Source organism: Hydractinia symbiolongicarpus, chromosome 8 (genome assembly GCF_029227915.1).
Source record: "Hydractinia symbiolongicarpus strain clone_291-10 chromosome 8, HSymV2.1, whole genome shotgun sequence".
Classification (NCBI taxonomy): domain Eukaryota; kingdom Metazoa; phylum Cnidaria; class Hydrozoa; order Anthoathecata; family Hydractiniidae; genus Hydractinia; species Hydractinia symbiolongicarpus.
Genome location: NC_079882.1, coordinates 27891998 through 28036176, shown reverse-complemented (window position 1 = coordinate 28036176; position 144179 = coordinate 27891998). Strand labels below are relative to the sequence as shown.

Here is a 144179-nt window from a genome sequence, read left to right as displayed (position 1 = left end):
AAACCAATACAGAGCAGAAAATATAATAGAAGTGTTATCTGACAAAAAGTGATCCGGTCGATATGAAATAAAACAAAAAAACAACATCTTTTTTGTTTCATTGCGTAATGTCTGATAAAAAAAAGAATTCATTAATTTATGTGTTCCGCTATTAATTATAAAAACGGATATAAATTGGAATGCCTCATTTTCTTCTAGTGTGCTTCTTCATCAAATCAACCTATTAATAACGCATGCAGCATCGTTAGCGTAAAATTTACCGCGTGCTTTTTTTGATTAATGTCTCGTTTTAATGAAGCTTCATTAGTGGTACATTAAAAGAATAGCGTACTCTTAATTAGTATAATTGTCAATTCCTTCTTAAATATATTATAGTGAATATTTTTTTCGATCATCAACCGACTTGAGCATTGATTTTAAACGACTTCTCATAACATGACTATGCGTCCATTACGTTGCATTTTTTCCAACTTCGTACGCATTCCTCTATGTTTACTGCTTATTACATGGGATTCTGGTTGTAGTTTAAGGCCTATTTTCAGAAATCAAGTCACGTAGCTACTAAGGCGTGTCTTGCATTCCTGCACGCGTCCTACCGGCATAGCTGCGTGTATTTCAACGGTTTTAATTTGCACAGACGGCATTTTATCATGTCTCAACTGGAGATATGGGTTCGAAGTGGTAATCAGTGATATTGCGAAATAATAAGATAATAGAACTAATTGTGCTCAAAATACACGTGTATGTAATTTTGATTGGGTAAACTCGCGCGAGTTAAATAGCGTCACCAAGTGATTAACCAACATTGTGTTGGTACAAGAAGAACAGAACTGTGTGGTAATCTCGCAGTGCCATTGATTCTTCGACCTGGTGCGGTTCATTGCAGTAAGTTGTCATTTTCTATTCTTTTCTCGATTATTCAAAACGGTTTGACTAACAAATAAGAAAAATGTCTGGTTGAGCTAAGGAAAGGGTTTGATATGTTGCATTACAATGTGCTAGTACTGTGTAGGCATAGCTTGGTACACTAAATTGCGAGTCAGTTGCATCAACAGAGCATCAACAGGATTTTATTGCTTTGTATAATTGTGAGAGATTAATTTCACAATTATGGACTTGTGCAGATTGTATGACAAGTCACTTAAAATCAAAAGCGTAACAAATATGGTTACTTTCACACCAGATTAAAGAAACAGCTGTTTGACACTCACTTAACACAATTGGAAGTTTAGATTACCTACTAATTTGTAAGCTTGATCAGTAGAAAGCGACTTTATTACTTTTTTATTAACTTATCGGCTTAATCAATTGTTATTTCTCGGTGCATTTAAAGAGTCTTTCTTGAAATGAAAATTGCACAGTGATTTTTTGTTACTTTGGATAATTTAGGCTGTACATAATAATAATAATAATAATGATAATTTAGGCAAATACTGGTAACTAATCGTTCACATGTACGCAATGTGAACGATTTCTTATAAAAATCAAACTGTATATATACTATATACGTAAATCTTCAATGTCTCTCTTGCATTGCTTTGATATACACTCCACGCTTTTAGAACATCGTTGCCAATACATGTAAAATTTCTTGTCTTATCTATTGGGTGGTTGTTTAAAAGACCGCTTGTTAATGCATATAAACAAATGAAGCATGACCAAGCTCGGCCGCTATATTCCCGCGTGTTTAAATAAGTTTTTGCTGACCACAATCATTGACAACGGAAAATAATACGACTGCGTTCGCATTAAAAAGCAATTTATTATATATTGGTAATATAAGTTTTACATGTTACATGTAAGATATGCTAGCTTGAAGGAAGCTAATTTGACCAAAGTAGACAAGGAAAAAAACAGACATCTGTCTAATTATTTTGTGCTTACTTCTAATCCTCTATTGTTAAAAGAAAGATATAACAATTTTTTTCAGACGAAGATTTTTGAATTGATAAATGCTAATTAAACATCTTGACTTTAGACATTAAAGTACAAATTTCAACAGACACCCAGGGGACTGTTCTCGGTCACAGGGCTGGCGAAGCGATTCTTGAAGTAGAAAGGTTGTAACACTTGAATCAAAATTTTTAGATCGCTGATCGTCATGATAGTTGGCGGTTACCAGCTGCTCCTATAGCACAAATGTGTGTGATGTGTGTTTATGGTGGGAATTGACGCTCCCCAGTTTCATCTGCCCTATGACAAGAACAAATAATTTGTATCATATACTTTCTAAAAAAATTATTGATATTTGTCCCTTTTCGTAATCCAACCATCGTAGGGTTTGAAGAGAAAAGCTGTCACATCACAGAATCTTTATTGTTCAATAAACAAAATATAAAATTTTTTATATTTTAAAAATAATGCGAATAGTTTGTGAGAACAAAACGCAAGGCAGCTGGGATAGTACAAGACAAGCGCGTTGTCGTAAAAGAGTTTATTACGACGAAAAAAAATTTACAGACGAATAGCGAAGGGCGGTTAACTCGTCGAAGGGCGGTTAACTTGTCGAAGAGTGGCTAACTCGTCGAAGAGTGGCTAACTTAAGAACGTTTAAGGGCTACTTTTCTTCTGTTTTGTCTGTCGATTGCTCAACAACGAACAGGAGTTGACGATAGGACAATTTGCATCTTCTACTTTCTCTGGTCATTGTCAATGCCGAATTCCAATTTTGGCAAACTGACAAAATATATTAGGTGCATTCATCCATCACTTATTTCAACATTACCGCCTAATCAAAACTGTGTACCATATATTTTCCTGTTGCGATCATTTAGATCCCCGTTGTTCTTTGCAAATCTTAATAGTTGAGTTTTGTGCATTTGTCGCATTTGTTCCGCATAGTCTTTTACTGAAACTAATAATGCATCTATCATGTTTATCAAGTTGCAGGTCATAAGAACTATTATAACCACGCTTGTCTTATAACTTATGTCATTATAAAGTTTCGTAACAAACAATTAAAGTAATTTTTTCCCATGCCTTCTGATGGAGGAAGCTTTCTCAGAGAGCGACGAAAAAGAGACCTAACCTGCGCCAAAATCTTCGATATAAAATAAAGATTTGAATTTGAAACAAAAAATGACGTTTTTTTCATAACACATAACACTAAGCAACGAAACACTGTTTACTTTGAGAGATATTGCTATCGATATCAATAATAATTCATTATCACACTTGGGTATAACATAAAATTGGAAGTTCACTATAAGGTGTACGCAATCCAATTAGCTAAAATTGCTGTTGGTGTAACGTCTTTTTTAAAATTAAAAATGGCAGACCAAGAAAGCCTACGTAGTAAACATTTTGAAAAAAAAACTATCCCAATCTGATAACGTAGGAAGTTTTCCTCTTAATTGGATGCTTGAAAGTTAATTATTAATTAACGTACAATGACAATCGAGACAAGGGGGATGCTAATATAGAAAGTAAGATATAATTATATACCAATATTGGTAATTAATTACCCCCTGATTAGACACGTAATGTCTTCCTTATGTTAAGCTGACAATATTAAAATCAATTGCAACACACTTTTAGAGGATATTATTGTTTCTGGTTTCATATGATGATGTACAGCAGTTAAAGGAAAGCAAGCTGACATACCATAGAAGCTGAGTCTTGAAAAGTGATTGTAAAGAAGACAAGAAACGCGAGAACGCCAACGCGAGTACACGTGGGTATACGCATAAAGGATCAAGATGAAAGACCAGTGCTCAGAATTAAGAAGGCAAATACTTGAAGATGTGTTGGGAGATAAGTAAGTCAACTTTTTAGCTTTATTTTTTTTTTATTTTATTTTTTTTTTAATTTTGTTTGCTCAGTTTAAATACTGCGAGGAGAAACATTTTGACATGGAAATGTTAAGAGTAGAAGACAGGGAAAAAAGGGTAATGTAAATTATGCTTATAAGGGAAGTTCCCTGGTGAGTTTTAGGTTTTAAGATTGAGTGACACGTGTTTAGTTTCGATTCCATGTGACATATTTGGCGCTATTTAGTCCAATTATCGACTAAAAAAAGTTAATTTCGAAGCGAGTTTCGTAAGCTAATTGTTTTCTGATGACCACTTTCAGTATTTGTTTTGTACTTTCGATTTTAAATATTTTTCTTTTCTATTTAGTGTTGAAGAGTACGAGAACTTTAGTAAAGAAACGGTGACAGAAAATAAACGACGTAAGTTATTATTCTAGACTTAAGATTTGCCAACATGGGTTTTAGAGTATTAAGAGAAACTTTAGGTCATTAAAACTGTCAGCACATTTTGCTCTCTGTACTTATATTTCTCAAAAAATGTCGAGTATTTTCGAAACCTTTTCTTTTATGTATAAATTCAAATTTATTTTTATGGAGAAACATATATCCTATATTTTTATGTATATATTTATGCATTTATAAGAAAACAAATTAGCAAATTGGATGTAATTATGAAAAAGCTATCGTGCTATTGTTGGAGATCATAAACGAGGCATGCTCTGTCGTAATTGCAATTTAAATGCGACGGGGGTAATGATAACATGTTCCTGTTATTTGATCCGAATTTTTTTTACAGAACATCGACAACGCATCCCATTGTGGCAATTTCTCCTTCACTTGTTAAATCGCGATACGATAGCTCGTTATATCGAGTGGAGTCACGATCGTGTACTCGAGTTTCGTATAAAAGACACAATGGCCGTTGCGGACTTATGGGGATCAGTGAAAAACAAAACAGACATGACGTATGAAAAATTAGGAAGAGCAATGAGGTATTACTATGGGAAAAGTATTATCGAAAAGGTAATTACTTCTTGCTACTAGTTTAATGTCTGGTGTGTTGTCTTTTTCACAATCTGATAAAATAAAATGCGAAAAGAACAACTTTATGGTCGTACTTGCTCTAACGTAAGGTATGCAAGAGGAAATATCACCTAATTCACGATTTCTTTTTTTGTTTTATTCAGGTGTCAGGTCGGCGATACACATACCGTTTCATAATGTCGCGAAGAACAAAAAAATACCTTTCCCAATTTATAAATACGAGCGGTATGACGATGGAAAAAGTAGATGCTGATGCGAGTGAAGGTTTTACTGGAGATCTGACTGTACTTGATTCGAGTCCGGATTCACCAGATGGAGGGGAATGTGACACCCCTCCAACACCGCCTCCTGTTAAAGTCAAGAGAAAAAACACTTCTGAGCCAATTAAAATAAAACCGGTTAAGCCTACTCCTCAGCAAACATTCACAAAAACGAAAATATTTAAGCCTGAAGAGCTTTTAAATAAAAGAATCCATTTTCAATCTTCTCTAAATTATGCTCCTATGTTATTGGGGAAAAATTGCGATAGTTTCATGAACAGGGACGCCGACAGACGGTCAGCATTTAAAGCAATAAAAACAAATGAGGAAGCATGCAAAACAAAGATTTACAGATCGATGCCATTACTTGACAGAATGCAACCCACAGAACTAAAGAAAGAAAGCTTCGTAAGTTTAGCGCGCAAACGGAAGTATCCTGGTGATACGTGCCAATGTTCTGCGTGTACCCCACATGGTGGGAGTATCAGCGATGACGCGAGTGAATGTGAGTCATACGGCAGCATGTCTCCACGAGAACTCGTCGTTCATCATGCAGACATGAAGAACTATTCATCGTTTAAACAGTCACAAAATGAAGAATTTATAATACGAAAGGAAACGAAAAAAGATCTTCGCGATAAGCAAGAAAGAAATATTTTAGAACTTCAACAAAAACTTAAACTAAACCGAAGAGTGGATCCGTTCATGGGATACGATTATCTTCGACACGATACTGACACTATACGATACGACTCGTTATATGATTCGTTGGATGACTATATGTACGATGCAAGTCATCGAAGGCATGCGTGGGCAGCGTAAATTGTATCATCGATATATATATAATTCATCATCATCGATATATATATATATTTATATTTATACCATTTGGCACAACACTGGCCGTATTTAATTTTATTACTATGAAATGAATTATTATACATTCTAATATTTTTGTGAATAATGTAGATTACTAAAATTAGTGGAAGAGTTATGTAAAACATACAATGGCTTTTCTATTCCCACTTTTAGATTTCTGTAGCACGGTCAATCCGGGAAATAATAATCTAAAAAAATTCGATGTTAAAAAAGGGTCTAGTTTAGGCATTCGTCACTAGAAAATCTTAAGCGAAATGGTTGTAGGAATTTTGGCTGGCATGCAAAATATTTCAACTATCACGCTAAACTCATACTTTTGACAATTCGGTATCATCAGCGGACTAATCAGGTTCTGGCTTTTTCGCAAATCGACTACCTCGATCTAGGGCTTTTTTTCTTTTTTTGATATAAGGGACGCTGTCCAGTTAAAAAAAAGAGACCCAGGGGTCGAGGTTGGAACATAGAATGCACTAACAAGCTACAGGTTGAACCTGTAGTCTATTTTTTCAGATTGAGGTACACTTGCTGATATACATTTTTTTTTGGCAAAAACCTTTCCGTTAGCATGTTATTTGTCGTTTGCTGGGAAAATAAATCACAGGTCATCCTAACAGCATTTTTATACAGATACAAAAAAGTCCAGACAATATTTTTTAAATAATTTTTTGACTTTTTTTTCCTGTTAAGATTCTCCGTTTCTAAATTGCACTTTGTACAAATTTAATTACAATCGATTTACGAAACAGGAAATTTTTTGAACCCTACAAAAAAAATCCTCTTGCAAAAGTACAAAATCGATGTAGGTGTGTTCCCGTGAGTTATTTGGCTTGTTTAATTAAAAATCAGTGGATTAATTTTTCCGTGCGAAAGCGAACAGGATTCCTGACGCAAACGGTTCAGGAACTGAGAATTTTTTGGACATTTTTAATAAACTTAAAAACAGATGTAGCCACGCTTTAACCTTTCTTCTTTATTTAACCTCATTTTTTTTTATCTCAATCCGTTTTTATCAAAACACAAATTAGCAAAGTCAACTAAAGCCTCCATTTATATTCTAATATCTGGCGCTCTTCTTCGCAGCTCTTTGAAAAAATCACCTTTTTCTTAACAATAATAGAAAGTCTTCATAACTATACACTTTTTTCATAAGAGCTACGAAATCTGGCCTCGACCTGGGATGTTCTTATTTTTTTGGCATATTTAGCCTGAAATTGTTCTTATTTCTTCTTCTTAGTCCTATCTAAAATATTTTTTGTCCAAGTATGAGTTTTCGACGAAAAGGTCTGCTTCGAAAGATATTTCCCGAAAAAAATATTAGGAAAAATTCAGCCTTGCCAATAGTCATTCCAGCCTTATTGTTCTTATAAAATTAACCTTCTAAAAAGTTACGGGAAAATGTAAAACTGGAAAAATGTGAGCATTGCTTATTGTAACATATCATCAACTACCTGAAGTTTTTGTATTTTCCAAATTACTATCGAAAATTATTTAACACTTTTAAGTTTGTTCTGCATACCCATAATTAACACAATTAACATTTCACCCTTATTTCAGTACGTTTTCTATCTTTTTAAACATGGGTGTAACGATTCGTCTTGAAAAAGAAACGCATTTTCTCAGAGAACTGAAAAGCGATAGATGAAAAGTCACCGCGTTTAAATTTTAATATGTGGGAACAGTTAGTTTCACGTGTTGTAATTATCATCAAAGTTAAGAATTTTGAGGACAGACCGCAGTTTTTTGATGCCATATTTAAAAATGCGAGTCATAGTTGAAAAATGTAAGACTCAGGTGATCTTCAAAAGAGATATAGAACAAATTTGTCGATATACACATTACCCCATAAGGCTGCTTGAGCCATAATTTTCTGGAGATTACTTTTTCCATTTATTAGCTTTGTAAGCAGTAATTTGAGATAAATAAAATAGTTCAAATTTCACTATTAGTAGCAGAGAACTTTTCCACGCAAATCATATGACGTTTTTTATTGTTTCAAGAAAAATGTTGTTCTGTCATGTTTTAGACCACGGTATTAATCCTGTTCCTATTAAATGCAAACCTTTTTTGGTTTTAAAACCTTTCTTATTTCTTGTTATATCAAAAAAAATATGTCGGTATGGTATTTTTGTATTCATTTTACCACCGCAATGATAAAAACTGGCCACAGATTTTTTGGAAAAAAAAAGCGGTATGGATATTTTGGAAAATCCATACCGTTCCTCCAGTTTGTCATCTTTTGAAAAATGTATTAAACAGCGTACAGCGTGTCTCCTAAGGTTTGACAAACTACTTCTTATCGTTTGTTTTGCACTTTAAATCCGATACCTTTGTGGTTTGATCACAAAAATTCAAAATTAATAAAAATGTCTTGAAACTTTTTCCGGGGGGCTTTGTTCCTCGGCTTAAAACCCGAAACTAATCGTAAATACTTTGTCGCTTTCTATTATTTCGGAGTTTCGTTATTTTTGAAACCAGGCATAAAATGTAAAAAAAAAAAAAAAAAAAAAATTTAACTTTAAACTTTCGTAGGAAACTTGATAAGGATTTTAAAGGTGTTTACGTTTGAATAGCATACTTTGAAAGGATTACCAGAAAAAATTTAATTTCATATCAATATGGCTCTGCTAACAGTAAACTGTTTTTACGTTACCTAATTCCTAGTTATTTGATTTCGATTGGATTCGATTATTTCTGCACACTAAAAATGTACAAGTAAAAACATTTGTCAGCACATGAGAGTGTGAGGAGATCAGACGTCGGCCAAAAAGGGGGTGGTTTTTTCTTTAGACTCGACAATCAACGCTTCGAGTAGCTAACAAGGTTTTAAAGTAACGCCAATTTCAAGAAACTAAAGGTGGAATAATTTATAACCTTGAAAAATAAATATATTCGGGAAATGTAGATTTTTTTATCATATTTCCTTAAATCTATCCTTCTAGTTTGAACTGTTAAAAAGAGTTTCAAGGTTTTGGTTATAAGCAAATGGATAACACCGGCTTTCTTATTGACACATTTCGTGGAAAATAACAAAGTGTTGGATTAGATTCTTCCTTAAACATCGCAGACATGTCAAACTCTTGACAAACTAATTTCTCTGGTATACCTAAACATACTTTTCGTGCAAATAAAGCAGCATTTATATTTTTCCTGTTACATCTTTCTTTTCGATTAGAATTTGTTGACAAATTTTAGGAGACTTCGTCGCGTTGTTTACTTTCTGAAGGCTAATCCTATTGGTTGTGATGTCGTTTGATAAATTGATTGGCTAATATATTTAAGGTTGTCTGAAAATAAATAAAGCAGGTCAAGTACCCTGGGTACACAATAATTATAGGCAGGAAGTTTTTTTTTCAATACGGTAATTTTCATGGAAATTAAACCTAAACATTTGCTGTTATAAATTTTTCATCGAGACCACTAAAAAAGAAAAAAAAACTTTTGTTCGTCTTAGGTAATACTATCATATCCATTAAGAATTCTTCCCTTGACAAAGTATAACTTTCGCTAAAACCGTAGAAAATATCTACTTCATTAAATAAGGGGAAATGAGATGCATTCAAGTTAAACAAAAACAAGTTCTCACGAAGACCACTATTTAATATATACAATGTTTTTACACATTTTATGCTTCCAAGTATTTTTTCCGCAGAATTTAGACTAACCAGAAAGCCCGATTTTCGCTTCGACAAATATCTTTTTAACTTTTCGCTATATAGGAGTGAATAATCCTTAACTAACACAACAACAGAATATTGACAGAGTAACTGATTAAATTGGAGGGTTATTATTGTTCCATTTCCAAGCGGAGATATGTTTTTTACAGAGTGAAGTAATAATTCGGACATGTTATAGTTATGACGTAACAAAAAACGGATAAGATAAATTCCTCTCTTTGTTTGCAGCAGAAAAACATTTTTGATGTCAAACGAAAGTAACATATATGGCAGACCTGCGTCACACTCCATTAACAGGTTAATTTACCAGATCAAATTATCGCAAAATAAATATATTTTCATTTAATGTTCACGTTATAAAACATTAAGAAATTGGGACACGAAAAATGGACGAAACAGGTGTTAACCTTAGCGTTCTATCTGTAACTGGGAAAGAGTTCTGTGTGCAAGCATATAAAACAGAACTTTGCTAACAACTTTTGCTGCACCTTTACAACAGTTAAAATGGATTTTAATTTTTTTTTCTACTTTCAGATAGGGCGTTACTTACTTCATTTGTGACGTTAACCATTTTACTACGCCCTCGTCACCAACTGAATTCAATACTGTCATCGTCAAACCAACCTCTTCCCCAGGGCATCTTTATCAAAACCAAAGAATTTAAGTTTGGATTGTTATTGAGATTTACATTGCCTTTCTTCTACATCAAATAAAAAAGATAAAAAAATATATCCTAAATGACCAACATCGTCATTTTTGGGCTCCGTTTCTGTAAATATATAACTAAAAAAGTTGTTGCAACCGAAACTTAACTAAAAACTCAGAATTGGGACAAAGTTTTAAACCGGAAGATTTGTTGCTAATTTGTTATACTTCATGTTTTTTGTCGATACATCAAAATCAAATCAAATCACATGACTAAAGAAAAAAATTTTGTGAATCAAAGTAATCGATCTTTTGTCCATTTTTGTTTAGAAAATTAAGTGACAAATTTACATATTTTTAACCAGTGTGATTGACAAGATGTCAATTATGTCTTCGCGTTATTTGTAGAAAAGAGAAACACAATGCCTGTCCTGAGGGAAAGATAGCCCCGGCCAATCACGGTCGAGAATTTTTTGTTATTGTTATTTAGTCCAATCATAATTAAGGAATTTTTCTGCAACCTTTTATATTTATCCCCATTGCGTGCGCCAGCGCATGTCTTGTCAAACAACAGCTACATGTAAGCTAAAAAGTTGAGAAGACACTAAATTTTGGGATTAAGTTGAAGATTTACTTGCTCACGCTCCTTTTTGATAAAATGCAACACGCAAAAAAGAAATAGATTCCAATTGTTTGAGGTGATACCTAGTAATATCTGTTTCTACCAGTACATTTAGAAAGTGACAATGAAATTTAGCGGTTGGTTTTCCCTTAAAATTTAAAGGCTCGATACACAGAGAAAAAGTACAACTCCGTCTGTTTGTTTGTAAATTTTAGTGTGTGTGTGTGTGTGTGTGTGTGTGTGGAAGTGGAATAGGGGTAAGTGGGGTCACAAATCAAAACATGTACGTCTAAACGTTAATCTTACGGATGTAAGGGTGAAATCATTCCTAACAAGACTACAAATAATCAGGCCGTAGCATGTAATGCTGGAGAAATTCAAAATTATTGTATTAGCCTATTTTAGAAATGTGTGGCGTCATATCTCAACTCTTAGGCCGTCAAAATATAAAAAAAGCCTAACAAGTCCTAGGAAGGAGGTTGAACGAATCATAAGTAGTTTCGGATTTATGGCCGCAGTCACATTTCGCTTTTCCTAATATACAGTACACTCCCGAGAACTCAAACCTCCAAGGGACAAAAAAAAAACAGTTCGAGTTATCGAATGTTCGACCTACTGGGGCATTCGATAACTCGAACTTTGGCCGATAAGTGAAAATAGTTTAAGTTATTAAAAGTTTTTTTTCTTTTTTATTCTAACAAGAAAGGTATACAGTCATAGTTATATATCACTGAAAAAAGTTCTAATGTGACTCTGTTTCATTGTAGCGGTAACTGGAAAAAGATTAAACCTTGGCGATGGCGAGGGTTTTCAAGTTCCGTGCATTATACATTTTACGGGAGAAAAAGTTTTTGTCAACTTTGGAAGAACAATTTATATTATTGAAAAAAAAGTAGTCACTTTTTACTGAGTTGTCGGGGGAATTTCTGTTCAGGGGACAGGAAAAATGGTTCGACTTCGAATGTTCGAGTTATCGAGTGAATTTTGTGAGAAAGTATTAGTGAAGGCTCAACGGGAATTCAATAACAGTTCTAGTTACTGAAGTTCGAGTTATTGGGGGTTCGAGTTAAGTTATCGGGAGCGTACTGCTTTTTCAGGGTTGTCGGTTGTATTACTCTGATAACTTTGACATTCTTCTTACCATTTTTTTACGCTTTTTTCGTTTTTCAGGAGTCAGCAATGACCACAAAAATTTCCTTACGTTTTTTTTTATAAGAAAATTTTTTTTTTAACTGAGCCTCAATTTTCTTAACGAAATGCCGGAATATAGGCCGAAATTTTCTTAGTTTTTATTCCTCTATTTTCTTTGTTACGTTATAATTAACTAAGATATTTTATCGGCAGCTGTAAACTACATTATAGCTACGTATTTTATTTGAGACATCCTTTGTTTTTATAGTAATAAATTAAAATACATCTAATTTTCATTTCTTTCAAGTGATAACTCATGTCTAATTCTGCGAAAGATATTTGTTTCAAAACATAATAATAAAATCACTCTCAGACAATCACAACACACACACAGGAGTTTATCTGTTAAGCATTCCCTCGCACTGTTTATTCAGAATGCATTTATTTGCATCCCGCGGACTTACGTCACGCAAGGTGGTAATTTACCGAATAGAAAGCTCTCACCGACACTGCCAACGCGGCGAGAGTAGTTCTATTTGACTTTATATTTCTCGATTACAAACATAAAATAAACCAGCCTTTTCGGCAGGAAGTTCTACGGCGTATTACTGATTTATTACAGTCCTTTACGGAAGATTATTTTCTTTAGTTCTCCAATTGTGCAGAAAAGGTGATCACGCTATTAATAATTCATTATTTTCAGCTGGCACTGTAAAAGACAAAAGAATAATATTAAAGTAGAAAAATGAGTTTGTAAACACCACTTTTTGAAAACTAGATAAAACGTAAAAATCAATTAAAACAACTATTTTTAAGAAATTTTGTTTTTAAAAAAGAATTTTAGCCTGTTGAAACTCCATGTAAGCAAATACAAATCAAGCTTCATATAATTTCAGATCACAAAAAAAAATAACAAACGACCGTTGTAGCTTGGTGAAACTGGCGAAACCAACTGAACATAAAATAATAATTCAAAATGATTTATTTGTAAAAATAATAGGTTTTTGTACCTTTTGAGCAGGGTAGTTCTGTTATCAACACTCAAAAACTAATAATTTACGTCCCGCTACACTAGACACCCGACAAAAAAAGAAGCTCATATTAAAGTTCTACCAGCTAAAACCGTAGAAAAAAAATTAGCACAGTTCATACGCTATAATGAACATTTTTAGCACAACTTAGTCCTCCTTCAAAGAAAAACGAAACTTGTCAGTGTGTTGCGTTTTGAAATTATGGTAGTTTAGTATTAAGATTTCCAAAAATTAGATCTTAACACGTTGAGGTCGGGGATTTTCATGATATTTTCTTCATTAGGTTTATGCGGCTCATCTTCTTATAAAAACAACGTATATTCATACCCGTGCTTTAATGACATTTTACATTGTATTATTTATACACGAGCTTTTTCTCCGTAAATTTTTGTTTTTTCTTAAATTTTTTAAGGTATTTGGATTGGATTTCTTCGTCTTTCTCTGATTTGACAGACACTATGTACTGTAAAATCCCCCAAATCGGGACAAAAATCGTCCGTTTCTACTCAAACTTTCAACGAACTTGATTGGTTGTTTCTTTGGAAAAGGATCAAAAAAGTTTAAATTTATTTCAACTTGAACAAAACGGAAAGTAAAAGGGTCGAGTCAATAAGATGCATTAAGTTTTAATAAAACTCTTTATAGGATATTTAATCAAAACAAAATTAAAAAAATGAAGTAAAAAATCAAATCAAATTGCGAAGGAATATTAAGATATTTTCCAGTTCCTTATTAAGATTTTAAAAAGGAAAACTTCCCTTAAAAGAGGGAGACAGCGATATCTAAATAAGCAATAAGGAATATCAATGAAAGATTCGCAGCGTTTAGATAGCTTAGTATTTGCTCTCGACTTCCCTTCAAAAAGCACACCAAAAGATGCATCTTACTTCAGAACTCAATCTTTATTAGAACCATGTTCATATTAGAAATTTACCCGATTTGAAAAATTAAGCTAAAAAAATTATTGTTGCAAAGATAAGTTTTCTTGCTCTTCTTTGACTTTTATATATGAATTTCCCAGGTCCTTCTTGACTTCTTTAAAAAACAATCTATGGTTTCAGATGTTGCATAATTTGTACAAACCAAATACTTTTCAAAACGCTTTCCAAAGTAATCGAAAATATATAAAGTATTTTAAATATAGTGTATAGATAAATATATATTTATGCATTTAAAAATAAACATAAAACAACATCTTTAATTAATTTTAGTTCTCGGCGAGTCCGACCACTTCGGCTTGATAGCTTCGCCGTAATAATCTTCAATAAGAAGCGTTCCACGACATACAGCCACGATTTCCGCCAGATGGAGGTCGTTCAGCTTGTCGCAGTATCCCAATGTCAACTTCTGAAGGTGTGGAACATAGTTGGAAGAACGGAATGGCATGTAAAAATCTGGATGTAATATCTAAAACAATAAAATTTAAAAAAAAAAACGATAAAAAGGTTCTATTAAAATGTGTTTAATTTCAATTATAAAATGTTAGATGACAAATCCTTGAAAATGGCAAAATATATCATTTTAAGGGACAATATATGATTACAAAGACGAAAAATATAATTTGTGAACGCCTCCCAAAAATCATATTGCAATATTGTATATCATAAAAAGATTTCTTCATTCAGCTCTTTTATTTATAACCACCTTGACTTACATTATCAAAAAATAATAAAAATAATTAAATAAAAAAAAGTAGTAGAATAATTGAAAAATATTATTTCATTCAACATAAAAGATAGCTCACCTCATAATCAGAAATATCTTTTTGTCTGCTTCTTGTACTTCCTCCAAATTTTCTTTGCAATTTAGAACAAATACTTTCGCGTTTTCTGCGCCATATTCCATAATCTGATATGATTGGTAGAAAAGGCTTCGATGTTATTCTTTTTAAACCGGCAATTGTGACTTCGCGTAAACATGGGCACGAAAGGAACAAAGTAGATATCGAATCGTCAACCAAGGAGGAGTTCCAACTGAAATCAACTGTACGAAGGTGAGGCATCGATTTCACCATTTCTTGACAACTTGCATCATTTAAACCTGCAAATTTATTCATCCGCAAAAATAAAAAACACGTGCTGTAATATTCCAAAATATTTGCAATGTGCGTGACTTTCTATAGAGATCTTGAAATGCAATGTGTAACTTATTGCAAGAAGATGATTGACATAAATACTAATCAGTGGAAGACCAAAAAATTCATTCCATGTGCAATAATTTTTGCGAACTGATGATTTCTGGAGAATAATTATTGCTTGTCCATAATTTTTCCCAGAAATTCGAAAAGTCAATAAAGTAGGAAAATTTGAACTCTGCATGTTTTGTAACAATAGAAACATATGCTCGTGACAAAAAAAAATATTCTGGTCGGCATAACACAAGATAGCTTTTAAAAATACTTAACAAAACCTTACCCTTAATTCCGCATAATCCAAGTGATGTGAGATTCCCACCGTATTTTGCTAGCGCCGTCACTGTGTCAGCAGTCACTTCGCACTGGCGTAAATCGAGAGAGGAAAGTTCCGTGCACGATGACAAGACCTGGATCACTCCTTTATCTGTGATATTCTCACACCACGATAAATCTAGCTGTTTCAACTGCAAGAACAAAAATGATAAAAATGCGAACAGAACTAACTTTTTTTGCTAGTACATTTGAACAATGTTCGATTATCATAACGTATTGGAATATAAGCGCCCCACCACGGATTGCTGCAACGTAAAAACTTTGACAGTTTCACACAATCAGACATAATATAACAGGAGAACAGGACATTTTGCTCAAAACATTAAGACATTTAATTTCTTTTTAATAATTTAGAATATGATCAACCTGGTGTGTTGACACTGATCCGTCTGATTTTTACTTTCCTTATTTAACATCCGTACATGTTAATAAAAAATTAGGTTGATTTAAGAAAAGTAATTCTGCGCATCGAATTCATTTGAAGAACAAGTTTGATATTTTTCAAACATGAAGCAAAAACCTCAGAACACTAAATAACTTTACACCAAAGGAAAAAAGATAAATTGTTTAAGCATCACGCTTTTGACTGCAATAGCTACGGAGCTACGACATATGAACTATTACAACTTCGATGTTTTAAGATCAATTTAGGGTTCTAAAAGATCTGCCCCATTTATTATAAGAGGCTTTTAAAATCTTACCGAACTGTTACAACCATTTTAATCAAGGTGAAACTCTTCATATGCATGGAAATATCACAAATTAATTTTTTAGTGGAAAAAATTTCTCTTGTAATAAACTTGCACACAAAGGTAGAAAACAAAAACGAACGGAGTAGGAAATTTGAAATTAACGAAAAAGTATGTGAACTCACCGTTCTGTTTAATTTTTTTGATATTCTTTGTAGGACTACATCAGTGAGTGCTGATTCAGCAAAATATAAATACTGCAGTTCACTGTTGTTGTCGATTAAATTTAGCAGGGCAGCATCGTACACAAACGCAACACCTTTTAAATCGACGGCTTTAAGTTTTTTGCAGTGTTTCGCCAGTTCAAAAATCCCATCATTCGAGATTCTCTCACAATCTACCTAAATATAATTAATAAACACAAAAGATGAAAAAAAGCTGCTGATACATTAATGAAATGTCATGAAACAATAGCTAGTCAATTACACCTACTACAATAAACATTAAACAGCGTGAAAAAGAAAGTGTATTCAAAATTCTTCATCAGCAGTTTTGCTAAACAAAATAGACTTTAAACGCATGTAGGCCTGCATAAAAATTATTACTTAGTGCAAATCAAATGAATTAAGGAGACATAAGATGTCCAATAATTATTTCGCATGTGATTATTTAACAAAATTTTACACTAACCAAAGACAATGTTTGTATGTCACAGCAATTAGAAACAATACTGGAAAGAACATAGTCATACACTTCTTCCCAAGAGGTATGAAACTCCTTCAGCTTTGGATTGGACTTTGCAAACAACTCCAAACATTTCTTTCCTATTTCAAAATCGTAAAAATCTATTTGTGTTATATCCACACTCGTTATGTTTGGAGTAAACAGCTGTCTGTAATCGTCCTCAGATTTTTCTGATTTCAGTAGTACCTTGCACTTAGTATCTGTAGATGGACTGTCAATTCCTGGTGATGATAAATTCGAAGGCGACGTGCAAGTACAAACGTCTGCCCTTAGTGAGACATTGCAATCATTAACTGATAAAACGTCCCAATCCAGCGAAGCGGTATTATTACTAGACTCCAAAAAGTTCCTTGCAAAATAGTTTTGATTCTTGAAAAGTTTAACCACTTGACTATCAATAACTTCATAGTCTTCGTACGACTCTGAAAACATATCAAATGTAGACGTTGAATATTTTCGCAATGCAAGATCTTGTGTGCAGTACGCACACAGCTGCTTCAGGTACACTGATGCACTTTGTTCCTCTGATAAGTTTGCGGTATCAAGCTGCTCTACACATTCGTTCTGGAATTCATAAACTTTTGCTTGTTCGATAAGTTCTTCCAGGTAGGGGACAGGTGTTGTGGTATCATTATTGACAGCTATGTGCACCGCAGAAGACAGAGTGTACCCAGACAAATAAACCAATGCCATGCAATCAATGTTCGTCCAAGAAATATTTATTGACTGCAGGTTTGAACGAGCAACTGACATTAAGTAGCGGATAAAGGAACTAGATATATTGCGACATCCGCTAACATTGACAGTAGTTAAATGATGCGCAAATAAATTAATTCTTACTGCTTTTGTTAAAACTAGACTAGGATGATGTTGTATATAGTTGGTATTTGATAAAACGTCAAGGTCAAAGTTCCAGATATCCTAAAATGTTAGAATCCACTGTCAAGAGTATTCCCAAACGAACACAATAAATTATGAATAGAATAAAAACTGCAGTCATAGAAGAAGTTGGGATAAATTCAATCGAGGTCAAAAGACAACTATAAAATAATTGTAAAAACAGGAAAGTTGAGAACCTTGAATGTGTTGTCACTTAACGTATCACAGGAGTCCAGTTTCAAAATACGTAGATTTTTTGCACCTTTAATTAAAATTTTGGACAAGTTGGCTGAAACGAGATGATCACATTCTGATAAATCCACCGCTACTAATTTGCTGCATCTATAAAAAATTATAATACATATATGAGTATTTACAGCATATATTGTAACAATACATGAAAAAGTCACCAGATAATCATCAGCTTCACTCGAGAAACAGGTGTTTATGAAAACTCTTACTTTATAAAACTTCAGTTAAAATTTTTTCAGCAGAAGTCAAACAGCAAGCTTTGTTATTGTCAAAAAAACCCTTAAAAATCTGCCACTGCTACCATATACCAACTTAATGAAAAATGCAATTTCCCTGACAAGTCCAACAACTAAATGACCTAACATATTTCCAAATCCAATGCAATTATTCGAAAATATTTGAAAAGGGGACTAAGCAGAATTTATAATTAAATAAAAGAACACAGAGAAAATCGGAAGGCAATTTTGAAGTCAAAAACGTCTAGCAATTATGAAATTTTAAAAGTTATTTCTGTTGAGAAAGTACTCAATACTAATAAGGATGAAGTAGAGTAATTCAATGTACTTGAAAATAAGTACTTTTAACTTATTTTCAAATTAATTGAACTTTAGCAATTATCAAAACACATACCTTTCAATAATAGTGTTCAATCCACTGGCTGACACATTTTTACATCCTTTCAATGAGACAGTTTTCAGGTTTGAATGACATAAGAGGTTAATGATGTCATCACAGACAATGAGAGGATATCGATCCACAAGCCGTGTAAAAATTCCATCTAAAAATAAGTCAATAATTCTCCCCTTTTCTAGCTCATTAAGTAAACACTTGGAAGTTCCACCATTTTGATAATTATAAAACTGCTGTAGGATTACATCAAAACAAATAGACTGTAATGTCGAAATCACCATATTTGGGCGTCAACTGATCCCCCATTTGAAAATAAATTTTCATCTTCCATTATTTCTTAGTTTTCTAACTATATACTACAATTTTAAAAGAAAAATATATGCAAATACAACTTAACAAAAACAAGAATACTTTTATACACCATTTTGAATCTCATAATAAAAATTTCCATACATTTCTAATAAGAATAAAGCTATGCCAATTATTATTAGGAAAATTTGAAACCATGCAAAGTTGACAAATCCATTTTATAAAGTATATATGAATTTGTTAAATGTATATAAAAGAAGAACATGTTTACTTAAACAGATAGTTATATAAACTTTGTGCAATTCTTCTTAAAATGATATCTTTTTGTTAACTTGACTAGCACACACATCACTAAACTAATAAAAAAACCTCTGGTTGTTTTCTTTATCAAACGGTTCAAATTAACACATTCTAGTGACAGTTCGTAACAACAAAAGAAAAAAAGATTTTAAAATATTGGCGTATAATAGTCAAAGTATTTGATAAAAAACCTATGTGCATAAGAGTTTTCATTTTGCACCATATCAAACTTTTTATATCAGTGATAACAGTTATATATACCCTCTTTTTAACATGGCTATCATCATGAATGTGTATTGAGATTTATTTATTGAAAAAACAGAGTAATTTCCTTTACTATGCTTAGATTAACCACTTAAAAAAACAAACATTCACACAAGAGACACTGTAGGCTGAACAGGTATACATGTGATGTTATAACATAATATCTTGCTCTGGAAATTTTTGAAAATAATCTCTAAACCAAAACACTCTACTTTCTTTTTCCTCTACAGTCAAATATGGATTTTGTTGAAGTCCTGTAACAACCAACTCCATGAATTTTCGAATAGGACCTTCTCTTGGAAATTCGTCTAGTAAGTATTCTAAAAATACATGCTGATCAAATGTCGTTTCTTCTTCAATTCCCATATCTTGTTCATTATCAATTGGAAACCTCCACTGTCTATCAATATCTAGCATACTTTCTTCAAAGGAGTTTTGAGGAATGCTTTCTGGAAGTAAAGATTGAAGGTCATCCTGCCACTTCTTCTCAAGTAAAAAAACTTTCTCTGCAACACATGTAGATTCTTGTAAGAGTTTGCCAGAAAAGAGATTTGTTGTTTCTCCAAATGTTAAACTAACCCCTCTCCTTCTTTGTTTCATATCACGTAGAGAGGTAGACTGTTCTTCCTCTTGAAAACTTTTTTCTGGTGCTTTTTTGCTCATAGCATTCATTAAAGTTTTCAGTTTCTGTTCTGGATTCGGTAAATCTTCATCAATCTCATCAATCAAAGCTGTCATCAACTTGGATACACTCCTACTGTCTCCACGTTGGAGAATATCATCTTTTAGCTGTGAAACTTGAAGTTTCTGGCTAACTTCAATGTTATAATTTTCAATAATACTTCTACTGGTAAGATCCTCTTCAGGCATCAAATTTTCCAGCTGTTCAGTGTCATCATTTATAGCACTGTCACTCTCTAACTTTGAATTGGTTTCTTCTTGTCTGAACCAAAAATGTTCTCCTTCTTTATGCTTCCTTACATCTTGCTTCGTAAGCTTCAACCTTGTTTGTTTTTTAGTCTTTGCAAGTTGTTGTTTAGTCTTCATACTTTTCATTAGGTTTTGTAATGATTCTACAGGTTCTCTACTAGATTCTTCCATAGAACTAAGAAGGTCTTGAATATTCGAATTCTTGCTTTTCTGGTTATCATCATTTTTTTTACATAACAACTTTGATGTTGATAATAATCTTGAATGATATCTTTGAAATAAAACTCTTGCATTTTGACCAAAACGAAGCATTTTAATGATATAGTATAACTTGTTCTGAAAAGGTAAATTTAAAATTGTATATAACATTAGCAGCTAATTACATCTAACCAGTCTAGCAAATTTAGATCTGCATTTTGCATTTTCAACTTACAAACTGCCATAGATTTACAACAGTGTTTGATTCTCAACCCATAAAAAGCTGTCCTAAAAGTTAGACAACGTCAACTTCAGTACCTCTTCCTGAATAAGCCATAAAATGAAAGAAAGAGAGTTTTACAGCGTTATACCCATATAATGATTCCAGCAACTTAGGGCAACAATTACAAGATCAAAACTATCAATTTTATCTAAGTTGTTGATATATGAAAATCATTGTCCTGTGAACCTCCTATTAGAAATTTTATTTATTTTAGTGGCACCCAAAGTACAAACTTTGATGTTTGCCACTTTATGTGGAAGCTCTTATCGAAGATGGGTTGGGACACTTGAAAGGAATGATATATAATTGGGTAAGGAAGTTTACAGTCTTTAGTTCCAGAGACAAAACCCAGAGATAGTTTGACAAAGACTTGGCAGAAGGATATAATTGACACAGAGGAGCTTGAGTTTAAAAGTCATTAATATAATTTATCCAACACATGAAAATGCTATATTCTAAGTTTGCTGTAGCAGTATCCTTGACTATATATGGCAGCCACTGCATGACACTTTTGGTTTGCTGCAGGACACTGTAGCAACTCAGTGTTACAGACTGTTAATTAAATTGTTCATATTTATTCAAAAATAACTTTATAATACATAAAAACAGAGACTCTACTTTAGGTTTTACCCTTCAGAAACCTATGAAAATAAAAAAATTAGTTTTGAATGCTGGATAAAAAATCTAATTAAAAATATCAATTTTTTCACTTAAATTTTACCACATTTTTCTGATCTTCACTTTTTGTGCGACATCAATGAAAAAAAACATTCTAAATGACATTGTAATGCGTCAAGTTTTTAAAATAATATGAAAAGCTAACAGAAAAAAACTATAATAATATACTTAATCATCATCACCATCATTCTTGGCTTAACGTCCGTTTTCCATGCTAGCATGGCTTGGGCAGGGTATATAAATGACCCTCTTCCAATCTGATCTAGACTGTGTTAGATCTAAACTCCTTATAACCTCATGCCAAGTCTTTCTCAGTCTGCCTCTGGGCTTTGCCCCAGAAACTATCAAGTCTCTACACTTTCTTGCCCAATTATCCTCCTCTATTCTTTCCAAGTGTCCCAACCAATTCAATCTTCTTATCTGGATAACATCTTTAATTCTTAGCCTACTTCTTAGCTCATCTGAACCCTTTCTGTCTCTCAGACTGGCGTTACAGATTCACCTAACCATTCTCATATCATTTCTTTCTAAACGGTCAAGATCTTCCTGCTTCACTGCCCATGTCTCACTACGTTACAATATAACACTTCTTACAAAGCCTCATACAACCTATACCTTTAACCTCAATTGACAAGTCTCTGCTAGTCAACAAAGAAAGTAACTCTCTGAAATTTTTCCAAGCAGAATAAAACAAATAAAAATAAAACAAACAATTTTAGTGTTCTTTTAATGTTTTTTGCGCAGTTTTATAGGAAAATCTAAATTTAAGTGCAAATTCTCTTTCGGACTATGGTGGTTTAGTTGAGAATATTTAAAGTCTTTCGCAGTGGAGAAATCATTTTTTTTTAAATTCATAACAGAGAAGGGTGTTACGACAAGCGTATTCTATCTTGTTTTAATTATTTTTCCTAAATGGTATCGACTGTATTACAGTTTAGCTAGTGTAATTTTAAACATATATATTAATCATAATGAAAGAGGGTGTTACGACAATAATCTGTCTTGTTTTTCGATTGTATTATAACTATTTTAGCGGAAATAGCTAATTTTTGTTACAAATTACATAAAAATTTAAAAACTTCTGTTTAATCATGTATATAACTATTTTTGTAATTACAAAATTAGCGCATCTCGCATTTTAGTTTTATTGCAACAAATTACCATGAACAAAGAATCAACTTCCAGTGGCCTTAACAACTGTGGTCCAAAGTAAAGTAATTTTATTGATTCACCTTGTTGAAATTCAAAAAAATACAGCCGGCCATCAGACTGATTTATTTTTGCAGGGTCTTCAGGATGTGAACATAAAATATTTTTTATGGAGGCCTAAGCCCAACTTGTAAAAATACCTCAGAAATGACTTTAAGATGCCTTTAAAGCTAGAAAAAAAGATTTTATGAAAAAATTATTCCCTGTTTATGAAGAGCTAGCCGGGGGAATGGCGTATTTTCCCTCTAACCTATTGGCTTGAAAAATAAACTGGTAAACTGAGTCATTTTTTTGTCATGTGGCGCCATAGATTAGTGGTTATATCTCTCGTACTTTGTGCGGGAGACTGGGTTTGATTCCTTTCAACGGCAATTTAAAATGGGCGAGTTATTATAACTTCAGAAAGATGGGGAAAAACAGACAGACAGAAAATGTATATACCACTTCTTAGACCGCCATCTTTATAATAAAATCACATGTACAAATCTGGCAAAGATATAAGCGGAAAACACAAACACATGGTTTTAAAGTGTAACCAATAGCAGAGAACAAAATGTAAACATAAATGGCGGATATATAACAATCCTCCACCAATAGTTCACAGTTTAAACGTATACAATGCGGTTCAAGTCATAGTCCTCGAAATGCTTTGGTAAACGGCGAGATCGTTCAGGTCGAGAATTGGTGTCCTTGTTCACATCTTCTGCAACGTCTACAAACGGCTCAGATGTCTCAGGAACAGGTAACTGGACCCTTGGCTCGATTTCAGTAACGGTTTCGTCAACTTCTGACGGTTCAAACTGTGGTAGCACAGCCAGAGGTGGGTCTGTCTCTACCATTGCTGAATCAGCTAATCTCTCGCCGGTTGCAGCTCGCATTTGATCGATGTGGCGTTGAACGATTTTCTCTCCCACTTCAACATCGTATGTCACAGGTCCTCTCTTTCTCGAAATGTTTCCTCTCACCCACCGTGGTCCTTGACCAAAATTTCTGATCAGTACCTCCTCTTGGTCTAGAAATTGCCGCAGCGGTTTCAATCGATGACTTCGATTCTCAGAATCCATCTGTTTCCTCTTGACTGTCTGTTTCAGATCTGGTTTAACGAAATGGAGGGCACTCCTTAATTGACGATTGAACAGTAGTTCTGCAGGTGACCTGCCCGTGGTGGTGTGTGGTGTGATGCGGTACGTGAACAGCAAACGGCTTACTCTGGTCTCAATGGATTGACCATTCGATTCTATCTTTTTAAGACTGTTTTTCACAGTTTGGACGGTTCTCTCTGCTTGTCCATTTGAAGCAGGATGGTATGGTGCAGAAAAAATGTGTCTGATGTTATTTCGTTTCATAAATTGCTCAAATTCAGTGCTTGCGAAACACGGTCCATTATCACTAACACAAACTCCAGGCAGGCCATGCGTGGCAAAGATTTTGCGCAGTTGCTCAATAGTCGCAGTGGAGGTGGAGCTATTCATGACTATTACTTCCACCCATTTTGAAAAAGCATCAACAACTATCAAAAACATTTTGTTCAAAAACGGTCCCGCATAATCCATGTGGATCCGCTCCCAGGGTTGGCTTGGGTATTCCCAGGAATGTATTGGTGCTGCAGCTGGCATTTTTTGGTGGATTTCCGGGTTTTGCAATTTTTGACGGTTAACTCAATCTCAGAATCCATCTTTGGCCACCACACAAAACTTCTCGACAAACTTTTCATGCGAGTGATCCCTGGGTGAGACTGGTGAAGTTGTCCAAGCAGTTGTGGTCGTAACGAGCTTGGTATAATGACACGAGAACCCCACAGCAAGCATTGGTTGTCGATGCTGAGTTGATCCTTCCTTGAAAAGTACGGTTGTAATTCTATTTCTCGGTTTACTTTCCAACCGTTGGATATCAAGTCCAACACTTTGCTCAGGACTGGGTCACGACTTGTATGTAGCTTAACATCAGCGGAGGTTAGTGGTGCTTGCACTAGGTCCATCATGTGAATTGCACTTTCATTGTTCGAGTAATCAGAACTGTCTGCTTGAAGTGGAAGGCGGCTTAGACAGTCAGCGTTGGCGTGATTGACACCTGGTTTGTACTCCAAGACGTAGCTATAAGCAGACAGCAGGAGGGCCCATCTCTGAACACGAGCAGCTGCAAGCGGTGGAATTGGTTTGTTTTGTCCGAATAGTCCCAAAAGAGGTTTGTGATCAGTTATAATTCTGAAAGACTGTCCATAAAGATATTGATGAAGCTTTTTGACTGCGAATACTATGGCTAAACCGTCTTTCTCAATGTGGGCATAATTCCTCTCTGCTGGAGAAAGAGTCCGTGAAATATAACATACGGGCTTCTCGGAACCATCATCCATTACATGGGCGAGAACAGCAGAAAGGTTTGGTAGATAACGATTATAATAGTTGAGCATTCCGAGATAAGCCTTTAACTGTGTAACATTCTCTGGAGGGGCTGCATTCCTTATAGCTTTGACCTTCTCTGGTGAAGGCGATATTCCTTCCTTGGTAATGTTGTAACCCAGATAAGTCACCTCTTCTGCTAGAAATACGCATTTGACTTCCTTCAGTCGCAATCCAGAGCTTTCAATCACTTGCAGGACTGACGATAAATTTCTCAAATGTTCCTCATCATCCTTACCAGATATTAAAATATCGTCTACTCGCACTTTGGTACGGGGTATATGGCGGAGTCGCCTATCCATTTCCCTCTGAAATGCCGGTGGCGGAATGTACTCCATACTGAAGTCTTGTGGGGCGGTACAAGCCACGGTGTGTGTAGATTGTGAGGTATTCTCTTGTTTCCTCGTCCAACTCCCATTGCTGGTATGCATGACTCAAATCCAGCTTTGTGAACTTTTCACCCCCTGACATTGAGGCGAAAAGATCTTCAGTTCGCGGAATTGGATAAGAGTCACAAGGTGCAGCCTGGTTTATTGTCTGTTTGTAATCGCCGCATATTCTGATAGTACCGTCCTCTTTCTTTACCGGTACGATAGGGGCTGCCCATCTTGAATATTCAACTGGTTCATATATGCCATCTTGTACAAGTCTATCAAGTTCAGTGTCGATCCTGTCTTTTAAGGCATACGGGACTGGTCGTGCTTTGCAAAACTTTGGTGCGACAGAGGAGTCCACAGGAATATGGACTCTAAAGTCCTTCAGCAATCCCATACTTTCCGTAAACACGGCGGCATGCTGTACTAATATTTGCTGTAGATTGGTATTGCTAGAATGCTTGACTTGGAACAAACTGGGCCAATCTAACTTGATTACTTTTAGCCAATCTCGACCTAACAATGAAGGAGATTCCCCGGGTACGATAGTCAATGACAGTGTGTATTTCTGTTTTTGGTGTTCAACGTTTACAGCAGCTGATCCCAAGGGTGTTATGATTTCCCCTGTAAAAGTTTTTAACTTTAAGTTACTAGGCTGGATGGTCAACTCTGGAATGCATTTCCGTAATGTTTTTTCACTTATCACCGACATCGATGCACCGGTATCGACCTCCTTCTTGATGGTTTTTCCTTCAATACTGACATTTACAAAAAGCGGTTCAACTCTGCTCCCTTCTAATTTATACAGGTTAAACATATCGGACTGTTCAACAGTTTCTTTGTAGACATTTCCTTCATGTTCGGACTCCAGTTGGTTTATTGGTTTCCGGGGTGGTCTGGATTTCTCATCATTTCGTTTCTTTTGACGACATTTTTCAACGGTGTGTCCTTTTTTGTGGCAATAATAACATTCAGCATCCTTGAATGGACATGCCTCTGCTGTATGTTTTGTCCCTCCACATCGATAGCAATCCCTCCCTGGGTTGTCTCGGGCTCTCTCCAAAGCGTGGACACTCTCTGAAATGTTGCCTGTCGCTTGATGTTGGAGAATGCTTTTGGAGTAGCTTGCTGCTGATTCCATAGAACATGCAATTCGTAGGGCTTTGGCTAAGGTGAGGTCTTTCTCACTCAGGAGCTTTTGTTGTATTTTTTCCTCCTTAATACCACAAACAAGTCTATCTCTTAACATGTCGTCCAGTGTTTCTCCATACTCACAATGTTCACTGAGTCGACGCAAAACTGCCAAGTACTGGGAAATTGTTTCAGAAGGTTGCCTATCACGAGTGTTGAATTTGAATCTCTCAGCTATCGAATTGGGAGTGGGATATAAATGATCTTTCATTAATTGTACTAGCTGGTCATAAGATTTGGAAGCAGGATCGTTATTTGACAAACCTCTCAACAGCTGGTAGGCTTTGGCTCCACATGAGCTCAGCAGGATTGCTCTCTTCTTGGTGGCATCTGCAATGTCATTTGCTATGTAGAACTGATTCACTCTCTCGATGTAATTGTTCCAGAGTTCCGTTGCCGGATCAAACTCTCCAATTTTTCCGTAGGTAGCCATTTCGGTAATATATCCTCGTCGCCACTTATTATAACTTCAGAAAGATGGGGAAAAACAGACAGACAGAAAATGTATATACCACTTCTTAGACCGCCATCTTTATAATAAAATCACATGTACAAATCTCGCAAAGATATAAGCGGAAAACACAAACACATGGTTTTAAAGTGTAACCAATAGCAGAGAACAAAATGTAAACATAAATGGCGGATATATAACACGAGTGAATGTTACCATAGCCCTGGGTTAACCCAAGCCATGTGAGGGAAATTGATGAGATGGCATACTGTGTGGGCTGTTGGATGTTGCCAGTTGTCTAGTAGAGCACGGGCCCTAATTAGATCTGTGTAGCTCAAAATGAGCATTTAAAACTCTAGGACTCTCCATCTAAGCCATGTGACCTCTCCTTGAAATAATAGACAGGGTATATCCCTCAATATTTGTAAGGCTACCCGTAAAAATATGCACATCTACCATCTACGTTTTGTCATGGGAGGTAGGCTTTAGCGAACATTTTTTTCTTATATTATACCGTATATATACAACTTACTTTAGCTATAGCTATATAAACTTTTGTCCCTGAAAGGCTTTGAAAATTCATTTATTTTGTATATATAGCTATAAAAAAACCAGGAACAATGCAATCATATCTTACTCAAACAGTGTCACAAACCTGACATGTAGGGGTTTAATTGAAAAATAGGGTAACCCAATTTCGGTAGCATTTGAGGTAGTGGTTTGGGTAGCTAGTTTTGAAATTTGAAGCGTGGCTATACTTTGTAAATATAAATTACGGGTTCAAACACCTTCACTTCACTCCACTTTTTAAATTCGTAACTCCGCCATATTAAAATGTCACATTGTAATTTGCAGACCAGATACCCCGTGCCACTTTACTCTTCGCTACACGAAACTGAGCTGCTGTTTGAAGTTCATCACTTTTTGCACTAAGATAAACAATGTTGCATAAAAATGGACCGTCTTTAATAAGATTTCTATAGGATAATTTTCACATGCGTAAATTTTTTATAGCTTTGAAGCTTTAAAGGCAAGGACTGATATAGAGTACTATTTACACTGAAACTGAAAAGTAAAACTTACAAAACATTATTTTGTGGCAACCAGAAAAGAAATTTTGAGCGGGAGAAAAATATTTATAGATTTGTAAATCCTAAAATCTACTAAGATAACCACTGTAATAACAAATAAATAACTTCACAACTAACTATCCATGTATCTTTTTAGAATCTTTTCTACAGAATTTCATAGCTGTGTATGGGGTGAAAATAAGTAGGTTTTAGATGTACTTACCTGTAAACATCAAAAATAAGATCTTTGACTCGAAATAACAACCAAGAATATTAACAGCATTTTATAACCTTTGTCTAAACGTTCTGAAACTTAAGGAATATCTATCTGAATATCTGTGTTATCGTTCTTCAATGTTTTACGGTGAAGATTTATGTCAAAAACATTAAACATTCATTATTCAACAAATATTTTTAAAATTAAAATATTGATAGCCTTTGTTTAGGACTTTTTCTAGTATTGACACCTGTTAAATGTTGAATTTAGAATTTTTTTAAAGGAGCAGACCAAGCTAATCGATCCGCTGGCATCCTGAACGTTTTATTCAGCAGCCATTTAACTAATTATAGAGATAGGGAAATGTATGTTCTAGCGCACTTGCGTGCACGAACGCAGTGACGTCACAGCAAGTCCCTGAATATCCAGTGCCCTGCAGTACCATACAGTGCTTAACCATGGAATTCAAGGGGTAAAGTCCCTAATAGACGGTGCTGAGTAGGGGTAATTCCCTAGTAAGTGATGATGTCTTAAATCATACAAAAAGTAGTAAAATTCTAGCGCAGAGTGAATTTCATATAGAATGCTGACGTCATCAAAAATAAACGCATGCGCAGTAAAGACTAAACTGCGTTAGTATTTTTTGACCGTTATGAAATCCTCCGATAAAGTAAATTCTATGCAATAAAGAATGAACACACATACTGTGAAACAATTACGTGATATCGCTAAAAACAGTGTTTTACCCGGGTATTATAATCTGCGCAAGGCTGAATTGGTTGCCATATTTGAGAATGTATTACAGAAACCGGTCAGACTTATAACGTCTGAGGATATGGACTTATTTGAGACGCAGGGGATGGCCAAGACCCGTTTAACTATGTGGGGTAAAATCAGGGAATGGCATAACTGGGTATTGTCCCTATCTGAGATGGACGTCTTCGAGAAACAGGAACTATCAAAAAATCGTTCTGTTGTAAGGGATGGGATGAAGGGATTTTATAATTGGCTTGTGGACGGTGTCCCCAAACCTATAAGAGAGGGGGTCAAGAGATCATATGCGACCATGCGTGATGAATTTATATAGCGGGGCAGCCAACACAAGACCTACACTTCATGACGAGGTAGAACAGGAGGCCGAGGAAGACTATCTATATGAACAGCCATTCCCTGATTTTACCTCCCAGGAATATAAACATGCAATCAGCAGGACATTTCGAAGTTTCCGAATTCCTGGCATGGGAGGAGCAGACGTTGACGGGTATATAGGAATGGTGATACCCAATGTGAAAACCTTGGTTAAGGGGCAGGTGGAAGATATGGGATCGGCAAAGATACAGCTGTCGCTCTGGATCATGTGAAAGAAGCCATCAAATATAGAGGGAGCCAGCGATGACTATATTGAGGTAGAGAAGGTCTTCAAAAGTAATATGACCTCATTCTTCCAGAGTAGCAACGTAGACAACGTGCTGGATGGTACGGTTTTTTTGTTCAGATTAGAACACATGTGGAAAACCCAGCGCTATCCAAGAGTGGCTTTACGATCAGTCGAATCCTACACCTCAATACAGACTTTCACAAATTGAGGCTAACGAGGGGCTCGTTGTATCTACAAGGACCTAAGTGGATAGCCTCAAAGAAGGCTAATATTAACCCAAAAAATGATGATGAGGAGTGTTTTAAGTGGGGCATCATCGCTGGCCTACATCATACGGAGATTGAAAGAGACCCCAAAGAGTCACCAAACTGAGACCCTATGTATACGTTTATAACTGGGAGGGTAAAGAGTTCCCCACAAGCACCAAGAGCATATACAAATTTGAGACGAATAACCCTGACATTGCGGTAAACGTCGTGTATGTGACGAAGATCAATCCTGTATGTGAAGAACATCAATATCCTAAACGATCACTTCATAGTGTACGTGGGAAACTGCTACTTAAGGATGACAAAAAGACTCACTACATGGCCGACAAAAGTCTATCGAAGCTCCTGGGTATTGTGACCTCGAAAAATACAGCAAAAATGCACTTTCGCCTGAACTGCCTCCAGGCCTTTCCCACAGTTGGCTCGAGGGACAAGCATCACAGCTACTGCAAGGACCACGAGGACTTAAAAATACGGTGCCAAATGAGGCCGAGAAATGGTGCACCTATAGTACCTTTGCCTATGGGTGTGTGCCGGATCCCCTAACAGTCTACAGAGGTGAGGGCTGTGTGACGAGGATCTTCAACCATCTGGAGGATGAGGTCAAACGTCTCTAACAGAGGTCCTGGAAAGGGACTACAATGAGGCTGAGAAATGTAACATCTGTCTAAAACCCTTTGACGATTGCGAAAATAACCACAAAGTTTGGGACCATTGTCACTACACGGGACTGTATCGAGGCGCGGCGCATAACAGCTGCAACCTCAAATACAAGATACCCAGCCATATACCCATCATTTTCCACAACTTGTCGGGGTATGATGCACACCTTTTTATCCAGGAATTAGGAGAGAAGTACGACACCCAGGACATCGGGTGTATAGCGGAAAATGTTGAAAAATATATCAGTTTCAACGTGAAAAACAAGGTACCGCTTGGAGGTATGGGGTACACTGATGGCGAGACATGCAAGACCATAGAGATACGGTTCATCGGTAGTTGTCGGTTCATGCCCTCCAGTCTAGAGAAATTGGTAAGCAACCTCATTGGAACAAACGCCATATGCATGAAATGTCAACAGTGTGGAGATACCTGCCTTGAATTCGAGGGCATAGACGCTGAATACATGGCAAGGTTTTGGTGTAAAAATTGTGACTCAAATACCACGAAGCAGAATAATCGTGACCGGGTAAAGGCAATCGTGCAATCCATGGCCACATTTATCAATAAGGATGATACCTTCCGGCTGATGTTGAGAAAAGGTGTGTACCCCTATGAGTACATGAATGGATTGTAGCGATTCGAAGAGCCGGAGCTGCCATCAAAGGAGGCCTTCCACACCAAGCTAAATATAAAGGGTATCAGCGACAGGGACCATGAATATGCTAAAAAGGTATGGAATGTTATTACCCAGAGGGTGATAACGTCACCATGGGGGACTACCATGACATCTACCTGACCACAGACGTCCTGCTATTACCCAACGTATTTGAGACATTTCGAGGCGGGTGCTTGACGAATTACAAGCTTGATCCTTCACACTTTTACAACGCACCCGGCCTGGCATGAAAGCCAGCACTTAAATATACCGGAATAAAGCTAGAGCTCCTCACAGACCCCGACATGCTATTGATGTTCGAGAGGGGTATCCAGGAAGGTATGACCCAAGCCGTACATCGTTACGACAAAGCACATAACAAATACATGGGAGACCAGTGCGATCCGGAGGTTGAATCCTCCTACCTCCAGTATCTGGATGCCAACAACCTATACGGCTGGGCGATGCATCAAGACCTACCCACGGATGGCTTCAAATGGGTATCAAACGTCGAGGCATTCACCGAAAAGCAAATCGAAAAGCTCGTTAGGGACAATAAGCGTGGGAACATCCTGGAGGTTAATACTGATTTTCCGGAGGACTACACGACAGGCATAACGAGTTACCGTTCCTACCCAAACGCACGGTGGTCCATAGGGTCGAGAAATTGGTACCGATATTGGAGGACAAGTGGAAATATGTGGTGCATATCAGGGCTCTTCATAAGGCTATAAAACATGGGCTAGAATTGAGGAAAGTACGCAGAGTCATCCGGTTTAACCAGAATTCATGGCTGAAAGGGTACATCGATCACAACGCGGGGTTGAGAACGGATGCCAAAAAACGAGTTCGGCAAAACCATGGAACCAGCTGGTTACCAACGAGGACAAGTATACGAAACTCGTGATGAAACCAAATTTCAAGGGCGGAAGCTGGTTTAGCAAAAACCTGGTAGGTGTGAAGATGGGCAAGACCGAGGTCAAGATAAATAAGCCGATGTATATAGGCCAGGCTATATTGGACATGTCAAAGGTGGTCATGTAGGAGTTTTATTACGAATACATGGAACCAAAATATGGTAGCAAATTACAGCTCTGCTACATGGAAACAGATTCCTTTGTGTACCACAAACTCCTTTGTGTACCATATAAGGACACATGATTTCTATGTAGATATCGCTAACGATGTTGAGGCACGCTTCGATACAAGTGCCTATAATCCGGATGATGGGAGGCCTCTTCCTATAAGGAAAAAAAGGCGGTTGTAGGAATCACGAAGGACGAATTAGGTGGTAAAATCATGACTGAATTCATCACCCTAAGGGCTAAGCTATATGCTTAAAAGAGCCTTAAAAAACAGGGATTGCAAAGTTAAGGGCGTTAAAAGATGTGTGACTAAAAAATCCATCACCTTCGACGACTATCGGCGATGTCTGGAAGAGGGCGTTGACGTCTACAAAAGCCAAGTGCTTATTCGAAATAAGAATCAAGCGGTATATACCCAGGAGGTGAACAAGCTAGCATCCAACAGGACAGATGACAAACGGATCGTGCAACCAGATCAAATTACAACGCTTGCCAGAGGCCATTACCGCCTAGCGTCTACCGAGGAATAAAATGGAGGTGTGCCTACTAATCGCTGTACTCCTACCCTATACCATGATAGCCTACATTCTTTTTTGTTATAAACGACCGCTAATAAAGATGTCTGATATTGCACAAGTCTTTGACAATGCCTTTGCAGAATATGAAAATATTGAAAAGCCTATCGATAAGAGTCGGGTGCTGAAAGAGGCCCTACGCAAAGGCAAGGGCACTTATTACCAAAAAAATGCACAGAGGCCTCCGTCGACAAGGTTCCGGAGAAAGCAATCGACAAGGTCCATACCGCGTATGTACAGCGACAACTCCAAGAGAAAGGGGAGAAAACAGCTAGAGCACTGTTTACCCATGTTATAAACCTGTATGCTAGCATGATTGGAAACTTTGTAGAGATAGACAGTATAGATGAATTACTCAGGGATATTAAAAAAGACCCTATAATCCAAGACAGATCTAGGTATCCTCGTATACTGTACCATCGGGAGGTGTTTAGACAAACTCCACGTGGCGTTCCTGCAGGGAAAATTAATGTATGCTCCGCAACCCATGGAATACCACACTCAAAATACCAAGCTATGCCCTGCCTGCCGGGGGTCTTTGGAAAAAATCACGGCAGTGTATGGATTTGCGAGGCATGTGCAGCTACGTACCCCAAGATTCACCACAGGAAGTGGTCAAATTATTGAGTAAAATGTTGGATGTTGTAAAAGACCCCCACACAGCAATTTTCACAGGGCCCATATCGTGTGGAAAAAAACAACGCGCCCTGGACCTCCTCGAGAATGGATATAAAAAGCACTATCACAATATCATCATCTGTGCCCGACTATACGGTGGAACAGTACCATCTCGAGAGGGCCTCATTATGTAGGGATAATTACGTGTTCTTTATAGACCCTGGAAATGAGCTGTTTGAATGGATTCAAAAACTATCCTCATTGTTGGTGGGTGACGAGACGCTGTTTGTGATTGACGATGTCATAGCTGATGAAAGCCTCGATAAGCGTCGGCAATCCCTACTTGAGCTTGCTATCAGTGGTAGGCATTGCAAGCACAGCTTGTGTCTCTTAACCCAATCGTATACAGCTCTCCCTAAAAATCTGAGGAGGCAAAAGAAGCAGTTGTTTGCCCTGCTGAAAAGAGTTACATGAAGTTGCTGGACGAGGAAACGAATCTCATCTCGGACGGATATCAAGGCTGAGCTGAAAAATGAGATTGGACCATCCTAAGACTTGGAGGATTCTCGAATGACCACGTTGAAAACCTCTGACCGGGCATTGATATATAAAAAGATGTCGTCGCAAGTTAAGTTCAACGCAGAGACCATCGAAACCCTGTTCGGCAATCAAAATCAACCTATGTTCAAACGTGCCGATTTTAGACGTTTTTTAGGTATTGTTGACATAGCGCGCAGTTTTCAATATTTGGCTGGGGAAACTATAACAAGGCAAGAAATTGCGGGTTTGAAGGCCCAGGGTGACATCCTGATCCTTGGAAGAGGGAAAAATCCGCATGATGTATTTGTCACATTGTCACGTGTGGTGGTATTTGTTGGTAGCCCTTCTAATCTCAATCCCTTTACCCTCCAGTAGTTCCGTTACATCCGATTTGAATTCGCTACCGTTATCACAGTGAAAGGTTTTGGGGTAGTGTAAAGGTCCTGCCTTGTAGATATCTTGGATCATGCCAGCGACTTCGCTTACTTTCTTGGTGCGCAACGGCCTAACTAACCTTGTATCTTGAAGCTACGTCCATCTCTTTAAGAATGTATTTATAGGTGCTTTCATGGAACTGATCATGGGGCATGTAGAGTAGATCAGACCGGTGCATTTCGTTGGGTGTTGTAATGGTGAAATGGGGGTAGTCAATACGTTTTTGGCCGGTCTAGAGATGTTCCAGGGTATAGTAAATTTGGCTCAACTTTTCAGCCTCCTCATTTGTAACGATATGTGATGCCTTTGACATGTATTTATTATACATGTTAAAAATGTGTTCTTACAGATTATTGGCAATGAACCCTAGCAGGGATAAGGAGCCATGGACGAACGTTAACTCACCACCTTGTTGCTGCTTCGAGGACATGTAAAAATTCTTCAATTGCGGGGTTTACTTGTCCGGAGCAATGTAATATTGATACACACTATCGTCCAATTCTCTCAGGCTTTTACCCGCTTTGAGCTGCATCGCAAGCCAGTCGAGTTTATTTTGCCTCTTCCGTATCCACTCTGCCTGAGCTGCATTAAGCTTTTCAACAGTGGGTCATGACTTCTCCGTTTCGCCTCACCGTGCCCCGAGAGCTTGCTAAATAGATAATTCGTTCCGGAGAAGGCTAGTGCATTTATTGCATCCCCGGCCACGATCACAGCTATCGTTGCCATCTTTTATTTAATACACCACACCATCGAGCCAGGATGTTCATTTGGGCGTCCTGCAGGAGATAAACATCTAATATCCCCAGTTCCTTTGGCTTTTTTGGTCATGTGCAACGTGATGCCATAACTAAGCCTCTGCAGGGGCCTTCCACTACCATGTAAAATAGAGTCATGGGCACCAAAAATGTTGACAATCTGTTCGAGGTGATCTTTGGAAAGCATGGAATGCGAGTATAACTCCTTAAGTTCTCCCTAGACAGTGATATTAATACTCTCGATCCTGGGTTTGTAAAAGAATTCATTGAAACCGGCATAGGGCTTAACTTTTCCGGGGTCTATGAAGAGTAACAACACACCCTTCAAGGACCTGGCAGGAGTGTCAATCTGGAGGTTATAGCTGGTATTTGCTTTTATCATCATGACTACTTTGCTACGGAGTATCCATTCGTAGGGCAAAGCGAGACGACTGTACCTTTACATCATAGCACTTGCCAAGCCTTCATGAGTAATCTTGTCAAATTCAAGCTTGATATTGATAATTTTGTACGCGGCATCGGCTGCTTTGGCCGCCGTGCTCCCAGAGGCTGCCCTGCATCTTTGATGACGTCGCCATAGGACGCGAAATGTATAAAAAATTGCAGCCGATCATGGAATTCCCCCGGATAAAATTGTAAGTCCCTCGTCAGTTCAAACATTTTTCTTAAGGGTATGCAAAACGTGTTGCCATAAGCCGTAACAATCGCCTTTTCTTCATCCGTCCCTACATGGTCGCAGGCCTTGACTTGTTGGAGTTTATACCTTCGAAAATGATGTTGTTGTCCCTATCAAATTTGGGTAGCCAGAGGTCCCGGTACACTGCCAGGATGTTATAATCCGATATATTCTGCACCTCTTTGCCGTTCAATGTAATACGTAAATTCTTCACCAGGCTTTTGCCAATGTTACTGACAATGGTACGCTTTGTATTAGTCCCTGTCAACGTCAGGTCAAATAAGACCTTGAGACTACCCGGAAAAATGACATCGTTCTGAGGCATGTTGGGGATATCCACATGAAGGTCCTAATTCTGGTTTATAGTTGAGAGTATGTGACTAATTTGAACCCTCTGTCTCCTGCCTTTGATAGCGAAAAGCTGCTTCGTTTCTGCATATGTGTCTAGGGTCGTTCCGAATATGCTCATGTTATTATATATAGAGAAATCTTATAAATAAAGGTGCCGACCAATCCAGTATATGAACCAGATCTTGGGGAAGATGAGGGTGGCGGGGGAGGGGATGATAAACCAGATGATGGTATGCAGCAACTCCCCGGAACATCGAGGACTTCAACGCCAGGACAACAGCAGGTAGGAGCGCGTATGCGAATAGTGTTGGATACGGAGTCGGCTAGGGCCAAGATTTTTCAATCGAAGGTTAATAGTCTTTACTCGTATCTTATGGATGGGGTGTAATTGACGCCTAATGCGATACATAGCGACACGTTTAGAATGGATGAGGATGGCCAAATTATTATTAAAAAGGTTGTGACAAGTGAAAGATCTTTCCGGAAGTGGTAGTCACGTTGCAGGAAGGTACCTTTCCAACTATTAAACAGCTCCGAAAGTTTACGGGTGATGCGCGTATGAAGGCCATTGGTTTTGATGAGTATCAAACACCTAACAAGGGTAGTAAGGCAGAGGCCCAGAAACATTTACAGAGGGAAGAGCATATTAAAATGGATTCAATATAAGGTATTAGAAATGGAGAGATTTTTATAGACGCATCGGAAAGACTTTCGGGAGGGAATGCCAAAGGCCTCGATGAGCATGAAATAAATAGGATTCATCAGGCATCGCAAACTATCAAGAGCGCCCTGAAGGTACTGCGGGCAAGGCAGATCCTATATGAGGACAAGATTGGCAAGGCAGGGGATAGGTTGAAACGGCTTGAGGAATGGAAGGCCGGAAAAGATGGGGGTCAGTGGAATCAAGACGGCATCGATGAAGAGATAAAAAGGTGAAGACGGACCTTGAAAAATGGATTGATTTAAGAAAAGACCACCGAGGATTCGGAAAGGATACAAAAGCAACATATTTATAGCCAGCTGAGTTTGACCAAGGATACCCTGATGAACATTGCCACGGATGACACGTCCCTGCTCGAGAAGCTAAAGATGCTCTTCAAAGAACAGGGTATAACCATAGCCAGTATAGTCTCTGCTATTGGGCTGTTGATAAGCACTATCGTACTTTCAGTTACGAGAAGAAGTCCCGCAGCAGGTGCTGCGAAAGGAAGTGCCGCGGATGGCGCTGGAAAAGGTTTTATGGAGAAACAACTTGAAAGGCTCGGAAACTTCCTGAAATATCTGGCAGGTAAGGCGGGTATCGCATTACCAGGATTCATCGGTACCGTAGTCTCTTTCTTCCTGAGGGTAGCGGCAACAGTCGTTGGATATGCCGCAAAACACCTGTATATGGCCATCGCGCCAGTAGCCGGCCTTGTCGTGCTATATATCAGGAAACACACCTATTTTTAAGCCATGTATAGGCAATGATGATCCCCACCCACGTTATGATCCTGACAGTCTTGGTGTCCTCATGCTGGTTTTGTGGTGGTTGTTCGGGTATGGGAGGCAATGTAGTAGGCCTAGGAGGTATAGATGGTATAGCCTGTATGGTATGATCGGGAGTATGTATGGGAGGCGTAATAGGTGTTGTATGCTTAGGGGGCATAGTATGCCCAGGGGTCATAGTATGCTTTGGCGGTGATTTGGCAGCCACCACATGTCTGATGGTATGCTTTGGGGGTGGTTTGATAGCCCTCTACGTAGGAATAGGCTTGTTATTTACATCAACCTGTACACCTACATTTACATTGGCGGGTGCTATAAGGATGTTGTTGTTGTAACCCACAATTTTTCCTATGCGCAGGTTCATGTCGGAAGGCTGCATGTACACGTTTGGAATGACGGCAAAATTTACCGGAGTTCGGGCATATTGTAACACCTTCTGAAATTCTGTAATGCCATGCCCTACGTTCTCTTGGCGCTGTACCATGGCCTCGAATTCTTGCAATAGGATCTGCCTTGCTGCATAATTGTCTGCACCGGATCCTAGAAGGGATGTTTTAGCCCCTGTTTGAGACCCTAGCAATAGAATCACGCAGACGCGAATACTCTCACTCAGCTTGGTTACACCTTCCGATGTTAGGCTTTGGCTTGTGGGATGATGAATTTGGCCCAGTCGCCGTCAAACTGTGGCCACCATATCCCGTTTGTAAGGGAGGACAGGACGGCTTTGAACTTATATAAGGCACTAGCATCCGCACCATACTCGCGACAGACCTGTGCATACTCGGAGGTTGAGTAGGGGTTTTTGTACTGAGAAAACCCATCATCGTACGGCATGAAGACCCTCATCCTGGCAAGGATGCGGCGCATTTGGTAATAGACATGAAATTTAAAGATCGAGTTGACAAGGGGTACGGAGACCGTCAGACGCTTGGCTGATATGCCTAGGGCTGTTGATGCGCAATGGGTAGCGAAATTCACCCGGACATTGCAGTAGTCCAAGGCCTGCCCTGTCCAACCCACCCTAACAGGGTCATTCAGCAGATTGGTGGGGATTTTGATAGAATACTTAGTAAACTTGGGGAAGGCTACCTCAATATGCAAGTCTACAGAGACGTAAAAGCCCTGATGTTCCAAATTTGTAATACCAAGTTCCCATTCTCCTCTGATACTCCTATATTTTGCCTTGGGTTATATGAGTATATATTCATCTTTGTTTTAAAACAAAGATTAAGCAACTGTACATCACTGATATCGAAAAGCCTACGATCTTTGAGGACTACCTGGGGCAGGACACTCGTATAGCTCTGAAAGTCATCAGAGTTAGACCTGCATGGCTTAACCTGTATAGCAATACCGACTATACCATGCGTAAAGTGGGGTCTGATCAGAGGGTAACTCGGATCGAGATTTTGAATGGTTTGTACAGAATAGAGGATATCGCGACTATTGTCAATAGCCAGGCGAAAGACAAGATTAAACTTTTTGTCTTGAAAAATGGACTCTGTATGCTCCGTGTCAGCGATGGCTATGCGTTGGTGATTAACAGACCCCTACATGAGCTCCTGGACCTACACTACGACCCTGCAAAAAGGTACTACACAAGCTGTGACCACGATGCCTATTACAGAACCGATGTGTACCATAGGTTGAGACTCATTTGTCCGCAGTTGGATGAAGACGACTGCCTGCTTGATGGTAAAAAGTCTAAAATTCTGGCCTTATTTTCTTTTCTTTCTTTATTAGCTTGGCGTTCACATAACGGTCCTTTTTCACGGGCTCCGTTGTCAATTGCTCAGAAATCAATTCCTCAATCTTAGACCAGATTTGACGATACTTTGCAATCCAATCGGGGTACTCTTCAAAATCAAGACTCATTGCCGGTACTGCATTGGCGTTTTTGGTGTTTTTACCCTGAGGGCTACCACAATGTTCCGTGTATGGTATCCTACTATGTACCGTTGATCCTTACCTCCATTAGCAGGAATGGGATCCGACACTGTCAGGTAGTCTGCGTTGATATCGTTTATATCTGTAAATGTAGCAGCAAATGAGTAGAACAATTTGAGTTTGACAAGCTCATTTTCAAATTGCAGTATCTTGTTTATTGTATACTTCAATCGACTTCAGAGAAATGCATGTCATCGTGCATACACAGCCACCTCCGTTATACGTAATATATTCATGGTAGCAGTACCAACACAACATTTTATCGCTTACCACAAACCTACGTCCGCAGGTGCACCTGTCGTTCGAATCGACTACCCTTTCACAGTCCTTACAATTCTCCATTTACTCTATAGTCTTCAAGACGATCATCTAGGGCTTGAATCTTCCGTTCATTCCCTTCTCCCTCTCCAATTCTTGAACTAATTATAGGGCCATGAGGGGCAAAGAGAAGCCGATACCAGCCATAAATATCATCAATGCTGCAGTTCCGAAGTTATCGAATTTTGATTGAGAGTTGACGCACATTTATTAGCATCTCACAACAAGGTTGTCGCGCATGTCTCGTTACACATATTTGAGCAGCTGGGGATACTTTTCAACGGCTTTATTGCACATACCCTGCGTTCCGAGCCGGTCTGGATATAGGCCACCCGAACATAGACCCACATAAGCCATTCCAATTTCAAGCCCACCTGGAGATAAGCGCATGGGCTTGTGTGTGGTATTATGTGGTGTGAATAAGGAAGACTATTAGGTCTTGTTTAATAGGAAAATTATATGAAGTTTCAAAACACGCCAAATCCGAAGCGACTTAAATGTGACGCAATGCAAAACCGCGATCGGATGGTTCAAGCTTTAACGCGCCACCGTGATTGAAAATTTAAGATCAATGCAATAGGACACTCCATTTTAACAATTTAGAATTCTTTTTGTAAAATTATAAAATAAATATGAAGCTGTTATGAGAATTTTATGATTTGTCGTAATAATGCAGGCCCTCTAATATGGTTTTCAAAGTGTAGGGACAAATTTCTTAACGATGGACTATTTTTTAGGAAAGAGTAGACAACAGAGCTTACTAAAAGTACACATTAAATCAGTTTCGCAGAAAACATTTTTAGGCAGCAAATAAACAGCATATATTTAACTCGAAATGTTTGAATGTTAGCTATTATCCTTACTTCATTTCCTTCGGGTAGCCTGAAAGTTTGAAAAAGCAAAATATTTCCATAATCTCATAAGATACGGTGTCTATTTTCATTAAAAGCAACTTGATACAGCATTTTATTTTCATTCCCTTTTCTCGTCCAGACGATAAGACCATAAGCTTTACTTAAAAGAAGCGCTATAATTTAGAGGGTATACAAACATCTTATCCACAAAACCAACTTGAAATTAGAATTGCCTAAAAGCTATTGCCACATCTAAAACAGTTCCAAAAAAGGAGGGAGTGACCTGTATAGTTGATCTTCTTTCACAATTTTTCTACAATGAATACCCAGTTTCTATTATCAAAAAAATGCTCTATCAATTTTACATTTTTTACTTCTGCTATAAGCTTTAATAATTCACTATCGGTAAAAACATGATAATACTTAAAAAAATTATCTTCGAAATCTTTATCTAAGGAAATATTCGCTTTATCTCTTCCTAAGTTTTCCTCTCCACAAATGCTCTGCGTTTTTATATCAACTTCATCACATGCTCCCAAATGTTTTAAACTGACGTCATTTTTCGCTTTTGGTTCAGGAGCAGAATCTTCTGTTAAGTAATTCTGAACTTCACAACAAACTTTTGTTTTAATTCGATATGTTTCTTTTGTAATATATGAATAAATTCGTTCGATATTTGTTAAATGATCCAATTTTTCTGGCGATATTTTGTGTTGCTGGTTTTGTCTACCTTCTTTATTTCCTGTAAAGAAAGTAATGTGTTATTACTCTGCGCGTAAATGTGTTATTACTCTGCGCGTAAATGTGTTATTACTCTGCGCGTAAATGTGTTATTACTCTGCGCGTAAATGTGTTATTACTCTGCGCGGGAAAAAGTCGAAAACTAGACTGGAAAATCAAATTAATATAACTCAAGTTTCAGCGACTCATAATGGACGGAATTGTCTATATTTGCCGGCTTACACTGTTTCTGAATTGCGAGGAAAGTGAGCAGTCTGGAAACGAAGTTTCTGAAAATTCAAATTTTGCTGAAAACCATTCAGCTTCATTGGTGCACTTAGAAACATAATCAGAGACATAGGAAAAAGCTATGGCTAATACATATTAAACACATAACCTCGCTCCAGGCTCTTCTCAGTATTTTTATATTTAAGAAGAAATGAAGACGACACCTTCCGTCTTCATATAGAAATGCTAAGAAGTCCTAGGGATGAAGAGAGATCTACAGAGATGATTTTCATACTTTCCTTTCGTGTTTTTATTGGTACCAAAACATCTTTTCCGCCATACTAAAAATAAATTTTTAAATACATACACAAATGCAAATAAATGCAACTTGTCGTAAGAAGTAGTGCATCATAAATTTTTTGTTTACAGAAAAGCGCGAGAAAAAAAGCCATGCTACATTAACACGAAATGCGGTATATAAAGGACGGGCAAACCCGTGGATTTATCCGCCGGCTACCGACTAGACAGATATACGTGCTTAGTTGACTTATTTTGATGATGATGATGGAAAATAGCAATATCATTTTAGATAAAACGGCATCCCATACAAAATTTTTACCTTGCTGTGTTTTTGCTCCATTGCCCATACAGTTATAAACGCCTTTCCTCCTTTTCTTAAAACTCTACAAATTTCAACAATTGCACTCTTTCTTCTTCGCTTTGTTGCTAGGTGATGAATGACGGCGACACATATAACACCATCAAATAAATTTGAGCGATACGGAAGATTTGCAACGTCTCCTAATTGAATTTGCTGATTTGATGTGGTTAACATGTCGCAAGTCTTAATGCTTCTTTCCAAACCAACCATGAAGTTTGAGCCATTTTGTATGTATTGACCATGACCGCATCCTTAGAAATAGAATAACAAAATATCTGCATCAATACTTATAATTTCGTTTTATGCGTACCGCAATTTTCTTAACCGCGTTCTTTATTTTCTACGTAGCTGCACCGTATTTTTGAAAAAATGCGTAACGTAAAATTTTCCGGTCGGGTAAAAAATGGACTACCCTGAAATTTTGTGTGTCGAAATTTAGATTGGCAATCATTTTTTTAACATTACTAACTTACCGTAACAAAAGGATTTTGTTTAAGTTTTAATTTAGATGTTTTCCTCTATCGTTGGACTAGCCAAAAATCTATGTGAAGATCCCGAAATACAAAGGCTTCAAGATAAACATTTAAAAAATAAATTTTATTTCAAAGGTTGTATACTTTTAAAAGGATTTGTTTCGCACCCTCTTATTTTTCGCCTATGATGAATGAGAGCAGAGTTTTTTTGTTGTTACGCAAAAAAAACCTATAACCATAGGGGAAAAATAACAAAGCAAAGATCATTTTTTGAGCGAATGTCTATGCGCATAGAAAATATAATAAAATTTTTACCTATATCGGCTATACAAGCCCCGACTTCAAAATTGAGTAAGAATTCTTCCACTTTTCTCCATTTTGCAGAGCTTCGGCGAGTTGAAAGTGCTTTCCAATCATAAAATTCATGAACGTACTTTCTTTCAAATTCATTCGCAGCTGACATTTTTGAGAGTTTTACTCCTCTATCGAAAACTATGTTGTTAATATACTATCTAGCTAAGTTTAATTGTAAGTTTAAGTGTGCGTATTAACCATCTTAGTTACAAAAAAAAAAGCTTTTATAGCCTATATTTTAGTGAAAGGAGACATTACCTAGACATTGTGAAAATTCTTCCGTTGATGATAGACATCTTATTGTAAAGTTTTTATATTAACATGGACCACACTTTAGGAGATAGAGTACTATGTGAGAAATTATTTTATAAACTACAATAAGCCTTAAAATGTGTAATATATCTACATCTTTAACTACATAAAATATACTTATGCACAATGAAACCGAACATAATTTGGACAACAAATATACAATAAAAGCTTCTTAATAGCAACAATTAAAGGTCTTTAAAGGTCGTATTAGATAGTGATGGTGATTAGCCAATAACAAAAGTGATTTAGCTAAGCGAATATAATACAAGTGTTTATCGATACTACATTTGTTCAGTGATTAAGCCACTCACGTACTCTGTTTTAGCCCTTAAGCCCAGAGGAGCTTTTAAAATTGAACTCTTTTTGACACTGTTTTTCCTCCTGAGACTTACACACTTCTTTTATAATATTGTACTTTTTCTTTAAGCCTTATGATTCTTATAAAATTGAAATTTGAGTTTTCAATGATTTTAAAAGTGGTTTTTATAACTGTTAAAAAAATCGACCAATACTCAATTTAAAAACTACGCGAGTCGACATGGTTGGAGGAATGAGGAAATGACAATGAATAAAACTGATGTATAACATTCTCACAATACGCATTAATGGCTACAATCCTACTTTTATTAATAACAAATATAATTTTCAGGACAAATAAGCCCCCATCGCAGGGTATAGGGGGAGAGGTACTCATTCCAACAGGCAAGAAATTGTTTATTTCCGAATAGCGCCATTGAAGTGGGAGTTCCATTTCAAAGACACCCGATGTAGGGTTACAGTGAAACCAAAAGCAAAGAAAATTGTTTTTAACACAGTTTGAAATGAATTTATTCACATGTAGCTACAAACGAATATAATGGAGAGATAATAATATGTTGGAGAGAGAAAGTAATATGTTGGAGAGAGAATAACATGATAGAGAGAGAATAATGAAAGAGTATGTATAATCAAGAAGGTTTGTATGTATACCTTGTCTACGACGTTTGTTAAGATGTTCCTTAAAAACAAATATATTTTCAATTTTGTTTTTCCATTCCTCTGATTCAAACTTTTTGTTTTGTTTTTATTAGGGTTTTCTTTCAAGTTTTTGTTGAAATGAGAATTTTCGAGTGACGTAACAGCCTTTAGGATGCTTTGAATTTATTTCGAATACTTTCTTTGTGTACATCTATCATTATTTTATATATATATTGTTCTTCTAACACTTTTCTTTTATACGGGTGTGAGCTTCGACCAGGTGTGGCCATTTAAAGGCCCTTTTGTTGCTATGACAATTGATAGTTGGTTAAATACGACAAAAAACAATTTGACGTATTTTATATTGAAGAAGAACTACTTTGTTCATCACTAACAAACTGCCAAGCAGCGAGAGGGATTCGATCCGCGGTCCCCAGAACTGGGAGCCGCAGACAAACCCACTACACTACGTGCGGCATATGTTAGCGATGAACTCAGATAGTTTATCCGGATGGTGTGTATACATATAGGTGAATATTTATCATAGCACATCCGTATTTCATTCTCAACAGAGAATGGTTCACCCCGATCAGACTTTTGACGGGCGAGTATAATGCGTGTAAGTCATATTGAAGAAGAACTACTTTGTTCATCACTAACATACTGCCTATATGTATACACACCATCCGGATAAACTATCTGAGTTCATCGCTAACATATGCCGCACGTGGTGTAGTGGGTTTGTCTGCGACTCCCAGTTCTGGGGACCGCGGATCGAATCTTGCTCGCTGCTTGGCAGTATGTTAGTGATGAACAAAGTAGTTCTTCTTCAATATGACTTACACGCATTATACTCGCCCGTCATGATCAGAGGTCTGATCGGGGTGAACCATTCTCTGTTGAAAATGAAATACGGATGTGCTATGATAAATATTCACCTATATGTTGACGTATTTTATTATTTCACCAATGTCGGATATTTAAATTAGTGTCGCAAGAAAGATCTTTTAATCTATAGTCTAATTTGTGCGAAAAGTAATGATATACTTCGCATGCGCGCTCAATTTATTAATGAAGTATCACAATTTATTAGTTACATTAAAACGCTTGGCATTTTTGCAATAAACTGCTTTCGTATCGTACTTTTTCTTGAGTAATAAAATTAAGTAACGGATTTGTTGTAGTCGTGTTCAGAAAGAAGTGTTTGGCTTGTGTAAAAAGTTTAAACTTGATTCGACTTCAGGAAGACCAGTTTACAGAGCTATGTTTATCGCAGCCTTTAAAGAATTTCATTTTGGGTTTACAATTTCATGCCTCGTTTTGAAGAAGGAGGTTTGGATAAAGGTCTTACACAAACAATTCGCATGAATTGTTTGTTCAAATAATCATTTTTAACAAATTGGCGTCGCAGAGCTTAAAACACACCCACATAAACTGAAAACAGAGAATAAATCCTTAACTCTATTCTACCGGGACGGGTAAAATCAACCCGTCAGCTGTCTAAAATGTCGCTGTATGTTGAAAATTGACCTGTTTAGCTAAATTCTGGTGAATATTTATTAAGGGTTTCGCACGATTACGAAAAATCATTGCGAAATGTTTTTAGGGCTGGGGTTGACAGATATATGAAATAGTACAGTGTTTTACACAACCCAAATGTTATTACTAATTTGGGCTTGTTTGCTTAAAAATGTGACACTGCTTGTTGGTCATACTATTCTTATATCAGATATACGTTGTTTTGACCTTGTCAATGTTCGCTTAGACATGACGCCGGCATGACTATTTCCCTTGTGGACCTCAACGTGTATTATTTCGTTGTGCTGGCGTACTGGAGATGATCACTAACAAATTTTCAACAAGTGCACAAAAACATCAATTTTGAAGTCGCTTGACGCTATTGTCCTTCTTTTAAAAACGAATCATCAGTTTTTTGTTTTTACCACGTCCTTTCGCGCTCGTAAAGAGAGCAAATTTTACTGGTAAGCAACATTTTAGACTGAAAAACAAAAAACTTGAAAAGTAATTTAAAACCAATTGATCTTGAAGAAAATATAGTCTATTTTTAGAAAATCGATAAAATTTACTGGAATCTTTACTTTAAATATTTACTACAATCAGATGACCCGTGTCACACCTATTGAAATGATTGGAAAAGTTTGTTGTAGAGAAAAAGTGTGTACTTTTTGATGTCGAAGGGGTTTATTAAGGTCCACATAACTAAGTATACATTTCTTTTTTACTTTTACATAAACAATAGCGATAACATTTAATAATTACCTTTTTTTCAAAACAAATTTCTATTAAAAAAGTGTCGTAACCTGAGTGTTAAGTTATTTTTTTAAAAAAAACAAATTTGCTAAAATAACGAACTTTATTTTTCACATGTCACGTCATAATCTAAACTTGTGCCATTATCTCGATGCAACGTGATTTCATTTATTTATTGTACGTGGTTCAATGACGTAAGCAAATCCCTAGTGACGTGAAAACCAGTTGTTGCCAATTATGTCTGTGATTAACGCGAAGATTTAAAGGTACCATCAATATATCCCTCATTTTTGCATCGTATATTATTTATCAATTCCCTTTTTCTTTCGCCTAATTTGCAATGTGAGTTCTCGGTACATTGTCTACCTTGAAATGACCAAATATCAGTATGATATGTGGATAATATCTTATATCATTTTAAACCTGATAAAATGTAACATTCAGAACGCATATCTATTCTCATTGCAACTTTTTTATTTTCTTAACAAGATCCTCAAATGTTTTATGCTCAAATATTTTACCCATCAAATTCTTTAGCCGTCAAAATAAGCGTTTCCTAGTAACTAGGAATATTTTCTAACAGTATTATGTCACTTGACTGTGAGAATATTGAGTGTCACTTTTTTCTTTCTTATAACCTGTGTTTTAGAATTGAATGGTTCCAACACAACATCAACTTCAAAATACGGGAAAGTAAACAGATGTGGCTAACCACAATGTGAACATAACGTTCAAACATAATCTCTTTCAGAGGTAATGTTTCGTAAATGGCATATGAGGCCACCAAAGTCAAGTTTTATAAATAAAACACAGACTAATACTTTAAAGGATGCTTAATTCATCAGGATGCGACGGTTATGTTTATCTTTCCATTACTTGCTGTATAAAAGTAAACCGTCAATGTACTTAGCAGATCCCACGATAAAGTTGACATAAAAAAGATCGCTTCAAAAATGTTAGCCGTCGAGTTCACATTAATTGGTCTTATGGTACTAACATTAACTGAATGTCAAAATACCAAAACAGTTCGTGGATTGAAAGACAAAATTAATAGCAAAACCAAAGGTGAAAGTCAACCAGAATTTTCTTGTCAAAGTATTTGTTCCGGAACGTATGATCTCTGCCTTCAGATGACCAAAACTATGAATGAGCAAATGTTATGCTTGAGGTTGAAGCTGACTTGTGGAGGAAAATGTCCTAAAAGATTTATAGTGAGATAAGAGAATGCCAAAGAATTGGAAATTTGACGACGTTTCGAGGATGACTTTTTTATTGTGAATACTTGTAGCATATAAACCATAAATTATAGTATGCAATCAGATGTGTAACTTAGTGAATCGCATATGCAGATAATGAGTAGGTAAAAAAAATTATAAAAATTATATAAAAAACCTTATCACTGCTTTATGTCTGTTTCAATATTTACTTTCATACATAAAAAGCCGTCACTCTGTTATAAACACATGCAACGATATCTAAATCGTTGGAAGTTGACGGAAAAAAATTTGCTCTCTCAAAGATTTCTGTTCTGGAAAGTTGCTCAAAAATTCATCGGGTATACATAAAACGATCCGTTCTTAGGATCTGTTTTAAAAGGTTTTCGCCTAAGATGGTTCCACTTTATACATTTCACTACTATTAATCGCATAACCAGCAAAAAGGAATCCACTGCGTTCGCGTTAGTATGTCTTGCTGCAATTTGTTATTTGCTGAGCTGATACATCTTCCAACTTTTAAAATGTCACTGCTTTAAGATGTTTATGGCTGTACTAAAGTTGCAATGTGTACCTACGAAACTATAATGGATAGGGAAAATGAGTCAGTGGTTGTTACGCCTTGAATAAAATGATCCCATTTTTTATTATCGGGATTATAAAGAATGGGCAGGATGGAAAAAATTCTGTTGCACTGCGCCTAAAAATTTTTTGAGCGCAATAATTTTGTAAATAATTTCTGGATTTACAATCGTTCGTGTGCGTTATGCGAATAAGTGTATTGGTTTAGTCGCGCTCCGGATGTTCCGTTTTGTAGCTGAAATGGCTATCTTAGACAATAAAAATCTTTAAAAAATCATGAAGTATATTTTTTTTATAAGCTAACAAGGACGTTTTTTCTCTATAGCAGGCTCTTAAAAATGAAATAAGAAGAATCGATCGATTACGTTTTAGCTAGGGTAAAGTAGTATCTTCTTCTGAATTGCCCAACATATCTGCTCAGCCTGTTAACAACAGAATTCTTTTTGGAACTTAATAACAATCTTAGAGAGACTTTTACTCTAATGTTTTCTCTTGCAACTATCACACGCGCTACAAATAACTTAACAATTAATAGATCCTGCCAACTCAAATATACCTGATAGTACATCAATAACTGTTTCTCACAAGAGATGCCTGGGCACATATACGTCCTTCAAAGTTAATTTTTAATGGAATTACAAGTTTACAGTTTCGGTATTACAAACTTATTTAAATGCAAATCTTGCAAATATGTTTTTGTTACTAATTTTTTAATTCTCAAGTTTATCAAAAACGGAAAAAAACTTTTGTTTTGAGATTGTCTTTAGCATTTTGGTAAGAAAATTTAAATGTGTCCATTATAATTTTTGTTTAAGTTGTTGTACCATGTTAGTGCTGAACGCGCTTTTGCAACAATACCACTCTAAAAAAATAGGAAACATATTGAATTGTCTAAAATAATCATATGTGTACAGAGAAGAAAAATGGCAGGTATTTTGAAACGTAACGCTTAATGTTGGCTTTCCTGAACTATTTGTCCCAATCTACAATTATAGAAAGCGTTGCACAACCAAATAGAAAGAAAGGCAACAAACCAATAGGTACTAAAGGTCAAGTTTTTAGCTATTTATAGCTAACTGATTTATTTCTTTATTTTCTGCTATCGTATGCTAGTTATATCGACGTGTGAAATACGACACAATCTTTCGAAGTAAATTTCCAATTCAATGTCATTTTTATTAGCAGTCAATGTAACCAGTCGATTTAAATATTTGAGAAATTACACCATGGATGTAGAACATTTATTTTGTTGCTGATGTTGCTGCGTGTTATATCTCTGGTATATTTCTTCATACTGCGGTTTGGTTGGTGAAAATGGGTATATATATAACCAGATCGCTTCGTGGCCACGTAGGGTATTTACAATTATATAAAAGCTTTTTTCGTGGAAAGTTTCAAGTTGATAACTGGCTTGGTTTTCTTATTCCAATGACGATAAATGAGCATAAAACAGAATATAAGGCTGTGTTGAATGAAAACTAAACTCTGATCGATTTCCAGATGCAAGGTTTGCCGTAATGACATAAGGGAAACAATGAAATTTTGTATCATTTTTTTTAAAGAAATATACACATATACAAACGTCATATACAATGAATACTTGCATTAGCCAGGCTAGTCTGCTCAAGTGGCGTATGAAATTAGCGTCAAATATTTTTTTTTTCTGTGTCCCAGTCCCTAGCTTTAGAAAGTCCAATAGCATGCACGAGATAAATTAATAATTTGTATATTAATTTTCTATCGGAGATGGCGAAGATACTACGTACGACTTTACTTCTTCCAAATCATGCATGTTGGTTTGAAATTGGAAGGAGGAACCTACATTCTCCAGCTTCATTTCCTCTTTCCGCACACATGCACGCACAGGTGGGTGAATATATGAAGAACAAAGCACGCTTTTGTCTCGATTTCATCTCGCTTATTGCAGCACCTTGTTGGTATGTTCGTAATTTTTTTTTTTAAAAGGTTTGACTTTTTTCTGAAATGTTCGTAGTTTTGTTAACGATGTTCGTACTTTAGTAAAAAATGTTCGTAGTTTTGTTGAATATGTTCGTACTTTTTTCTAAAATGTTTGTAATTTTGTCTAAAAATTCGTAGTTTTGTTTAAATGTTAGCTTTTCCATAGGAATTATTTGTTTTTCTGTAAAAAATGTTCGTAGTTTTGTCAAATGTATTTCTTGTTCGTTTTGTTTGCACTTGTAGGTCACCGTAAAGTCTTGTTATAAGAAAAGTGCTACATACTTTAGAGATTGTTATTTGGGCGACGAAGCAGTGAAGCTACAGTTTTGTATACTTATCTGTAAAATATAATTAAAAAAGCAGATAATTACAATAGTGACTCGTAAATAATAAAGGTTTACAAAAGCAATTTGTAAATTATGTAGCTGGCTTAAAGAGGAGACCTATTTATAATAAAAATGTGCATACAAATATTATCTGCGACAACACTTGATTGACCAGGGTCTGCCTAAAAATTAAGTTTCTCAACATCCACCAAATTAAATCCCCGTCATTTATTTATGCTCTCTGACTAATTAAAAACATTGAAAAACAACTGTAAAAAATTAATTGAACTTTAGCTACATATCTTAGTTTCCCGCCATTAATATTATTATAATCTTAGCTTCAGTTTTGCAGTGTGTCTTTGGACAACGTATATTTATAGACGTTCGGCACTGAAAATAATAGGGAGTTTAAATATTTGTAAAAATTTATCCTCTGCATATCCAAGTTCATTTACATTTTCATTTAAAATATATATTTTTAACAGAGAAATATTTACCATGTCATTATGTCTTGAAACAAACTGATCAAGAAAAAATTAGTTCAATTTTCAAGCAAGCGAAATGTTTACGCCTGGATATTTTTCTTGCTAAAAATAATTTACTTTAGTGACTTGATTCTAAAGAAAACCAGAAATTAAAAAAGGGACTGCAGAATATTCTTGCAAGGTGAAAGCAAAATTTTGTACTTTTAAGCATGTTGGTAGAATAAGACTAAACACGCGCCCAGTTGGAACAGACTGATATAACCTAAGATTTGATTTCGCACAATCGGAATCCTCGTCACCCGAGGTAAAAATCATACCAGGGCTAATTCAGTAATGTGAGCAAAGAAGATTGACGACATAAAACGCTATTTGCCTCACTCATGTAAGCTTGTATGTTTAGGTTAACAATTTATATTCTTTAAATAAATAAAGAAAATAAGAGGAATGCTTTAGGCCCATGAGCTAGACCTCTAAAATTTGGTTTTTACGCTCAACCATTAGGAAGAAGTCAAACATTGTTTTTCTTTATCCTTAGGATCTCTACTTTTTGGAAAGGCATAGAGGTAAAAGGTATCTTTCAATTTCTCTTTAATGCAATTTTTACATAGTGCTTCCTCGTTTTTCTAACTTCCTCGATTTCGGTATAAGCAAATGTCTGTGGAAGGATGAAAATCGTTTTTTGAAGTTGGGGGTAAGGGGATCCCTTGGGGATAAGCTGTCGGTAGTGTGACAAAATTTGTAGTTTCTCAGCAGTAAAAACAATGCTTGCTAGCTAGCTAGGTAGCTAGGTTCACCTTTTTGGAACAAAGTTAAAACCAATCTGACCAGGGTCTAGCAAGCGAGCTATCTGCTAAAACCAGCTTAGCTGAATCACCATAGTCCTGGTTACTAGTCATTTTCTTAAACTCTTTAGCTGCTACTTATGCAGAAAAAAAAGTAGAAAAAGAAGCACAAACGCACTACATCACATCGTTCTTCTTCTCCCACCCACATCTCCTAAATCAGATTAGATTACCATTTGTGACAGCCCTGTTGTGTTTTACCTCAAGATGAAGTTGTTTTTTTGTAAAGAAATGAAAAAATGACAAGAATCAAAAGTAATTGTACCACAAACAAAATATTCAAAAACATTCTTACTTTCCCAATAAGGAAAACTATGATTATAAAGCATTAAACCCTGTTTTTTAAATACAAAACTAAACTTGTATTAATATATACAAAAACACGATATATTGAATGTTATTTATCTGTAATAATTGGTCTGTAAAATTGTAAAAAGTCTGTAAAACCGGTCACTGTTTTGTATTAGAGGCATCTTTATAATAAGTTACAGATTATTAAAGTAACGCCATACATAACATAACATAACATAACATAACATAACATAACATAACATAACATAACATAACATAACATAACATAACATAACATAACATAACATAACATAACATAACATAACATAACATAACATAACATAACATAACATAACATAACATAACATAACATAACATGGTTAAAATATTATTTTAGAAGGCTGACGGGTTGTTAGAGTATATGCGATGTAGTAATTTGCTAACCAGTGAAACTGTATCCCAACTTACCTTAACAATGAATTTAAAGACAATTGCGAGCACATTCGGGAGCACTGTGAATAATACACATCGATTTATAGCCATCTTAAAATAGTAGCCACTTATTTAGAACAGGAAGACGACAAAGCAAGTGTTGAGCTTGTGGATGTCTTAAACCATCCCTTTCGATCTACCCTTGTTTTTACTCCTTACTATTATTATCCTCAATAAAAAAAAATATTTGTGGACAACATAGAGATGAGATGAGTTTGTTAACAAAAACAAAAACAAAGTTTATAGCTATGACGACCATAGACTTTAATTACAAAAACATTGCAAATGATATCCTCTGTGCGGAAACAAACAACATTTATGTCTAGTGTTAACGTGACTACCAGACACTTGAATGTGTTTTTCTTTAGACTCAACCGACTGGTAGCTTTGTGGTACAGCGTTTGCTTCCAATGCGGAAGGTTTTGGGTTCAAACCACGACCGATTTATTCCAGAGACTATGAAATTGTGAATCAATACTTTTTGCTGAACGTTCAGCATGAGAATAGAATTGATATCTTTGTGTTTGCACGCTTTCTGTAGCTCATATGAAACCCCCTTTGCAGGAACCTCATTGACAACAATTTCATTAGGAGGCTATCCTGGGTAAATAATAGTAATAATAATAGAAACACGATGAAAGACAAATAATTATGAGATAGTGAGACAGTCAATTTGTCGTAACAGTTGACAGAAATAATTAGAAAACCAAAAGCACATCATTTAATGAACGTATATTTGTCCTAAAACAGACCTAGAATTAAATACAAGCGAATATTATAATTATATAATTATTGTACAATTTTTAGATTACAATTTGCGTCATTTCTTTCTCCACTTTATTTTTACTGTTTTATAAACATTTTATTATACAATTTAATTTCACTCTTAAACACATAGCTTCTTCTTCCATGTTCAGCGACAACTTGAAACATAACAGGTAAGATTTTTCACAGCTTGAATAACAGGACAGCTCTTCAGCAATTTTGCTTCTTGTAATTCGTCCCTTCATTTCGAGCCCTGATGATTTTAGGCCTGATTTTGTCACCTTGTTTTTGACAGATCTTGCATTCCCCACTGCAATCAAGCCAGTTACAACTACAAGTAATATTGAAAGTTTCAACATTGTTCAAATTTGAAATTCTTCAGCGACCTTCTCTTGTGTTACCAGTACTCTACCAATAAAACTCTGTTTTGACTAATATTTTTGTGGGAATTTATATATTTTCCGCAGATCTAAATATAGAAACAACAAATGCGATATAAAATCTCCTACGCTGATCAATACTTCTGTTTACCAACCGTTAATTATAAAATCGTTCCTGTAGGTTTTTGCGAGGCCAATATACTTGGTTTTAATTAGGTATTAAAAAACAAATTAAAAATAAAAACAAAATAATAATTAGCATTATTAATTGATTAGTAATGCATAACAAAAATGTAATTAGTGAGATTTCTTTCATAATGCTATCTAAAGAAGATCGGTTTATTAAAAACAACTCTTACATGTCTTAACAACAGCGTTTTAGTGACTTTTTTATTATAGCAAAGACATTACCACCTACGTTGTTACTGATATGAATACAAAAATGATCAATGCAAAATATATTTAAGGTAACTTACTATATAAAAATAGAAATCCTACCACCAAAGTTGTCAAATATATTGATACGAAACTTTGAAGATAATTTGAAATAAAATTGGTCACCTTGCGTGTGGATCGATCCTTGATGTGCTTAAATGGAAGCTTTAAATAACCAGAATTCTTTTTCATAAAATTGCCAATTGGAACTAAAAAGACTATCTAAAGAATAATTGTAATAATAACTGATTAAATTATGCAAATAAATAGAACATTATGTTGGCCTTTTCTATTTCAGCAAATAACAGTGCTAAGTTTTTTAATCGAATTTAGTCCAACTAACTGGGTTTAAGTTTTAAAATTCTTACTAAATTCTCTTTAAAATTATCATCACACTCCTTATTTCTCGTTAATTTTTTGCTCAGAAAATTAATTTATAAAAAATTGCGCTAATTTTTTTTCATTACAACTTTTGTTATTAAAATAATTCTTTAATTCCCTAAAGGTAATTCTTCAGAATGAAGTTCTTGTTTTTTTGTAACGATTGTGTAACTAATTACAACTTTGTTATTGAGACGTCAGATATGTTACTGTTCTATAGGAGGATATCCGTCGCAGCTGTTAGCAACGAGCAATTTTATTTCTTTCTTTATGCAAAATCCTTCCGAATCGATTGATTTTTACTTTCATAATTCGTGGCTGCAACAAAGAGATGTACATCTGTAAAACAGGTGCATGGAAAGCAACTTTCACAAACGGAAGATCTCACAATCCTGAAGGTTAAATAACGTATTCGCTTTCTTACGAGTATGACTATTATAACATTGTTTTAACTTAAAAGGGGACATTGAAATTATCCGTAGGGAATGAATAACAAGTCTTATTTTAGAAATAAAGTCAAGAATTAGATAGAAAGATAAATCAAGTGTCCTAAAATCGTGGGATAAAGCGGAAATATATTAATAGATTTCTTTGTAATGTCACTGCAACAACCCATGCATGAACTAACGAATCAGATAAACCTCAAACACGGCACCGACCATTAATGTGTTTATTATGATGTTGTTCTAAAATGTGTGCAATATCAGACTCTTTTTGTGTTATCCAAGTATTACTCAGCAATTTTTTTTAGTATGGGAAATTCGTTCAAATTTTATGACTAGTACATTCCTAAAAGCAAAAAATCACCTTTGCATTTGAAATTAATTGCAGCTTTTGTAAAGCTGTGTCATTAAAACATCACTTAAAACGCAAATTAAGAAAAAACTTGAAGGCCATAAAATAAAAACTGTATCAATATAACGTATCCTAGATGTAAAAAACATTTTGATTTTTCTACAAAAAATTGATATACTGTACACTATATGACCGTGGACAGCGTTTTTTGGGAAAGTAGTATCAAATCAATGACCCCAGGGGCGGATCTAGGGTTAGGCAGCCTAGGCAATTGCCTAAGCCTAGTTTTGTGAACTAGAAAAAAAATTCTCTATAGATAGAATAATCTAAAAAAAAACTAAATTATTTTTATCAATTTATTTTTGGCATCCGCCGATTTCGACTATGACGATGCGCGGCGTGCGTGTAAACCCGGGGCGATCTTAGGCAAAATGTCTATTCGCCTAAAACGTCCGCGGGTTTTAAAGTTCCGAATGAATGAAAATCACAGATGGAAGAAAAAACGCCTAAAACGTCCGCGGGTTTTCAAGTTCCAATGAATGAAATTCTGGAATGTGAAGAAAAAACGCCTAAAACGTCCGTGGGTTTTAAAGTTTAAACGCCTAAAACGACCACGGGTACGGTTACATGGAGTGGATGTTTCTTTTTCAACATGGTTTACCTGGATCAGGTCCAATTGCAGGGAGCACTTCAAATGTCTAGAATATTAAAGCAATTGTATGCCACCTAAGTTAAATAAAGAAGTTTTGAATTTGGAAACCTTTTCAGATATTGAAAGGATTGGAAATGCTGGAGAGAAGTATTTTGGCCACGTGTGCCGTGTTGTTGTCTCAAACCAAACCTTTATCTTCCTCTGCAAGAGAAAATAAATTCAGTAATACTTGAAATATTTTAGTTTTAGCTGCTCCTGAATTTTAGGCACTTTTGTGTCAAGAACTATTCTTAAAAGTGGTAAACCACCAGATGTTCTTACAAAACGTGTAATTTAAATCTTTTTCTTATCAAAACAAAAGGTTTTAACTTGGCCTTGATCAAATGCATTGTTTAAAAACATAAAAGCCCAATGCCAAACGAGATAGCTAACGGAGGCAATTTATGTAAACACTGTCTTGGCGGTCGAAAGATGTTTTGATGTGTATGTTAAATTCGGTATAGAGTATTACTAGCTACCTGTATGTGTATTAGTTGGAATTTTGTTAGTTTTTTTTCTTTAACGTCTTAAGGGTCACTGGCTTCGTGTAGGCTTCGTGTAGCCGTTTATGCAACTGTGTATCTTTGTTTCTGTTTGGGAGAGAATACATTCTTGTAAGATAACTAAGGGACAGCTCTTTCATGAACGCAAAAGTCCAAGCTAAATGTTAATAGATCTGCAGATCCCCTTTCCCTCCCCTAAACATCAAATCAGAAAAGGTAATCTTTGAATGTTGTCAGTCCTTGAAACCATAAGCACTCATCCATGTGTCCCTGCTAAGCAGGTAGACACTAAAAGTTATTAATTCTTTCTGTTCTCTAAGAAATCGATGTATACAGTATGAGATATAATTAAACGTCAAAGGATTCTACCTCGTCCCACCGCCAAATTTATACGCTTAGCATATACTTTTTTATTGTGATTGTCCCTAAGAACTTTGACTTTGTGGGAACTTTTAAACAGTGCATTTTATATGCAACATCCCACTGCTCATTTTAAAACTTTTAAGAACACGAGAAGATTGTGGCGCCGTAGATTAGTGGTTATAGCTCTCGTACTCTGTGCGGGAGACCGGGGTTCGATTCCTCTTGACGGCGATTCAACATGGGCGAGTGAATGTTACCATAGCCCCGGGTTAACCCAAGCCATGTGAGGGAAATTGGGAAGATGGCACACTGTGTGGGCCGTTGGATGTTGCCGGGAGTTGTCTAGTAGAGCGCGGGCTCTAATTGGGTCTGCGTAGCTCAAAATGAGCATTAAATACTCTAGGACTCTCCATCTACGCCATGGCCCCTCCTGGAAATAATAGACAGGGTATATCCCTCGATATTTGTGAGGCTAGCCATGTAAAATATGCACATCTATCTATCTATCTATCTATCTCTTTGACTTTCCCATGTTACTTTTAATTGTAATAATATTGCTAAAAACAAAAGAATGAAGCAATACCTAATCTAAGAATAGTCCAAGTTTGTTTTATAATATTTCTTATTCTCATCTTGCTGAGCAATACATTGATATAATTTTGTTTTAGGATAAGATATTTTGATGTCACCCTGGTACCTAAGATGAATATTCTTCTGACAATGAAAATCACCATCAATTAAAAGAACACAGATTTGTTAATCCTTATAATATTGGAAAACTGTAAACAATGGATATATATCTAGTATAATCCACAAAGTTGTGTTTCATAAGAGGAACTAAGAAGGTGAAAAAAATCAATCAAAATAATTTGTATTTTGATGTCACCCTGGTACCTATGATGAATATTCAAGTAAATAACACAGAAGATTTGTTCTGAATCCTTATAATATTGGAAAACTGTAAACAATGGATATATATCTGGTATAATCCACAAAGTTGGTGAAAAAAATCAATCAAAATAACTTGTGAATATTCAAGTAAATCATAGAAATGATTTTCACTTAAAACATATACAGATCGAAACAAGAATTGCATGTTAAAAAACGTTCTGTTACAGACTGTAAACTAACAAAATGTCATGTCAACTTATGGATATGAGTAGGATTTGTATATATGTTGCTTTTTATATGAGAATCTTCATAATTGGCTTATAGTTACTAAAACTTTCTTAAAGATTTTACAGTATTAAAATATTTTTTAAACATAGTTGACAGGGACATGTAAGGGTAAATAATATGAGACATCTTAAATGTTTTGATGTTATTTTTCTAATTTCTAACTCTTTTCTGGCTTAATAAACTGCCTTTCTCTTGTGGGAATTTCATAGCATTAAAATTAATGCTTAATAGAAATTGGTGCAAAACTACACCAGTAACCCTAATGCTAAACTGTATTAACTTCATGAAGAGGTGATTACTATATACTTTTTGTACACGTTTATTATATGTTGCGATCTTACACTGTAAGTCTAACTGGAAATCTTTCATTCTTTTATATGCTGGTTTTCTTTGTGCATTTGCAGGTTGTTACCACAGACTATAATTTTCCAAACAATATTTCTACGTTGCACTACTGTTGACTATCTATTCCTAAAATTGTCTTGTAATGTAATTTTTTGTTGTATTGTTAGTTATTAGACTTATTGCATGTTTTGAAATGAAGCAAATCCCCAACTTATTACTTGTACTCGTATTATGTGCGCAAAACGAAAAAAGATGCTAAGATACTTAATACCAATATGTGATTCAAAGAAATTATGGAAACGCTAACCCTGTTTCAAATCGAATTTGCTAACCAGACGCATTTTCCATCCGCATGTTTTAACAAGGATAAAGTGGTAAAACTACGGGGGTTACTGTTATTTGTTTGGCTATAAAGAAACTTTCGTTTCTAATCTAGAAGGATTCTTAATAACTAAAAACCTTACTTTTGGGAAAATTTTAGTTCCTTTTACAGCAAAAACACAAAACGGCCGATTTACCTCGTACAACACCACAACCCTTGACATTACTTTGCCAAAAAATCTATGAAATTTTGCCTAACCAGAAAAAAATCCTAGATCCGCCCCTGGACCCTATTACTTTTCCTGAGGAAATTTAATTTTTTAATGAACCTACTTAGCCTTCTACTAAAGGTTTTATAATTTTCTTTCAGAAAATAATTCGTAACGCACGCTTTATTTTAAAGGGGCTATTGTTAAAGGGGCTACGGAACGGCTGTTGGTTTTCGACTTTAGTGACTTACACGAAATTCGAGCTGATGGCGGCGAAAAACAAGCTGTAATTTACGGACTCGAACACATAGATATATCTAGAATTTTTATCTTCTTCAACCTTGGTCATGTTTTCCAGAATCCAGAGACTCGCTGAAATATTTCTTTGTAATATACTTTTCGAAAAAAAATATTGAACCAGCGAGCAAAGCGCACTGGTCTGTTCATTGCGCAAAACGCGTTTGCCGGATTTTTAACATGTGCGCGGGTATATGAAAAGTGAGAATTTTAACCGGTTCGTAGATGTAAATGGAATGGTATCCAACGAGTTCAGACTAGATTTATATTCGCCTTGGTTTGAAATGTTCCTTCTGTAAATATGTTTTTTTTGGTATAGCTTTTGCGAGTGAATCAAAATCTCAAGCATTCTAAACAAGTTATTAATAACATGATTCTTGTTGAAAATATTATATTTAATGCATCGCAACTTATTTGAAATGCGACGAAATTGTAGACTTTAGACGGTGATTTATCTAACTGGATGCCATGACCACCAGTAAAAAATTAAAAATTTAAGGGCTTTGTACTAAAACACATTAGGTTCTACTAAAATGACCCTATAATGACATTTTCTGGACTGAATAAATCAAACTAATAGTACCTAAAAATAGAAAATGTTTGGCACACCTTGTGCCGTAGATTTTTGATGCGGTTGTAACAACTGCGAAAGACGCATAACGGTTTTCCTTTTCGTCTATACGACGTGTTGATGGACTAAAGACTGTTCAGAGGGTTCATCACCTTTTTCACTGTTTGTAGAGCACCCCCATTAGTACTAAGGACTGCAATATATCATCTCTAGAGGCTCGAAAGTGGCCACAATTTAGCGCAAAGGGTCAATCATTGTCCAAGAAGCAAAACGTTTTCTATAACTTTTGAAATCATTTGTTACGGGCGTTACTAAGCAGTAATTTCTGGACAGAGCAACATTTGCCTGCATCTGAAGCAAGTTTTAGGATAAGAGCAACTAATGCAGGGGCATTCTCGGGTCTTTTTGTTGCCCCATAATGGGTACCAGTAATGAGAAAGGTTTGGCCATTTTTAAATAATCTACCACTAAGGGCAAGAATTTTTGCAGAAATGAGTTTTACGATTTAAAGCTCTGAAATGAAGTTTTTACTGTTTCAAACTGGAGCGCTTTTTAATACGAAAAAAAACTCTCAATTTTGCATTCTGAATATTTCCCAAGGAGTATTTTCTCACCAAGAAGAAATATTATGTACAATACATATTTACAAAACTGGCCGTTAGTCCAGGGGAAATCCACGAAAATTAGCTTTTCCTTTCTCGCAGCTAAAATTGTGGCTCCAATACAAACAGACCTGTCTTGCATGACAGAATTTGTACATCGTGAAGTAGTAGTGTAGAAACTTTGTCAACTAATGGGATGGATCCTAGTTGACCAAATCCATGTGAGGGTCGACCCAGCACTTAATTCATTTCATTTGTACACTCATTCAGTAAGGAAAATGGTTTTTATAAAAGAGCGTGTAACTCTTGCGATTCTATAATAATCTTTACGAACATGTTGCAGGATAATTAATGAGATTCTTTATCGAGAATTATTCAAATCTTCAGGGCCACAGCTGAAATGAAAATACCTCCTAACTTTATATGAATGCTAATTTGGTTTCCTCTCCTGAATGGTTGCGCTGATAGGACATTGTCAACATCAAAAAGCCAAGAGAGAATGCCAAAAATATGTTTCAAAATAAGAAACCTATTACCCAAATTGTTACCCGTGACATGAAGATTTAATGCTGAATTAAAATGACCTATGCGCGGAATTGTTTGCATACCAGTCCACAATGATCCCAGCCTGGAAATAGATCTCAGTGTGATCTCTTCTAGGTTTTGGACAAAATTATGTGTTACAAATAATCATGCGAATATGGAATTTTAATTTTATTTGCAGAAGCTAAGAATTATTTGAAATCTGGTGATTCATTCGAACACATTGGAAACAGTTAACAACAAACAAGTTATTAATTACAACGATGCAATAAATCAAACGTTACATCAATCAAACGATGATAGGTATGTTTTTGTGGCAAGGGACGTCTGTTACCAAGAGTAGTTTTGCAAGAATTAAACAAATATTACTAAAAATAACAAGGGCGTAGAACTCTAAAGGTTTTTAATTCATTACAAGACATAATGAATTCTGCACGGACAAACTGCATCAAACAGATAAAGGACATTTTAACTTGTCATTGACTGAAAAAAAGAGAAAATTCATTTTGTTAAATAAAAAGTTGGAAAAAGCAATGGTTATAATCCTTAAAGAAGTGAGGATAACAAGAAAAAAGTATAGGATATTTCAGATAAAAGTATCCTTTTTTATCATATAACATTTTTTTTAACTGCATCAATATGACGAAAATACCTTTTATGCGTTACTATAACACGCATAAAACTACATGCATAATAATAATAAGATTCTCAAGTAGTATTTCATCATTATAGCTACAAAAAATACAAAATCTTGCCATTATTAAAAATAAGATGAACTTGTGCATAATACAAAAATGCGCATTCAGTTGAAGAATTAATCTTATAATTTCAATGTTTGTCTATGAATTTACCAGGGCATTTCATAACGCAACTTAACTTGAAACGCAAGCATAACATCTGGTCAGTGATATTCTTTGCTACCAGAAGGCACAAATCATAACTACCAGAACAAATACTTCGACATGTAAATTCTGGTCGATTTTTGTCCTCCCCATCTTGGACTTTATCTTTTAACGCACGATATGGGTTACCTGCAATAGGCGATACGATTAGGAAGAAGAAGCAACAAAATGTAACTGTACTCATGTTGGTAGCATTCAGACTATGATTTCAGTTGAATCTCATTCGTTATATATAATTTTCGTGGGTAGATATTGGGAGCATTAGATGTGCCAAAAAATTAACATGTCACTTCCTGAATACCATACAGATTGTAATCTGTGATAAAACATTAAAAACCAATTACTGTAGACCACACGGTTTGATGTAAACAAAACTTACGCTTGTTGCTAATTGTGTAGGTAATATCAAAGCTGAGTTTATGGTCCATGGAATTAACAATATAGTAGTGAAAATTGTAGTGATTTAAAAAGAATTTGTTAATCATGATAACAAAATTAGCCGAGATATGTGCGAACAAAAAAATAAGAATAATAACAAGAATTTATTCATTCATTTTTGTCTTGGTTAAAAAAAACTCGTCTTTGTATGCTCAATTCAGAATATTGTAAGTAAGAATATATAAAAGCGCGTCTCTAAGAAACGACATCCATCCCTTATTACCTTTCTTGAACTCTGGCTACTATTTTTAATTAGCAAACAAACTTAACTCTATTATACCTGGGGGGCGGGGGGATTTTTAATAGGGCATATCTTTTTTGTGGATGACATTGAATGTTAAAATTTGATGACTTTTGCTAACTTTTATTGTAGACTCCGACAAAAAAACATTTGGATAAAAAAATTTCAATTTCCTGGAATTTCTCACCATTTTTGAACAAAGCGTCAATTTTTTTAGAATTCTCTGAGCAAGCCAATATAAAATAGTTTTGTTGCGTTTTTTTTTTTTTATAATAATTTAATGTTAATGAATGCCTTGTATTACCAAGGATACATGCCACAAGGTGCATATAATTCAGACAAGAATTTTTGTGTTATCAGGGCCAGAAAATTTTGTAGTCATACGCCATTTCTGATCCCGATGACGTCATTAAATCATTTATTTACCTGAAATTAGTTCGTAGAAAGACATTCTACAACTGTGCCAGGTTTCATCACTTAAGCATAAGTGGTTCAGGAATTATGAGTCGCGGGAATTTTGTGCCCATTACTCGAAACTACCCCTAAAAATCTCTATGAAATCCTTATAATGGGGAAAATATAATAACTCCTGTTAGGATTATCCTTAGAACTTGAAACTTTCAACACAACTTTGTTTCATCAAGAAGAATCATTTTGCATAATTTAGACACGTGACTAATCCGATTTTGCGATTAGCATTATGTTGAAAGCCTATTTCACTGAATATAGACATCAGCAAAAATAATGATAAATCTGATAAATTAAGTATTAAAAAGCTAAAGTTAATAACAACACAATAGTGCTTGCATCACCATCCATTTTTCAAATTGTAGCAAAATCATCTGCAAATTGGCGAAGATAAACACCACCATCACATCGCTTTTGTTCGAAGTACTATTTGCTTTTGAAAGTCGCAAAATGTACCACAAACAACAACAATTTTATTTTACTTTTAACCTTTACCCGGTCCCTCTAAAGCTGCGTGCAACCATTATAAACGGACAAAATATCAGTTTTATCGCCCTTCATAATAAAATAACTGCAAACATTTTTTCCAAACTTCACAATTTCGGGTAAATTTAGCATGACTGATTTTGGTCAACAAACATACAAATTATGGCTATTATTACTGAGATTTACATTCCACTCGATTTAAATATTTTAATATTTTCTAGCAACAAGGTTACAGGCAATAATAAATTCATGACTCAGTTTTCTAATTATTTGTCAAAAATATAAAAAATATAAGATTTTGTTTAATTTCCATCCAATTAATAAAGATTTGCTGTGCACAGAGGATAATTACCTTATCTGTGAGTAGTAATGGCTATAATGAAAAGAACACCTTGCCAATGATGGTTGCAATTTTTTACATCACTCTTCTATAACGTTGTGTCAGGTAAACAATCGAGAACAAAATTTGCTAAAAAAACAGACGCATTGACTTCTATGGAGCATATAAATATGTAAAAGCAAAATACAATTATAGTTGACACCTAACTGAAGCATGGTTGAAGCAAACATGAATCAAAAGGAAAGTAAACATGTGTATGAGGTCTGAAAGAGTAAAAAAAACAAAAAAAAAACGCGAAGCATGTCATAAATTGACAAAATATCCGGAAAAATGTGAGCAACAAAGCAAAAATGGTGATATTTATCCCGCCCTAAAGGGGCCACAAAACGAGCTGTTGATTTTTGACTTTGTGACTTATACAAAAGTGGAACTAATAACGGTGAACAAATTTATGGGCAATTCATCCTAAATATCATATTGGACATCCAAATATAAGTAAACACCCTACGTCTACATGATATCATAATGTATTAGATAAAAGCATTTATCCTTCTTTTAATGAAATAAAACTAGTTATATTCTTCTTAATTTTTTATATAAACACACAAGATTATTGTCCTCTTAAAGCAAGAGACATTTTTTACCAGATATAGCTTCTCGTGTTGTCCTTGTTTCCACGTCAAAAACAAAGTTTCCATTTACTGATATTTAATATATTTTACACATCGTAGCATGTTTTACCACCAGAAGATATCCGAAAAAAAAATGATCCTTTTTTTTAGAAAATGGCAACAAGAAAGTAGCAAATTCATCATAAAACAGTAATTATTTATAAACAGGTTGTCTACACAGTTGTGAAATGCGTAGAATTTCTTGTACTTGGCCTTTCGAGTGGTTTATTTATTACACACCTTTAGTCAGAATGTGCAAGGACAGACCGCAACGCCCAAATCGGAGATCTTACTTGAACAGTTTTGTAGCATCTTTAAAGCAAATATATCAAAATTTCTAGGTATTTAGGAAGTTTGTTTTAAAGACGCGAAAAAGACAAAAAAATTGTTTTACTGCAAAATGGTAGCTCCTTAACTAACAAGAACAAAAAAATATATCATAAATCGACGTCCTTTTTCAAGAATAGATAAATACTAATCGGTAGCCCGTGGAAAAATCCACGGGTTCGCCCGTTCTCTTTATATCGCATTGCGGGCGTCTAGGTACTTGCGGTACCATTTTGCGTGACAGACAGAAGAATACGGGTATTATAATATAGATAATGTTAGCTTCGGAAGATGTTAAAAACAAACCTTAAAAATTTCTGAACTGGCAAATTCTGTTTTAATTATAAAGTTATTAAATGTTGATTTAGTCAGGAAAAACCGTAACTGTTGACTACATCTATAAAGCTCGATAATTGGAATTCTGGCGCATAAATAGCCTACCGCAATCACACATCCCTTTTAGATCTTGCCGAACCAACTATGTCCAACAGATATTGAATCGGTTTAGGGTGTTTAACATACACATATACCTTGAGGAACAAATCAAAGAAGAATAATGATGACTTAAATTCAAGTGTAAATACCACGATTTTTTTTCTGCTTAAAAGTTTCTTTCTTTTTTACATTTTTGTGTTTTTTCTCTTTGTGTCGATAAGCCTGACTTTTTAAAAGGATAAATATAAAATGCAACTAACTTTTTTCAATTTTTTCTCCAAAATGGCCGTGGTTAATTGTAAGTGTCAACGGCTTGCTTCACAATTCACTTCGGACCTGAAGTACATGCTTACTTCATTTACGTTTGCATCTGCGTCATAACTGTGGCACAGATTTTTTTTGCAGATCTCAAGTTCGATTTTCTATCTACTTATTTCTTTTAACAGGTTGTAAGTAACAGTTTTGTTTGCAAAACGCTTTTGTGTCCAATATTTTGCCACAGCGAATATCAATGAGATACTGTTGCTAAAACAAGTAAAATATATTTTTAATAGACTGATCTTGTTTACATTGCGTCGTGAAAGATATCCCACTAATTACATTTTTCACATTGTGTTATGAAATATCTGTTATTAATTATACTAATGTTATGCAGTGTGTTTTGTAATACATAAAAAATGTTAATATTGACTTTAAAAGAACTTCCATTAACGTTTTTTAACTGATTTATAATTGATAGTTTAGTAACCAGTTGCATTCATCAGTGTAGGAGAGATTAAGCTATGTTTACTTCAACACATTGGATGCCCACTCAAAATATATCTTAATTAGCAAAGGACTAGTAACACAAACTTTCAACTGCTTTGCTTTTACTTGTTACTGGAATGCAGTGAGAAATGCTCCATCTGCCAAAAACAATGCTGCATCGGTAATGACAAAATCAGGCTCAAATCATAAAAGGAACAGAATAAATAAAAAACGATCGTATATAATATTACCAGCTTTCAAAATGTCTATAGGAAAAACGGAACAGAGTTAATAAATTTTAAAAAATATTCACTATTCTTTTTAGTTGAAAGTAACAATGTCAACGTATTTTTTATTGTGGAATATGCAACATCCTGGAGGAAAGTTTTATTTCCATCCACGGTAATCTAAATATATATTAATTTTAAAGGACTTTATGTAAATTTATGCGTCATCTTATGTTGTTCTTAATGTTCGAAAATATTATCTCATTTTTAGGGCTCACCCACTGGAGCCTTAATTTGATATACATCTTAGAAGTGTCTTATTGATCAAAAGCTATTGAAGGCTAAAATATTGCGGTTTGCCATATATGAATGTCTTGACACGATATATAAGATCTACAAATTGATGTTTTGTAATTGTTTTGCGAAATACAATAACATAGGTTGTTTATTATCAACTTCATGTTGGTAAGATAATGTTTGCAATTTGAAAAAAAGAAAGTTAAGGAAATGTAGGTTTAAAATTTTTTTTTACTATTTAGGTGTTAGCGATCAGGACAGACATTGTTATCACATTTGATCCAGTCTGTTTCCATGGTTGTAGATATAGCTTTGCTGCATGAGTAATTAACAAAGCATTTTAAACATTTGTTGGATGAAATGATACTTAAAATTATTATTTTTAGGTCATTAGCTGTTGTGATTATGTTAGTCACACTCTGCCTGTTATTACTTTCTCAATATTTATACAATTGTATCAAGCATTGTTATAGTTAACCTTAAAACTTACAGGTTATAAGTAATATTAATGCTATGTTTAGAAAAAGCCTTTTCTCATAATTCTACAATCACAAATTTGTAAAATGTGACTTTCAAATACTGCCAAAACTACTAATTTGTTTCCCTTAGAAAAAAACAGAGATCCCTTACAATATGTGTGGCGCCATCAATAATTGGAGACAAAGGATATATGCCAATAGCAAAACCAATTTTTAAAAACAGCTTAACATTTCACGTTTATTACCAGTCAGACAGGTATACTCATATCATCATATTCAAAGCTAGGTAGTACAAGTCACGTAGCTCATTTAAAACGAATAAAAATAAACAAACCATAAGAACTGGCACAGTGTTGTGCAGATGTATGCTTTTAACTCATATTATTATTAAATGTTAATAACAAGATTGCATGACAAATAATGCCAGGAAACAGACCATATATGCACTACTTCGCTGCAAACTAAAAATTTGATCATAACTAATCTCGATTTCATGTTGCTCATTATTTAGGTATGTGTACTTCGCAGAACAAAAATGGATACAGAAATAGGTCTAACGTAGCAACAAATTTCAAGGAAAAAAGCTTTTTTGCTGGTGCAAGAGTGATATTTTTATTAGCACATTTCATCAACCAGACTTATAGAAAAATCTAGCGGTTCAATAGACTACTTCCCAACAGAGATTGCAACGCACTCGCAATATTAATAGAGTTCGAATGAGTTCTGCAACATGTTTGGAAACTTGCAAGAGAAGCTTAATACTTATATCTATATAATTGACATGCTTGATATCCGTTCTCTTCAACTGCATTTCCTGCCATAATATGTGTACATATCTTTTGAGGAGTTGAAAACAAACGTGCATGATCATGGTCTGAACACGGTTGGAAACCGATTACGATCATGACTGGATACAATACGTCAGGATTTTGTCGCAGTACCATGACAACCGCGGTCGGTTGTGCACACATTTCCACCAAATATGTAAACAACATATGCTTTAGTAAGCAGTATGTGGCAGCTGTCGTCTAACACATTTGTGTTATTAAAATCGTTGCCAGGATTATTTTAATCACATAAACTTTAAATGTTGATCACTTGAAATTCTTTTTTATTAATTTTACTGACATTCAAAAATGTCTTATCTACTCATGAAAGTAATCTAATCATTGTTGTTGCCTACAGTTAGTAATAGTGAGTTATATTTTTCAGACAATGATGGACGTTTTATGAAGTAAACATATATGCAACAGAATATTCTATAAAATATAATGAAGCTTTTGGTTTAAAGAAAGAAGAAATATTCAGCTAATATTGTTTTTTATTCGAGAGAGTAATGTACGTGAAATTCTTATTAAGCCAGACTATGAATTTTTTGTTTTTTAAACAATAAGAAAATATTCCAGCCGCACGGTTTAAATATCTGAAATTTAAATACAATGGGACATCTTTATACTAGTTGGCTGAGTGAGTCCTAATTATCTCACCCACCATGGTTGAGCAAGGCAAACAGTTGAAACTAAAAGACTTTGAAATTGAGAGAAAATCTTTTATTTTGTACAGGCACTACAGCTTAACTGTGGCTTACACCTGCATGAACGTTGAGAAAGGGTGCAGGGTTGTGTTACACGTTGCATGTTGTCTATATCCTTCCAAAAGTTAGAAAGCATTTTTTTTTCTGCGATACAACCTCGTAGTAAGGCGAAGCATTTGTAAGTGTTTTTCAAAATTTGGCTGTTTCTAAGAAGTTGGCCCATCCCATTTTTTTTGTGCTATAAAAATCACATCTCAGCTACGAACAGAAGCGTGTTTAGTATCTTTGCTCACCACTGAGTTTCTTGAATATCTTTTACCTGGTTTGTCCTGGGATTTCCCATTTCTTGGAGGTCTTTCTAGTACTGACATTAAGACATCCACCACTTGCGATGCATGCAATATTACCAGCTCCTCAGAAGTTATAACACCATGCATCCTAATATCCCTGCACGATACGAGGAGGAGTTGTCGGAAAGTAATGCCCAATTCTTTCATGTTTGAACAGCTCGAATATGCTCTATTTGAAAAGAGGTGTTGTTGTGCGGTTGCCATCTCTATTTATAGCTAAAACGTTTTGCCAGTAGCAATGGACTTGTGCCAAAAGTTGCCTTCCGTATCACTGCTTGTCCTGGCACCATTTCCATACCATTTGCTGTAGATGGAGAAGTGGCATGTCGTAAACATTTTCACTTAAGAGCTATTATTAACCAATGCGCCAACTTAAATAGTGGTCAGTACACAACCGTAGCCTTCGACCAAAAGGTTCAAAGGTGGATTAATTGCAACGATAGAGCGGTAATTTTCTGTGATGAGAGTATTATTAACAACCGCAAGTCATACAAGTTAAGGTGAGATTAATTGGAGTGAGTCAGCAAGGAGGCTTAACTGCTTTTAATTTTGTCTTTGGAGGGTGACGACTCCACTTTTCTTATTACATCAGTCAATTAAAAAATTTAAATATATATATATATATATATATATATACTAGCAGGGGTTTTGGTCACACCTGATCTTCTCTTTGGAGAGTGACGACTCCAATTATTATCTGAGGCAAGGAAAACAAAAAATAGAAAAGTTTGACAGAAAACGTTCAAAGTTTACTTTAGGAAGGTTTCATATGCCTAGTTTCTGCCGATGACTGTTCGAGAATTTCTTTAAAGTGACCCAGCTAGAACTACAGGGGGTACTTAGGTTCAGAAATTTGAGTCCAAACCTAGCTGCACTTAATTGAAGTTTTGTTCATCTTTTCACATGTGTTATGTGTTGTTGTTTTTTCCTTTTAATATATTTCTTGAAAAAAGGGAGAATTATGCTTCTAGAGGCATTTTCTTTAGAGAAGTATGACCATTTTGTTCCCAAAGACCTAAACAGGTTGAGTTTATCATTGCAGTGGCTAGCCACCTCTTTGTAAATCATCTCCATGGAAATTTTAAAGAATTACGTCAAAATAAAAAATGTTTGTTGTCCTTTGTAAATATGAGTGGATGGAATAAGAGCCAGCTTTCATAAGTTTTGAGAAAGTTATAACAAAAATATTGGTAGAATAGTAGGCTGACAGAAGATGAATACCTAAATAGCCCTTTTCAATACCATTAAAATTCTGAATACTTTTTTTAGGAATAAAAACTAACGTCATGGCGTGTCTTTTTTCTATTGTATGTTGGTACTGCATTTTACCTGTACTAAATGGTAAGTGCTACTTTTTAAGTACCGTAATATAGCTAGTATCTAATTTGTTTTTGTCACCTCTACTTTTGTCACCACTGCAAAGAAAATATCACATTGATATCATCTTTATCAAATTTGCTTAAGACTTTTCACTTTATTCCTTTATAGAAAATAAATTTATTATAAAGTATTCAAATTTCATCGTTAAAAGAGATTTAAGTTTTATGAGAGGATTCTTTGTACACACTGCACAACAAGAATCAAGATTGTGCATCAGTAACACGCGAGAAATTAAAGTTTATTAATAAATAGGGGACAATACCCATGGAATGAGTTTTTATTAAGACATGCTGTAGTCAGGCATATTAAAAGCTTTTTTTGTATTGGTCGGCTTATAATTGCTAGTACATCTTCGAATTGTAATTCCTGATCAAAATTTAAACCCATTTTAAAACATTATTGGCATGCCTAATTTAGGATCGAACTTGTCTACCACAAAATAAGATAATAAGATTTTATTTTTAAACAGCTTGTACAGATCGCACTCCTCTTGGAATGGCAAATGGATTGATTACTTCTGATCAAATATCAAATAGCTCCATGTATCGTAATTACCTGCCATCACGTGGACGACTTTACTCTTCAAGTGTATGGTGTAGTCGTGCTGGGACGGTTGCTGGAGATTATAAATCAGAATGGCTTCAGGTATTGTCAAGAATGAAATTAATATTTGTGGTATAATATTTAATGCAAACAGACCGAAAAAAATTCAGCTAAGGCTAATTTGAAATTTATGGTAGTAAAAAGTAAACACCAACTATCAAGTCTTAATCGAGTCTTTTGTCGTATTAAATCAATAAATTTTGAACTTTTGCCAAAGTTTATAATATCATGAAGGATGTAGCTATGTAACCGCATTTAGCACAAGAAAGATCATTTTCTTGCAGCCAACTGTAATTTGCTACTTTGACTCTTCAGCCAATGGTAGCTAACAGCAACCACAACACCAGTTGCAGTTTAGTAAAATCAGATCAGTGAAGGGAAATAATATTGGCTTGGATAAAAATTAAACTAAATAAAAAATATAAGAGAATAGCAAAAAATAAAGCTAGTAATCTAGCTGGTTCACTGGCTTTAGGGTACTCCTTGAAAAACCACATTTGTGTCAAAATACTGAAATTAGTTGGTTTAAGGTTTATACATAGCTAGAAAACGTGGTGGTATGGTTAACTATGTGAAAACATATAAACACATATAAATATACAAAGCTTAAAGAAGACTAAAAGTTCATCAAATAGAAACTTTTAAACTTCAACGCCACAGCTTCCAAACGTTTAAACACGATTCGATATCCTGGTTTCTTTGCACTGCTGTAATTTGTGTGCTAGTAAATCCTTTTTCCGTCAGTCTCCTGGGAAGAATATGGCAGCGCATGTACATTGCGTTTCATTGCATTTGCTCTTTATAACATTGGTAATTTAATAATATCCACAACAATGTGATTAATTTTTTATTACTACATGACTATCTGGCATATAAGTCTGGCGCAAAAGTAATACAGTAGACTCCCGGTTATTCGAAGCCTCAAGGGGGATAAGAATTTACTTCGAATAACCGGGAGTTCGAATAACTGAAAAATTCGTTTTCCCGCCAGATTTTCAACTTAACCTTAATGGGATGGACTTTTCTTAAGTAATTGAGGCATTGTGGTTCAGTTGAGCGTGTAAACACAAAGAATTTTTACTTTTTGAAGAAAGAATAAATTTGAACAAATTGTTAACAGGTTTTAAAATATGAAAGTTATAAAGAAAATGTATCTAGTAAATACAAGGAGGTCAACTCTTAAAAAAATCTTTAATGCTACATTGTTTTTTACTATTGATGTAGTGTTTTTGACATGTACGTGTTATCATGTTTAACTGCTTTCTGATTTCAAGACCATTCTCGTCAAACAAAGACCATCATCAACAATTCTAAGGCCTCTTCCAACTCTGACTGCTTTGGCTTCTTCGGGGGGATGTCATGTGCCTCAATTTCATCATCATCGTCATCTTCGAGATTCGGCGCGTTTTGATCTTTGTCCTCATTAAGTACGATTTCCACGATTTCCTCATCAGTCAATTCAATTGATTTACTCGTGCATACCTCAAAATCAATATCCACAAAATCATCTGCGTTAAAGATGTCGCCGTCAACTTCTCTTTTTTTCAACTCGCTTATTCTGTCAGAAAGAGATTTAAATGGGTCATCAGCATCATTGAGACTCGTGATCTGTGCTTCTTTTGAGATGCCTGCCTTCTTAAAACAGTTTTTAACGGTGTCTTTTGAAACAGCGTCCCATGATTTGACCAAGATTTGCATACCTTCAAGAATGTTAATTTTAGGGACCTCTTTACCGCCGTCAATGAACTTTATTTGACGTTTCACAAGATTTGACCGGTAATATGCCTTCAATGCTCGGATTACACCTTGATCCATGGGCTGGGTCTTAGACGTTGTATTTGGTGGTAGAAAAACTAATTCTACTGCTTTAAGACCAGTGACTTCTGGATGAGCTGGGCAATTGTCAATTATCAAGACAATCTTTCGACCCGCAGTTTCAAATTTAACATCGAGTTTTTTCACATAATCGGTAAAGATTTCAGAATCCATCTAGGCCTTCTTTTGAGCTTTGTACTGACAGAAATTCTCTGGACCGAAGGAGAATATTGAACTTTTGAAGAAATTGCTTGAAGAGTGTAAATAGCCATGAATATTGAAACCTGATTTTTTGAAGAAAAAAAGTGTTTTAATCGCAGAAAATCAATGTTCTCACTCGACGATCTCCCAATAAGAAAAATTCGAATAACTGAGGGTGACTTAGCCTATAATTGGCCTCAAGGGGAATAAAAATCACTTCGAATAACCGAATTATTCGAATAACTGAAGTTCGAATAACCGAGAGTGTTTTTGCCTGAGTTGGGTAAGCAGATCCAAGGGGAACGCCATCTCACTTCGAATAACCGAATTATTCGAATAAGTGCAGGTTCGAATAACCGGGAGTCTACTGTAGCTGCATGTAACGATATTCCAGTTGGTGGCGAAGAAGAAGATGACGACAATGCGTGGGAACCGGAAGAAGACGAGCCTAAAAAATGTGTTTGATCTGTTTTGTGATTTTAACGATGAACCCAACTTCTAAATAGAAATTTTTACATACCATAAGAAAGAAATTAAATCGTTAAAAACACTTCTTTTCTTTTTTCTATCATAAGAAATATATTTTTAAAAGAACATAAAAAATAAGTTCAAAATCACAAATCGCGAAAGTTTATCTCGCGAAAATTTTTCAATTTAAAGATTCGCGAAAAGAAGCGGATTGTTTTTGCAAATATTTATGCGGGCAGGTTGAACATGCGACACGGGTCGGAAAAAAAGCTGCGGCGCAACCCTTTTGAACAGAATATATTTATAATATATTCTTTAGAAAAATCAGCGACATTTTTGCATTTTTTAAATTGTTTCTTCTCTGTATCAACCCATCAAGTGCAAGAAAATATCATGAAAATGTTTAATTTTTGCGCTAATTATTTTCGCGATTGAGTGAAAATCGTCAGTTTAGCGGAAATTATTTGGCGACTTATTCATTTCTTTTAGGTTAGTTTTAACGAGCAGACAATAATTAATGGAATTGCTACACAAGGTGATCCTCTGGTGACCAATAATTTTATAGAAAAATTTAGACTGAAGTTCTCAATTAATGGAAATGATTGGAATCGTTTTCAAAATGGAAAGGTAAGTTTTTTATTTTTGCTATTTTGTAAAAGCCAGAAAATATGTTATAACTTTTATTTGGTTTTCACAAACTCTAGAACCCGAAGGATTATGCTTTCCTCTTTCTGCCCACAGTCATAATGTGTATCAAAACCGCCTGAGCGTATAGGGTTAAATAAATCATCGTTAAATCAACATCTTCTAAAAACTAGACAACACAACGACGATCAATAGTTCAGATTAAAAAATTTAGGTCTTATGTAAAGATCAGAAATAACTATCTTAGTATCTTAACCTCTATAGTCATTTCGGAGGCGCTTATGCACCAAGCGATTTTGTTGTCTCATCATACACAAAGATATTTTGGAATTCTGGAGTTAGCACTTTATTTATAAAGTTTTTCTATGTTATGATGTTTGTCATCTGTGAGCCAAAATATTACCTGCGAGTTGCATCGAGCGAATTCCCATGAATTTTAAAATCAAAAGACGATACACCTCTTTTTTATAATGACCCTTTATGTTAAGGTGATATACCAAGAAAAAAACTTTATCGCAGAGAATTGTTATTTGTAAAGTTACTTAATGAGGATATTATAGTACGCGACAGTACGACAAAATTTAATTGCTTGATTGCTGCTCGACGCTAAACCAAATAACTGAATAACATGGGGTATTTCAAGCGCCTTTTTAGCTGCGTATGTTTCTCACGTGTAGTCACGTGTAGTGACTGAGTGATACGCATTTTTGTGAGGATGACTCGTCTTCCATGCAACTGATGCGGCATTTCTTGGACGAAAGAAAGGTTAAAACAAGGCGAAACTGGACAAAATAACTGATAGTTTTATTTAAGCACTAGGTAATACTAATGCCTGCATCGACAGAAGGAATTGTAAAGAGTGTGTGCTTCGATCGCCAGAATTATTGTTTCGCGTGGATTCCAAACTTAAACGGCAAAAAACTTGTTTAAAGATTATTTTATGGACATTCTTGACCTGTGGATCAACAAAAGGTGTACGGCAGCACTACTTCGACCTGAAGAGCACCAAATATCTAAGACCTTAAGTCTAATTGATGACGAGTTTACTTCGGAGGGTGCATTGTTAAGACAACTTTCTGACTGCGTGTGTAACACCATATTTAATATTCATAACTGTTATATATAGTCTTAGGAAGTCCTAAAGTATCATCTAGGTATCGCAAAGCATTAAACATCGAAGGAGAAGCCAGAAAGCTGTCTAAAAATGCAAAAATGGTTTATATTGGCGTTGCTATGCGCTTGTATTTACGGTTGGTTGGAAAAGTGCCAGATTGCGCAATAAAAACCTAAATTTGGCATAAGCACTACTTGCCACGGCATTCTAAGATGAACTTGCTGTCAGAAAACAGGTAAAAGAAAATTCTTGAAATTTGGACATTTTTTCTTGGTAAACCACCTTAAACTGTTGGTTACATCACTAGCTTTGACTAGGACAGGGACGAAACAATAATAATAGCTATCGTTAAAAAAGTAAAAGTATTAAGATCAAAGGCCATTGGCTTTAACATAAAATTTTGAGAAAAGGGGGTAAGTGGACGTTCCCTAAAAATAAAAATAACGCCCACGGGCGTCAAAGAGCGGTAAAAGCGAAGGGCGCAAGTTATTTGAACAACTTTAGACATATCAACCTAAATTTTTACAGTCCAATATAATATCCATATACCAAAATGCTAAAAATAATTGGAACAGTGCTTTTCAAAGTGGGCGTGGCACACCACCTGCTGCACATTTTTGGAGTTTTTTTTTTCTATATTTCTGATGATAAAAATTCAGCTACTAGGAGTTTCAGGGTAATACCATTCATGGTTCCAGAGTTATGAACCAAAGTATGCCAGGTAGGGCATTTTGGCCCTCCCGGCCTGAATAGGGTTAATGATGACAAAAATTAAATACTATTAGATAATATATTTGAGACTCATCCATATATTGGCAGAAAAAATGTGTAGAATTGTTAAATACTAAATATGATTACTGTGGAAAGTTTATCATTTCTTGAACATGATAGTTTAGTAGGCGACGTTTCGGGAGATCCTTCTCCCATCATCGGGTAAAGTAAAATGATGTTGAGCATGTATTTATTTAATTGTAGAGGATCGAAATTCATAAAAATTAACCAATCAGAAACGAGCTGATAATTACAGTTAATTACGGTAATTAACATTTTCGGACCTAGATGCAGGTAACTAACTACTTGTTTTGTAGTGCTGGTAACCAAATCTCAGGAAGTTGATACGAGATGCTGTTTATGTGTTTGTTACGTGCTACACTGTTGATGATTTCTTTAATCTTCCTACCCGTTGTTCTGGATTCTCTGTCAATGATTTTCTTCTCATTAAACTGATGACTTTTGCTCCAGCTGTGGTCCGCAATTTCGTTTTTCTTCACATCTCCGTTTCTCTAAACTAAAATAAATATGATCATGTTGTCATGTACTTGAATGAGGGGAACAACAGATTCACAACATCAACTTTTTATCTATTTAAATTAATTTGTTACACAATAGGCTTTTCAAAACGTGATACTTTTCGGGTATAGTTGAATGTTTACACAGAAAGTACCCGTAGAGTAAACTCACTTCCTGCGCGATGCCTATGTTATGCCTTTAAAATTTGTCTAGAAGATTTTCTGCCAGCCGTTTTATAAATGTTTGTATCTTAGAAGTTTTTAATTTTCATTCTGACTTACATTGTAAATACGCAGTATGCGGAACTTCTTCTAATGGATTCTTCTAATGGATGATTTTTTTTAAGAAAAAACTCTGAATTTGCATAAATTTCTTTTCATTATTTTGCAAGAATAAATTATCGCAAATCAAGGGGCTGCAAATGTTACACATGAATTAATTTTTGGGAATAACGTTAAAAAAAGTATTATGTTATTTCCGCGAATGAGTCAAGTCTTGTATGTTTCACCATCTTTTTTCTCCCTAATAAATACCCTTTAAAAATAATTTAAAAAAGATTCACTCAAATGTTAAAATTTTTTATCTCAATAGAATAAATCATTTACAGGAACTATTTTTGACGATGATGAAAATTGACTAATTTTAGTAGAAGAAAACCAGTATTTTGCCTAATATGCCTGTCATAAATATAGAAATTTTTAACTAAACAAGTTTAAGATGCTTTATTGTGGACAAAGCTGAGAAATGTTTTAGTGAAGGATTATTGTGGAGAAAAAATAAGAAATTTTACCTTAGCATTTTTTTGGATGACAGATTGTTGATCCTTTTTTCGTTGATTTGGACTTAAGATAGATGTAATAGCTAACATAATAATAATCTCACTAAAGTATTCGCAGTGCGCAGTGATGTTCTTCTCTATCCCAGCAAAAAGGCTAGCCAGCCAGATTCTACTAGCTACCCTTGCTTAACTTTTGTTCAACACTTTAGGCTTTAAATAAAGTTGCAATGGAGACTATTGGACAAAAGACTTTTTCAAGACAATAATGGAAAATAGTGATGTGTTGCAACAATGTCATTTCTTTCTTTTGCGACACTTTACTTTTGGCCAGGTTGATGATAATAGCAACAGTTTGTAGAAATTAGCAACCTTGAATTTCGAGTAAATAATGAAATATGTGTAAGGGTCATTTTAGATAATAAAATTTACGTGCTCTAACGGCAAAATATTTTCTTCGTGGGTGGAGTATTGAAATTTCAATGTTCTAAAATGACTAGGATATAACAGACATTGAAAGTTGCAGAGCCAAAATAAGATTAATAGGTAAAATAAAGCAACAAAAATATCATGACTTCATTTTAAAATTTGCTGATTGGAGGATATACTACAATGCTTCTTTTAAATTGAAAAAAGTCTACTTATCGACAATCGATTGCAAGAAGAAAATGATAGATAACAAATCTAAAACATACATGAAATAAGTTAAAAGTTTTTAAAATAGTAAAATTTCTTGTTTATTACAAATGCATGCTGCATGTTTTTTATGAGAAGCCGAGGAAATGGCGGGCTAGTAAAAGTTGTGTTTTTTAAATGCTGAGGTCAGAATTTGAAAAGGTTTCTTAACAAGAGATTTCCTCCAAGATAAGAGATATATTTAATTAAACACATGGTTTTGCCACAGATTCATCAACATATGTACGATAAAATGTGAAATAATACCCTTTCCGCCTTATATTTATCATCTATAATGATGTCTGTTCCGTCCGTCGAAATCGCCAACTTTTAAGGAAGTCAGGAATTGACTGATGGAAGCCCTCCTTTAGGATTTTTACAACTAGTGAAGGGTTCTTAATTTTTTGGAAGGTGAATAGTGGTAAAGCTTTGCAACAGTATACAAAATACAAGTGACAGTCAGCAATTTAGACAAATTATTTCTAGTATTTCTGATGCAAAAACAATAGATGGACGAAAAAAATCTTATCTTATCTCAAAAACAGGACGACATCGATATTTTCGAAAATCGCGCAATGTGGTTGGTTAAAACTTACGTCATAGCGGGTAATATTCCACGGTATTGCTCGCTACAATAGCAACCGTAGCAGTTTAAGTATGGTAGCATTAAATGTGAATAAACACGGAAAAAAGTAAAAAAACGCGATACAGAAATAAAACTTATTTTTATTTTTTAAAGAATTCTATGTTGTAGCTACAATAAAAACCTGTAATGATTACACGATATGACATATAAAAAAATATATTTTTAGTTCGAATGTACGTTCCATATAGGAATAGTTTCCATAAAGACATGGTTCCTACATCCTGCTTATAATGTTATATTTTTGTCGTAATATGCAGTACCCGGATAATAATCCATATAATAACTGTTTAATTCGCGCAATACCTTCGAATATTGACCTCTGTCACGTATTGCCCTCGCAAGGTGGGGCAATACTTTGACGTCGGTCAATATTCTCCAGTATTGTCTTCATAAACAGTTATTATAGGGTTAAGAAATTATACCACTGCAATCGTGACGTCATCAACAAGTAGAGTCGAAACTTTTGGAAAATATGCTGACCGTGTTTCTAAGTTTTATAAAAATCTAACAAGTAACACAGAAAAAGTTTGAACTTGCCGCCGGAATTTTATACCTCCTATAACAAACAAAGCCATAGTGACCTAACGCCAATTGCTTGTTAAGAAAGAAATCAAAACATCATGCGATATGTTTTAGAATTTCACGGCAAATGTTGATAATATCAATGTGGTGTACAACTGGTTTACAACATCGATGATAGCTACCCATGTTCGTTTGTATGCAACACGTATAAAATTACATGATGAACCATCTGCTGTTGTATGTGTACGAATAGAGCTTTATGGATGTTTGCAAAATGGTAAGAATTATTTCTTATTAGTACTCTGCATTCAATTTCGTTGTTACGAATATTCATTATAGTACGTTGGGAAAGTTAGACACTGAAAATTAGGAGATTTTGTAGGAACCTTTTTAGTATTTGTCGAATATTGACATTACATAAATGCATATACTTTCAGGCTTGCATTTTTGAAGTGGTAACCTGGAGAAAAAGCTTTAGAGTCTTTTCTCTTCCTATTCCACAACTAAAAACACGTTAGGGTTTAATTTAATTTTCTGATGAGGTTGGATACGCTTGTTTTCGAAGATTTTGTGTTCTTCTGAAAATGGGGAAATATCTGGCTAGACTTACTCATAAATGAATATAGGATTTTAATGAAACACCAGGTAGTAAAATGTATTGAAAACAATTTCAAATGCGCTTTCGGCCTCTGACCAATGCAATGATGGAGGACTTAATACGAATTTAGCCACCAATTCTAATATTTTTTGCCAAAATGGCTATCGTATATTTAATGAAAAATATCATTGGTACGAGTGGTGGGGGTAACAAAGCAAGATAAAAAGGGGTACAAACGACTTTTATGAACTTCGGTATGTATATACATTTACCAAAAAAATTGTACTGTCTTAATTTCAAGAAATATCGGCCAAAATTCGAAAAAAATTGAATAATTATAATGCTTAAAAAAGAGGGTGGTTACTAATTATTATTTTCATTTAGATATTCTGTTACCGCTTGGCATGTCAAGTGGTATAATAAAGAACTCACAGTTACAACATAGTAATGGCAACAATCCAACAGCAGCAAGATTATTTGATGTTGGAGAAGGAATGTATAGAAGAGATAGCAATCCAATGTATTTACAGATTGATTTTAAAAAATCAACAACTGTGTCTGGTATATCCATGCAAGGCGCGTTTGGAATATGGATAAAAAAATATGTCAAGAAATATAATCTGAAGTATTCAAATGATAGTCAAACATTTATCCAGTCACAGGTAAGTATGCCTACATTTCAGATTAAACATTTTGTATTTTTTATTTAATAACATTCTCACAAATGTCACACATGTCACATGCAGATATTAACATATGCATATTATATTTCCTTTCCTTTCCATTTTCTTAACACACCAATCCGCCAACCCTCCAACCCACGCAAAAACACTTAATAAGCATTCAGGAACCTTAAATAACTGAAATTTGTTGTTGCATGTTTTAGAACTCTCCAGACAATACAGATTTGGGTGCTGTTTTTATGTCTTTATCAAAGCCTACGACAATGAAACATATGAGAATAGCAACAATAACTTGTAATTCACGTTGTAATATGAAAGTTGAAATTTATGGTTATGATCCAGGTAAGAATTTATTTGTCTCTAAAAAGATGTGTGAAGCGACTCTTTCGACCAAACTCGTATTTCATTTTTATCTTTAGTATGTTCACACACTTTGACAGATCTGAATACATCTAGGGGTAATGGCTTAACTGTAACAAATATTGATGTTAACAGTCCAACTGCATGGTGCGCAACAGGTGCTTCTGATTATATTCACATTGCATTTAAAGAAACAGTTGTAATCTCTGGAATAGTTTTGCAAGGAGACTCAAATGGAGATGGCTGGGTGAAAAATTACAAAGTTCAATATGGTGTATCGACACATCAATATATTCAGGTTGTGTTTCTTTGAAATTTATCTGCATTTTGGGGAGAAATCTCAGTCAAAGGGAGGATATTTTAGTACTACATCGATTCTATTTTCCCGTTATAATAGAATTAAACGTAAAAACTTTACGTCATGGAATAAATATCTTATTCATATCAAACAATTGCTGAAAGTTGCCCAAAACATTGGTTTGTTTACGCGTTCTCTCTTAAATATGTGTCTATATCGTCAGAATAAACATACAAGCAATTATTTTGAACAAACAAACAGCGGCTATTATTTTAGAGAATAGGTTTACTGCTGTGATTGAACACTAAGTCGAGCGCAAAAAGTCAGCTACACCGTAACACAATTTAGTAAAAAGTGATAATCAAAGGTGTGATTTTCACAGATTTTGCGTAGTAAGTTGTGGCCAAAATAATTTATTTATTTTTATTAAATTAATTGTGGAAATAATTTATCACTTATTGTTCGATAATTAAATGCTATCCTGCCAACACTTTTCAAGTTAAATCGGTATGACTGGAGAATCCAGTAAAGCATCATATTTAAGAATACCGTTTCGAAAAATTACACGATAATAGAAATCATTTACTACGGATTTACAAAGGTTGCAAGGGGAATAATAAACTTAGCAATAAAAAAGAAGGTTAAAAGTGTAACATTAAATAAAAAAAATCATAAATCAATAAAATATGACTTCTTCATGATTTCAAAATTGGTATTTCCTTAGAGTTTATCTAATTTAATTTAAGAGGGTGTATTATAGCACCTTGGAACAAAGTAACACAAGTGTTCGTTAACAGGTGGTATTAATTTCGCGAAGATTCTAGTTGTATAAATAATAGTCAGAAGGGTTACTAACAATTGTACGAGAATATGGAAGACGTATCCCAATTTGTATTTGCTGCAAATATTTTATGCCCCTCTGTATTACAGAAAAAGATCAGAAAAAAATTTTCTTCGAACAAAGAATGGTAGTATGACATACGTGTAGTTTACCATTTGTTACGATTTATACTTTTAGAATCTAATTGGTGTCCCTGCACGGATATCTCCATTATCGGTGAACTGGTTAAATCCCTACATCGTTACAAAGTTTTTACGTATTATCCCAACATCATGTAACAAGGGCACATGCTGCTTGAGATTTCGGTTAAAAGGATGTCAATTTGGTATGCAAAATTAACTGCATGATAACTTTTTTGTTATACATAAAGCTAAAAGTTATTGCAAGACCATTTTTTTTTCAACTTTCTCAGTTCTGGAAAAACCGCATGCGATAAACGGAATCTCATCAAATTCAACAATCACATTGACTTGGAAAGCGCCACATTCGCATCCTCTTCCAGTCAGCAAATATCGTGTATGTACTCGTCTTAATAACAACTTTTGACATGCACTTGATATATTAAATCGCGGTATTGTTTGCGTGCCCTTACAAAGTTCCGTATGTATTTCAAGTTTACACATTTGAGACCTCTCAACATTCTTGTAACAAGTTTTTGTGACAATTTTACATTTTGCTACCTTGTACTTTTTAAAAATGTTTTATTTCCCTAAACAAATTCTTTTCCTGATGAAGTAGGATATACTGAAGGAGTGAAATTCGTTAATTCTTATTTTTTCAAGGCAGTGCTTTCTTTTATTCAGATTACAGTTGAACCATCAAAGGATTACACACACAAACACAAATTTTTTTTTGCACCTATCTACGCCACTACAGAAAGATTAAGTTATAATTTTTCAAACATAAACTTTACAGCGTCTCGTGTTCAGATTAATATCACGGCAGATATTCAAGGAGCCACAAAAGCTGCACCACCCTACAACATTTACATTCAGCCAAAAGGTAAACATACGTTTTTAACATGCCAACAAGAAATAGCAGATGAAGTAAAACTAGGGCATAAGTCGAATGAAAGAATATGTTAACCAGCAATAGATTTGATGAGATAAAATAATAATAAAATATATTGTGATAAAATAATGCCATTAAATCAGACTAAATATTTAACCCGATGAAAGTATCCACTTAAAACAATTCTGTTGTACTAATTAAAAAATAGTTTGTTGTTAAATTCATTAATAGACGCTAACGCAACGGATTAAACAAAACGGACAAAAATAACATTAATTTACAATGAAATGATCACATTTCCTGTAATTTTAAAACCCGGCGAATGAAATCACTTTATTTCATTACACTTATTTTAACCGTGTACTTAAACAAGGTCTATATTGAAAGATAAAATTTAATTCGTAGCCAATCTATTGCAGAGTTGCGGGAAAATATTTTCAGTTCACAAGAAATTTATTTAATTATGGAGTTATAACTTCTTTTAGGTTCATTTAGCGCTAACCTCATGAAACCTATATGCCTCTCCAGCTTGTGGAAAGTAACTCGTGAAAAAGAATGATAAAGTTAATTTGATTTAAAAAAAATCATCTGCTTTATCAGGCTAATTAGAATCATTCTTTTCACTAGATCCACCGGCACCAGGGTTTAAAAAAAGCTTTCGTTTTGATCAAAGAAGCAACGTAACGATTGTCACATTGACTCCTTCGTCAGATAAAAATGGACCAATCAGGTGAGTCCATTGCCTTACTTAAAATATAGATTTTAATAAAAAAACCTTGATCATGTAAAAATCTGGAAAAAATGATGCTCCGCGTTTATAGCCTCTGAAAATCAAATCTGATTATTTTCACCAATAACTTTTTGACACACCAAACAACAAGGCCTGCTAATCGAATTGTTTGAGATTTTTATTTTGTCTCGATTCCAAAATAAATTTTGTTTGTAGCTATTATGAAATTGTGATATCAACAACTCAGAAGATTAACATACCAAACCAGCTAACAAATCAAACAGAATCTGAATCGAAGAATCTAGATTATTTTCTTGCTGCTACAATTAAAGCTGATGATTTGACAACAGACGGTATCAAATATACTTTTGTGGGAGGTAAAGAACATATTAATGGTTTAAATGCAAGAATATCAACTATTGGAATATATTATTTGTATGCTCGAGCCGTTATATATGGAAACGTAGGTTTTTTTTATCACATTAGCCATTTTTCAGTTAAAGGCACATATAATAACTTGTGTATTTCAATTAGGATATTGCAAAGTACGGTTTTAACAACAAAAATTATCTTTCAATTCTATCTGAAGAAATCACAATAGGTAAAGTTATCTACTTGAATGTATTTTTAATCACTTAGAGTCGAAGAAAAAAATTCATAGTTTCAAAAAGGATTATGATGCGTTTATTGTTTATATTTAGAGCGGCAATCGCTGGCAGTATTTATACCAAAAATTTTAAATGGTACTACTCCATCTGTTACATTGGCGAAGGGACCTTCAAATTTGAAGTAAAAATTGATACTCTTTGTACTGTGTCTTTAGGCAGCATAACGTTTTAGCGAGAATTTTTCCATAACGTCAACATTGTTCTTAGTTTTATTTTAAAGAGACTAGTGAGTGTAAATAGAGATAACAGTGTAGTGTTGCAGTGCGGAAAGTTACCAAGACACATTCAATAACTTTGTATTTGAAATTTTGCGATACTTTTCTTTAGCCATATATTTGGCAATTTCCGGAATTTAATGTAATATAGCTCACCGGGTTACATATATTTTTTTTTTGAAAAAACTTTAATTTGATATTAATTTTGACGTTCACGAGATGTGATACAGGTTGCTGTTGTAATAATTCATTATTACTAACAAATCATAAGCACTCACTGCACAAATGCAAAAACACCAGGAAAAGTTGGATCTTGATTCACGTAAATCCTGGGACACCTTAAAAAACATGCTAAATTATTACTAATATTTCAGGAGAGATTCAGATAAGTTAAATTCTATCGTAAAAAATTCATTACGTCTTTTAACACCATCAGGCATTTAGCCTTTGCTCTCATCGACTCTACATTGAGTCAAAATACGCATCCTACTAACAAATTTTGTCTCAAGATTTTTGAAAAGAAAGATGTGTCCTCTCTAAAGGAAAAAAAGCTACAGATATAAACAACATCCCTCCCCCTGAACTGTTAAATGATTGTCAAAATGTTATATCAAAACACACATTATAAACATTTTGATAAGAATATCAACTGCGGTGATGATATGGACCCCCATAGTCATATCTGGTAACACTTTCATGTCGAAGATATATCAAGTAATGATTATGTAGGCCTTGGATGTATAACCATACTTTATAGCAAAGCTTAACAGACAGAAGGGAAATTTCCCCACTGCAGTAAAGTTTAATAACGGTGAAAAAAAATAGTAATGCATTAAACCCAGCAGAACTGAAGTTATTACAGTTAGTATTCTGAAATGCGGTTTTTTTACAACTACTATTTTTTCTCTAATAATTTATAGAATACACTTGTTAATTGTTTAGGTATCATTATGTTATAATTATGAAAGTGAACAAGACGAGCTGGGAGAAGAAAGAACCAACGTTATACAAGCAAGAGGAATTGAAGACATACGAAACTGCTTATTACAATAAACCTTACATAGCTGGTGTATTTACCAAAGCACAACTACTCAATGTTGATGAGTTTAACTTAGGTAATGTTGACAAAGTAAACAAAGATCTTGCTTTTTCTAAAACGCTCAAATTCTTTTTTTTTTTAAAAAAAATGTTTTCTTTACCTAACCCTGCTATTTAACATAACCTTTACGCAGTCTCTTGTTAAATTTATGATTAAAATGCATAGCTATAAGATAATAAGCGTTTACAAAATCATACAGGTGATAACGTAACCTACATAATGCCATCCGACTCTGTTCGCAAAAGAAGATCGGTAGTGGTGTATAGAAATGGACCTTTAACTCCGGGTGAAACCTACGTTGTATTTCAAAGACTTCAAGTGCAGGTACATATCAAATTTAAAAAACTAGCATTATGGCTTATTTTGGCAATGTTTTTTTCCGTCAAAAGCATAAAATGTGGCCAGTTGGGGTTAAAAATTCATGACAACAAGAAATGCTGACATCTACCGAAATGCAAAGAGAATACAATTTTTGCTATTTACTTGTTGTTTTATGGAGCACATTATTCCTTTAACTTTAAAAGTAAACGTCAAATGCAACATTTGTTGAAATGAAACGATGTTCTTCACAAGTTTATTCTATGCGGTCTTTCGAACGCTGTTTTCATTGTAAAATGTATCCTTTTTTAGACAAATTTAATTCGAATTTTTGGCTACCTCTGTATAAAAAATTCTGAAATATCAAAAGCGTTTATTTGTACGCCAATTATTGCGAATGGGCAAACAATTAACGCAGTTGTTTGTTTGTAGTGAAATTATCTTTAAAACGAAAAGAAATGATGATTCATTTCGAACGAGATTTTACTTGTCTTACAGAGACCAAATAAAGACGTCTTTGAGACAAACATTTCGAACGAGATCTTATAAGTTTCACAGTGGCCAAATAAAGACGTCTCTGAGACGTTTCTTTTGAACGAGATTTTACTGGTGTTACAGAGACCAAATAAAGACGTCTCTAAGACATTTCTTTTGAACGAGATTTTACCTGTCTTACAGAGCACAAATAAAGACGTCTTTAAGACGTTTCTTTCGAACAAGATTTTACTGGTCTTACAGAGACCAAATAAAGACGTCTTTAAGACTTTTTTTTAGTCAAAAGACGTCCGGACGAGTTAGAGACGAGAAAAGCCGTCCTTAAGACGTCTTTGTATTTACTGGGTTGTGCAGCGAAACCACATGATCTTGTAGGAACTCCAGTTTACTTTCAGTACATCCGTTCTAAAGTGTCCAAAAGTTAGATTTTAAGATACAGCTTTTCTAAAATGGTGCTAAATATGCCGAATATGCCTTTCACAATAATAATTATACTTTATTAGGATCAACTGTATTCAACTTCATGGTCAAATGCATTCGATGTTCTGTTGCAAAAGGAAATTGAAGGTACCATAGTTTTTATCCTTTCAATTTTCACATCACTGAGACATCCATACGAAAGAAAGTTTATCAAACGTTTTTATTAATTTCTAAATTAAAACCTGAAGAACAATGTTATAATTTTACATTACAGATAAAAGTACTTCTACATCATCTTCATCTTCTTCCAAGTTAGCATTGATTGTTGGAATATGTGTGGCTTCGATCATTGTATTTATTATAATTGCTGTGATAATATATAAAAGGTAACTGCTAACCTTATTTAGAAATTTAAAACCCCGACAGTTAAGGTGTAAAAATAATACAAATTCAATACAACATAAATATTTTATTATTTACTTACCATCTGAATCAAACCTCATTCCATGTTATAGAAATAACATAAAATTCATCAAAACCAAATTTTTTACCAAGTTCTCACTCTTGGATGAATTAAAGGATGCGTTTTTATCGATGGAACGCAACACGTAAAAACTCATAGTTTTGATATAATGTAACAGACAAGTTTTTGTATTGCGCACAATGCACCACTACTCCATTGTATAACATTTAACCAAAAATTTCGATAATTTATTTTTAAAATTTGTTTAGTTCTATATGTAGAAAGGAATCACCTCCAAGAAGAGAGATAACAGAGGTTAATTATAAAAAAACTATGGATGTTAGCAACTACGAGGATCTAACAGACAAGAACGTATGTGCAGATACTTATGAAGGTATAAAAAAGTGTTCTCACGATAACACGTAAGATTGTGTTTAAATGCCTGCATTACATTATGATTTTTTTTTTAGAAATGGGAAATGTCAGTAATGCTTATGAACAAATTCCTATGAGAAAAGTTCAGCGAGAAAAAATGAGTACCTCAGAATTTTCTAATTTTTTTATGCATGAGTTAGGCTGTAACTACGAACAGCTTAAAAAAGAAATAAATTCCCTTATACCAAAATTTGACTGCTCTTCCCCACACTATGATAATGCTGTTGATAAGATCGTTGAAATCCCATCCAGCAATGAACATCTGGTTGGTTACAGCATATTTCAAGAAATGGACATAAATGACAGCAGTAATGTTTGGAAAAAAATATTTCTTCAGAAGCTTGAAATTGTCGTTGTTGTAAGATGTTATGGTGTTTTGCGATCACAAAAGCTACTTAACTGTCAGATAGGAGAGGTAGTGAAGCATGGGGAGTACGATGTACGCTTGTGTCAAATGAAGGTACTGAAAGATCATACCATTCAAGAAGTAGAAATTAACTATGGAAAGCACGAACATAAATTATGGCTTTATGAGTTTGAAGTATTGCCATTGGAGGAGTATGTTGCATCAACAGAATACTTGATGAACACATGCAGGGCCCTTAGTGAGATGATCCAAAACGCGAAAATAACACACATTTCCTTCATCGATAATTCCGGGTACAGGTTTGATATCATTCTGATTACTATTATTGAAATGATGGCACTCATTAAAGAAAAAGGAACAGTTGATATTTACAATTTATTCGCCATGATTGTCAGTAAGACCCCTTTATTAAACGTCGGTTTTAATCAGTATTGTATCATACACAAAGTCATTTGGGAAGTCATCACGTACGGTAAAAAGTATGTGACAGTTGAAAATTTTCAAAAAGAATACAGGAATCTGAAACTGCACAAAGACAACAAAGGAAGATATTTGTTTGAAAGAGAATTTGCGGAACAAGTTGAGCTACAAAGGTCAACTGCAATCACTTTTAACGCTGCCTCAATTCCATGTAATTCATCGAAGAATCGTTTCCAGGGAATACTAGCTGGTATGTTTGCATAATGCATCTATTTAGATTTTGAAGTTTATTCAGATTATGATATGCGTATATTTTTTCATATGAAGTTCATTTTAGTGTGTATATAGAAGGATAGGTTGCGAACATTTTGTAGCCATTATGTTTCAATTGGCGGGTTTTCTTTTTTTCATCAAATCCATCCAACATAAATTTACAATATTACTTTGTTATTTAAAATGGTTATATTAAGCAATGGGAACCCTATTTATGATGTACCGAAAGTGTTGTTTTATGATGGTGTTTGGCATGTCCTCTCTTATATAATAATTTACTACAAAAAGGTAAATATATACATATAGAGCTAATCATATCATTTACAATATTTCGTCATGACTAGACTTGCAAAAAAATTTTCTCACAGTATAAATTGTCTAAAAAATTTGTTTCAGAACGTTTTTTTTTCTAATATTAAGATAATACTGCAGACCTGTCAAATTTTACCATCACGTCTAATATACACTTTCTGAGAGCTTAATAAAATACATTAAAATCTTCATCATCAAGGTTGTAATCAAGCCAACAATAAGACAGCATAACACCATCATAATGTTTTTTATAGATTGAAAGTTATTATTGCAAAAATTAAAATCTTCATTCTTCTTTCTTTATATTCAGCACTAAAATAATGTTTCTTTCAAAGTATAATAAAATGAATCTATGGACAAAATGCCTTCAAACAAAGCATTGAAAACCTCCTATGCCAAAAATACGTTCCACCCACCTTGCATTACAAAAATCAAATATGGAATAGTTATTTGTTAAGTCAGAAATATTCTTGCGTAAAAGTTTTAACCTACTTTTAGAAAATTTGAAAAATATTTTAAGTTTGATTTGATTCATCATGTTTCAGAAATAATGTAAGGAGCATGAATTACAGACAACTAAATTTAGGGGACGAGAAGAACAAGGATATTTATAAAGTTAATCTGTTTTGCTTTTAAACGTTAGCATGAAAACTATTAATTTTAACAGATACATTGCCAGCATACTTACAACATTGACCTTAACAATTCCGTATATGTTTTAAGAGATAGTTCATTTAAGGTTCTTAAAAGGGCCTTTGAAAGAGACAGAGTCCGTCACTACAATGAATAAACTTTAAGACATCCTCTTGCAAGTTACAATTGGAAGACTTATCGTGATCACTGAGTTGTGGAGCTTGTTGTAGTGAGTGCCTACATAACATTTTCCAATCCCGTCAATAGAACCTGAAGGGAAGGAATCTAGTAAGGTACTACAGATAAAACGTTTTCAGGTTTAATAGGTTTCGATTTGGAAATTTCTTTGACAAAAAAGTTTCTAAGTTAAGGGATTGCTTATTACAAAGTCTCATCATTAGTGCTTGAAGTATCACGTTTATTAAAAAACATTTGCGCTAATGGAAGATGAACAATTGGGAGATGATACACATAAATCTTCTTTTTTTATTTTGCTTTGTCTTCATGACGTATGAAAACCTAGTTTAAAAATATTGAGCAGGACGCTTTAACGTAGTTTTACTCAAACATAAAGAAACTAAAAGTACAAAATGATTAGGTTCATTAAATTACCTAGAATATATATTGCAAAATGAAATAGAACTAGATATAGGCTGAAAGTTTTTATTTGAAGGCGGATGAGGAAAAATATTCTGATTTAAAACCGTCTTGAATCGTAGCTGACCACAATGAGTATAAGGAATTGAAATGTTTCTCTTAAATAAACTGTTAAGGGCTTATTAGAATAGCATCATTCTGTAGCTACAAGATCTGCTGCCCATAGAGAGAAATGAAAACTTGAAAGTGCTTTCTACACAAGAAAACGAATGTTAAATCTGACATACAGATACAAAAATTGGATGGTTCGAGTAAAGAGAATTTTAGTAAATCTCTATACAAGTCACAAGTTGAAGCTAAATACGATCCCTCGTTTGACAACAACATCATGCTTGCTTCACCTTCACAGAATCGCTGGTCATGCTTACATTTTTGACTTTCTTGCGTATTTTTCATAGCCATATATGGAGCGAATTTTTAACCTATCTGCGAAATTTACTAGACAATAGGATGCGTCTAAAACTACCATAAATTGAAAACACATGACCGTACATAAGCATAATTTTCTGCGAAATAGGCTATCTGCGAAACAAAGTAGAGATTCAACACTTCCAGTCTGCAAAACAAAGTACATGCTGTTAAATCCTGCGAAAACGACGTGCGAAGCGCGAAACCAGTGTGGTGTGACTCAGGGTAGAGATTTGTGCAAGTGCACAACCCGTGCACCCGTAGTGTGTCGGCAGAGGTGGTAGAAGAAACGACGTGTTAGGATGAAAAAAGTAGGTCAGTCGATTGCAGTGCCCGACTGACGCTGGTTACGACCCTGGGTTTATCAAAATTCATTTAAGTAATTACCCTAACTTATACCAAAATAATAAATCCTGATTATGTGTGAGTATTCTAAAAATGAGTGCGATGTAAAACCTGGAGTATCCTTCCTGGCACAAGTGTTAACAGCATTTTTTTGGGCGTTCCTTTCATTATTTTGTGATTTTCTGTGGCGCATATAAAGCATTGGAAATCCCAAATCTTGTTCTGTCTAAATATTTCGCTTTACTGAGGAGTTACGAACTCTGTAAACGTGTTAAATCTTTAAATTAAAGCATAAACTTAATATCTTTTCTTTTAATCGTCACGATAGACCAAGAACAAGAGAGATCAAAAGAGATAAGTTCGCCACTTTTTTGCCATGTGCTGCAATTACTCTTCATTAACGAAATACTTTAATATTTTTATTTTAGCGGTAAAATAACTATTTGTAAACTCTTCACTAACCCTTAGATTCATTTTTGAGCTCGTATTTTGTCATCCGCTACTTCAGTGTTGGTGATCTCCAGCACTGCGGGATATGAACTGTAATTCCCTTTCATTACGGTACCTCAAAGTTTAGGGATTAAGTGTTGTGGCAAATAGATGGCTTGTTAGTAATTTAACTTGTTGAGAAAGGTATCCGTTAGGTTAATAGTCTACCTACTGAAATACGACATTGTTTTAGGTGATAACAGTCGTGTTGTGTTATCACAACCAGCAGATTACATTAATGCTGTGTATGTTGATAGTTATCAAAGGAGAAATGCATATATTACAACACAAGCTCCATTGGAAGAAACAGTTTTGGATTTTTGGAATATGGTTGTGCAGGAGAATGTGACAACGATTGTGATGTTGTATACTTTTAACGAAGAAGAAGATGTAGGAAGTATGGATTATCCCGTTTTCTGGTCAATTCCTAGAAATAATTCGAAAGAAACTATGGTTAAATTGATTTCTGAAATGGCGTACGGGGTCTTGGTTTGCCGATCGATTCAAGTATTGGTACAAAAAGTATGGTTTTTGGTTCTTTGAGTAAAATTTTGCATTGATATGACAAAAGCTTTTCTCTCAGAAAAATGCAAACTTGTATGATTATGGAACTTTCGCCTGATAGTACTACAATAAATTATTAATTGTTCTGTCTTACATGAAATGAAAATGCGCTATAATTCCTAAAATTTATAGCCTCATATTCTTCTACGAAAAAGTATATCAAAGAAAAAAGATGGATGTGGTAAAAAAACTTGACTCAAAAATTGGTAGAGGCATATACATTGAATTTGCTTCTACGCTACACATATCATGGCTTAATTTGCGAAACCTCTCATCTCAATCTAATTTTGAGTGATGGGATATTTACTTCTCTTATTATTTGAACTGTTTAGAAAACACATATTGTCAACATTTTGCAGCTCACGAATTGGTCCCCAAAAAATCTTCCAAAAGTTGGAGACGTAAAATTAGTTGTTGAGGAACTTGAAAAGTCTCAGGAGAGGTTGGATTATGGAAGAATTGTTGTAACGTGCAGGTAAAAGTGGCTGCTTTTCCTTTAATTAAGAATCGAGTGATAAAAATATTAATCATAAATATTTAATAATAATATTTGTTTTCTTTTGTTTTATTATACCAACAAATTCAGAAAGGTCCCTCGATGACGTAACACAAACTTTCTTGAAGTACCCAGATAATAACCACTCAAACCTACTTGGTCAAGCTTATTAATAAGTCTCACATGGTCTAAAAAACTAGAAGGAAAGATTTTTCAAAGCGTTATCGAAAATAGCAAGTAAAATTCGTAAATTAGCCCTAATCACTTAGGCAGGAGGTTATCTGGCATTTTCGTTGATGATATTTTCATTTTCCTACCAAACTTTTCAAAGTAATTTTTTATTACCTAAAACTGTCAATACAATGCAGGGTTATGTGATGACACTGCAGACATGGTATTTACCGTGTAAGATTTTGTGCTAGAGTCAGATACAAGTAAAACGTTTTTTCTAGTGGTGTATCAGTTTATAGATCCAATAATTCGGTACCCCTGCAGTAGCATGTCTAGTAATTCAATACTAATGCAATAGCCTTTGTATCCAGCTCAAATTTTGATGACTCTTGATAAATCGAAATAAGTTCGGAAAACCCCGAATAGGGTTAAGGAATGTTCATTTAACTTTACTTCAGATTAGATGTAGGATAATTGAGAATCCACACCATCAAAGAACCGAAATATTTTACATCCTGAGTACACTCTATGCAGAAGAAATGGACTCCATGCGTACTTTCCCTTACTTCGCTTGCAGAGGTGAAATCGTATTATAAGAATTCCTGTTTAATATAATTAGAAGCGGGGAGTTTGCTATTTCAGAAAAATTCGCGTGCTTGACAAAAATTTCCCTTTTTATATTAAATAAATAATTTACGAATGCGGAGGGCCACTCTGCTGTAAGACTTTTTTTAAATCGTAGATGTCTTAGAGGTGGTAAATGTAATTTCATCAACCGATTTTTGATTGGAGGTGATCTTTGTGAAATTTATTTAGCGTTGATAGAATGACTGCTGCACAGTGGTGGATATTAGGCGTTCTTACTTTGATCACATTACTTATTTTTATAGTGATGGTGCTTATCGAAGTGGAACGTTCATCGCTTGCATGAATGCATTAGAACAAATGAAATTAGACAACGGTGTTGACGTGTTTAACATCGTAAGATGTATGCGGCAAAGCCGGCCAGAATTTATTTTAAATGAGGTATGACTTTCCATAGAAGATATTAGTAGGTGCGATAATGTGGTTGATTCTTGATAAACATATTTATAATGCTATGTATAATTGATAACCCTTTAGTTGGCTGGAACTGTTCAGTTAGAATTGGATGAATAAAAAAATGATAAAATTCGGTTAGGGTTAAATAATTTCAAGATATAATTTAGCATGCTTTCCTTGAGTTATCTTAAACGCATTTTCAGACATTTCAAAACAAATTGCTTAAATTTCAATGGTCTAATGAACATTTAAAAGTATTTTAACTAATAATTTACTCTTAATTTACTCAATACTTATTTCACTTACCTTTTTCTTATTGTTGTTATAGCACCAATATATCTTCCCTTATGAAGTGGTCAATTCGTTTGTGGAGAATCTTTCTGCCAAAGACAATATCAATGCATGAAATTTTATTTGCAATAACTCGAATAAAGCTGGAAAAAGTAGTTAATAATTGTTACATAATTTATTTGTTGTTATCTTTCTGTTTTCCACTATGCAGAATATTTCTGGTGAAGTGTTTAGGTTTCACTTTAACATTCTAACCCCAAAAAGCTGCAAAAGCAAACTACAAAAATTGATGCAAGTATCTTTCAGAATAAAACTGAACCGGAGCTTGACTTCATGTGACTTGATTAGTGGGAGGTATCTGTATATGTATTTGTGTTGTAGTTATTATCCTATCGTAATGTTTTGTATTGCATTTTACTGTATTATAAATGTTAGCTTCGTAACTTTATTTTATTAACAAAGCACATTTTTCCATACATCAAGACAAAATAAACATGTTTCACTTGAAGTTGATTTTTTTGAAAAGTAACGCCATTCATAAACCTTAAGTTATTATTTTTAGTAGAGGTCTTTCCGTTAAGGGAGAGGCGAACTGAGCTGCGGCACGACTGCTAAATAAAGTTCATGATGACAGTGTTGATTGTGAAGAACTTTTTAAAAAAGTGATGTTTTTTTTCAAAAAAACGGTAAATTTCCATCTGAAACTTTGCAGAACGACAACAAAACCAAAAAATTTTAAAACAGGCTGGTAAAAATGTTTACATCTTTGTAAATGCTGAATTATTTGCAATTATTTTTTTTACAGATTTGGCAAACGGGTAGCGAAATTAAAAAAAAAATGGAATGTATTTCCTTTTCTGGTGATGGTCACGGTCAATACAGAGAAAGGAATTAAACAAAAAAGTTGGAAGTTTAAAAAAGCAAAAATGTTGAAAAATGTTTAAATTAAGATATTTTATACTACTGAACTTACTAAACAAATTTGTAAGTAAAAATAAAAGAAGTAAAGATGCCAACGAAGCCACCATATCACAGGTTTGATTTGTTGTTGAATGTTTCTGGTCTGTATGTCTATCAAATTTGACGGCATCTCATCCTAACAAACTTCATCCTACATTACACTTCAAACTTCATCATATATTATACCCTTAAGTTAATTGTTTAGAAGTAGATTGTGTATCAAACAAGCTTTTTTCATCGCCAACACGCCTTCATTTTTTAAATTCCTGTTTTTTTGTAAAAGGAATTTTATTACATTCAAGCAGCGGCGGATTTAGGATATTTCTTAAGTGATCGAAGATAGCATCGCGCTTAAGGGCATTAAACACAGGTAGGGGTTTAGGGGGGTGGGGGGTGGGGTTTTAAGCGCCCTAACAGACAATGGTTTGACGTCATCCAGCAGTAAAATTGGCTTAAAAATTAATTCTAAAACTTGTTCATTGAGTGGCAAAAGTTATTACTTTTTTACTTTTACTTTAAATCGGGTATATTTTACAATTATTTTCTAATTCACGTATTCAAACGAAATTACCTTTTTTTTTTGCTTTTATTTCAAGTAATAGTCAGTATAGAAAGTGTTGTGACAAGGTTGTACAAGTAACGTGATGACAATGATAATATACTATCAATTAACGTTCACATAATTATAGAGTGGGTGGGAGGGTCACAAGATTTCTATCGACGTGTGACTTGAAAACTTGATTGAACGCCTTTAATTTACTAACCACGTGATAATTTGTTATGCAAATTATCAAGGGTATAATATACATAATCGTAAATAAATTCATTTTTATTGCCATAAACAAAATGCACTGTTACGCAAAACACGACAACCTTAATTTGTGACATCGTTATCGCATCGTTATAAACTTTTATGGTCGTTTTGTATTTTGATAAATGCACGTATGTACTACAAAATTAAACTTATACAAGAATTTTTTAAATACCCAAATATACAAATAACTTATAACTTATAAAAGCCACGAAAGATAGATTAATCCGCAGGTACTTTCCGAAAAGGCAAATTTGAATTTGCGTCGATTTAACTGCTTTCTTTCGCCGTCCGATCAAAATTATAGCATTTTTAGAAAATACATGTTTCAAAATTTTCTGCACTGAAAACTACACGGCAAGAATGGCGCAGGAACCAGTGATGTACTGGGCGGAAATGCCGGAAACGGCTAATTTTCAAATTCCCTCTATTAAACTGCCTTCGTTTGGTGTCTTATAAAAAATTATGGCCGGTGCCGTACCGAGCGCGGAGAGTGTAAACATAGCTAATTGTAGGTTTTCGACGATTCAACTGCTTACATTCAACATATAATCAACTGAAAACTAACCGTTTCACGCTTTTCAGCGCTAAAAACTGGATGGCGAAAATGGCACGGGAAGTGATCTTACTCGTAAGTTATATTATAAAGATTTGAGAAAATCGCCGGCAACCGGTGCCGTACAAAAATGCTGGAAACAGCTATTTTTCAGCTTCCTTTTATTAAACTGCTTTTGTTCGGTGTCTAATCAAAATAAAAACAATTTTTGAAAACAAAATTTTTTAATTTTTAGAGCTAAAAAGTGCACATTGAATACTGCACGAAAATTAAAATTGCAACATACATTACCGCGTTTTCAAAAGCCCTTCGGTGGCCAGTGCCTCACAGAGCGTGGAAGCGCAAATACTGCAAATTTTCAATTTTCGTTGATTAAGCTGCTTTCACTTGATGTCTGACCAAAAATCAGTTTGTGTTTCAACGGTCACGTCGCACATTGTGTACCAACAGGAATTTTTCAATCTACAAACATTACTGAGTTCAGTCATTTCGAACGTTAAAACATTTGGCGGAGGGACCCGACTTTGAACTTTAAAAGAATGTTATTTCTAAGATTTAGCGATATAATGTACAAAATTCCTTCTTTTCAAACAAAGAATATCTGCACAACACTTTGCAACTCTATGTATGAATTGAATTGATTGACAATTGACCCGCATTGGCCAACCAAAATTTACAGTTGAGTTGTTTGAATGCGGCACCTTTTTTTCAATCACGCATGATTTCAATAGCTCTAAGGAAGATGTATCTCCTCTTCATTTATACCTCCATGGAAAAATGAAACGCGTACGTGACACCAAAAACAAGTATAAGTAAAGTAGTATGGAAATAATGATAGAAGAAACAACAAAAAGTACGTCCTTGCGAACGTTGTTAAACGTAAAGAGGTTTAGGAGGACCGTACGGAAAACAGAAAGTAGCGCGAGGAGCAAAATAGAAGCCCGTATTCCTGCATTGTACCAATATATTAGAGAAGCCTTAGGTGCAACGTAAAGGAAGAGCGCGCACCATAATTTCGCAGGATCTATCATCAAATGCAAAGACTCAGTTCACTAAGATTAAAAATTGCTACAGGTTTTATGCAAGCGTTGATTAAAACATTTAATAAAAATTGTTTATCTTGTATCAAAACTCGTTTTGGAAGAGTATCATCTTTTTTAATGAGTCCACGCAGCTCGTTGTTTCTTAGCTGTTTAAAGAACTGCAAAAGAATTCTTTCTAGCCCTACGTTTAATTAACTGTCTGTACCTACAAATAGGTATAAACATTTAATAATTGTTCACAAAATTAATTATTCTTGTCATAATTTGCTCTCGTTCTTTTGCTTTGAGTTTTGATTAATGGGATTTGTCGCAACATGTTCAAGGGCCCTTTTTCATCTCAAACGTAATTGTCAAACATGAATTTTTATGAAATTGCCGATGATCAGAAGTTGACGTCAGTTATTTCATCCCAAACTCGTCCCCAGTGCCTTTTGTCTCTTTTTTTTTTTTACTGAACGGCGAGACGAAAAGACACTGGAATCGTAGGCCGGAATTCTGCACTTGATTGGTTGGGTATAATTACCGTAATTATACGCATTTCTAAGAATTATGCCGTAACCATGCAAGCACATTTCGACGATGAAAGAAAATGGTGTATAAGAAGTGATAGAAATGTTTTTTTTGTTGTTTTTATTTTCAGTTGTTTTTGGTCACTAAATTTGTTAAAAACATTGTTGGCTTCTGTAATTCATTTGCAATTTACCCTGCAATTTACCCTAAAGAATACATTTGGAAAATGAAAGTCTCACGTAATCTATGGTAAGTCAATTCATTTCTCTTATAATTTTGGTGGTAAAAATATCAGTAATGCCTTCGAGTGTAGCTATCAATACTATGTCATGCAAGAAGGTATGTAAAAATACATCAACGTTTTTCTGTCTTTTGGTACCTTCTTTTTGTTTATCTATTTCGTGTTTACCTTATGTATTGTAATGAGCATATGTGCATTCCCTCTAATATCTTTTTTGTATTATTTTGGTAATAGATAGGCTACATGGATATAGTTTTAAAATGTGCACTTTTTTGTCACTTCCAGGAAAAGAAAATACTACTCCAAAGAAAGTATATTTTCATGGTAACACTGAGGATGGGCAGCAAAGATTCTGTAGACTCTGTGGAGAAAGTAACTGTGGGAGATACATACGTATTTTTGGTGGAAGCAATGTGGCAGATGGATTGCCAGCTAGTACACAGCATACAACTCCAAGTGCGTTCAATGATGAACTTGGAATGATTACAGAGTTAATTCAACTCAATCCCTTTGAATATTCAGCTGGACGATTTCACGCTTGTTTCCCAGATATACAAAGGTCACCAATGAAATATCTCAATATAAATGACTATAACAATTGGATAAAACTTCACCAAAAAAATATGTCTGGTATATAACTGAACATTATATTTAAATAGGGTATATTTTTACTAGGATTATTTTTTTGAGGATTTCACACCTGCATCGTCACAAAAATTAATTCTTTCAATGTATATATATGCTTTAAAGTACAAAACGTTTTCAGACAGATGTACTAATTGCTACTTGTACTTGTACTAATTATTTGCATTTTCTTGAAATCAAAGTGTTGACTAGGAAATGCTTTTTTTAATCTTTTTGTGAAACAATTTTTTATGTAAAAAGCTCAATTCTTGATGCATGGTTAAAAAGTACAAATAAGGTATTCTTTATACATAAATAGAAATTTGGTGTCCCAAGAAAAAGTAACAATTACATATACTGTTTTCATACTCAAGGTAATTCTGTAGTGTAAATTTGTATCAGCTCATATGCTTTTTTCGATACATCTTCGTCCCAAAGACCAAATCCCAAAAGGCTATCTTCATTTTCAATTTCAGTGACATTATCCAATATCATTGAAAACTTCTCCGCAATTTCTTTAGTATCCATACTAAGACCAAAAAACTCTCTTGGCGGATCATCTGTTAAATTTGCATCCAAATCTGCAAGCAGGTTATTAAATTCTTGTGACAATTTTTGCAAATCAGCTTCACTAATTTTACGTTGTACTTTTTCTCTGACCAAGACGTGATCATGTTTACCATAGTCGGTTTCTGGATGACATATAATACAACATTTTTGTTGTGGTGGTGCTTTATGTTTGAAATGCTGCAACAACAAAGATCTCAAGCAGCTACTGTCATTTTTGCAATATTCAGCCATACCAAGGGCAGAAGTTGCAAAAATGACTCTGATGTTACTGTCGATTTTTGAAATTTCTGAAATAATTTCATGCTTCATGTGCTTATTTTGGGTTGCATGAAATTGCACAAACAAACTTTTGGATGGTTTACATTCGCCTCCTACATATTGCAAAGAGCCGATTATACTTTCAAAAATTTTGTACCCATAGCCACAATACTTTAATTTACAGTATATGATAGTCTGTGGATATGCTTTCGCTTGTTTTTTTAAATCTTCTCCAATCGGTAACAAAATCTTTTTGATACCTTCGATTCCATATGAATTGTGGTATCTTTTTTTTTAACCAGGAATACATTTGAGCGGTTTGGATTGATAGTCAAAAAAACACAATCCCTCATTCCAAGAACACTTTTTATTCTGCTTGTTGTTTTAACTGTAGAAGTTGCTGTTAGGGCAAGCACAGGAATGTCCAGAAAAAAGGATCTAATGGCTCCAAGATTAAGAAATTCTTTTCTGAAGCTATCATCCCTGAAATTTAACAATATAAACTATATAACTGGCACAGTTTCTATTTATTATATATCTACGTTGGTTATATTTGCTAGAATTTTTATAGACATAGTATATATATATATATGTATATATATAGTTACATTATTTTTTTTATGAAGATATAATAACCCTTCTCGGGAGTTGAACCCGAATTTTTAAATAGCTACATATGAAGTATCAGCTAAATAAAAAATGAAAGAGTTTCAGCATAGCTACAGATTTCAACAACAGTTTCATATTAGAAAAAACTTACCAAGTGTCTATACAATGTGCTTCATCTACAACAATGGCTTTTACTTCTTTCTGGAGTGTGTTTGACTTTAGTAAGTTTCTCCCCACATCACTTAGAATTGCTTCAGGGTGACAAAACAAGATTTTAAATTTTTTTTATTGAAAGATCTGGTAGTGCAGTACTATCAACTTCGTTGTCAGGATAGGAATCAGAGAACAAATTTGTTCTTGCTTCTTCAATGTCAAATGGACTTTTCAAGTAAAAACATTCCATTCCAACTTTTTTTAAAAATTTCATTTGGTCATCTATAATCGAATTTAAGGAAGTGATAACAATTATCATACTTCCTTTCTCTTCATTTGGAAGAAAATCTGGCAACAACTGAAAAATGATCGATTTCCCATATCCAGTTGGGAGAACAGCTAAAACGTCTCTTCCTTTTATTTGCTTTGGTTTAAAGTTCATATCAGGAAATGAATTCCTACCAAGTGCAACCTGGATTCTATTTAAAACTTCAAAAACGCGTGTACTACTCATTTTCGCTTAACTTTACTTGAACTTGAATCTGACTGAACACAAGAAGCCCGCTTGAATGCACCATCTTTATAATATGACGATGCAGAACGTCACGCATACATTATATTATCTTTTCGCATAATTTGGCCATATGTTGGCCATTATCGGCCTACGATTCCAGTGTCTTTTCGTCTCGCCGTTCAGTAAAAAAAAAATAGACAAAAGGCACTGGGGACGAGTTTGATTTCATCCGTTTTCAAGTTATTTGGCCTTAAATTTAATGCAAGGTACAGATAAAGCGGAATCCTTCCCCGGACCAAATAGGGTTAAAATTAAAAATTTTACTTAAAAGATAACAAACGGCCGTTGTAGCTCGGTACTGGCGAAATCAATTAAACATAAAATAATAATGCAAAATGAGAATGTTTAACAGGATATTAATTTACGTACAGCTACCTAGTGTAACAGTACGTAAGTTAATATATGTTATACTTTCCTGGTTCACTACTCTCAGTAGTAAAGACTGCGACAAAAAAGGAGCCCATTAAATTTCTACTGCCTTAAAAGCGGTAGAACAATTATAAAAAATTCAATCGTTTTTGTAAGAGTTACACACAGATATTTAATATAGTAGAAGTCCATTATTATCCATTAAAAAAATATCATATTTGATGTCTCAGTCATCACCTGTATTCGTAAAAAAAAATCGGCCTGACTGACATAACAAATATTAGTATTAATATTAGAGATTTCGCTGTCTCTTATGCTTACAGTGTAGACATGTCATTTTTTCCAACCAAACTTGTTACCAGGGCTTTTTTCCAACATATTTAATTCCCCTGTGACAGTAGTTCTAAACTAAGCCTCGTTATTACTGCTAATTTTGTTGAGTTCACATTACCACCAAGCGTGTCGGAAGGACGGTTATTAATCTGTTCATCGTCTTTTAAATACTTACAGAAGCTCCTAGTCATTGATAGAAAAGAAATAATCGTTAACAACTCGTGGATAATTACACATGTTCGCTCGTGAACAAAATATTTACTTTGCAGAGACTCTGAATGAAGTTACGCGCAGTCACTTTAAAGACACAAAATACAAGAATTAATAAAGTAGAGAATTTCATTCTTGTCCCCAGAGCTTGGAGATTATCTTAGGTTTATCTCTAGAAGCTCTGGGGACAAGAATGGTGAAATATCTTCCATTATTAGGGATAGCTTTTGTAATAGCCACATTGATTTTAAATTTTTAGTAATTGCTTCCAAGAGATTGCGTTTTTTAACTTAATAGTATATTAGGCCTTAATAACAATTAAAAACAAAAAAGAAAATAGCTGACTCGCTGTACCAATACAAGAAAATACTTATACAATCATATCTACTACTACGATTTTTGAATTTAAAGAGCCTCTGATCTTATTCCTAGGGATTTTTTTGCCTTATTGATTAATTTAGTAGCGCAGGAAATACATTATTGACAGCTCTGTAATAACAGCTAAGGGGTCAATAGGCCCTGAAGACAAGGGTGCCTAAATACTTGTGTCTATAACATGCAAGAATTATCGCTATAAAAGTCAAAAAAAAATCTCACGAAAACCGAGAAAATTTTTTACTAAAATAATTTTTAAATGCAGGTTTGTTTTTCATTATTTTAAAACTCTTTTGAGCTGGCAATTTTCCTTCATTCTTTGCAACGTACATTGCTACTTCTTTTTGAGCTGGCAATTTTCCTTCATTCTTTGCAACGTACATTGCTACTTCTTTTTGGCTGTTGAAAGTATTCCATGCAAATGGTCTCAGCACCAGCATCACAGACAGTTCATGGGGAATTGTAAGGATACCCGCCGGACAACCGTTGGTTGTCGGCGGTTTAGAGCCTAGCTAAGCCAATGGTCATATTCGGCCGCCGTACGTATTAGTGCAAACAAACGACATGTTTTAAAGAGGCAACGGAAAGGCTATTGGTTTTCGACTTTAGTGACTTACGCGAAAGTCGAGCTAGTGGCGATGGAAAAGATCACTGAGAAAAAATCAACAACTTAAATCATCTTGCTAAATTCGGATACCCAATACTATATTGGGTATCCGAATTTATCTGAAAATGAAAGAAAAATGCGATACATATATTGGATATCCATGATTTATTGTATATAAATACACAGCTCTCTATGACTAAACACACTTTCGTTGACGTTTAAAATCTGGGAAGGCAATAACAAGACGCAACCGCGTGACGCGTTTTCGCACTTTCGAATACATTATTAATTCAAAATGGTGAATCTGAAGTGAACACATAGATCTTAAGAAGTAAAAAACAATTCTCTTTGGAAAAGCAACGAAAAAATTCAACTTCTTACAAGATAAATGTTCCCGTTTCTCTTCCAATTTTTTTTTAGTGTAAACTTTGTCCTCTATATCTAGGGTTCTAGTTGTTAACCTGAGAAAAAATTTTGCTGAAAAGTAGTTTCCTTAACGAATTGGTTATAAAAAGAGATCTTTATATTCCTTCCGTCCTGTGCAGTATTAGGTCTTTGTGAGAGTCCGGCAACGTCAGATAACGTAAAATACCTACCATCTAATTTTAAAAAAGAAAGAAGAAATTATTTTTACATACGCATGCTCAGGCTAACATAGCAACAAAATATTCATTAAATATTAGCTACATGTTGTAAACGAAAATAGCAGTCGAACCAACAACTTTTCTATTTATTGATGTGATTATAAATTATGTATTTGCGAAAAAACGTAAAGACGTAATTTTATTTATGCAAGATAAATATTGTATATATGATCGTGCTGAACTTCAAACTAGTTAAACGAAAGAAAAGTAAGCAAGTCAGTTTGTAGTGGCTTAGAAAAAGTTAAGGTAATATTTATTATAAGTTATGCGTTGTCTGTTTATGTATTAATGATATTATTTAACGCATTTTATGCAAAATAAAAACTTACATTTTTGTTTGTTTTAACTCTCGTCATTTTCTTTTTAATTTTTTAGATGAAGTTTACCCTGTTTCTTCTTCTTTTGACCTGCATGTGTGCGGCTGTTGAATGCAATTGTACAGGTAAGATTTATCAGAACCATTATCTTGTTGTGATTCCGATTAGTATTACTTCAGCAGCACTGATCTTTGCAACTTGGTAAGACAGACAACCTACACCCTTAAAAAATTGTTTTTCTTATTTATTAAGCAGGCTTAAATCTTGTGTTAATCTGATTGCTAACAAAAGTTTTCAACACTGTCAAACAATGCAAATCAATAAAAAACAGTGGAAGTTACATTAGAAGGATATGTACTCATAAGAACGTACTAAGCTGTTGCACTTTCCTATTAATTAGCCCCTCCTCCCTCCCCCCCCCCCCCCCTCCCGCTTTTTTGTTACCTAAGCAGCAATATTAAAAAGTTGTCGCTACTCAAAAAAATCACGATAATTTATTGATTTATTTTGACAGGAAACATAGAGCAAAATTTTATTTTTCTATGTCGCTTGCGAGGTTAGAAGATCATCAAATAGAGAATCACCATATACTTTTATTAGTACACAGGTTAAAAAAGTTCTGCACCCAATTCTGCTTGTATTAATGTCGTTTTTAGCGCCCCCAGCGCTAATTTAAAACATTGTTACAAATCGTGCGACACTAATTGAGGGCACCTCTAGGTCGGTGCTAATAAAAAAAACAAAAAAACCCAACGAATTTGTTATGATTTGTTCTCTCTTTCTCCTCTTAAGATTATGACACGACATAATAATACACCATAAAGTGTCAATATCGCTGAAACCTTGGATAATAAACTAAAGAAACGAAAAGAACTTTTTACTTTCTTTGAACTTACATAAAAGCATAAGTTTAAGGAAATTGTGAAGTTACTATTTTCTTGAAAAAATTTTGAAAATTGAAAAAATATCTAAAAGCTAAAGAACATATTGCGTTTTGTAAAACCATCTTTTTGTTCTTCTTATCACTATTTTTGTAGCATTTCCAGGTACTTCGTTGATTATAAGGTGTCAGGGATTAGTGAGCAGCGCTTTTAAAACCGTTTTTCTTGAACGGGGAGGGTGCTTATTATAGGGCAGCGCAAATAGAAGTCCTAGCGTTAATTGGACGAAACACGGTAATCAAAACAAAATCCTTTTTTTATCGCAATTTTTTCTTCTTCACACGCTAATTGACCATATTGTGATGTTGTTACGTTTTAGAGGTCATTTGTGAAAAACACAGCACGACCATAAATTGCTCACCAGGTGGAGTAATAAAGATAATTGATGCCTTTTATGGTAGAAGAAGTAAAAATGTTTGCCCTGGACGTGGCAAAGATCAGCATTGTACATCATTACGAATATTGAAAAAATTAGATAATTGCAATAACAAGCAGAGTTGTAGTATAAAAGCATCGAATGATGATTTTGGTGATCCATGCGAAGGCATTTATAAATATGCTGAAGTGGTATACAATTGCAGCTATGGTAAGATGTCTTTAAACCAAATTATATGGTCACGAATAATAGCATTCTTTTCTCCCTCTTCATACATTTCTTCTAACAACTGTGGGCATTGATTAAAAGAACATGGAGATTTTTATTGGATTTGTTTTTATTTCTGTAACGGTAAATCTTTCCGCCTGGCTTAAAGAGCTACTTTTATGTACCAAATAAGTCACTGGATTTCTTAATTTATAAAGTCGATTTTAAGAGTATGTTCCTGGAGCTGTTTTATTAAACTTACGCTTAATAAAGCGACCGAAAAGTTAATAGCAGGCGAGATAAAGCTGTTTATCTTTAACAGAAAAATCTTTTTGAAAGTGATTGGCTAAAAGGAGTAAGGTATACATAATTTGCACGAAAAATATCTAGAACGTGATTTGCAGTATGTTCTTTGCAGAATGCAATATTTAATACAGAAAGCAGTTCTTAATATTCGGAGTGCAAATTATTACAAAAACATCTCATATTTGGCGGGAAATTCCTAAATTTAAATTTTTACTAAATGGACCAAAAATTCATTTTTTTAATAACTAAGAATAGTGATAAAAATTCCCCGAAGCTAAACTAATTTTGTAGCTTTTAAAAAATCATCCAACTCAAAAGTTAAACCGGCGAACAAAGTAATACATCTAATTCGGTTCGGTAATTGTTAATTCTTAATTTATCTAAATTATCAAAGAAGTGTTTAATTAAGAGAGTAAACGTTCCTCCACTTAACATGCGTTGTATTTCGATATACTGTAGAATTTTTGAACGACTTCTCTTGAATTACGTATATTTCAAAGACCGTTTTATTCTTCAAAAAATACTTTTCGTGCTAATGATAAACTACTCATTGCACATACCTCATTTATTATGCCGTATATTTTCTTTCGTTCTTTAAACCTATGCAGATATTTTAGCTGCCTAAACCTTGGTGTCCATCGATTTGCGGTAACTCTAAACGGACACATATCGCGATAAAATTCATCGAGAAATTCTTAGTCTATCACTTTATTTTTTTTCGCGGTGAGGAATGAAAAACTTTTTCATTTCATTTTTTTCTCGTGACAACTGGTATTTTTTAAACATAAAAAAAATGCCGATAATCTTAATTTATATTTCAATGTTTTATGAAAAGAGCTATTGTAAAATGAATCAACAATGCTTAACAATGTGTGATAAGCTTCTAAGTCGTAAGTCAAGTTTTACGCAGTTTGTTCGTTTTCTCTTCTTTTTTACTGATGTTAAAATGGCAGGTGCTTTTCATCCGTTTAAATAAATGAAAAAAAATATATGTTATACTTTTTCGTTCGAAATTATAGCTTAAGTCCTGCCTGAAGTAAAAATGAAAAAAAAACATGGCATTCCAAATTTCCATAATTTTACCCGTTTTTAGTTAAATAAAGCTTTTAAATATTAATCTGACACACGAAGTTAATCCGTTCTCACTTACCTAACAGCTTTTAAAGAAAACCGCCCAAACCACCCAAGAATACAGATACGTCTTTCACACCAGTGATGACAAAAGCAAAAAAACATATCCGAGGAACAAAATTCTCTTAACAAGTTTACAAGTTTCGTGCGGCGCGTTGCCTTGTGGTTGGAGTTCTCTTTGTAAATACAAGGCCCGTTCGGTTCACAGTGCGGCATGTTTAGCATTTAGAACACAGGACCCATATGGACAATAGTTTTTACAGCACTTAAGTGGATATCCTGTAAAAATATTTGGAATATTAACAATAAGGATAAAAATAGTTCATAACACAAATAACTGATCAGGAATTTTTTCTACATAAATATTGTTTGTACGTTTAGTTCCTTCCAGTAAACCGACACTCTTGTCTGCAAATGCAACTAACTCAACATGCATCAATGTAAAATGGACGCACATTCCCAACACCATGGTTATTAAATACCTTCAAGGCTATGAGATACACTACTATAACTCAAATGATAGTAATAAAGATTATAGAAATGTTACTACTGGAGTGGTGACTGAGCATGAAATCTGCAATCTAAATTATTTCACTGACTACACATTTCAATTGGGAGCTAAAAATGGAACATATTATTGCACGGATTACGATGAGATATCTGGAAAGTCTGGGGAATATAGTAAGAGTTATAACTAAAATTTCGGGGTTCATCCTTAATTCAAGAGTGTTATCTACAGCGGTAAAACCTGTCTTTTAACTTACATTGGAATTAATAGTTTTCACAAGTATATGCAAAAAAAAATTATTTAATAGAAAAAAAAGAAAGAAAATTAGCCATAACAGATTGCTTTCTTGTTCAGCCTCATTTTATAGTTTTTATAGAAAAAATGTAATTATTTTTCTCTAGTACCCCGAAAATACACAAAAAATGTAACTGCCACTGATACTGGTACATATTCCGTCAGAGTAAGTTGGAAAGAGATTACGGAAGTCGATAACTGGCGTGGTTACCCATTCAAATACTATGTTTATTACAAATTAATTGGGGAAAACAATTATACCGAGATGTCCGTCAACAGCAGTATCTTTAAAGTTGATATTGATAATTTAAAAAGCTACACTGATTATGAGATTTCTGTGGCCGCAGCAACTGTTGTCGGTATCGGTCCACATAGTGATTCAATTGTTGTGAAAACTGGAGAAGATGGTAAGAGTTTATTGAATAAGAACTACTTGTTTCCTTTAGTATAATGTCTTTGGAAATTTAAGTAAGTATCTCTATTAAGTATCTCTATTAAGTATCTCATTTTATAGCTTTTATAGAAAAAATGTAATTATTTTTTTTCTAGTACCCCGAAAATACACAAAAAATGTAACTGCCACTGATACTGGTACATATTCCGTCAGAGTAAGTTGGAAAAAGATTACGGAAGTCGATAACTGGCGTGGTTACCCATTCAAATACTATATTTATTACAAATTAATTGGGGAAAACAATTATACTGAGATGTCCGTCAACAGCAGTATCTTTAAAGTTGATATTGATAATTTAAAAAGCTACACTGATTATGAGATTGCTGTGGGCGCAGCAACTGTTGTCGGTATCGGTCCACATAGTGATCCAATTGTTGTGAAAACTGGAGAAGATGGTAAGAGTTTTTTGAATAAGAACTGCTTGTTTCCTTTAGTATAACCTCTTTGGAAATTTAAGTAAGTATCTTTATTAAGTATCTCTATTTCCAAACACACATACTTTTCTGACCGACATTATAGTTCTTCAACAAAACAAGTACAGTGCCACAGGTAGTCTTTTAGGGGACGGGGGATTGGGATAGTAGGACTGAAGTCGCACACATTCACACTCTATTTTATTCAATAAAGAGTTTGGCTGTGTCAGCAATTTATTAAGAGTGATCAACTTTATTGTAGACTAGTCGTTAGTCTGTGGAATATTCCAAGGGGTTGGCCGTCTTTAAATTAACGCTATTTCGTTTGCCCACAAACCCGACGTTTCCCTTCGGATAGACAAAATACGGCTATTATTGAAGAGATGGTAGCCCGTGAATAAATCCACGACGTTTTTCTCGCGCGCAAACATATTATTAAGGAAAAAGCGAAGGATTCGGCAATAAATCTCCCGGTTAAGCCACAAGTAAATTTGTTAACCAGCGTTGAAAACGCAGTAGAGCGATTATTAAGAACCGTAAACTGTGCCACACATTCAGGTAAAGCGCTTTAGTACAGCTATGCAGCATGTCGTAAATCGAGTAGAGCGCACACAACATTACGGTGTTTCAGGTGTAATATATATTTTTCAAAAAATAACTTTCTGGCAACTTAAACTAAAATAAACACTGGTTCCGGTTTTTCACCTGTCATCGAAAAACCAGGCTGCCAAACGTTTTTATTTTTGGGAAAATGTTTTCGGTGAAAGTTCAAAAATAAATGTTGCTTCGTTTGAGCGCTTAGTACAGGTATATCATGTTACATGTGTGTATAACCGTAATACCCTTGATCAAAAAATATCCTATATGTATCAATTTAAATAAACTCAAAGAAAACATCCCGCTGTTACCCTGTGCAGCAAAAATAATCAAAAAAATTTTTTTTGTTGAAACGTTATGCAAAATTTAAAAATTATTGCTAAGTTTACAACCTCTTTTTACCCTGTTAAAGCAAATACAATCATGCAACATTGTTTATTTTGAAGGAAAAGTCCCCATGAAAGTTCAAGAAATAATTGTGACACCAGGTTAGGCGCTCGGTACAGGTAAACCATGTTGTCTATCCGTATAGGCATAATAGCTTTTTCCAATAAAACTTTATTGCAACTTCGGTTTAAATAAAACACAGGAAAGAGCCCGTTTTTACCCCGATCAGCTATATCTATCACTCAATAAATATGTTTTGTAGAATAAAAGGTGTAGCGACCTTACTGCATTTACCATAAGAGTTATCAAGATTTTTTATGTAGCCAAACTGCATTTGGCTACTTTCACTTTTTAGCCAAATGCAAATAAACAGCTACTGTAGCTAGACAAACCAAACATAAAAGCCTTCAAAAGAATAGCAATAAGTTAGGAGAGTTATCTAGCCAGCTAGAGCAAAATCTACGTTTGTAGTCAAAATCTTAAAATTGGTTTGCTTAAGATTTTTACATGGCTAGAATTCGTGACAGTATTTTTATCTTAACACGCAAACATATAAAAAACACACAAAAAAGATTTTTTTAAGAAAACAAAAAGATTCAAAAACGACCTGCAAACCTCCTTAAAAATGGCCACCATTACATTAGATCTTCCACCAAACACGCCGTCATCGCTAGAACTTTGTTGCATTCAACAATGGAACGGATCACAAAGTGGACTGGGGTTCATAATTAAAAAGGCGTAGCTATTTAAATTTTAGGCTTCTTAATTTCTTTTTTGTTTTGTTTTGAATAACAACAGTTATTTTTCAAAAAAAATCTTAACCATAGCTGTTCTTTCTCAATTATAAATAAAAAACAAATAGCATACTAAGATATAACGAAATGAAATAAAGTAGACCCCGGCTTATCAAAGAACTAATAACCAGGGCTTCTATTTAGTTTCAACAACGCAAAAAGTCACAAAGAGAATGACTTGATCTCAAACTTAGCTTTGATTGATATAACATGTTGAGCATTAACTAATGATTCTAATTCTCCAAATTGGAGACTAACAATTTTTATCGCTCTTTATGTCACGATTTTTCCCATATTAAAAATTATGCGAGAAAAAAATTTTCAGACAGTCTGGACACTACAAAATGGATATTTTCAGTCGTTATCAGAGTCAACCTAAACTGTGAACCATCCCTACACCCCCACGCGGTCTTAAATTTGATTAATTTGTTAAATTTGCTTAACTACAACACTACTTTTAATTGGTAAGCTAAAGTATAGCTAAAGTATCACAATTCCAAATACTCCACAAACAATTCCTTGAGAGCACCCATTCATTTCATTACTATAACTTATAAGTAAAAATTTCGATCGAAATATGGAAATCAACTTACCAAAAATAAACTTTTACACACTAAGAGTTAAGTGTTAAAAATATTTTTAAAAAAGAGATTTGTTTGTGTTTCTATTAATTCTTTTAAATGTGAATGATACGATTTCTGTGCGAATGCTATGCTATTTTTTGCTAATTTTACTGACATTTTGATCCTCAGTCCACCTTCGAAGGGTTCCAATAGCAGGGAAAATTTTAAGAATTCTGAAAAAGTGATGGCGATATGTGTTGAGAGATAAACAAAAATTCCAAAAATAAAGAATAATATACTTTGTTTTCATATTTTCTATAGTACCCATCGGTCCACCACAAGCTCTTAGTGGCGACTTTAACGATTCGCGCAGTATCAAAGTTAACTGGTCCGAAGTTGCTAGTGAAGAACGCAAAGGTGTTATTACGCAATATCTGGTAATTTGTATGTCAATGGAATCCGTTGAAATGGAAAGACAAAATATTTCTGCTAACTCGGAATTGACTGCTATATTTGGTGGACTGGACACATACACTCTTTATAATGTCACAGTTGCAGCTTATACAAAGATAGGACTGGGTCCAGCCAGTTCTCCTGTAACTGTTCGGACAGGAGCAGGCAGTACGTGCCTTAAAGTATTGTAACAATTCTCTAAATATTTTATGGTTTCATACATCAGTTTAAAATAAGAAAAGCTAACCTTAGATCACCTTGTGCTTTATATTCCTTGCAACATACTTTTGAATAGTTCTTACTTACTTTTTTTTATTCGTAGTACCATTGCTTCCACCAGCTAATCTTAGTGGATACAACACTAGTTCAACTTCTATATATCTATCTTGGGAGGATATTTCAGAAGAGGCATGGGCCGGAGTCATTGGGGATTTTAAATTGGTCATTCAATCATTAAAAGAACCGCAAGAAAAAACTACCAAGGATATTATGCGAGCTAAGTAAGTGTAATTGGAATTCCATGCAATTGCCCATATTTTATAATACTGCATTATACTTTTGAGATACCTAATTTTAATATGCGTTTTATTTGATTTACGACTAGTAAAGCTGTTAAATGATATGGTAATTTCACGCGTAGCTTATTTGTGCATCCTTGACACTACTGAATTAATCTTGGAGGGTACTGAACTAAGTTGCGCGCAACGTTTTCGACCACACAAGATACGGCTTTTTGTATTAGCTCATAAAAATATCCACGTGAATTCACCAATTGTAAATTTCCTGCATCGATATTTGAAGACAAATCGAAAATAAAGCACAACGTTTTTATCTGACAGTCATAATATATCTTACATAATATGTCTTGATATAATAACACAGAGAAATGAAAAATTTACTTTCTCGCCAGTCAGCATAACAAAGTAAATTAGCCCGAAGGAATCTAAAATATGGCTTTGCGCAAAAGTTTAAACGAACAATATTATCATAGCGATCAGAAACAAGACGAGAATATACTTATTGACATTTTCAATATATTGACAAGATAAGATACACAACATTCTTAATTAAAGGGGAGTTAACTTAAACATTATATCTTGATACTTAATTCAACTTAGTCCATAAAATCATGAAAAAGTCTTTGTTCCTAAATGTTTTGCTTAATTTGTAAACCAGCTTCTGTTTTGCATTGAAGGATTGTCATTTTTTTATGGCGGAATGTGTTGTGTACAGATTCAGAAACAAATATAATAATATTTAGCTGTTATATTTATTATTTCTTCGAAACATCATGCCCAGTTTTAAATCCTATAAATTTTACGTAAGATATACTTTTATTTATTTATAAAACCAAACTGAATGGCATTGGAGCGGCACTCTATTATACCTATGATTTTTTAGCCCTTAAATCTTGGGGTAGAGGTAGGATAGGGGGACATAAATTCCAAACTAGCTACGCTTATGGCATATGCAATCCTCTCTCTCCCTGTTCGTGTCCTTAATTAAGATTTCGGATCGTATCCGAATTTTTATTGAAACCGGCCGATTTTTCTCCTTTTTCTTTTTTTCTTCGTCCGGCAATTTGATCAAAGCGCCATCGATGCCGTTTCCGTTGTCGGGGCAGCGTCTTGTAATGAAGTATAATGCAACCAATCAGGTTCGAGTATTTTTTGTCACGGAAAGGACCACCAATCAGGATCAGGCCAGTTTGCTTTGCGTTGAAGAATAATCCCGGGGGTTGTACCCAAAATATATCTCAATTTTTGACACATTATAGTTCACACAAAATTATTTAAAAGTAATAAAAGTATTAAATAACGTTACATTTACGGTAAAAAGCTCTTTCATTTATACGGGACGTTAGTTTGTATTGCTACTTCCCTTAATCTCCTCATGTGTTACCCCATTGTCATAAAAGCAGAATATACTGACGTAAATATGAAGTTTGTTTTCATGATGGCGTTTTCAGCGAGAAAACTACGGGCATTTCTGTCAGGTAATGTTCTGATCTGATAAGCTTTTTCTAAGTAAAATCGTCACATGAGTGATATCCAGATAGCTTCTTTATTTCCACTCACAAGCTAAGCCGAAGTAACAAGCAGCTTTTTAGAGGAAGATGTTCTCCAGGAGATGTATTTATTTTCCATCTTTCTCTAGCAATCCATCATGTAACTTTTTGTTCAGTATCATTTGACGTTGTAAAAATGTTGTAAAATAAGTGGACGAACGCAAGCTACGAATCCTAAATCTTTAAGCCTGGAAGGGCTTTTTATTCGAAATTGCCCTTAAGTGAAAATATATTTTTTTCTCATAAATTATTAATTAACTAACTTGTAAACGGTCTCTATACTCGCTCTTACTTGTTAAAATTTTCCAAAAAAATCCTTTATCATCACAATGCGTTACCTCTCTGTGTGTTTACTTAATGCTTAATATTTTTAACTATTTCGAAACAAGCTCGGTTGATTACCTCAACATATCAAAATTTTTGTTGATTACGTTTGACGGTGCTATCGAGTTCACGTTCAGAATACACATCTGGCGTACGTACGGACAAGGAAATAGTTAAAAACGGGCTGTTCGATGATGTTTTTGGTATCGTAGATTGAGACAACACTAGACATCTTCAAACACAATACCATACTCGCAAAGTTTTGTGCAGCAGTCTAACTAACTAGACAAACCAATTGGCAACATTTTATCACACACAATTGGGGGCTATTTCATTCAAACACAACATTAAGTCTGAATGCTTTAAGTGCTCCATTTACTATTTTTTTGGTAATTAGAATCGAATCTGGATTAGAGTATTTGCTTCCAGTGCGGGAAGTCTTGAGTTCAAACCCCAGTCGAGTCATGTCAGAGACTATAAAAGTATGAATCTATCCTTTCTGCTTAGCATTTAGCATGAGAAGGATTGATGTGTGTAGAGCGATTGCTGTGCTTGCACAACTTTTGTAGTTCTAATGAGAGCTTTAAATGCACTAGAACCACCTTTGCAGTACCTTTGTTGATAGCAATATCAATGGGAACTGAAGCGGCTACCTTGAATAAATAATTAAATATATATAATAATAAAGCTTTTTTTGTCCAAAACCTATTTCTTTGGCGCGCTATAAAACCTCAGGAGACGAAACTTAATTATGTGGAAAACATAAACAAACAGAATAGTTTCAAATTTAAACAAGATTTTGATCAACAGTGAAAGCGATGTCATTTCACTCTCATTGTGTCAATAGAGACCTAGATTACGGCGAATATGATTTATCTTGACAGAATATATAAAGGGGAAATGGTGAAGCAGAACTACCTACGATAGATGCAAGCGTCATACGTCAGTCGCTGTCGCCACCAAAAAAAAATAATTGTAAGTGACATGTATATTAAATGGGAGAGAAAAAAATGAAAGAAAAACAAAAGTGAAAACAAAATTTAAGTATGAAATTTAGAAATTTAAAGTATAAAGCAAAGGAAGTATGGCAGATAATAACACACGAACTCAAAAGAAAATTCTTAAATTTAAACTATAAAAATTTCGCAAGAATTTACAGGAATACAGTCGACATGACAGTAAAGTTGGAAAAAAAGTTGCCTTCAGGAACTACAAGGAACTTCAAAATGTTTACGGTTATCGGCCAAACGTGAACCCTTTTCTGTTAACATAATTTTTCTTTCAAAGCGATTAGCCTGATATTTATATGTGTGTAGTATTATTTATCGCTCTGATTACACCTCCCCATGTGTTTCAAAAAAGCATTAGCTACTTCATTAATTGAGTCTCCACAAGACCAAAAAATATTAATTGGGACCAAACAATGCATGATAGCCTTTGAGTCTTGATGAAAAATTCCGAGCATTGTTGTCTCGGTAACATCGAAGCGATCAGCAATACTGCGACGTGGTTCACTTGATGCACCACATAAAAATAGACACTTTTTTGTGCAACTTGACCACCGCTCTTTAATTTAGAAAACTGATCGAAGTGTTTTCCTCAACGTAAAATAGTTTTTAACGGTGTCATGGGAAGACAAGAGTATCACTGTGTCAAAAAGTTTGGTATCCTAACAATATCAGCACGGTCGTTAGAACTTATTGCAGCAGCCAATGGTAGCTTTTAAATTCGATGCAACATTTCGATTTAAGAGTTACCAGTTTTTTGTCCTTGTCGGCATAGCAACAACCTTCAACAGTCACTATCTCATGCGAAGGGTAGTTTCATTATTTAAAGACACAACGAGACCGCAACATTAATTCAGAAACTTTAATTCAAAAACTTTAGATGATGTTCATACTTACATTTCAATTAAAGGTTTCTGTAGAAACGTTAAACGATTCAACTAATACCGTCTCCAACGATCAACGCGGCGACATATCAGCAAAGCGTTTCTAGACAAAGCGGCAGCGTTTTGTGATACAAAGGTTTTCAACCCATTAGAAAAATTTCACTTACCCCAGAGTATCTCAGTAGTACACAAAGAGAACAAGAATGAGAAAAAAGATGCTACAACAGGAGAATAAACCAAGTCGACCATGATACCTTCACGCTTCTCGCTTTGTCATGCTTTTGAAATATGAGTAGCAAGTGTAGCAGTCTGTCAAGTACAGCTGATCTTCTGGCAGAAAAGAGAAAGCAAATCAGCAGTATCATCAAACGCTGGATTAGAACACGACTTAACTTTGTTTTCCTGCAATCCAGCTTGCTTTGTGTTCGAGGCAGAAAGCCAAAAAATATGATGTCACACTGACTCTTGATACAGACATCGCACTAGCTGCAATTGAAGGTCATTTGGAGAGTGATTAGTTACATTGACACATTCATTTATGGGACTGTTAAATCAATATATTTAGATTGATATATAAAAACAATAGTTGAAAAAAAAAACAAAAAACAATTTGGATGCATAGGAAAACACACACAAAAAAATAAAATGATTGGGTCATGTTAAAAGTGTAAATTAAACTAAAAAAAAAGCGTTACAGGGAGAGAGGGAGAGAAAAAGGACCACGCAACAGATAAAAAAAGAATTGAATCCCTTATATAATATCTTTTTAACTCAATAGAAATAAAATAAGTACCCAAAACAATCTTCAAAGATAGATTAGAGGAAAAGTAAAGTAATCTTGCATTTTTAAATACCTTTTTAGAACATTGACCTAAGGTTTAACTCATGTTTTATCAAAAATCAAAACATAATTTTTGGATTAAATTTCCCTTTAAAATGTACGGTTATTGACATTTGAATTCACAATTTAATTTTGTCTTTGGACGTTTTTAGCGACTGTTGTGAGGAATTTACACATGGAAGAATCAGTTACATCTGCCTCATGCTTAGTACAGTCACAGAAATGTTCTGCTAGACCGTCATGTTTTATAATTCTTCGTTTAAATTAACGCGTGTAATTTTTTAGCAACGCAACGCATTAAAATGACTGATGTATTTTTGCTTAATTAGTGACAGTATAATCATATACTCACATGATTCTGTATTGCTTTTTGTTTAGTTTTACAGGAAAACAGTTTAGTTACAAAGCAACTGATCTTGCTTATTTCACTCAATACACAATCTCAATTGCTTGTTTCAACAGTGAAGGAGTATCCGATTTTACACAAATCGTAGTAACAACAGAAGAGGAAGGTAGGTGAAATGTTTAGTAAATTTATACAATTTATACACACTGTTCATGCCTTGTTTTTAAAAACAACAATTGAATCATGTCAAAAGTATTTTATATTGTTTTAGTTGCTGTCATGCCACCACCTAACATCCGCGCCATTCCACACAAATCCAATAAAATTGAGGTATTCTGGGATTTGCCATTAGCAGAGAACGTACCAGGTATTATAAGAACATATACCATCAGATTGCAAGCAATATACGAAGCAGAGGATTTAACAATTGGATTGGGTTCAACGCCATCTAGAAGGCGGAGAGATACGTCCTGTTTGGTTTGTTGTGAAGACCAGTATTGCGATGGATTGGATTTTTCAATGTAAGTAGATTGGCTCCTACATTTACTTTTTTTTTATTAACATAATTATATTCATTGCATCGTCAAAAAAGATCAAATTTTTGATTAAAAACCTTTATATATTGCAGGCACAACATAACGGTCCATGGAGCTAATAGTACAAGTTTCAACATAACTGGTTTAAGAGGAGACACGGTGTATAATATCAGTGTTTCTGTTAACACTAAATTTGCTGGGTTATTTAGCTTCCCTATACAAATTGTTACACCACAAGGAAGTAAGCCTTTACTAATGTTTTAACTCTAACCATGGAGGTAGAAATAGAGAAGGAGCTCATCTTACTGCGCATTTAAATTTTATTAAAAATTTTCTTTTGATTCGGTATCCCTTTGGTGCATTTCACTGGATGTTTAGAAAAAAGTATTATTGCGTAATCCTCCAGGGGCCGTTTGTTACCTTGTGCAAAAAACATGCTTTTTAGGAAAAAAACACGAGTATTTTTGGAGCTGTCGTGTTGTTTTATATCTCAGAGAAGGATTCAGTTGTCATAACAACTTTTATTTATCTTTGATATTTAAGAAATCAGTTTTTTTAACCAGTTTTTTAACCTTCTGTATAAAGCAAAACATGCTCAAATTTGTACTAAAATTTAGCATGATAAAGATCGAGTCACTGGTGCAAAAAATAGAAGAGTTAATAGTCCTTTTTCTTTTTAAATGATGTAATTTCATCAGCAGATCCAAAAGTTATTAATCTTTTCGTTAAACCAATTTCCAGTATTTTTTTGTTGACACACAACAGGCATATCAGCCATTTTAAATTGGAAATTTGTTTAATTGTTTGTCTAATTAATTATGTAATGTATAACTCATTAACACATCGATTGTTTTCTTGACGAATGAAGTTTGCTTAAACGGAGTCGTGCCAGAATTTAAAAAGACGAAATTGATTAATTTACAAATGATTGCATCACAGATCATTTCAACAGAAACAAAAGATTTGAATCTCCTGCTTTTTATTTCTACCGCCATGCTCTAACCAAGCCTGACATTATTAACATACACACAAACCTTATCTTTATAGCACCATCAATGTCTGCATACAATTTTACGTGCAAAGCAGTGAGTCACAGTTCACTTCTACTGCAATGGAAACACTCTCCTCCGGCTTTTCTAGAAGGTATTCGAACGATATATAAGATTTATTACCAACTTCGGAACAAGGTAGTGACTGAAATTGACGAACCATATAAACGAAATATGGAGTTGTTCTTCTTGAAACCAAGTACAACATACACTGTATGGATAACAGCTTTCACAAATGCAGGGGAAGGTGAACCAACAACTAAAATTAATTGCACAACATCGGAAACTTGTAAGTTGATATTCTTCCATCCTGAACAGAGTTTTATCTTTCTTTATGTTTATTGAATGTGATCGTGTAGAGTGTAGAGATGTGATAGTTCCTGGGACAAAGACCTAACGTGGGAACAAATTGACAGAAGGTAATAAGAATAGGTTTGCCGAAGGGGGATTTAGGTTGAAGTTAAGATTAAGATCTAAGAATTAGATCCGATTAAAAAAGGGGCAATAGTAGACATGTCGCAACCTTAAACCAAAATTGAGAAATGATTATTATTACTATTATTTACCCAGGATAGCCTCTCAGTACCTATAGAAATTGTTATCAATGAGGGTCCTGCGAAGGGGGTCCTAGAACATTTAAAGCTCCTGTTTGAGCTACGAAAAGCGTGCGAGCACAACAACTGCTCAACTAGACAACCGCCTAAGATATTAATTCTATTCTCATGCTGAACATTAAGCAGAAAGGATCGATCCACACTTTTATAGTCTCTGGCGTGACTCGTCGGGATTTGAACCCAAGACCTTTCGCATTGGAGGCGGACGCTCTACCACAAGGCCACCAGTAGGTTAATTTTTTTATTAACAAGTATAATGGTAGAAGATATCTATGCACAAGGTTACAAGTCAAAATATAACAGATGTGAAAAATTTTTCACTTGTTGATACATTTTTTTTAGAAGTGTCATTACTTATCACTATTTTTTATCGATGGTTTTTATTAGCCAAAATGAAAAATCGCACGGTATTCTTAGTTAAAGCCACACGCACTTTTGTTTGGGATATTTGAAACGGGGATTGTCTGTCAAATTCAGGAATTATGCATAATCATCTCCATAACATACACATTAAAATTAAGATTAAATTTACGCACTTTTACTCAAATTCTAAAGATCAAAATGATTTTCAACTTTAGTTCCAAAGGCGTACCCACTGAACTTAACGGCAACCAGTTATCACTATCCACATTCAAGTTTAATACAATGGAATCACTTGGAAGATGATCAATGGCTGGGTTTTAAAGCAGGTTACACTATTTTCTTCTCAAAATTATCCACAGGAGAAATAGGAGTTAATGGACCAATTACCGATAATTTTACAGAGGTGGGCTATACCACATCACACGTATTATCAGATTTGGATGTATATAGTTCGTACAGAGTTCGCATAGCTGCAAGAACAAATGCTGGAGTTGGTATAACAAGTGATTATGTAATAATGCGTAAGTTTTTGTTCAAAATTATTTGCGTATTTGATTCCATGCATTTCTTAATTTAAACTTCTGTATCTGGAAAGCAGAGTTAATTTAATCGATTAATGAGCTAGTTTATAGACTTGTGCAATTCTTAGCGTAATAGCGATTTCGTAATCAAATTCCGTAGTCTGTGTCTATCACTTATATCGTATTTTATATGACAAATGGCCATTAAAATGACATTTTGATTTAAGGTTATGCTTAATAGAGTAAAAGTTTCCACAAAGGTTTTTACTTCTTTTGCAAAGAAAATAAGAAAAAGAAGAAAAATAATATAAATCTTAGGTTTTACATTAGTTGTTTTTTTCTTTCATATAACATATTACCTTGGTCAAACAATTTTACATATACCGGGTTGTAAAGCTGTAAAATGCCTGATGAGAAAGAAGAGGATTCTGTCAAACTTATTGGTATAATGCGTGACTGTTTAGAAACCTCTAGTAACTGTTACTTTGTAGACACCTGTCGCGTTCCACAAGCAAAGTTGATTCTTAATTACATGGTATACCCACCTTACGTCGATTATCCAAATGGACACAATTTGCGTCCAGAAGGTATTTTAATAGACTTAACTGAACAAATGCTGTTGACATGTGCTTACAATTGCACTTCATTCAATCAAAGTGTTTACATCTCTTACAACTCCGTTGATTTGGAATCCTTCAGTGATATCAAGAATTTTACTGTAAATGGCACTGGATTGCAAATGCCAAGAATGGACACTGGAAAACACACATACGGTTACTCGCATATAGCGATAGTCACTACGCCTGGTTTTGTACTGCTTGAAGTTCCGGATGATGCAGTAGAAGCTGCTACTAAAGTGGAATTAAAGCTATTTCGTGGCCTTCTAGAAACATTGCCGTTGTGTGGGCTGTTCTTTCTGTTGAATGCCTTGTTTGGCGTTCTATTTTGGATTTGTGTAAGTTCGTACTCTGGCATAATTTTATATTTTTTAAATAGATATTTTTCGACTTTAACTTCTAATTTAACTTAATCTGTAACATATTGTTTTATCATTTGCAAAAGAATTGGAAAGAGATTAGAAAATATTTTTTTTTATTAGGAGCCAACAAAAGTCGAACACAAAGGACGCGGAATATCTATTCGCGGATTATTTGAAGGATTATATTTAGCTGTAATGACAAGTACCACGGTTGGGTAGGTCTTTTTTCTAATATAATCGTGACTACCATCAAATTTACAAAAAAGGGTACTTTCCTCAAATGTAAACTCTACATCAACCGTACATTTTTCTGATAGATATGGTGATAAGGTACCGCAGACTAAAAGAGGACGCATGTACATTGTTATTTGGACACTACTTGGTTTGGTGCTAACTGGAATTGTGGCTGGTAGTCTTTCATCCGTTTTGTCAGTATCAGTAATCTTTTCTTTCTCCCAAAACTTGCCTGAAGATAAGGTAAAGAAAATGTTGATAATAAATGCAACTAATGATATATTTTTTCAGAATATTTCATTTCTATGGTGTGTTCAAACAAGCGCTTTCTATCAGAACATCGATTTTTTTACCTCTTAGATATTGGCATTGTATGGAACATCAGAATATGCCTATGGGAAGAAAAATGCTAAAGACTTCGACAAACGTTGGTTTATTTTTTTATAATATATAACAAAGCTAGTACATAAACGCGATATAGCTTACAACCATGCCCCTTGTTTCTATGGTAACACAAAGTTTAATGACAATAAAAGTTGTTAAATCCAAGATCACTGCTTCACATGTCGCGAAAATTAATTTCTTGCTTCAAGGTTATCTAGAAATTGACTCAGATTAAGTTTCATAGTTCGTAAGACATTTGTTGGTTGCGTAGAAAAACACCCCCTGCTTCTAAAAATAAGTTTAAATGCTGTATAACATACAATATACTTACATATAGCTAGAGTTAGTATAATCAAATGTATCTTAGCTACTTCATAACTGACATGGCATTCAAATTAATATAGTTGTCGATTGATTGTTTTATTTCCTATTTTAATTTTGAAGTAACCTAGAACTGTAAAGTTTCAAAAGATAATTTGCAGTAACATAGATTGTTTGGAGCAGAAATCGTAAATTTCCTGTCAACTGTTGAAAACACGAAGAGAAAAAATTTTGACTAAATATTCGCATTTGACATTGAACAACCTGAAAATTTTAAAATTAGTTATCAGTCAGTATATGTAACAATAACTAGTTTTTTTACTTAAAACCACCTTTGTACTGTTAACTCTTAATGCGAAAAATACTGACTGTTAAAAAAGTAAATTTTATAAATTAAAAGGGAATTGAGTACTTCTACGAATTTCTATGCAAAAAAAATGCGTTTTGGCCTCTAAATCGTTCCAGAAATACTTTTACGATGTTAAGAATATGCATACTGAACTCAGCATACATGCTACCTGTAAGAAACGTCAGTACCGTTATAGATAAACTGTACCGATCTTATGAAGAAGTGTTGTCACCCTTGCATCAGCAATCTGTAAAGTACGCCTTGGTGGATAGGTATGTCGCTGAAACACTTAAGCATAATATCTCTGCCTATGGCTTGTCTGTTAAAAAAGCTTTCAATGTACCAACTGATTTTGGTGTGGCTGCATTTGGTGAGATGGAAAAACTAAAAGTGTGTGGAAGAAAATTTGCAACAGATAACGCCTATATTTCCCACGCAGCTATTGAAGAACTGTTTAAGGTATCATCTTCTTCAGTCTTATCATTTGAATAACAAAATGATTTTTTTATGTAGTACTCCTTGGGTTTTTTTCAACAGCAATTCTACATTCAATATGGTGTAATTTATACTCTCTCTTTAAGAAATACAGTGTAGTCAAGACATTAAAGCCTACCGGTAACACACCAATAATCGATATTATCAGCTGGCGAGCAAAAATGTATCAATACATTACAAAAATTTTATCGGTACTTTTCCTGGCGTTTATTGTCTTTGGTCTCATTTATGAAGTATTTAGAAGAAGACGAATAAGAAATCGAAGAAGAAAAATTTGCACAACTCTAGGTAATACTTTTTGAGATCACAAACTGTCAGGATATTCCATGTTTCTAAAATATTTTGAAATAAAAGCTGGTTAATTTTTTGTCTTTAGAGTTAAAAGAACAGCTTCATAAAGAGTTAAAATTCTTGGCTCAGGACACAATACAAGAATTTCGCGACATGATTGAGCGTGTGGATGATTTGATTAAAAAATTGAACTACAAACATGGCAAAGAATTGTTGAAGATGCGAGCAGAATTGTCAAAAAAGCTTGGCGTCAATTTAAAGTATGTAAAACCAAGTGAGCTTGGTTTGCCGCTGGAAAAGATTCTGGAATACAAGGAAGAGCTCAAAAATAAGCCCAAGGAACCATTTTTCGTTAAAGTAAGGAGATTTCAGGTTCTGGTTTTTGGTTCGCTTGGGCGAATCTTTCCATTTTTCAGGCAGAACTAATGCTGAACTGAAAATAAAAGAAACAATAATTGTATATAAAACAGTTTTAACTGAACAGATAGTAGTATTGACTGCTTAACTATGTAAAAATAACGTCAACACGATATTTTACGTTTTAATTACTGCACAATTATATAACTATAGACCACTGATTTCAAGAAAAGGATAAGTCCGTGACAATATTAGTTTACATTCCGTAAAGTACAAAGCCAGGATATACATGTTAGCGTACAAATGAGTTTAGTGTAAGACCAATCTTCAGATGTTTAGCGAAGTGAACTACACAAAGTTTGTTTACGTTCAATATTTATAAAACTAATTAGTTGTTATCTGGCGTAACTATAATCTTCGATAAAGAAAATAAAAGGGCACTTATTTTTAATCTAACGAGCTTATTAAACTTCTGGATGACATTCCTTTCTAGTGTTTAGCTAGCTAGTTGTTTGTTTTATATTTTACATTTTACACTGGTATTTTATATAGTACAATAGCTACCACCTTATTACAATGTAAAGATGAAGTACACAAATAAGTATTTATAATTCACTCTTTTATAGAAAATAAAGTGACCCAAAAACGTCTTTCTGGTGGGTTTGTAGGTGTTGTGATTACGTCTTCAACCCGTCCATTCCGAAACGGATTCGGAGACTCAGGTTCAGGAAACTTACTCAAATTCGTCCCACGTGGTCCCTAGTTACCCACGCCGTGAAAAATCATTGAGGTCACCACCTCGTTTCCGAGTTATTTGGCCTCAAATTTTTAAGTGCACTGTAACGGCTTCGTTAATTTAATATAAGATACTAGTCAATAAAGACCCGTGGAAAAATCCACTTAGGCAATAGGACATTGAAAAAGTTGGTTTGCTGACGTCAGCATTGCAAATCCAAAAAAAATTGGCGAAATTTAGTTTATTCGTTGCCTGTAACGTGTAGAGGTTGAAACGCTGATCAAAATAATATATAGGATCATATCTTTTCTACGAACGACAAAGGACATAAAAGGGTTTAAAAATTTTGCTGAGGTTTTAGAAAATTACCCAAATTGTACCTAGGTGCTCCCTAGTTACCTACGCGGTGAAAAATCATTGACGTCACTACCTCTTTTCCAAGTTATTTGGCCTCTAAGCTTTAGTTGAACTGTAATGGCTTCATTAATTTAATATAGGACATTGACGTTAAAGTAGTGTTATTGACGTCGCGCCGTACGTCAGAAAATTTAACATATTAGACATAAGTTTTTCGGCGACATCAAAGGAAAATGACGATATCCACTTTGCCTGTTACAAACAGACACAGTCTCTGTATTATTATAAGAGATTGACGTTAAGGTAGTGTTATATATTGACGTTAAGGTAGTGTTATAGTGTTATGTCAAAAAGTTAGCCTGCAAAGAGTTAGCACAAATCAACAGAAGTAAGTTGTTTACACATTATAAATATTGTCTTTCCCTTAAAAGCTTATGCAAAAATATGAACATATCCACTTTGCCTGTTACAGAGACACAGAACTGGCGTATTATTATACAGACTAGTCGATAAGGCCCGTGGAAAAGTCCACTTAGGCAAAAGGCCATTAAAAAAATAAGTTGCTTTAGATGTTTTGCTGACGTAAGCAATGCATATACAAAAAATTTACACAAAATGTAAAAATCAACCAGTTAAGAACCCAATTTTTTTTCTTTTTTTAGAATGATGATCCGTACTACCCTTTACCAACAATTCTGAACCTAAATGTCAAAAAATCAATAAGCAAAGAATAAACTTGAATTAAAAAAGATCATTATTTTGGAAACATTGTATACGGTTCGTAAACAAAAGTTTACACAAAATGTAAAACAGATTGGTTTTTGAGAAACACATCTAAATCAACAAAAATAATTGCATTAAGCATGTCGTATATTTCCATTACCCATCAATCTTTCACAAAAAGATTATGAAGCACATCAAAATTTAGAAAAAACCGTCATTTCAGTTCATACAATCATCACCCATTAGATTAGAAAATCAGAAACAAAACAATAATAAATAACTTAAGACACACACACTTTAAGTTCTATAAAATTCGTTCCACTTGTCATATTGCAGTGGTCCCCCTTGTAAAGTGCACAGGTAATGTGAAAAAAATTATAGATGAATGACGTCATCGTGACGTAATTTGTTTTCTTTCTAGTGGTAAGCTCCTTGGTTCTGGCTTTTGCATGGCAGGAAAAAAGATGCTAGGATTTGGTGAAGAAAGGTCTTTTACTATGGATTTCTTCTAACGGGGACATCGTTGGAGTTTTAGATTGTAGGTTGATGGCTGATTATCGAGTGTAGGTTGATGCCTTCTGATTCTCGACGTAATTAAGAAAGCTTTCACGGCTTTTCCGTCATTATTCGGCAATATTTGTTAAAAATAAATAAGCAAACTTAATGACGTAATAAACCATTATATACGGTTTAACAGACGCGGTTTTTTCTAGGGCGTTTTAAATAATTTAATTTAAGGAAGTGTGATCACCCGGTATTGGTCATGAATTTGTTTTGAAGTATGTTAGGGTTTTGTGTGGATGATAAAAAAGAACGAGTTATATAAGTTAAGAAATTAAAGTCAACAAGGTTAGTTTTCAGCCAAGTATATGTATCATTAGTATTTATATTTGAGTATTGTTTAGAACTTGAGCCACATCCACGTAAATTTGTATAGCTGGTTAGCTAGAGAGCTAATCTTTATATAAGTTGGGGAGCCTAATAGCTAGCCATAGCTAAAGAAGGGTAAAACCTAAACGCCTTTTATGCAAAAAATGGCAAAAGTGACAGTGATTTAACCTTTAAAAGTCTTTTGGCTAGCTACTTATGTAGCTTGAGTAACAAATTCAATTTGAAATTGAATGTAGCTAGGTAAAACTTTTTGTATGGCTAGCTCAAGCCAGACGAATTTCATTGAGATACAGTATGAATCGAATATAGTGAATACACAAGTGTACAGTTTCGGCTAATCATTGTTTAAATAAATCTTTTTTTTGTTACAAGGCTCTTATTAAGAATTGAAAAATGGAAATAAACTGTTATGAATTGTGAAGGCTTTGACTATGAATAAAAGTGAAATAATATTTTGAAAAGAAAAGTTACTATACTAGTGGAAATAACATATATACTAAATTTTCATGCCGTGAGACTAATTATTTTTTCAGAAAATGCGAAATATTCATAATGCCCATGATCAAAGCCTTATTAAATTTCTTCTGTTTACTTCGGTTCCTTTAGAATGAAACCCTTACAACAAAACTCCTTTAATTCGACAACTCCACTGTATATATTAATTCATTGAAAATCTAAAAATAAATGTACTATTTGTGGTATTTTTTATAATAGAAACTAAATTATTACAGCAAATTATTTCTGCCAATACAAAAAATATGTCAGGATTTGATTGATTGGTGGCACGTTTTTTTGTCATAAGGCAGCAAAATAATCTTTTTCTGAAGGACATCGTTGAGATTTCAACTTTATACAATCAAGAAGGGCATTTTCCACCTACGTAATATATACTTTGATTAGCCAGTATAAAATTAAACTCTCCGAACTGTTTTAGTGCTAATTTTCATTTGTTGTTATTATGGTTGTTGATATAAGTGCAGTGGCATTTTTCACGTTGTTGCATGGCAAGAATTGGGAGAAAAGTTGAATGCACTCACACATTAAGAATAAAATTATTACACCATAACTAAGGTAAACTGTCTTGACCAGGACTTGAACCTGGATTTCCTACAATGTAGGTGTCTTACATTAGACGATCAAGACCTTTTTACAAATTTTAATAGCATAAATTACTGTATTACTGTAATGCAATTAAAAAAGCTGAATATGTATATACCTTAATGGCACCTAATGGGAACTAATTTTTCCAAGAAATCGCTTGGTATAACAACTTTTTCGAAGTACAAATTTGATGAGAGAAAGGCAATCAAGAACTTCTAGTTGATCAGTAGGAGTTGGAACAGAGAATTAGTAACATGATTTTTTAGATATGAAGAAAAATATTAAGAACTATGTGGAATGGTTTTCCTAAGATTGTCTGCAATTGAACTAAACATTTACTAAAAAAATTAGCTATAATTAAAGGGTCAGAGACGTCTCCGATAGCCGAAATATTGTTGCAAAAATGAAATTAGTTTATTTTTATAGCATGCTGTAAGAAAATATTCACAATGTAATATTGTTTCAGAGGTTCTTAACCAGTTTTTGTGAACATTACAACGCAAGTTAAATACAATATATATACTGATTAAAGTTGTTTTCACAAAAAATATGTTTGTTTCAAACATGAGTCTTTTATTAAAATGCTGTTTCTTAGGCTAAACTTTACAATTGACTCTTTACAATTTTGTCTGAACAACGGCCTTATGATAAATTAACATGTAAATATTTTACGCAATCATTTATAATTAGCTGCGCTTGATAAATAAGGTTTTAATAACAATTTCTTACAATAAAAACGGATTTTCAGAAGCAAATGTTACGAAACTTGCTCACATATTTTCAGTCGAAACTTCATTAAATATGTACAAGCGAAATACGCTAAAGGAAAGGGTTATTATTTCAACATCGTAACTAACTAGCTAAAAATAAATAAAGATATATAGCTATATAGCTATATATATCAGTTGTATATTAATTTTACCTTGATATTTAATAAAATTCCTGAACCTGCACTATATACTTTTTAACTAAGCGAGTAAATGTTGACCTCTAGCGTTTATTTATTCGACGTGCTGAACTTAATATCATCACTCTCGTATTGTCTTATTTTTTGACCAATTTTGCTTTGCAGACAAACACAAATTTATAGCTTAGCAGAAAAAATTTTTTGTTTCCTTTTTCAACAAAATAAATTTAAAATATAGCTAGCTAGCTATATTGCTCAGAAAAAACACTAAATCTCTTTTTAAATAAATTTTTCAAGGATTTTGGCTAACCTCGTCAAAGTAACTGCTGCATATATGCAAAAGAATCCTGGCTGATAATACAAGTTTTAGTATTAAGAAATATTCATATATACTATACCTTGCTTTTAAAAGTTTGACTATATTTTTATATACCTCCTCGTATTATTATTGCCGCCAAACCGCCATTATTATTTACCTTGTCCGATGACGTTCAGCGATTTGATTGGACAAAAAACACATGTGCGTTCTGGTCTGGAAATTATAATTTTAGCAAAATTTTCTGTTTTTGTCTGTTTGTTTTTCTAGCTAGCTACTGGGTGTCTTTATCAAATTATCACATGCTTATTTCACACTAAACATATAAAATTTATGTGATATTAGGAAAGGGCATTCATTAATGCAACGTTTGGTGCCAAGTCTCCTTAAGTTACATGCGCATATAGAGATTCGTGGACCATTTTAGTACCAAATAACAAAAAAACATGCATGTTTTTCATCATTATCTCTTTATATAAGCAAAAAAAAACCCTAGACTTTTTTGAAACGAATAGCCACCTTTGTTGTCGACATAAAAAGGAGCTAGGTGTATCAGGATATTCTAATATAAGCTTGCGATCTTCAAAAAACCGTACTAAAGTGTACCCACCTGTGGCACGGATAACTCCTTCAAAAACGTTTTATTAATCTGAACCAGGCCTTAATTCAAGAGTTGAAAGCTTGCAGACCAGATATAATATCACTTCCAAGGCCTGAGATACATTATTAAACATTTTTTCGAGGTTCAAAGTTCAGGTTTTAAAAAACTCCGAAAAACGTGTATTTTACAGAACCCCACCTTAACTGCGTCGAGTTTATTTGAATTTATTAAAAGTCATAAGAATGCCTTCGTTTGAAGAAATGAACTGATAATTACTTTCCTTCACCTAGCACCCCAATCCTTTTCTCTACCACGCAAATGCCAAAGTCGAAAGAGCTTACTACTGAAAATGTAAACAACGAAATTCATCTATACTATATGGGCATAAAATACATCCTACTATATCCTGCAAAATTTAAATTTTTTGAAAGATTTTGTAGGTAGCTAGCTAGCTTGTTACAACGTAATTCTTGCTCATTAAAGAAGAGAAATTTGGAAACTATAGTAGTTAGCTATAGATAATTAAAAAAGAGGAATAACAACAGAAGTCATAGGTTAGAGCTAGCCATGGGATGGGGAGCTGCACTTGGAGGCTAACATTAGCTAGCTAACAGTACAAACTCAAGTAAACACGAGACGTTCAAAAATTTGTTTACATGATGTAATGCAATGTCTACCTTAGCATTAAGTTGTTTTGTTTGCGCTCTCTCACTTGCGGCTAAATCCCATTTGCTGTCATTTTCGGGGTAACACTGAGCTCTTCTCCCGAAACAGCTGTGAAAGTTGCATTATGCTTTTGCTTATATTTTTCTAGCGAGTCATCGGAGACTTATAATCAGCTAGATCGAGACTTTTTGACAATGAGATCGCTCTTTCTTAAATAATCATGCCGATGACAGGGATTTTGTTCCAGCGTGCATTTCTAAACCATAAAAAAAGCTTCATCAAGATTTTTATGTCTCTCTTCTTCATTCTTTTTCTTTTTTTGAGTTTACTTGGCCTGACTCGTAAGCTTATGGGATTTTCTTCTTGCTTTTATTGTTTACTACCCACGTCGAAACATTATTTTCCTTTACACCCTAGTCCTCTGAAATGCTCTTTTTTGTACTTTTACTCTCTGTAAGTCTCTGCAAGGTTTATTTTTATGTTATGGAGATGTTTATTTTTTCATCTTGATTCATTGTTCGTATTGCACTTCGTATTTTTTCGTTCTATTTTGGACTTCTATTACATTGCATTTTGTTTATATTCGAATGGTCCGTTTCGAATATAAATGCTATCCAAGCTGAACGAGCTTGGATAGCATTTGCATTGAATGCATTCAAATTTCTGAATCTACATAATTAAAAAAAAAAAAAAAATTGATCATTCACTGTAGCAGGCATGTAAATACTTAACACCTTTCAGCTGAGAAAGTCCTGATTTGGTAGCATTACTGCCACCGACAATTGCTTCTTAATTCTGTATTTATTTACAAGCTTCACTTTCAATCAAAGATCAAGAATAACAGTATGAAATAAACCGTTATTTAGTTTCAGCATAGTGTTAGAAATTTCAGCTTTTTTTGGTGAGTATTTTAACGACGCTACAACACTTTGAAGGAAGTAAATTCGGGAATTGTCTTGTATGTATGATTAATCGGGTTCTCTGCAATCTTTTTCACTTCAAAAATAATTTTTTGTTCTCTAATTTCAATTTCTAAATTTCATATAGCAAGTAGTTTTTACATGTCTTTTTATGTTAAGGGTACACATGTACACAGTACATACATTTATTCCACATTTCTTTATATACTTGTTATATTCGGTATGAAGGCACAGGTAAATAATAAAGATAACATAACTTCACAACACAACACCCAAGCATTGTTTTTCACATTTAGCATTCCATGTCTGACATGGCCTAATGAAGAAAAAATGCTTAAAAACAAGCGCTGTACTGAGTGGACATTTTCGTTAACGTTCTAAGTGTAATGTTCACATGTTGATCAATAAAATGTTTGGTAGACTTATGTCTCCTAAACTGCAATTACCGTAGTAAAAAGACATTTTGTAAAAGTTCTTCTTTTTAACAAATGCGAATTATAGTTTTCCTACTTTAATTCCTTATTAATTGATTTTGCTTCAGAAATAATGTTTTTTCCTGCTTAATCTTATTTTAAACTACCGTAAAGGGTGTTAAGAAAATGTAAAACAAAAGTGGCAAATAAAGTATGTGGTGCAAATGTTTTATTTACCTTTTTTTTTGTAAGAAGCGATGTTTTCTCAAGTTCCTTTTCCTCCTAAGATTCTGAACTATAATTTTCTTAAATCTGTTCCTTCTTACAACTGAAACTTACGAAAATGGGTGATTAATGAGATTGTATTCCAAGTTGATTAACTCGGTGAAGTCCCAACTCGATTGGAGAGATACATGTAGGAAGAAAATAAATGTTGTTAAAATCAGCAATGAGCTGTCTATAAAAGTTTTATATTCCAATCATTAATAACCCATTCCCACTATTGTATAGACATTGAAACGCTGGGTGAAACAAAAGAACGGAGACGTGTGTTTCTGAAGAGTGGTTAAAGAAAGTTAAATAGACGTCTTAAGCCAGTCAATATATGCATTTCAAGTTATATACTTGACATCCAAGTGACAAATATGGCGCGGTTAAGACGTTAGCTGTTGCTTGTTAGCAAACGGGGACAAGGAAAACAGAGAAATAGAATGTTTGATAAGGCTTTAACTAAGTGATAGAAAAATGTATGGGTCATCCTTTAAAATCTTTGTTTTTCCCGTCTTAAATTTTACAGTGACGATAATTCGAATGCAACACCTTCTGACAATGGAAACATTTTTTTTTCAGACAAGATGTTGTGTTAGACAAGATGATGGGAAACTTTAGAATCACAATCAACATTTTAGATATTCATATGCAGGATTTTTTGGGGAAAACAAAGTGTGATTCAGAACATATATTGTTTCTAGGAATAAAATTATATCCCTGCATCATCCCGAATTGCTAAACGCTTTTTGAATATACTGAATTTTGAAAATACAAATCCCAGTTATCCTTCATTTAAAATCACACGTTTTTTAATTACGTGCAACGGAAAAAAGAAAAAATTAAAATTATAGATTTTGCGTATGGTGTTTTCAGAAAATTCAAATCTTCAATTGGATATCTTTGAAATTGATATAAAAGCAAATCTGGAAATTCTATGATACAAATCCTGTTGTTGATCTGATAAAGAAAGAACAGTGATGAAGGGAATGTTAAAATAATTTTATAATATAGCATAAACTGTCAATTATTGTTTCTTTGAAGCAACACTTCAATTATTTTAAAAAGGCGTTTAAAGAAAGAAAAGAAAAGAAATATTTAAAGGAAACCATTTTTTAAACACAAACAAGAAGCCGTGCGGCTTAAAGATTTCCGCCATTAGCAATAATCTGAAAAAAGATATAAAATCGTGACATACATGTCACGATTTTATAGCTACAATACATTATCTTTCACTAAAAATATTTATCGATTGGTTTTAGCAATTTGATTAATTTGACTCGTTTAATTGTTACATTCAATTTGTGCATGGTTACTTATTTTATTTGATGTGCAAGCTAAAAGAAAGAGAAAAAAAGAATTTTGCCGCATTGTCAACTCAAAAAAGGTGGTAACTAAGGTGTTGCTAAGGAGATATATGGGTCCTAGGGATAAAATACAGACCAGAATTGAAAAAAAAATCGATCCAGAGAAATTGCACCGTTTCGGATCCGAATAACGTCATTAAACAGTTTTCCTAACCGGGAGAATCTATAAATCCCATATTCTAAAAATGAACAGTTTAATGACAGGAACATCAATATTTCCAGTAAAACGGATCTTTTTACCTTTATTATTAACATGAGAAAATATGTCTACAATCAAGGTTATTTATTTATTTCATAATATTTAAACAGCATTTCAGTTAAAATAAATTACTGCTATCAATGTGTGTCCTGTACAAAATGAAATTTGAGAAATACTAGGAGATATTAAAAATAATAAAAATTAATTATATAAATATATATTAAAAATAACATGGAATGGAATATAAATTTAAAAACACAAAGTGAAAAAGCAAGAAAACAAACAAAAACTGCCGAAAATGAAAAACAAGTAGTATGACTAGAGGTTGTGAAGACAGGAAAAAGGCGTAAGTTAAACCCAAAACACGCTTTAAGAAATAGATCTACAGAATCTATTTAGCGAAGTGTGTGCTCAGTTGCGACCTAGAAAAAGTGTGACTATTCCTCAGATTAAATGGTAAGTCATTATAAAGTTGACTACCAGAATACCTAAACGATTTTTCACCAAATTTCAATCTAAGTTTATTGCTATTACTAAGTTGTCACGCATTTAGCCATCCAAACATTTCGTCACTACTAGACACGCTTTCTTCTTCCTTCGATTTTCTAGTCTGCCTATCTTCACATCACCACAAACAATTGTTGTCCAAAGATGACAATTTTCTGTGTGTTTGTTAAGTAAAGGATAATTAGCGTAATGTAAAACATAATTAACCTTTCGTATATTTTGTAGGTGGCTTCTACACTAAGAAATAATCTTATTCGCTTGATTAGAATCAATCTTTCAGTTGTCTTCTTGTAAGCTTTCTAAAAGTTGTCGTTCACAGAGAATATCGAGTCTAGATGGTTACCCAAGAACGTATACAACGTTGTGTGATGTACAGGTTCTTTTGGATTTAATGTATTTCGAGTTTGTGTAGCAAGGCGTATAGCAGTTCCGAACAACATAATTTCATTTTTACCCTGTTTCAAATTCAATACTAAATCGTTTTCGTACACGTAAGTGTGTGTGTGTGTGATTTTTTACTTTATTATTCAGGATTTTCTCGATCGTTCGTGTTATCGGCTACGTAAACAAAAGTATCATCGGTATACTTAATGCATTTCGTATATACCTTTAGTATTGCTTTAGAAATATAAATTTATCACAAAATTTGAAAAATTACCAATTATCTTATAGTCTGAGCGTGTCAATGTGTCTGTGATAGGCAAAGTGGATGTTTTTTCCATTGATTTCTTAAAAAAAGCATGTCTCACACTTTAATCAACAAATTTAACGTCGCTACGTCGTTAACACTAATTTAACGTCAATATATGAACTTATTTGGTTCTTTGACGCGTCTTTATCACGTGTCCTAGTCTTTTTACGTCTTACAACTCATCACAAGTCGATAGAATTGGTACAGGTAGGATGTCGACTAGAGAGGCAGTTTCAGAACTTAAGGCTTACTTTGATGCTAAACTTTCTACTTTGAAAAGAGACATTGTATCTGAAGAAACCTCAAAGAAGAGAAAGAGAGAGCATGAATTTAAATATAAGGCGAATAAGAAGCAGTTTAAATTCAACCAAGAATTGAGAGAAAACCTTGAAGAAATTATGGAGTTAGTTCAAAATGGTTCTAGAAAAAGATCTACAAAGAGAATTGAAACCGCTATTGATGAGATCAAAGCAAGAAACAAACTCATACGCATCGCTTACAAGTCACCAGCTGGGTGGGGCACAGTAGCGGAATACGAATCAGATAGTATAGCGAGTGATTCTGCAGATGAGAAAAAAAATCAGAGCATCTGAGAAGAGAGCGTTGTCAAAACAACAAAAACGGAGAAAGATTGTGCCATCATCAACAATAACACGTAGAGACCAACACATCAATTCATCTTCAAGGGGGGCCTAGCTTCAGAATCACTATGCCTATAGCAACAACAAAACCGACAGACATCTGCTTGCAGTGTGGTGACCGTGGACACTGGAAAAGAGGTTGCACAAGGCCCTCAAGCAACAGGAATGATTAAAGATAAGTTACTTGATTTTGATTTTAACTTAGGGTTTTTAAGAGACAAAGAAAGGTCTTATAATAATCTTGAATTAGATTCAGACATTGTTAAGGGAAGACTGAAAAAACATTGGCTATTCTGGGAGCAGTTAGGGACTAATAAATTTATTGTAAATATGTTTTAAGAAGGATTCAAATTGCATTTGTTAAAAACACCAGAATCAAAACATTTCAAAAATAATCAGTCTGCTTTGACGTATCATGAATTCGTATCAAATTCCATTGACGAACTTTTCATAGCCCGTTCAGCAATCGAAGTACCTTTTAAACCAGAAGTTATTAATCCTTTATCTGTCGCTATCAGCTCGTCTGGAAAAAAGCGTCTGACTCTCGATCTTAGCCATGTAAACGAATGTCAAGAACACGTAAAGTTTGATGATTGGCGCGAGTTCCGTCAGTTTGTTCGTCCTGGGTCTTTTTATTCAAGTTTGATTTAAGAGAAGGATACCATCATGTCGATACATTCGCAGAACACCAAATTTACCTGGGGTTTTCCTGGAAAAGAAATAACAAAGAATCGTTTTATGTTTTTACTATTTTACCTTTTGGCCTTTCTTCGGCTCCAAATGGATTTACTAAGCTCTTAAGGCCACTAGTTTCTGTCTGGCACAAAGATTCAATAAACATATCAGTTTATATAGACGACGGTGCAGGAATTGAATATACATATGAGAAAATTAAGAAAGCAGCTAAGATAGTTTGTTTACTTTTGAAGAAATCTGGGTTTGCCATTAACGAAGAAAAATCAATATGGGAGCCGGTAAAATGTATGACTTGAGGGTGACAATAAATTTAGTACAAAATACTTACAAAATTAATCCAGAAGGTATCTTATCCATAATTTTAATAGCTGAATTCCTATTAAAAAGCCCTTACACTACTGCAAGATCGTTGTCTCGTTTAACAGAAAAAGTTGTTTCAACAAAATTTTTGTTATCAAACATAGTCAGATTAAAAAAGGCCTTCTCTATACAATGCAATCGACGATCAGTTATCATGGGACAGTAGATTGAACATTCTTAATTGTCACGAAGCGCATAAAGTGATTTTGTTTTGGAGAGATACAATAATCCCATTAAAGCGAAGATTGTTGTTTATCCTCATGCAAGTAACAATGGCCTAGAAGCCTTTAGGAGAATCAAAATGGGTTTGTTTTAAAATTTTAACCAACTTGAGAGTGTAAAGACCTCTACGTGGAGAGAGCTTGAAGCTATTAGATTTGCTTTAAAAGCGTTTGGAAGTCGTTTTAGAAACACTTGTATTTCTTGGAGAACAGATAACAAAGCAGCAATGTACGTAAGTAAAAATGAAAGTAGCAAACCTGATAGACTGACAAACTTTATAGATTTATAGTTATATAAAGTACTTCAATATTTCGTTCGACGTAACATGTGTTCGTAGGGAACTTAAGGTAAAAAACGGACTATTTTTCTAAATTGGTTTATCCTGATGATTGGAAAATAACTCCAAATTTTTTCGTATTTCTGAACACTAAATGGGGACCATTTACCATCAACAGGTTCTCTAACTTTGATTACAAAAAGGTTGACCGTTTTAACTCAAAATATCTCGTACCTGGTACAGAGGCTGTAGATGCTTTTTCTCAAGACTGGTGTTTCGAAAATAATTTCTTTGCCCCACCCCCCCCCCCCCCCCTCCGTGTCTCTTTTTATCAAAGTGATAAACCGGATTCTTCTTTTACCGCATTGGCCTTCCGCACAATTTTGGCCTCTCCTGCACATTGAAAATGGTTACAAGGAATTTATCTATGACTATTGGTTTGAGAGCAATACTTCTGAAATCTTGAAACAAGGACATTTTAAAGATTCTTTTTTGGGCTCTTCTAGATGTAAAGGAAGCATTGTTGCTTTTAAAGTCATTTGCTGACTTCGCAATAACTAAAATATAATTGAACGGGCTTTAAACATTTTGAATGTTGAAAACTAGGTTTTCTAGAGAACAGGTTCTCAATTTTTAAAACTAGGTTTTCTGGTTTTTAGCTTTGAAAACTAATTTTGAAAACATCTGATGTAAGAGGCCTTTAATATCATGGGTTTATATGTATACATTTAGGTCATTCCACTTACAGTATTGTAAATACAGTCGAAAATCCACAACTCAAGTCTCTTGCTGAAAAGTTGGACGACGCGTCTCTACATGCTCTTGCCGAGAACACAATAAAGAAATACCAATCTTATTTCAATAAGAGAAAATGGTGCGACCAGTTTTTGGAAGTCCTTCCATTGCCATCTAAACCCGAACATGTTGTCTTGTTCCTTGTCAGTCAATACAGTCAGGCGAATCTCTTAATGCTATCGAAAGTAGCTATTACGCAATAAGATATTTTCACAATATTTCCAGTTACGCAGATCCTGCGATATTGTGCGGATATATTTTGAATGCAGCTAAACGAATCTGCCACCATCCGAAAAAGAAGAAATAATCTGTCACTGTGGATCAGATCCACGAAATTTATAAAACGCTGAAAGGCGACAATAATACTTTATTAGACCTTGGAATTTTCACGATGATGATATTAGCATTTGCTGGCTGTCTTAGATATACGAGGTTATGAATCTAAAACTGTTAAACTGTTAATTTCAAAGCTTTTCATTGAAAAATCGAAAACCGATCAATATTGTGACGGATGCCGTGTGTTTATTTCCAAAAGATCATCTGACATATGTCCTGTTAAAATTCTAAGAAAGTACATCAACATGTCCTGCATCAGCGACGATGTAGAGTTTCTTTTTCCGACCAATGAACTTTTGCAAAACCTCTGCAACACATTGCATCAGAAAGAAAAATACACCAATTTCATATCCAATAGCTAGATCTGCAATCCTGAAATACATTAAAAACATCGGGTTAGACGAGAAACTGTTTAGGATGCATAGCTTCCGGCAAAGTGGTGCTACTGTAGCAGCCAAAAGACATGTAATCGATCGCATCTTTCAAAATCATGGCAGATGGAAATCTGTAAATGCAAAAAACGGTTATGTTGACGACAGTATTGAGAATTTGCTATTTGTTTCATTAGGGCTAGACCTGTAAATATTTTATTTGCATTGTAGCGATATACCATGTAGCTGCTGCTTCTGTTACAATCGCTACAAGTCATTTCTAGACTGACTCTACTAAGTGATAAAAAACTATAGATAATAATAAATAAAGTTATTTTCGTTTCAGATACGAATTGGAAAATAAATGAATTTATTTGCTTCTTTGGTGCGCCTTTATCACGTGTCCTAGTCTTTTGACGTGTGTATCGTCTTACGACTCATCACAAGTCGATAGCATTGACCCTCCCACCTAGATTATAAGGATATTTGTAGGACATATATTGAGGAAAGAAATATACACGGTATATTTTGTGTTAGATATTTTATGACACTCGCTGTACCTTTCTAGACTGACTCTACTATATAAAGAAATATAGAATAATAATAAATGAACTTATTTTCGATTGAGGTACGAATTAGCAAATAACTTCATTTAAATTAATGAAGTCATTACAATGCAGTGATATTTTGAGGCCAAAAATCATAGAAACAAGGTGGTGACGTCATTTATTTTTCACTTATGGGTAACTAAAAACAACCTGAGACCAAATTGGATAAGTTACCAAAACCTACGTCTCCGAATCCGTTTCGGATAGCCGGATTGATGACGTCATCACAACATCTCTAAACTTTAGTATATCTGTAACTGCTTGTCAAAAGTACATGATCTTATACATTTTCTTAATCAGTAAATTAAGATATATATGATAAATGCAACGAGTATAAAATGTTCTAAAAAATAATGTTTTGTACTTTGAGGGGAATTGGCTGATGTAAGCAGAATTTTCAAACCTTTATCTTGTTAAGCGTTCGTGAAAAGCACATAGTCATATACATTTTCTTGATCAGCATTTTAGGCTCTATACGGTCTTTATCGACTAGTTTTCATAATAAAATTTCATTTCTTGATATCCTTATTGAACATACTTCGAATACCTTTCACATTTATTTTACAAAAACCTATGCACGCTAGTTTACTCACCAACTGTTTAGGTTCTTTTCCAACCATATACAAAATTAATTTAATACATACTCTGATTGATAGAATGCTTTAAATAAACAACGATCGGAAATACATTGATCAAGACATCACGTTTCTTACTTCTGATACTTAATTATTAATTTTTCTCCTCAAAAACTAGTTGGTTGACATATTTCTGATTTTTTAAATGATAAGTTAACACAAACTGATAAATAATCAAATACTATAAAAAAAGATATTTTAGGTTGCCATTTGTTGGTAAGTATTCGACTATTATTCAAAGTGAAAATTTTCTTCTAGACAAATTTTGAAAAGAAGTAAATGTAAGTATAGTTAACATAAAATCACACAAAGTTAAAGATCTTTTGTCTCGTAAAGATTAAGTTCTAAAATCCTTTAAGTCTGGAATTATGTAGAAATTAAGTGTGCGGTAGCTGTAAGGCTTGCAATGTGGGTGAAACCACTAGACACCGGTTCAGTCAAATTAAGGAACATTTGGTTTCTGATAAACGTTCGCACATTTTTAAACATCTTGAAATGTCTCATTCTTGTAAAATGGTTTGTAATAAAAATCGTTTCCATTTTAAATCATGTTGATACTGATTGGCAACTCAAACTTAAAAAAGGTTAGCATAATTCCTGGTTAAAACTGGGTTTGAACAAGCAAGTCAAGCACTTGAGCATGCGGTTTATCTTATTTATTATTTTATTTATCTATTAATCTAAGCAGCTCATTTTTGACAAATTATTATTTGTATTTAATCAAAGTGTCTATTGTAACATTTTCGGCAGCAATATATATTTCCACGAAACTATTTTATCCACTATTGTACATTTTTTACCTAAGTTACCTATATACTTATTACACTTTTGTAGTTTTTGTACTTTTGAGAATTTCTCATTTTTAGTTGAGCTTGTAAAAACCTTATTAAATTGTAAACTTTTAAATCTATTCTAATGATTATTGTTGACACAATTGAAACAAAAATCTTAATGTGCTCAAAAAATGAAGTTTGTTATCATTTTTTTTTAAGATAAGAAGAAAAGTTGAAAGAGGCAAATAAGGCCAAAAAGTTGTTTATCACTTAATTTCAGAACGCTTTCTTTTTTAAAAATGCTTTAAAGAAACACTGCAATAGCATTTTTTTTAACACAAACTATCACATTATACTTTGAATTTTTTCAGGCAAAAGTAATCAATACGGCGTCCCACAATTGCCACAGCAAAACAAGCAAAAATAAAGAAGAAAACTTGTAAAAACATTTGATTTTGAGGTGAGGGATAATACTTCTTTTTCGACAATTTCCTTATTTCAGCCAGATAAATTCAATACCCAGCATTGAAAGTTAGTTTTCGCGTGTTTATTTTTCGTGCTTAACAACATAATATTATCTAAGTATGAATAATGTATGTGACCTACGTAAAATAAAATTATAATTCAATAAATGTTTAAAATGTTAGTATTGAGATAAGTATTTTTAGATGTGATTTGTGGTGCAGTGATAAAAAAACGTGAGACAAAAAAATTATGTGCTACATTTTTGATTAGCTGCATTTATACTGAAATAAACTTTTCGTCTGATATGAAAAGTTTATTTCAGTATATAATGAATGAATCCGTTTAACGAATCAATACATACCTCGACCTTGGGATCTTCTAATATAACTATCTACCATACTAAATACCTTATCGTCGATATTCTTTCAATTCGACCGTCTTAATATCATTATAACACATTTTTTTACATTTTTTTTCCTACAATTTTTTTTTGCTAACCCCACTTTTAATATAATGATTGAATTTTTTTGGCAAGAGATCAAATTGTATTACTACCTGTTGTCCAGGCTGCAAAATTAGTCAACGCCGATGAACATTCCGGCTCAGATAATTAGTTATCTCAGTATAAATACGACTGTTTCCATATAAATATATAATGAAATATTATATATGAGTATAATAATCACAGCTGTATTGTTGCTAATTTTGTATTTTTAATGGACCCATATATAATGAATATATGAAAAAGTTAAAACAGTATGTCAGATAACTTTTTTTTAGTTGTTTTTTTTTTAATTTTTAGTGTAACACAAGCTTATGTTTTACATTAACGATAACATACTTGTTTACAGCGTCACTGTTTTTACCTATAAAAGGAAAATAATTTTTAGATAGTCACTCTACTATTTTTATTTAGATGAAGTTTATCGTATTGCTTTTTCTTTTGGTTTGCAACTGTGTGGCTGTTGAATGCAACTGCTTCGGTAACACACGATTTTTTTTTAATTAAGTTATTCTTTTTATTAAATTATGTTATGTATTTTAAAATTGCTTGGATTAATTTTTTTAACAAATATTCTTACGTGCATTAAGAAAATAGAATAAATTACAGAATTGTTTGCAGAGCTCTAGATCTGTCTTTCGCCCAAGTTTTCTTTTTCCACATTTTTTTTGTTAACCCCTACTTTCAATTCAATTCCACCACTTCCTATTATACTAACTTATTTAGGCGATGTTTGCCGAATCATAAGTCTGAATGTTCCAAGCTGAAGAGTTTTATTTTCCTTATGCATACTAAATATAGGTATTTACAATTGAAGTTAATTAAAAAAAGAAAGACCTATATCTATATAACATATTAGGCAATTGGCGTTAGAGTAACTTCAACAAAAGGCACAATACCTTTTATTTATCCTGTTATGAACGCAAAAATGACATGTAAAAGAAAATACTTCTTAAAATCAAAATCAACATTCTCCTTTTATTGTCCTATCATATCTATTCAGGTTGATCATCCTCCTTTGTTATTGCATTATGTTTTAGAAGTAATTTGTGAAGGAGACACAAAAACAATAGATTGCTTACAAGGTGGTAAGATAAAGATAATTGATGCATTATATGGAAGAAAAGAGGGAAATCTTTGCGTTGAAAATTATAGCACAGACAGCTGTAAGGCAGCAAATTCACTTGCAACTGTTGTAAGTGAATGCGATGGCAAGCAGAGTTGTGATGTAACAGCACGGTCTGATGTGTTTGGAGGTGATCCATGCGGTGGCGTACATAAATACGCTAAAGTGGAATATAAATGCATCTATGGTGAGATGTCTTCATAATAGTTTTTATGATGAAAAAACGGGGTGAAGAAGGAAAACGAAAAGAACATATATAGCGTCTTCTTTCTCATTAATTTTTCTAGTATTAACAGTGGGCACTTCTTTGAGAATTCACGGGCATCGTTTTTTAGACTAAAATTTTTCTTTCATTTTGAATCTTACTGCAGACCTGAAAAAGCGTTGAAGCTATTTTGTTAAATCTAATATCACTGTCATGTTTGCTAAAAAATGAAGAGTAAATCTGATAACCTTTCTATACAACTGATTTCATGTGTTCAAATAGAATTATGATCAAAATTTTTGCAGCATTGATGAAATAACAGTAACTTTTTTGAAGTTACGACTTGTACAACTGGTGTTTAGATTATAACGACGATGCAACAAAAACTGTTCACGTATCAATAGTGAGTGACACAGAGATTATTGTGGCATGGAATGACAAAATATTTGGTGGTCACGATTTTTCAACATACTCCAATGTTCAAATTGAATATGATAACTATTATGAACCGACATATTCAAATTTTCTTACCATTCCTTATGCTAAACATGGCACTCGTATAAAAGAATTGGATTCCACCGCAATGTATGTGGTTTATATGACATATTACACAGATTCTTGCAAAAGAATTCGATGTTATCCAATATACGTACAGACTAAAACAAACGGTAAATGTTAAATGCTACCTTGTTTACATTTAATGACCTTAGTGTCGAAAATGCAGGTTGGCGTTACCATAACAGTAGAGTAACATCTATCGATTTTTTTTTTAACTTTGCTTACAGGTCATTTAGTGTTTACATAAAAGGAGTATATTCCTTTTTTAATTTTTTATTGACAGTCCTGTGCGAGTTTCTAAAGCTTAAAATCTGAACTGAGAAAAATGTTGGAATATCATCCACAACCAGTCCGTAATGTGTGCATTACCTTTCAGAAACTTTAGTAATTTTTCGCAATATAAAGTTACTACAAACACCAATAAATCACAAAACAATTTCGTTGCAGGTCAAATTTCGAAAGGTGTTTATGACGTGTTGCTTGAGCTCAGTCCTTCCAACGTAAGTACATTTCTAAACAGAATTTAATAAAAAAACAACAAACCTCAGTAACTTCTGCGTGTGTGTATTATGATTTGCTCCCGCAGTCCTTTTTATCAAATTAATTTGCTCTTTCTCATCACCTATTTATTCGTCGTAGAACTTAGTTTCTTCCTTAGCCTAAAAACGACCGTCTTAATAAACATCATCTTTCATAAATAACCGCGCGAAACAAAATAATGGAAGTTAAACCAGAGCATTTTTATAACAAAAAGTTACACTTAAATATACACTAAGAGTGAAAATAGCTTGAGAGGCAGTTCATTTTGAGACTAATAACAATCAACTCTTTGTTGTTTTTAGGAAAGAATATCATTTTATTTAATAAGCTAAAAAGCTTTACGAAATTACTTGT

General features: G+C 34.1%; 14 protein-coding genes and 1 pseudogene across 16 annotated transcripts in view; 7 read left to right on the top strand and 8 right to left on the bottom strand.

Moving 5' to 3' along the window:
• Window positions 1-6072, top strand: part of LOC130654409 (ETS-related transcription factor Elf-1-like) — an 8721-nt gene extending 2649 nt beyond the window's left edge. Inside the window, exons 2-5 of one of the 2 annotated variants that reach the window (XM_057456979.1) lie at window positions 3538-3757; window positions 4119-4171; window positions 4548-4774; window positions 4939-6072. In XM_057456979.1, the coding sequence (XP_057312962.1) occupies window positions 3699-3757; window positions 4119-4171; window positions 4548-4774; window positions 4939-5877 (1278 nt within the window). In that variant the 5' untranslated portion in view covers window positions 3538-3698 and the 3' untranslated portion in view covers window positions 5878-6072. Of the gene's footprint in view, window positions 3758-4118; window positions 4172-4547; window positions 4775-4938 lie in introns of both variants that reach the window. The other variant, XM_057456980.1, reaches the window with a different exon arrangement.
• Window positions 6073-14178: 8106 nt separating this feature from the next.
• LOC130654379 (uncharacterized) lies at window positions 14179-19071 on the bottom strand. Its single transcript, XM_057456944.1, has 7 exons — window positions 18699-19071; window positions 18014-18158; window positions 16884-17858; window positions 16379-16594; window positions 15452-15635; window positions 14782-15077; window positions 14179-14444 (listed from the first exon to the last, which is right to left on the bottom strand). Exons 1-7 carry the CDS (start codon window positions 18977-18979, stop codon window positions 14235-14237), a joined length of 2307 nt encoding a protein of 768 aa, XP_057312927.1. The 5' UTR covers window positions 18980-19071; the 3' UTR covers window positions 14179-14234.
• Window positions 19072-19144: 73 nt separating this feature from the next.
• Window positions 19145-20979, bottom strand: LOC130654381 (28S ribosomal protein S31, mitochondrial-like). The gene has a single exon (XM_057456945.1). It carries the CDS (start codon window positions 20868-20870, stop codon window positions 19722-19724), a length of 1149 nt encoding a protein of 382 aa, XP_057312928.1. The 5' UTR covers window positions 20871-20979; the 3' UTR covers window positions 19145-19721.
• Window positions 20980-22975: 1996 nt separating this feature from the next.
• LOC130654380 (uncharacterized protein K02A2.6-like) lies at window positions 22976-25833 on the bottom strand (annotated as a pseudogene).
• On the bottom strand, window positions 25703-27266 carry LOC130653911 (uncharacterized). Its single transcript, XM_057456406.1, has 2 exons — window positions 25854-27266; window positions 25703-25732 (listed from the first exon to the last, which is right to left on the bottom strand). The coding sequence occupies exons 1-2, from the start codon at window positions 27264-27266 to the stop codon at window positions 25703-25705; spliced, it is 1443 nt and encodes a 480-aa protein (XP_057312389.1).
• Window positions 27267-41457: 14191 nt separating this feature from the next.
• Window positions 41458-44092, bottom strand: LOC130655364 (uncharacterized). Of its 2 annotated transcripts, none has more exons than XM_057458113.1 (5): window positions 43873-44092; window positions 43576-43776; window positions 42746-43038; window positions 42422-42467; window positions 41458-41920 (listed from the first exon to the last, which is right to left on the bottom strand). In XM_057458113.1, the coding sequence occupies exons 2-5, from the start codon at window positions 43721-43723 to the stop codon at window positions 41481-41483; spliced, it is 927 nt and encodes a 308-aa protein (XP_057314096.1). In that variant the 5' UTR covers window positions 43724-43776; window positions 43873-44092; the 3' UTR covers window positions 41458-41480. The 2 variants fall into 2 exon arrangements, with proteins under 2 accessions (XP_057314096.1, XP_057314097.1); XM_057458114.1 differs by having other exon boundaries at window positions 43576-43772.
• A 28842-nt stretch (window positions 44093-72934) lies between these two features.
• Window positions 72935-73639, bottom strand: LOC130653910 (tigger transposable element-derived protein 4-like). The gene has a single exon (XM_057456405.1). It carries the CDS (start codon window positions 73637-73639, stop codon window positions 72935-72937), a length of 705 nt encoding a protein of 234 aa, XP_057312388.1.
• Window positions 73640-85925: 12286 nt separating this feature from the next.
• LOC130653909 (uncharacterized) lies at window positions 85926-86745 on the top strand. The gene is made up of 2 exons (XM_057456404.1): window positions 85926-86320; window positions 86504-86745. Exons 1-2 carry the CDS (start codon window positions 86167-86169, stop codon window positions 86743-86745), a joined length of 396 nt encoding a protein of 131 aa, XP_057312387.1. The 5' UTR covers window positions 85926-86166.
• Window positions 86746-86855: 110 nt separating this feature from the next.
• On the top strand, window positions 86856-97109 carry LOC130653908 (receptor-type tyrosine-protein phosphatase F-like). Its single transcript, XM_057456403.1, has 10 exons — window positions 86856-86913; window positions 87397-87488; window positions 87621-87684; window positions 87812-87923; window positions 88270-88394; window positions 88471-89472; window positions 92533-92861; window positions 93236-93378; window positions 94461-94596; window positions 94940-97109. Exons 1-10 carry the CDS (start codon window positions 86856-86858, stop codon window positions 95015-95017), a joined length of 2139 nt encoding a protein of 712 aa, XP_057312386.1. The 3' UTR covers window positions 95018-97109.
• Window positions 97110-99693: 2584 nt separating this feature from the next.
• On the bottom strand, window positions 99694-101369 carry LOC130655039 (uncharacterized). Its single transcript, XM_057457740.1, has 2 exons — window positions 101236-101369; window positions 99694-100958 (listed from the first exon to the last, which is right to left on the bottom strand). Exon 2 carries the CDS (start codon window positions 100524-100526, stop codon window positions 100017-100019), a length of 510 nt encoding a protein of 169 aa, XP_057313723.1. The 5' UTR covers window positions 100527-100958; window positions 101236-101369; the 3' UTR covers window positions 99694-100016.
• LOC130653907 (uncharacterized) lies at window positions 100697-101751 on the bottom strand. The gene is made up of 3 exons (XM_057456402.1): window positions 101397-101751; window positions 101236-101335; window positions 100697-100958 (listed from the first exon to the last, which is right to left on the bottom strand). The coding sequence occupies exons 1-3, from the start codon at window positions 101749-101751 to the stop codon at window positions 100697-100699; spliced, it is 717 nt and encodes a 238-aa protein (XP_057312385.1).
• A 2387-nt stretch (window positions 101752-104138) lies between these two features.
• On the top strand, window positions 104139-106540 carry LOC130653905 (D-galactoside-specific lectin-like). Its single transcript, XM_057456401.1, has 4 exons — window positions 104139-104595; window positions 104725-104791; window positions 105927-106193; window positions 106464-106540. The coding sequence occupies exons 2-4, from the start codon at window positions 104725-104727 to the stop codon at window positions 106538-106540; spliced, it is 411 nt and encodes a 136-aa protein (XP_057312384.1). The 5' UTR covers window positions 104139-104595.
• Window positions 106541-107870: 1330 nt separating this feature from the next.
• On the top strand, window positions 107871-113051 carry LOC130653904 (cell adhesion molecule DSCAM-like). Its single transcript, XM_057456400.1, has 6 exons — window positions 107871-107880; window positions 108009-108308; window positions 108537-108836; window positions 108979-109278; window positions 111959-112258; window positions 112413-113051. The coding sequence occupies exons 1-6, from the start codon at window positions 107871-107873 to the stop codon at window positions 112592-112594; spliced, it is 1392 nt and encodes a 463-aa protein (XP_057312383.1). The 3' UTR covers window positions 112595-113051.
• Window positions 113052-116661: 3610 nt separating this feature from the next.
• On the top strand, window positions 116662-124348 carry LOC130653903 (uncharacterized). The gene is made up of 14 exons (XM_057456399.1): window positions 116662-116731; window positions 116848-116890; window positions 117593-117726; window positions 117832-118081; window positions 118189-118337; window positions 119144-119434; window positions 120338-120643; window positions 121135-121598; window positions 121743-121837; window positions 121940-122099; window positions 122217-122283; window positions 123107-123369; window positions 123492-123693; window positions 123782-124348. The coding sequence occupies exons 1-14, from the start codon at window positions 116662-116664 to the stop codon at window positions 124120-124122; spliced, it is 2835 nt and encodes a 944-aa protein (XP_057312382.1). The 3' UTR covers window positions 124123-124348.
• A 16535-nt stretch (window positions 124349-140883) lies between these two features.
• On the top strand, window positions 140884-143820 carry LOC130654481 (latrophilin-like protein 1). The gene is made up of 3 exons (XM_057457073.1): window positions 140884-141877; window positions 142437-142709; window positions 143090-143820. The coding sequence occupies exons 1-3, from the start codon at window positions 141811-141813 to the stop codon at window positions 143404-143406; spliced, it is 657 nt and encodes a 218-aa protein (XP_057313056.1). The 5' UTR covers window positions 140884-141810; the 3' UTR covers window positions 143407-143820.
• Window positions 143821-144179: the final 359 nt, after the last annotated feature.

Excerpts from the sequence above, each read along its gene's own strand:
- LOC130653905 (XM_057456401.1), top strand. The coding sequence starts at position 104,725 with ATGAAGTTTACCCTGTTTCTTCTTCTTTTGACCTGCATGTGTGCGGCT. Across the intron at positions 104,792-105,926 it reads TGTTGAATGCAATTGTACAG|AGGTCATTTGTGAAAAACAC; the intron begins GTAAGATTTATC and ends GTTACGTTTTAG. Across the intron at positions 106,194-106,463 it reads GGTATACAATTGCAGCTATG|CGACCGAAAAGTTAATAGCA; the intron begins GTAAGATGTCTT and ends CGCTTAATAAAG.
- LOC130653910 (XM_057456405.1), bottom strand. The coding sequence starts at position 73,639 with ATGGATTCTGAAATCTTTACCGATTATGTGAAAAAACTCGATGTTAAA.
- LOC130653903 (XM_057456399.1), top strand. The coding sequence starts at position 116,662 with ATGAGTAGCAAGTGTAGCAGTCTGTCAAGTACAGCTGATCTTCTGGCA. Across the intron at positions 118,338-119,143 it reads AATTGTTACACCACAAGGAA|CACCATCAATGTCTGCATAC; the intron begins GTAAGCCTTTAC and ends TTATCTTTATAG. Across the intron at positions 121,599-121,742 it reads GCGTTCTATTTTGGATTTGT|GAGCCAACAAAAGTCGAACA; the intron begins GTAAGTTCGTAC and ends TTTTTTTATTAG.
- LOC130654481 (XM_057457073.1), top strand. The coding sequence starts at position 141,811 with ATGAAGTTTATCGTATTGCTTTTTCTTTTGGTTTGCAACTGTGTGGCT. Across the intron at positions 141,878-142,436 it reads TGTTGAATGCAACTGCTTCG|AAGTAATTTGTGAAGGAGAC; the intron begins GTAACACACGAT and ends ATTATGTTTTAG. Across the intron at positions 142,710-143,089 it reads GGAATATAAATGCATCTATG|ATTATAACGACGATGCAACA; the intron begins GTGAGATGTCTT and ends ACTGGTGTTTAG.
- LOC130653907 (XM_057456402.1), bottom strand. The coding sequence starts at position 101,751 with ATGAGTAGTACACGCGTTTTTGAAGTTTTAAATAGAATCCAGGTTGCA. Across the intron at positions 101,336-101,396 it reads TCCTGACAACGAAGTTGATA|CAATTCTAAGTGATGTGGGG; the intron begins GTACTGCACTAC and ends GTCACCCTGAAG. Across the intron at positions 100,959-101,235 it reads GCACATTGTATAGACACTTG|GGATGATAGCTTCAGAAAAG; the intron begins GTAAGTTTTTTC and ends GTTAAATTTCAG.
- LOC130655039 (XM_057457740.1), bottom strand. The coding sequence starts at position 100,526 with ATGAAGCATGAAATTATTTCAGAAATTTCAAAAATCGACAGTAACATC.
- LOC130653911 (XM_057456406.1), bottom strand. The coding sequence starts at position 27,266 with ATGGCTACCTACGGAAAAATTGGAGAGTTTGATCCGGCAACGGAACTC. Across the intron at positions 25,733-25,853 it reads GGGCAGCCCCTATCGTACCG|GGGGTGAAAAGTTCACAAAG; the intron begins GTAAAGAAAGAG and ends CCTCAATGTCAG.
- LOC130655364 (XM_057458113.1), bottom strand. The coding sequence starts at position 43,723 with ATGTCAGCTGCGAATGAATTTGAAAGAAAGTACGTTCATGAATTTTAT. Across the intron at positions 43,039-43,575 it reads GGCTTGTATAGCCGATATAG|GATGCGGTCATGGTCAATAC; the intron begins GTAAAAATTTTA and ends TCTATTTCTAAG. Across the intron at positions 41,921-42,421 it reads AATAAAAACACGAAAGGAAA|GAAATAAAGAAGGTAGACAA; the intron begins GTATGAAAATCA and ends CTTTCTTTACAG.
- LOC130654379 (XM_057456944.1), bottom strand. The coding sequence starts at position 18,979 with ATGGTGATTTCGACATTACAGTCTATTTGTTTTGATGTAATCCTACAG. Across the intron at positions 18,159-18,698 it reads TTGAACACTATTATTGAAAG|ATGCAGCAAATTAGTAGCGG; the intron begins GTATGTGTTTTG and ends AATTTTTTATAG. Across the intron at positions 15,636-16,378 it reads CAAAAAAATTAAACAGAACG|TTGAAACAGCTAGATTTATC; the intron begins GTGAGTTCACAT and ends TTGTTCTTGCAG.
- LOC130653908 (XM_057456403.1), top strand. The coding sequence starts at position 86,856 with ATGAAACGATGTTCTTCACAAGTTTATTCTATGCGGTCTTTCGAACGC. Across the intron at positions 87,924-88,269 it reads GCTGTGATAATATATAAAAG|TTCTATATGTAGAAAGGAAT; the intron begins GTAACTGCTAAC and ends AAATTTGTTTAG. Across the intron at positions 93,379-94,460 it reads AGAATTGTTGTAACGTGCAG|TGATGGTGCTTATCGAAGTG; the intron begins GTAAAAGTGGCT and ends TTATTTTTATAG.
- LOC130653909 (XM_057456404.1), top strand. The coding sequence starts at position 86,167 with ATGAAAGTGAACAAGACGAGCTGGGAGAAGAAAGAACCAACGTTATAC. Across the intron at positions 86,321-86,503 it reads TGTTGATGAGTTTAACTTAG|GTGATAACGTAACCTACATA; the intron begins GTAATGTTGACA and ends AAAATCATACAG.
- LOC130653904 (XM_057456400.1), top strand. Across the intron at positions 108,309-108,536 it reads TGGAAAGTCTGGGGAATATA|TACCCCGAAAATACACAAAA; the intron begins GTAAGAGTTATA and ends ATTTTTCTCTAG. Across the intron at positions 109,279-111,958 it reads TGTGAAAACTGGAGAAGATG|TACCCATCGGTCCACCACAA; the intron begins GTAAGAGTTTTT and ends TATTTTCTATAG.
- LOC130654381 (XM_057456945.1), bottom strand. The coding sequence starts at position 20,870 with ATGTTATATACAATTTTAAATTTACCTTTTCAGAACAAGTTATACTAT.